The 144,179-nt window shown below is 38.0% G+C and overlaps 1 long non-coding RNA gene across 2 annotated transcripts; it reads right to left on the bottom strand.

Moving 5' to 3' along the window:
- Positions 1-24,194: 24,194 nt before the first annotated feature.
- Positions 24,195-102,876, bottom strand: LOC100615600 (uncharacterized). Of its 2 annotated transcripts, XR_010159442.1 has the most exons (8): positions 102,647-102,876; positions 101,016-101,088; positions 92,873-92,957; positions 82,437-82,563; positions 81,150-81,404; positions 26,677-26,822; positions 26,504-26,587; positions 24,195-25,300 (listed from the first exon to the last, which is right to left on the bottom strand). It is a non-coding gene; the product is annotated as an uncharacterized LOC100615600 (long non-coding RNA). The 2 variants fall into 2 exon arrangements; XR_001707536.4 differs by lacking the exons at positions 92,873-92,957; positions 101,016-101,088; positions 102,647-102,876 and having other exon boundaries at positions 82,437-82,620.
- Between the last annotated feature and the right edge of the window lie 41,303 nt (positions 102,877-144,179).

The following is a 144,179-nucleotide window of genomic DNA, read 5'->3' as shown; positions in this document are numbered from 1 at the left end:
ATATTTTCACCAAAATGACAGACTGGATGTTCAGGTGAGAGTAACTGCAATATCTTGAACATAGTAGGAAATAGATAATAATTTAATATGATTTACTTGATATTTTAAAGTAGCAACTTTACTGAGATATAATTCACACACTCTTTCACCCATTTAAAATATACCATTCAGTGACTTTTGGTATATTCAGAGTTTTGTGATCACCACAATCAATTTTAGCACATTTCAGCATCTCCAAATAAAACACTGTATCCATTAGCTATTACTTTCCATTTACCCTCAACCTCCACATTTGTGTACACGTTTCTGTTTGCAAATGTATTTTAAATCCCTGCGGGCATTTGCCTAGGAGTAGGATGATGGGTCATACCGTAACTCTATGTTTAACCTTTTGAGGAACTGTCAGATTGTTTTGACAGCCATTGTGACTACTAATTCCTACTAATAAATATAATTGTTGCAGGAAAATCTATATAAAAATGATAACTAGTATGTAAGCCTCTGAAAATAAAATCCCCTCTAAAGCTGCATGATTTTACATTCCCTCTAGCAAAGTATGAGGATTTCACTTTCCACATTCTCATCAACACTTGCTATTGTCTGTCCTTTTTATTATAGTCATCGGAGTGAGTATAAAGTGGTATCTCATTGTGGTTTTGATTTGCATTTCCCTAATGGCTAAGAACGCTGGGTATCTTTTTGTGTTTTATTGGCCATCTCTATACCATTTTTGGAGAAGTGTCTATTCAGAATCTTTGCCCCATCTTCAGCTGGATTATGTCCTTTTATTATTGAGTTGTAAGAGTACTTTATATATTCCAGATACAAGCCTTCTATCAGATATTTGCTTTTTTTCTCCCATCTGTGTGCTGTCTTTTCACTTTCTTGATGGTATCCTTTAAGCACAAAAGTTTTAAATTTTTAATGAAGTCCAATTTATCTATTTTCCCTTTTGTTGCTTGTGCTTTTGGTGTCATAACTAAGATGTCTTTGCCTAACCCAAGGTCACAAGATTTACTTCTCTGTTTTCTTCTAAGAGTTTATAGTTTTGCTCTTACATTGAGGTCTATGATGCATTCTGAGTTACTGTTTTTCAAAAGTAGGTCCTTTTACTTATAAAGTCATTAAAATACATTGATTTGTGTAAATGTGATCAACAGAGATTATGTCCCATTTCACAGGATTAACAACCGGGAAGAGGAAAAAAAGGCAATCCAAAAACATGCTATGAAACAGTATTTCCAATTTATGAAGTCCCTGAAGGATATTCTGTATCCTCTATGTCATGAGCATTAAAGCAATCTACTCATTGAGGCTGATTCTTAATATGTGTTTTGGCATGGACTTCTTTGGGTTTTCCTATTTGGGGTCAGCTCAGCTTCTTGAATTTGTTTGTCTTTTGTAGGTTTTTGTAGGTTTGTGGGTTTTGTGGGTTTGTCTTCTGCCAAACTTTAGAAGTGTGCAGCTGTTATTATATATCTTCAAATACTTTTTCAACACCATGCTTTTTCTCCACTCCTTCTGGGACTTGGTTGATATGATTATTAGGTCATTTTTTTACAGTTACACAGGTCCCTGAGGCTTTGTTCACTATTTTCTAATCTATTTTTTCTCTGTTATTTAGATAGGATGATTTCTATTGTTGTATTTCCAAGTTTGCTAATTCTTCTCTTTGTCTCTTCCATTTTACTGTTGAGCCCATCCAATGACTTTTTAATTTTATTTATTGTATTTTTCAGTTCTAACATTTACTTTTGGTTCTTCTTTATATATCCTATTTTTCTGCTGATACTTTCCATTTTTTCATTTGTTTCAAGTGTGTTTATAGTTGCTCACTGAAGCATTTTTATGATGGCTGCTTTAAAATCCCTGTCAGATCATCCCAACATCTATGCCATGTTGGTGGTGTCTTCTGTTCATAATCTTTTATCATTCAAGTTTAGGTTTTCCTGGCTCCTTGGTATGACAAGTGATTTTTACTGTATTCTGGACATCATACTTATTATCATATTAGACTTTGGATCTTTCTTAAATCTTATGTTTTAACAAGTTTCCTCTGACACAACACTACAGGGGAAGGGGATGCTGCCTCATTTCTGCTGAATGGCAGTGGAAGTTCAGATTCCATTCATACCACCATGGAAAGAGAGTGGTTCGTGACCTCTGGGAAAAGACGCAAATCCTACTTTCTACTCTCTGACACACCCCGGCAACCAGTGGAAGAGGTACCTCATTACCTCTAGGTGAGGGTGGAAGTCCAGGCTTCTCACTCAGCCTTTGCTGACAAGGGTCGAAATAGGACTACCATTTTTTTCTGTGATGTATGGATAAAGTAGGGCAGCAATTTTCTAAAATGTCTGTTTTGCCAGCATGAGCTTTTCCTGGTTCTTTGGCTAAATAGACAAGACTTTTATTGGAGCTTTTTTTGTTTGTTTGCACTTTTAGCATTTCTATGTTACTGCCCTCTGGGATATATGTGGCAAAAATAAAACTCAGCGAGTTCACTGAGATGTTGTTCCTCAAGTTCCAAGGTCCCTAATTCATCTGTCTTCTCTCCATCCTTCAGAGTTTGCTTGTGTTTACTTTATGCATAATGTTCATAATTTGTAATAGCATTTAGCAGAAGGAATAGAGAAGAGTGTGTGTATCTTATCTTTTTCAGAACCAGAATGTAATATATTTGATGTGAATGTTCTCTATATGTTTATTATTTCTTTAAAAATTTTTATGGTCTGATACTATTGTGATTTCACTCATTCAGGGCTCACTTAGAAATGTTTTTCATTATTACTATATCTTTGCATATTTCTCTGAGAAATTTTAATTTTATCATTAAAATTTTCATAATCTCCATAGCATATCCAATTGCATTTTTGCCACAAATCTATGTTTGCCACATATCTATGTGGCATAGATATGTTTGCCACAAATCTATGTGGAAGGTATAACATCCACAGCCACAAAACCCAATTTTAATGAAAGTACAAAGGTAGTATATGATCATTCCACATGGGTGAAGGATAAGATGCTACTCATCATATCTTGCATAGACTTTTTCCAAATGCACACGACCAGAGCTTGATTATTCTCTTAATTTCAGCCTCACCTGAACAGATGTTCCTAGTTGATTTTCTTCTGCTTGTGCACTGATAGTCTCATTTATTCTGATTATCATTTTGTGTTTTTATTGAGCATGATCTTCTATTTGCTCATTTTCATTCCCCATTCCTGTTTGAGCACCTCCATCATCTTTCACACAGTTTGCTTTTGATGTCTGAAAAAGCCAATAATACCCACAAATCTGCTGTGGCTCAGATGCTCACTACAAAAGTCTTTTCCTTTTCAGTCCATCTCCTGAAGATATTTTCCTGGCAGGCAATAAAACAACTTTAGAGAAATAATGTCGCATTTACTTCTCTCCACTTAATTTGCTTTTTAAATTATTTCTCATCTTGGGAATTTGTATGGGAGAAAAACTTCATTGTTTTGAGCCTGTCTCATGAACTAAACATAACCTTTGACAACATTTCAGTGATACAATGCTCATTTGGAAATTTTACTAAAAATGTAAAACCTGTTTGGTGCGGCATGCTTTGCTAACCATTGTTACTTTCACATCTGCAATATTTTGAGACAAAGGATTATAAAATCCAAGTAATCTTGTCCCTGGCTGTTCTTTTGGTTAGCAAAGGGGTTTCATAAAACTTAGTAGGAGGTAATATAAATTCACACAAGTAAACTAACACAAACTGATTTGAAGTCTCCATACCACCACTCCTTTTATTTTCTCCAGTCACCTAGGAAAGGGTAAAAGAACTAAAACACAAACAGAAACATCAAGCCTGCTACATTGTTTTTTCCTGTTCTTGGCATGAATAGAATTGCTACTGAAATTCTCTTGGCTCTTATGATGTCATTATAGAAATGCCCTCTCACAGATCATTCCCATTTGTCTCCTTCCCTGCCTGCTCTGTAGTTGAAATAATTCTTTTCAAAAATAATTTATAAATTGTTTTGTATGACACCAGTGACATTTATTACAGGCATCAAGTTCAGCAAAAAATAACAAAGTATTTCTACTTAATTCATTTATCAAATGCTAAGGGCTATGGTAAGAATTTAGAGGTTATGTCACTTAGCATCTTACAGTGAGTAGAACAATTTTGTTCCCAGTCAGATGAGTTAACTTGGAAGGCACTGGTCAACAAGAAGTCTGCCAGAAAAGAAAGAATGGTGGCATTGAACAGAGAAGTTCCAGACAGAAGCCATAGAGGAACCACAGTACAGTTAGTTGATTTGATTTGTTGTCATTCTTTCCTTTAATTTTAGAAAGTGGTTATTTTCCATTATTTCTTTAAAATTGTTTTACTTGGGTTTTTTTTTTTTTTTTTGCAAATTGTTATATCACATGGGTAAAACTGATTCTTTGATTAAATCTAACTCTTCAACCTTAATTATTATTTAACTGGTATACCACTATATACACACTAGGATTATATTTGAAAGGTAGGTCGAAGCCATGTGCAATTTTCCTAACCGTACTGCACACCATAAAGTTTTAATGTAATGCAAGTATTTTCCCAAGTACTTTTCTCCACTGGAATTGTATCAGAAGAATTTATCATAACAGGATGTGTTTGTAGAACTCAGCATCTCTCTGTAAGACAATGGGATTCCTTTTCCTCCCTCTTTGCCTCTACTCATTTGAGAGCATTTTCAAAACCACAGAAATCAGTCTCTGCTTTAGTTTCATTGATTCTACCCAATGTAAGAAAAAAACAATTGTTTCATAAAACCGGAGCATCACTCTCTTATCAACTTCCACACTTACTATATTTATATCTGTAGCTGTAAAACTGGCCATACCATGTTTTAGATGTAGTGATGCTCAACCCCAAAGGAGAAAATACTCCAAGATCTGTATTAAATGACATCTTAAATGGAACTATTTTAAATTGAACTATCCTAACTCAGGTTCCAACATTAATTATTAATATATTATGGGTGTTGTGGGTTAACTAAAGAAAAAATTATCTGGGCAGAAATGAAGCTCTTCAGCAGTCCTCACAAATGAGAAAGGATTCTGAAACTGATAAGCAGGAATTTCTACATACGGGGATCTTGAGGAATGAGTGAGAGAGATGTCACTTGGAAATGTAACAAAGACCACTAATGAGTGAAGGCTCTTACTAAAGCCACCTGAAGCACCCTGTTCAAAGGGATCACTAGCTGAAGAGATAACATTGTACCATCATGTAAACTGGCCTTTGACTATTACTAAGAATTCTCCACTGTACCAACCCCACACTGGCACCTGCCCTCAAGAGCCTTCTCTTCTTGCAAAGTGGGAAAGTAGGAATTATTCATTCCTCATGCTTAATGCATTCATATTAATTCTTCACATACTATTCAAACACTTTCATGTTGATAGTACCTTGAGGTTTTTGATGTTTATTTCTGTGCATTTTCTTGTCTCCTGGCCCAAATATTCCCTTTTCTTCGTCCATCTGCCTTTATTTCTCCCACCATATCTATCTATATCTTGCAAAGAAAAGGGACTTTAACATTTTTGCTTGCAGTACTCTTTCCCTAGAATCGGTGCCAACAAATTGCAACCATTGACGGGCCCTGGTGTGCTCATACGCTTCTGTACATCACCACTAGAAACAGTAAGAGACGACAAGCAACTGCAGATTGAGCATCTAGTGTGGATATATAGAGCTAACATCCACCACTTGGCAAGCTGTGTTCAGGGAGGCTTACTTAGCTCTCATTCCGGGATTATTATAAAAATAAATCTTTTAACATTTGTTTGGGATTAAAAGTGAGGGAACCTAGACTCACATTTTAAAATGCACATCCTGATGAATAATAAATACACTTAGTAAATATACATTAAGGGAGAATTATATTTTCTGCAGCTTGTTGTGTTTCACTGAAGGCATTCTCCACATAACAATGAATTAACAGAACCCAAATATCAGACCAAGATTGGAGTAGGGTGTGTCTAACTTGTACCATACCTTAGAAATTTAAAAGAAAAAATGCCTAAAACAAGAGCAGACGAAAATGAAGGGGATGCGAGGTATTTATGAGAGGAAAGAGAGGCCTGAAAGACATTCCAGGGCAACGGATAGGAGGCTGTCTGGGTTGTGCTGGAAAGAGCACCAAGATCAGAGCAAACAATGTGAGTTCCAGTCTTACCTTGGCCACCAATCCTCTGCCTTGGATTCCTCTACTGCAAAAGGGAATTAGAATGCCTGTGAGGATCACAAGACCTCATGGATACAGAATGACATGCAAACTATTTGACTGACACATGTATTTGACAACCATGAAAGAAGGATAGAGATCCTACAATTTCAGGATCAAAGGAACATCTAAGAAAATGAATCTGTGAGGTTAGCCATAAGCAAATCTGAAAAATTAACTTTCAACCCCTTTAGCTTCTCCCATTTTCCTATATTCATTTCCACTAGTCCTTCCCTTCCAACCCCTCCGTGATGGTCCACTCATGCTGCCCACCTTCCCTCTACTTAGTTTTCCCCTCATCCACACTCCCCTATCCAGCCTTGTCTGTTGGACAACACTATCTCCAGCTGACCACATCCAAGTTTAATTGTCCTCTAATACTCTCTTTTCTCTGGACCCCATTCTCTGTTAATGCAAATCTGATGAACACACGGGCTCAGGAGTTAGCGAATCTAGGCTGAAACCATAACTCTTCGTCAACTGTAAAACTTGGCAAAATAAAATAAAATAAAATAACACCCTAAGTGCCTTTGTCTCCTCAACTGTAACCTAACAATAATAATAGCACTGACCTCATCGCACTCGTCTGAGGTTAAATGAGAAAATAAGGGTAAAGCCTCTAGTGCGGTAACTGGCACATAAATAGTCAGTTAGTGTTAGGTATTATTGGGGCTCATATGTTACTGATGGATATCAGTTTAATGCCCCCGCTCCAAAGCAACTCTTGATTTTATCAGTAGCCTTAATATTAAAGGACAGCATAATTGTGTGATTTTTAAATGCCATGACAAGGTGCGGATTCTTGATGGCAGGGGACACGGTACCCTTGGACCAGGCTACCAAACTTTCAGTGCAGGATGTTCCATCCCACTAGACCAGCCGTGCTTGCTGTGGCTGCTATCCTGTAGTGTCTCCTTCATTTACATAACAACAGAAAATGCAGGAACCCGCACCAGAAGACAGACGAGAATATTGGGATATCGTTTACTCTGGGGCCTTGTCAAATGACCTGCTCTTTATCCAGAACTAGGTAAATATAAATATTTTTGCAGAAACAAGTAAACACTGTACTGTGCAGTGATTTCACAAACAACTATTTAATAGTCCATTACCAGCTTTTCCAGGCAAACAATCACCAAACCTCCTTTTTCATGGAAAGGGCGGTCGTCGCCTTGTTTATGGCTTGGTAGGGTGAAGGTGTTGGGAAGGCAGCGGGTACAAAAGAGGTGACGCTAAAATTACTTGTCCCTCTTTGAAGCTTTTCAGGTAAGCTGTGTCCAGACTCAAGGACACTGTGTTAAGACTGACTCCTGTGTCGCCCCTGAAAAGCCCTGGGAATTTTAATTGAAATTACTTTTCAGCACTGGCACTCTGCCTTATTTGCAATTTGTATTATGAAGGACAATGCTAAATAACAAGGGTGACTTTTTTTGAAATACGGACTCCAAAACTGTATGTTGGCAACCCCTCCCCTCCTCACCTAAGAAATAAACACAAGATTTCTTTTTTCCTTTTTTCACTAAAGGACAGTAAACATCTTTGGTTATCGATATTCAAAAGCCAACTAAAACAGCATGGCAAGCTGGAGTGGGAGAAGGTCCCCAAAGTAGAAGGCTATTCATGGAAATGGAAACAAGCAGAAGAACAAACAGAAAAATCTCCATGTTTTCATCCTACATTTCAAAGCTGCATTGAAACCGCAGTTCCTCTCGTCACAAGGCATTTCCTAAAAATTCATGAAACTCTTTAAAACAGGAAGTTCACACTTTTACTTTTTCAGTATGATTCTTCCTCCTCAGTTCTACTTTAGCTCATTTACTCACTTAACAGAATACTTTTTAAACTAAAAACTGATACTTCCCATAAATATCTTTCCTGCAAAGCACCCCCAACCTCACCCCAGAGCAGCCCTCTCCCTTGCGCGGTTTGCCAAGCTGGTGTCCTGCTGCTTTCCTGCGACTTAGGACTGGTTTTCCCTAGAAGGTAATACCAGATGAACAAGATGTAGCATTTCAAAAATGCAACCAAGTAAGGGAATACGTAATGCTTAGCTAATTATGAAATTTGATGGCATCTTAGGGGAAAAATATCAAATCCTGCTATTGAATAGAAGCAATCTCAATAAACCTCCAACTTCTTAATGTAGGAACATGGAAACCCTTTGCTCAGGGCCCAGATACGTGCCAGAGATAATACGCCAAGAGAATAATTATTTCCCCGTGATGGGCTACTCTGATTATCTATCCCATTATGAATCAAGCCCTTGAAAATCCAAAGGTAAGCAGCAGTTAAACAGCTATAAACGGTGGTTAATGAGAATTTTGAGGAAATATGATGAGTGACAACACTGTGAAACCCACTGCAGAAATGAGTTCCTAAGTGTGAAAAATATATGGTTTCCTGAACTTCAGACCCTACATGCCCTCTCTCCTTTTCCTTCTTTCTCCCACTCTGCGTCCATCCCTCCAGTTTATTTTTCTTTCTCCTTGCTTCCCCTGTCTCTTTTTCTCTTCTCATCTTTGTCTCCTCCACTTTCCTTTTAACTCCACATCTCACCACTTCACTCTCCCAAAGACTTGTCACAATATTCACATGGACGTTTACCGTAAGCATATTTGATTCCTTGTTGGTATTTTTTAAATCAAATTTAACTCTTTCATATCACACTCTTTCTGTGTCCAAAATAAAACCAAGTTAAGATGCTTTATATTTTCCTATGATATCCCTGTTTATTTGAAAGCCATTAGCCACTGATGGGGTGGGGGTACGGGAGACAGAATAAAATTAATGATTCTGACTCTAAAAAAAATACTAAAGCTCTAAAAGCCTCTTTGAATTAGGTTCATTTTGTTCCATCTGCCTGTTTCTCAACTTTTTTTTTTTAACATTTGTTCATCATAAATTTATTGAGTACTTAATGTTTGCCAGGAAGTTTAAGCATACAAACAATAGATTGGTGGAAAGATTATAAGGAAAGGGGGAAGGTTTTTATACATTTTTACTTTTTCCTCCAAAATTTATTCCTTATCTTTTCTTTGCAAGAAAACCAGTACAGAAAAAAATCAAAGGGCAAGAACACACACACACACACACACACCACACAAATCATACATACCAAACACATCACACACCAAAAACACACCACACACACCACACACCAAAAACACACCACACACATCACACACCAAACACACACTATACACACACTGCACACCACACACACCTCACACACCACATACCATACACCCCACACAGACCCTACACGCCATGCACATACGACATACTACACACACCATACACACCACACACCATACACCACACACACACCATATACACAGTGCACACCACACATGCCTCACACACACATCGCACACCCCAAACATACCACACACCCCACACCATAGAGACCCCACACACCATGCGCGTACCATATACCAAACACACCACACACCACATTCACACATACACACACCATACACATACACTGCACAGCATACACACCTCACATACACCACACACCCGAAACATACCACACACACCACACACCATGTACACCATACACACCCACACAGTACACACACTATGCACTACCACACGCCACACTCACACACCACACCACACACCCATACACACTCTACACACACCCCCAAAAACACCACACACCACACACACCATACACACACCATGCACACACCATGCACACACCACACAGGCACCACACATACCACACGCCCCATGCACACACCACACACCACACACACACCACACATCACACACCCATACACAGATCACACCACACACACACCACACACACCACACACACACACACACACACAGAAGCCAAGCATGTATGAACTTTCACTTTCCGCCGTTCCCCAGTTCCTGCCTCTATGTAGACTTCACCCTGAAATTTGACTTCCCTCTAGGCACGCTGAAGGGGAAAAATATAGGGCAGAAATAGTACCCAGAGGCCAAATTCTTTCCTTTCCAAATCTAAGAACTTTGAGCAAGATGTTGGTACTCTTGCTCAAAGTACAGATGGTGGTACTCTAAGAGACATGGAGTATATGACCACATGCTCTGCAAGGTAGATGCCATTCTCTCAACTGAGTTTCAGAGGTGAAACACTTGACTCAGCAGGTATGCAGCAGATCCTAACCCAGCTATCTGACTGGGAGAGCCATGCCCTTGCCATTCTTCTCCATCGCTGCCTTCTGGGCCTTCACAAACTCCAGCTGATTCCTTAACACTCAGGTTACATTTCTTTCCTACTTGAGTGATCCTACCCTTTCTTTCCTCAGAGCCCTGTTTCCATTATAACACTTATTATATTGATGATAAGTATTTCCTACTCTGTCACCTTAACCACTCACATACGAACTGCTTGAGGGCGCAGTAGCCCTCCTGGCCATGTTTGTAGCTCTCAAGATCCTTCAGATGGTGCCTTACAAAAATTCATTCAATAAATGTTGGTTTCATCTAATTAAATTAACCATGAAAGTACAGTAAAGAATGCTGGGTTTAGAAAAGCTGTCTTATTCTACAAGAATAAGTGGCAAAGCAGTTAGATTATCACAGAAAGAAAAGAGACACAAAGTCCAAATAGCACTTACATTGCCTCAAACTGAGAGATCTTTCAAAAGGAACCTGTAAGAGATGCAAACACAAAGACAAGAGAACCCAGTGGGTGGATTTGGGGTTGCAAAGTTGATAAATAAGGCAGAAAATGTGTATTGGTCAAGACTGACAAGACAACTGCTGAAGTCCTCCGAAGAAAAGTAATGAAGAGATGTTCTCTCATCAGGGTCCCCGGCTAACGTCCATCAGTGGGGGTTCTAACATTACACCAGATTCACTGGCCATCTGAAAGCCCCATAATTTCGGACTCAAGTTGCCCTTACACACACTTAGAACTTTTCCAAGCAGTTGTTTTCATTCAGCTTAAGGTGACAGGTGCAGAAGAAAATCCTTACTCTTTTACCCTTAACCGAAGCTCGAGCAGATCTTTAAATCAGTCTCTCTGAATTGAATCACGCGTAAATAATAAAAACAATCTTCACTCTCAAGTGATATCACGTCTCTTAAGACTTTCAATTTTCTACTACTTCCTTTAACATATTCTTTAAACCGATTTTTTAACACGATGAACTCTTATCATTGAAATTATGTAACTGTGTCTGAAATTTTTTATCTTAATTGGAAGAAAATATCATTGGTTTTATCTGTAATGATTTTATGTATGCTACTTTAATATTTACCTTAGTTTTCTTACACAGAGGATTGAAAACTCAATTTTATAGGTCTGAAAGTAAGAAAATAGACTTAGTAAGCTAATTTATTTAGAATGGTGGGGAAATGCAGTATTCTGATTAATTCAATGATCTAATTAACTGAGCAACTCTGCTCACCAAAAAATTGAAGGCTGATTCTTAAAAACTTAGTACGATACTCCAACAAGACATAATATATGACTTTATCTGTTTTGATTTCATTGGGGCATTGAGCTCTTACAGAGTTGTTCATTACAAACTTTACAAATTCTTACTATATAGTGTTTCTGAGGTAGAAGTTATAAAATTCTAGCCATTATCAGTGAACAGAAAGGGCAGAGATGATTTTAACAAAACAAGGGTTCAAATTCTAGACAAAGCTCGGGATAGACAGTTTATTTCAGGAACCTCCTTCCCACCTTCATCAGTGTCTTCATTCCTCACTCTTTCGTCCTCCCATTTCCTGTCCCCATTCCATCCTCCAAATTCCTCTAACCTCCTTTACATTCCAGCTAACAACTGCTGAAGTACTAAGCAATAACTAATATATTAGTTAATAAGCGATGAAAATGAGATAACCATGATTCAAGGAATATCTGTACTCAGTGAAGCTACTTAGGCCCTCCAAACTGAAAGGTTAAATGACTTATCCTTAATACAAAAAAGACTTAAGGGTCTCCTGACCCTTGGCCTTGTAATTCAACTGCCCAACATTTCCTGGCACAAAACTTCAGTCATCCATCCACAGGGTTTTCCTCCTACCTGGTGAAGCCTTCCTTGCATCCACCCTACCCCATGCTACCACTGCCTTCTTCACTTTGGTAAGCTGCCTTTGGAGGCAGGGCTCAAGGAATCACTGCATGGAGAAGTTTTCCTAGGTTTCCTGGTCTGCCTTAGATACCCCCAGTGTGGCCCTTCAGTGCTCTGTGCACACATTAGAACATTTGCTATTTCATACAATAATTATTTCATACCATAAGAAGTGTTTTCCCCCACTAGCTACACTGTAACCTCCTTACCAGACTTATCAGTCTTTATATTTTCAACATCTAGCAAATTGTCTAGTGCTCTCAGCCCATTAAGGTTGAACAAATGAAAGATTGCAATGAAATGAAAGGGGTTTGGGATACCCACATCTCAGTGGGGGTGGGATAAAAAATACTGAAAATAGTAATTTAAAATGTTGCCAACCCACACCATTAAGGATAGAACTTCATATGCACAGAGCATATAGCACTATAGTGTTTCTTGCTTTTTTTATTTAAAAACATTCTGATATTAGCCTATTAACTTTTCATTTGTTCCTCTCTCACTAAAGCAGAGCACAAAACAATCCCATTTATTTAGGCTTCCCAATTGTCTGAGATGCAGATAAATAGGCTTACCGCATTTGTGTGTGCTTTTATGCACTTTAATCAATATATTTCCCAGTTTGAACAAGACAATAAATTAATTCCTGTCTTTTTTAAACTAGTTTCTACTTACTCAAAGATGTCACTACATAACTTGGAGTGAAAAATTTGAATAGTGAAAAAGAATTCCTTGGTCCAGAAGTTAGTATACCTGCAAGTTTTAGAGCTCTCTCTGTCTCTGGCTGACTCTGTGGCCTTGGGAAAATTACATAACATTCATGGGCCTCGGTTTCCTCATCTATAAAACCATCTATACAACACAGGAGTTGAACCAGGTGATTTTTAAGAGCCCTGTCCATTTTTAAATTCTATTATTATATAAGTCTTTAATTCTAACATAGAGCAGGTAGACTCTGAAAGTACTGGGAATAACGATACTGTACTGTCAAACAAGGAAGATAATCTCCATCACATGCATTTCAATTTAAAATTCACAGCAAAGTCGAATTTGCACACACTATGTCTGAGTGGCCAAGAGTAATAGAACAAGTATGTGAAAGGAGCAGGAAGCAGGCAGAGGGAACCCATGCACTCTGCGAAACAGTACACAGCATAAATGTATTTTCTCTCACTGATGTATTTTAAATTTGTGACTATGAATATACCACAGTGAACAGCTTGAAGTTCTTTGGAACAAACATCTTCTAAGGTCACTCCTGAAGGAACTGCAATAATAACATTTGGCATATGCAGATAGAGTGCTTTGCAGACTGGAGCATGGAGAATTATGCTCGGCATGTTCCAGAAAAGATGATCCATGATTCAGGTGAAAAAAATGTCAGGTACATTTTTGACAGTGGCAGCAAACCCAAACAGTGTAACCAAACAATCAATATGGACGCCCTCATTAAAATCCCCCAGTAGCTGCGAGTTTGATTTTCAGCAGGGTCTGGACAGGAATAATAGATTTGGTGGCCTGGAGGAACATTAGAGGTTTTAATAAAAGGAACTTAAAATTACCATTGTTGGCCCTGGTTCCAAGGAAGCCCTGGTTGGGTGTCTGTAACAACACAGGATGAACCTAATTCCTTGCCTCTCGGATTCTTGCTATTCAGCTTAAAATGCCATTTTATGTAAGCCTGATAATTTCTCCTCAAAAATAAATTCATAAAAATTGCTTTAAAATTCCTGATCAATGTTTTCAGTTCACATAGATATTAAACCGAATTTCCTAAAGCCTGAAAAGCTAATTATGCATTCAATTAGAGTTTCTTAATAAAGATTAAAACTCTGAAGTCTATTACAAGCCCATATTTAATTCAACTGCCATTTTATCCACGCCATGTAAGTGTAAGTGGTAACAATGAATATAAATTATAATACACGCCATAGAAAGAATGCTATTTGTCCAAGAACGTTACTATAAAGAATTAAATTTTGCTATCAGTTCCATGATCTAGTTAAAATTGGTATTCTTTATTTGGTCTTTCAATGTAGTCCAATTTCCTACTTTGAAAAACAAATTCTGGGGAATAAAGAAAAGAGATTAATTTATCATTAAGACTCTGCTTAATTGAAGTCAATTCCGAACAAACTTGAATTCAATTTCTGCTCATTAAATTGAATGTGCTCTGCGTTCCTCTCTGCATTGCTTTGAGCAAGCAGCTGAGAACAAGGGACTAACATCAAAATTATTAAATTGAGGAGATTTTATTTGGTCTTCACATGCCAGAGCCGCTTTGATGAGGAGCTGTTTTGGCACTGAAAGGAAAGAAGAGCAGCTGGAGGAAAAATCAAATGAAACTAAGCCTTGGAAAATTGAAGAAAACGCAAGCTTAATAATATTTAATAATTAAATTTCCACAAACAATAGCGGCAAATGAAGTAATCTGCAAAGTCTGTGAACTCATTTGCATAATTGATGCCGGTCCCCTGTAAATGAATAATGAAGATAATAAAAGATGTTGCTAAAAATGGGCACAATAACAGCAAATTTCATCAAGCCGCGCTCTCTGATTAATCTGCTCTTGCAAATCAGCAGCGAGAGGGGAGCGCGTGATTAACCGCGCCGAGGACTGCAGCAGGCGGCGGCGCTGCCCTTTCTCTGCGTGTCTCTGGGCGCGTCCTGCCCGCTCCCCGCGCCGCCCGCGTTCCTCTCGCCGCAGCTGCCGCTGGGGCTGCCGCGGGCGCCGCTCAGCCGGAGCGCGCCTCCGCCCGGCCCGCCCGCGCCCCGCAGCAGCGCGCTCGCTCCTTAACCACTTCGCCGCTGCCTTTCGTCGGGGCCGCAAGCGGGGCGAGGGCCGCCCAGCGCCCCTGGCACCCCCTGATCTCCAGCCGGGGCTCCCGGCCCGCACCTTGGTGGCTGGAGGCCCAGGATGAGCCTCGATGGCGGGAGGCCCAGGATGCGCCACCAGCCCGGGCTCACTTCTTTGACGCCGAATAAACTGACAAAACAATTAGCTGGCCGGCTGGGGAAGGTGGTGGGTGACTCAAATGCCAGTCGGCTGCGTGCCCCCGCGCTTAGATGAGTCTGGGATTCTGGGCAGTTGGGACTTTCTTTTCAGGAAAGGAGGTGAGAGGTGCCGGGGAGGCCCACACGGGCAGCCACTCTTGGAGAAATGGGGAATGGCGCTGTAAAAGCGCAGGCCCTCCTCCTCCTCCTCCTTTCTCCCCATCACACAAAAAGGATGGGCCTTGAAAGGGATGAGTTTATTATGCACTTTTAAATGCCTATTCAGAAAAGAACAGGAGGCAAAAATAAAGATGCTTCCCACCCCACCAATTCCCTTCCCTCGAAGAAAAAAGGAAAGAGAAAGCAACCCACAAAGGTAAGCTAGGTATTTCAGATTTTGTGTGTCTTTTTTTTTTTTTTTTTGGAATCAAAATAACATTTTCCAGTTTGCCACTTACATTTTCGAGTGTATTTTTCTCAGGGGTAATAAAATCTCTGGAAGCTATTATGCCCATATACGTTTTAAGCAGGAGTTTGTGAAAGCAACTTTGCTGAGTGCAAACTGGAGACGATGAAACTGAAAATACTTTGAAAAACACACGATCCTGTTCCAATGGAAATGCTGCACTTTACCAGCTCTCTAGGATAAAGTTGTCTCAGGAAAATGAAATTGTTGATAAACCATAGTTCCAGACTGTTACTTCACAGCCCTCAGGTTGCAATCAATCGTAGCCTGGGCCTAACAGGACTGGCTCCGGCTTTTCATTTGTTTACAGTGTGTGCAATGTTTTATGCTTCAAATGCACCATGTCAACTATGCAAAATGATGCATAATTTTTGTTTGCATCCTGGATCCACCTCCACAATGGTTTTTGTTTAAAATAAAGGTCATGATTGTTTCCCGTTATTACAGAATGGAAACCGATCCTAGACATCTGTGAAACGTATCTTAAAAATTCCACTACTGAGTTGGGAAAAGCAGAGAGTTCATGTTTACTTCATTGGCAAAGTCCAGTTGAATCTACTTAACTCGACCAGCTTTAATCCAATCTAATAAACCATGAGCTTGTTCCTGTGTCAAAAAAAAAAAAAAAAAAAAAGCCAAGATGCTGCCCTGAGCCTGTGAAAGTTGTCAGAAACAAAATGGAGTCAGTTGTGTTAAAAAATTAATTAATTAATTAATTAAAAGAACCCTGACAAATATAGCTGCAGAAGGCTATGAAAAAAAAGGTTCTCATGCATAAATGCCTGATAACAAAAACTATCACAAAAGACCCTGCAAAAACCACAGTCCTTGCTCAAAAATGATTACAGCCTTACACAAAACATACTTCAGCAAGAACATCCGCCCAGCAACTGACTATCCAACCTTCGACTGGCATCACCCTTACTATTGTTATGGGTCTTCATAGCCAAGGATAATTATCTCAAAACAATGATATAATCCTCATTTTTCCTTTAAAAGCCTTTGTCTTTCTTTACCTCCCTGCATGCCTGTAGTTTACTATGGCATGTGTATTCCCATTCCAATGCTCTGTTCCCAAATAAATGTAATTTCCTTTTAGACAGCCTCTCTCTGTTTGTTACTTAGGCTGATAGCCCCAAATTCCATCTTTCGCATTGCCATGTCATCAAATAAACCTGTGATTTTCTTGTTTTTGCTAAGCAAATGGCTTGTGTTGTGGTTAGTGTCTCTAGTGTAACAATCACTTTGTGTTTCCCTGACTCTCCTAAGTACAAAGAAATAGGACCCCCGCACTTTATGTGGGAAAAAAACAGAGACTGAAAAATTAATTAACTGCCCACTCTCACATGGGCCTACCACCATCTTCCAGGTCTTTCTTTCCAGACCTGTGGTCTCTCCCCACCTCCAGCCTCTTATGGAGAGCAAAGGAAGGAAATGGGAACAGGACTCAACAGCAACATTCCAGGAAAATGAATAGAATGTGGGAACGGTTCGAAATGATAAATCCAGGTGATAGAACGAGTCTCAAAGAGCAAGAGCCTGATGGTAATAGGGAAGCCAGGGGAAGGGCAGAGGTTGTGCAGAAGAAGAATCTGGCAAAATAAGGACTGCGGAGAGAAAGTAAGTGGCTTTTAAGATCTTAAACATGGGGTCAAAATTATACCATGAGAAGAAAGAAAAAGTCCCTGGGAGTGTTTGTAGACAGACCAAAGGACAGGACGTGAAGAAGGGCCTATGAGAGAATTGGTATCCGAAAGATTCTTTATGTGCAACACTTCTGAGGAATAAAGGGTGACAAACTGTCTCGTGAGAATGAACTACTGGAAGGACGGAGAGACACAAGGAATGGCTGCAGTCAAGGTGAATTGTAGGCCGTTGTGAGAGTTTCATCCCAGGGGCATGATGAGAATGCCAGGGCCTGATGCGCGTCAACGGTGCTTCATCTGCTCAGAGAGTGTCCTAAAACCAGTCAGACCCTAGATGTAGAAGTATGCCACCCAATGTCACCTAGCAGTTCAATGCCAGGGAGAGAAAATTCAGGCTTTCTTATCCCCCTTCTAGTGCAAGCCCATGGAATATGCCACTTTCCTAGTTAGGATTTGGAATTGGTCATTGGGAAGGGCTCCGAAGAGAAACTCTGAGAATTGTTGATTTCCATTTCAAATCCCCCTAATGCATAAAATAAGAATGTGTTCTGCAGTGTTCCTCAGCTTATTAACTTTCATAAAAGAAAGGAATGATCTTTGTTGTTACTTGAAAACAGCCACATTTGGAAAGGTCTACGCTACCCAAATGTAATAAAAATACATTTTAGTTCAATTGGTCAGTCTTGAAAGCTAATTGAACAGTCATGCTTTATTCTAATTATTCCTGGCTACCATTAAAGTGATGGAAAAGTAAGTACGTTTTTATTGCCAACTCCTTGGGTTTTTTTCTTTTTTTAATTTGTTTGTTTTGTTTTTAAATAAGACTGACCAGTTTGGGCAAGGACCTAATGCTCTCTCATCAGGTAAATTTTGCAACAATGTTTCTGAAACCCTGGGTTCTGGGATGCCGTGTGGGTCTTCATCACTTGCAAAAGCTGTCCTCATGGAGCCTGAAATCTAGCTGAATTCTGCATGGGTACAAAATATGATGTTCTGGTTGACTGGATACCATGGTTAACTGATGGTGACAACACACATCATAAACCATTGTCTGATTCTTAAAAAATTCAAAGATTGTTAAAGGAGAGTTAGATGCCAGCTCATCTTACACAGAGCATCAGGCAGAAATTGTTGGTAATCTGGCAAATGAAACTACTCATATCCTATGATGTTCGGTTTGTTTATAGACTGAATTTGCACATAATCGAGAGTTATTTCCTCACAAATAATTTATCTCTAATGAATAATGATGTCTTTGTTGTGAGCTCATGGTCCAAATAGCAAGTTTCCCCTAGTCATAATTATCTACAACTATTATGTTTTCCCATTCAATTAAACTTTTCTTACAGAAACGGAAAACTTTATTAAACTACTCAGAAATGATTAAGAAATTAGCATATAAACTAAAGAAGGCAATATTTAAGTAGGATACCCACAAGCCATTTAAAGAATAATTTATGGATATACAGACACTTTAAACGAGTAAAGATTTTCCCCTACTGGTTATTCGTCCTTTTTCGTGATAATTTTGCCATCTATGCTCCTCCCAAGCTAAAGCACAAATTATTTATCTTCCCCGATTTGTTCAGGATTTCCCAGGATTTATTTACCACCCGCTAAAAGCAAGTGTCAAAACCCCTGCATCTGCCCTGTTATTTACCCTTCCCTCTAACTGGAAAACCATAAAGAAAATGAATTAAAAGAAAAGCTTGCAATTCTAAATTCTACTCTTACTTTTTTCCTATTGAGAGGTGACAGCGTTCTGGCAGCCCTTGCAGCGCTCGCTCGCTCTTGGTGCCTCCTCGGCCTCAGTGTCCGCTCTGGCCATGCTCGGGGAACCCTTCAGCCCGCCACTGCGCTGTGGGGGCCCCTCTCTGGTCTGGTTGAGGGCGGAGCCTGCTCCCTCAGCTTGCCCGGAGGTGTGGAGAGAGAGGCACGGGCGGGAACTGGGGCTGCCCGCCGCGCTTGCAGGCCAGCTAGAGTTCCGGATGGGCGTGGGCTTGGCGTGCCCGGCACTCGGAGCTGCCAGCCGGCCGGCCCAGCCCGGCCCCGGTCAGTGAGGGGTTTAGCACCGGGGCCAGCAGCTGCGGGGGGTGCGCCAGGTACCCCAGCTGGGCCAATCCACCCGCGCTGCGCTCGATTTTTCGCGGGCCTTAGCTGCCTCCCCTCGGGGCAGGGCTCGCGGCCTGCAGCTCGCCATGCCTGAGCCTCCCCAGCCCCCGGCGCCGTGGGCTCCTGTGCAGCCTGAGCCTCCTGGACGAGCGCCGCCCCCTGCTCCACAGCGCCCGGTCCCACGGACTGCCCAAGGGCTGAGGAGTGCGGGCGCACCGCGGGACTGGCAGGCAGCTCTACCTGGGGCCCCAGTGCCGGATCCACTAGGTGAAGCCAGCTGGGCTCCTGAGTCTAGTGGGGACTTGGAGAACCTTTATGTCTAGCTAAGGGATTGTAAATAGACTAATCAGCACTCCATATCTAGCTCAAGGTTTGTAAACACGCCAGTCAGCACCCTGTGTCTAGCTCAGGGTTTGTGGATGCACCAATGGGCACTCTGTATCTAGCTAATCTGGTGGGGACTCGGAAAATCTTTTTGTCTAGTTAAGGGATTGTGAATACACCAATCAGCATGCTGTATCTAGCTCAAGGTTTGTAAATGCACCAATCAGCACTCTGTGTCTAGCTCAGGGTTTGTAAATACACCAATCAGCACTCTGTATCTAGCTAATCTAGTGGGGAGGTGGAGAACTTCTGTGTCCAGCTCAGGGATTGTAAATACACCAATCAGCACCCTGTCAAAACGGACCAATCCGCTCTCTGTAAAACAGACCAATCGGCTATCTGTAAAATGGACCAATCAGCAGGATGTGGGTGGGGCCAGATAAGAGAATAAAAGCAGGCTGCCCTAGCCAGCAGTGGTAATCTGTTGGGGTTGCCTTCTAGTCTGTGAGAGCTTTGTTCTGTTGCTCTTTGCGATGACTCTTGCTGTTGTTGACTCTTTGGGTCCACATTGCCTTTGTGAGCTGTAACGCTCACCATGAAGGTCTGCAGCTTGACTCCTGAAGCTAGTGAGACCACAAACCCACTGGGAGGAATGAATAACTCTAGATGTGCTGCCTTAGGAGCTGTAACACTCACCACGAAGGTTTGCAGCTTCACTCCTGAAGCCAGCTAGACAATGAACCCACCAGAAGGGAAAAAGTCCAAACACATCCCAACACCAGAAGGAACAAACTCCAGACATGCTGCCTTTAAGAACTGTAACACCCACCGTGAGGGTCTGTGGCTTCATTTTTTAAGTCAGTGAGACCAAGAACCCACCAATTCTGGACACACTACCACACCAGATTTGATTCAATCAATGTGTACTGAGCACCCACCATGTGGCAGACACACTCAGGAAACAGGTGAATAAATATGGGCCCTGCCTTCCAGGAGTTTTCCCCCACCTGGGTACCTACATGTACACAAATAACGTTTAGGTAATGTAGTAAATGCAATAGCTGAGCCTAAAAATTCTGGGATGGTGTCATGAGAAGAAAAATGGGAAAATTATGTGGTAGCTTAATTCATGACCTCCTTGTTAACTTTGTGATGGTTTTTTTTCCAACCACAAATGCTATAATCACTTACCTTCAACAGGTGTGAAGAGGCTCCCTTATTAACAGTTCCAGTAGGCTATTGACAATCACAGACTTCATTCTAGATTGTCCCACAGAATGACCTTTTCATTGAGCACACCTTGTTCAGCATTCTCCTATACAACGTTGATTTCTTAAGTTGCTATATACTGTATATTGGAAATATTTTAGATATCTATGTATACCTAAATATCTACATGTTTCACTCTGGGCATTAGATTACAAGTTTCACAGTGGCTTGTGATGCCATTAAGAAACAAATATTAAAATTATCAGGCAATTAGTAATTGGTGGAAATTCTTGGACCTTGTGATTGGCATTATAAACATCACTGTAGCCTGAGAGGATTGTCCAACAAACATATGATTAATAGCTGCAGGAAACTACAGCTGGAGAGTGTTATAACTTTAAGGGATATGAAGAAAATGTAAAAGTGACTGCCACAGTAGAGTGCCACGAACCTTTATCTGCAGAGACAATGCTCTAACAAGCCTGTGTGCCAGACTCTATTACCTTCACCTGTAACAGGAACCCTACTAAAATGGCTTAACCAAATAAGGATTTGTTTTTCTTTTAAGGGGAGGCATGTGAGGGCTAGTTCAGCAGCCCCACAATTCCATCAGAGACCTAATTTTCTCTTGTTCATCATCCTTACCATGTAGCTTTTTTCCTTATAGTCATAAGATGGATGCTTTACCTCCATGCATTTTTCTGCATTCTAAGCAGAAAGAATAAAGAAGGGGAAAAGGTGTGTGTGATCTGAGTTTGTCCCTTTTTATAGGAAAATAATAGCTTGCCCAGGGCCTCACCTGGTAAAGTTTTGCATACAAATTATTAGGTAAACTACATCACACAGCCTTAACTGTAAAAGAATCTGGGGAAGTGAGAAATTTTAACTGGGCACGTAGTTGTCCCAGACAAATCCAGGTAAGGAAAAAAGGGGAAACGGATATTGGTAAAGAACCAGTGTTGATTCAGTTAGTGTTTCCAGTTCTTATAAGTATCCCCTGAGACAAACTAGTGTGTACAACTACCTTGTATTTAAATTCCAAGTACTACTGTTGTAAAATAAAGATTCTAAATAATTTTCATTGTATCTTCACTTATCATCACTTTCACATATCATCACTTTCCTTGGGTAGAAGGTAATGTTTTTGTAAATGTATTAAGTGGCCTGACCATTTTTGAAGGCTTGTCAATACAGCCAATATTACTATAACTAAATATACACACACACATATATGTAAGTTTAAACATATATATTTAAACTTTATTCTGGATCTTGATCTCACACTATGCTACATTTTTGGAAGGACTTTGTGTCCATCCTACTGCCAGAAGTTTATTGGCTAATTTAGAATAAATGAACGAATAACATTAAGAAATGGCTTAATACACAAGACGGGTATAAAAGTAGTTAAGTAACTGCAGGATTGTGATGTGGGTCAGCAAAAGAAGTAGAAGAGTAAGGTGGATGATATATTTTTATCACTGTATATCTGTCTCATTAAAAAGCATTAAGTACCACATGCACATAGCGCAGTTGTCAAAAGAGATGTTTTACTTGAGTGAACTCTTGATTTTATTAATTCTGGTAGCTATTTTTTTTTCTTTTTTTTTGAGATGGAGTTTCACTCTTGCTGCCCAGGCTGGATGCAATGGCGCGATCTCAGCTCACTGCAACCTCTGCCTCCCAGGTTCAAGTGATTCTCCTGCCTCCTCGTCCCGAGTAGCTGGGATTACAGTTGCCCGCAACCATGCCTGGCTAGTTTTTTGTATTTTTAGTAGAGATGGGGTTTCACCATGTTGGCCAGGCTGGTCTCAAACTCCAGACCTCAGGTGATTCACCCGCCCTGTTAGCTATTTTTTAAACTATTTTTCCGCTTAGCAGTACCTCAACCAGAGTGGAGGTGGAGGAGATAAAGCCCAAACTTGTAGAAAAGTTGGGTTGAATAAATACTTTTTGACACTAAATATCATTTAACCAGCTCAAACCAGTCAACCTAATTATGTTAGCCCCAGTTAAAGGTTTACTGAGGGAGGAGATTGAAGCTATTTGTAAAGTTAGGTTTATGGTTGTCTGTGGATTTCAATTATCCATGCTGTTTCTAGCCCCTCTTTCCAGTGAATAATCAAGAGTTGGATGAATCGCAAAGTATTGTTTTGGAGCACGACTTGGTTACTATCTGTCAGAAATGATAATTAGCATCAAAAAGCATTTATTCAACCCAACTTTTGTACAAGGCACTGTACTAGCTCGTAGCAGTGGGGGCATTTGGAAAAAGCAACGAATGGTATAGCAGCCTCTTACCAGATGCACATTTTCTTAGAAAAGGCAAGTAATGAGTACATAAGCCTATAACCTTCAACATAATGGGAGGAATGAGTACAAGTATTTTTTCCTCAATAATTAGATTCACATTCTTAAGAGTCTGGCTGAAGGCATCAGCAGACATATATCATCTCATCCAGTTATCCTAAAAGGGAAGTTTGAATGTTCAGTTTACACAAATGTGTTGACTTAGGTTTTGCAAATGAGGGACTTTTTTAAACATCTCATGCTATCTTCCACATTAGGCTCTGCTCTCCATCTTCCTTTGATTGCAGTGCAAAGACACTTAGCTCTGCCAATTACTATGTGATTCTAGGCAAGTCACTCAGTCTTTCTGAACTTCCTTCCCTTCCTTCATCTTTAAAATGGGGACGACAAAATCTACTCCACGGGGTTGTTAAGGGGAAGAAGAAAAGTCATTTTAGATATAAAATCATTTGGTAAAATGTAATGTGTTATACTAATATAAGGTATTATTGTTTTGTTAATCTGAAAATAATATTGAGGAACCTTTGTCTAGTGTTGACATCATTGAGCATTTGAATGACTTTGAGCTTTGAATAATTTTGTTGAAGTAACACATGGTCTGGTCTCAAAGACCAGTCAGTGATGGCCAGCTCATTGGAAAATCTCTGGTTTTTGAAGTAAAGCCAAGGGAGTACATAATACACTTCTACTTCAAAAACCCTTCCAATGGTAATCCTCCTTTGGAAGTAGTCACAAACTATTTTTCAAGATTGCTGAAATAAATGGTTCTTGGGCTTCAGAAAGAACTGATAGGCAAGTAGACATGGTCATCCTCTATTTATTTAGTGTAGAGTGCTACTAGTATCTATTAAATCTGTTAGAAGAAACATTTGCTTTTTACATGCATTTGCCCTTTTAAGGAATATAACAAAATTAAGAAGACATTGCTGAAATCGGTGTGTTAGTCTTCACAAATTGCTACCACCCCAAAGCTGGTTATTGTTTTCTCCTTTATAACCTAAGTTTCAGTGTTGCCCAACTCAAGGACTCTCCACTGATGAATATCCCAAGTAATTATTGCCTAGTATTTTGTATTAAATCATGCATTTTCTTTCATTTATTGTTATCACAATAAATCTTCTCAAGTACCCAATTTTTGTATCAAGTATATACAATTTCACAAACATAATTAGATTAAAGGCATTTTTAATTATTATTTCTTTCTAAACTTCTGCTCAATTCTGGTGATTTGTAATGGTAGGTTCATGCTGAATAACATCAGATATTGTGCTAAACTGTTTTTCATACATGCTTCCAAATATTTGTGGGTAGTTTCTGCAACAGGTTCTAAGCACAGGGTCTTAGAGAGGAAAAAGTATCCTTAGTATCTCTCCTCAGCTAATGTAGCCAAGTACATTCCACAACTCTCCCAATCAGTATGTTAAGCAGATGTGGTCTTTGTCTACCTAGTAAGTTGCGTTAGACCTTTCAACACACTGCAGTCTTTTTATCACTCAGCTGCCAAGTTCCCTAGGGTAATCATAGACAGCTTGTCAATTTAATTGCAAAGAAACAGGCTTTCTCGTGACCATTCCAATTTTAGCTGCTACTTCAAATTGTACATGATAGTTCTTCCATGCTGTCTGCCCTTTAAGGAGTGTGGACCTCTGCAAGCCTCTTAATGGTGATGGGAAGAAGAGGCAAGGCTGAAATTTTGGCTTACTGATAAAGCCTATAACATGCCTTTTATTAAGTTGCTGCTTTAGGAAAAGAAGCTTTTTCTCAAGCTCTGTATGTTGTCATTACATAGCCAAAGCTAAATTATTTTTTTCTTTTAAATGTTCCACTTTCATGCACATTTTCCTCCTTTCTGGGTGATAGAGGATTCTTAGGCCATCTGGATTCTGAAACATCTGGACACTGAATTTCTGCAGAGAATTGGAAGGAAGAGACAATCAGTGGTACAGGGTGTCTCCAGAGAGATTTAAATCAATGATGATATTTTGGTTGTATCCCTTTTGGAAAGTTAACACAAAAAGTGAAAGGAAAAAACAACACATTACGTGAACTCAGTGTTCTAGGAATACCAAGAGTACACTGCATAAGAAGGTTGGACTTTTAGATATGAATATAGATCAGTAACTAAATACATGTTTATATTAGATATCATTCCTAGAATCTCCACCTATTTTTTCAATTGTTATGGAATTTGGATTTAATTTATTTAGACATACTTTTAATAGTTCTAGATTTCTATGGTGCATTATTTGAACATACTTATTTTACCTTAAACTGAGTATAATTCAGTTCACTTTTATTAAGCATCTATGACTTGAAACTCATAAAACTATCATATTAAAAATGTTATATTCAACTAAATAGAAAGATTAGACACAGACACCACTTGGTAAACCAAGAAGAGTTACTTTCAAAGATGTGCAGAAGAAAATAAGTGCAAAAGGGATAAACCATATTTCCCAGGACAGCTGGAGTTGTGAGCTTCTGGACCCAGAAATCAAAGATCCAAGATGATAACATGAGTGAGAGTGAGACCCAGTGTGTCTTACTGGGACTTTATAGAGTGCTCCCCTACAAGCTGAGCTTCGTGTGTGTGTGTATGTGTTCACACGCGCGCATAAAGACCTACAAAGAGGCTGCTCTGGCAATGTGCAGGGGACCACCTCTTCTAGCCCATCAATCTCAGTAGTATACCATGTATAATATGACTACACAGTTCAGTACAGTCTGGTGAGGCATGAGTACAGTGCTTATTTATCACCCTCAGCCTTTCCCTGCTAATACAGCCTGGTCCAGTCTTCCCTGAACTTAGAGCTGCAGAACCAGAACAAGGGTCGATTGCCCAGTTGCCCAGTGAGCACAGCCCTTAGTCCAGTCTTAAAGCTTCTCCTTTAAGTCCACAAAGGTACTAGACTTACCATGCAGACAGCTGGGAGGAAATGTTTAGATCATGTGATTTTATTTTCTCATGTTATTGAAAAAAATTATTGTTTCCTTTCACTGTATTTTCTCTGTTAAATATTTGAGCTCTTAATTAATAGATTTTCTTTCCTGAAAAAAATTAAAATTGTCACAGAGTACACTTAAAGAGATGTGAGTTTGAAGCAACTAACCTTGGGTACTTTTCATGCGGTTTTCCTGAAGTTATGTGAGCTTCTTCTACATATTAAAAAAAAAACTTCAGTGAAAGTTGATTTCTAGGAAACCAGAACAGTTCAAAAGATTAAAAAATCCAACAGCAAAATTTTATGTAGCAACTATTTTTTTTTAAATCAGACATACTCACATTTAAATAAAGTAACTGAAATAAGGGACTATAGACTTATTCTCCGGTTTCTGCCAATTCATTGTGTCCTTAATTTCCTCTAACTGCATCTTCACTGAGCACCACAATGAAGTACAATATTAGATGTTCACTTGTATATCACTCTTCTATGAAGAGAATGAATAAAAAATGAAGTTCTTAGCTGTGATCTATTTCAGATTAGCCATTTTCATTTATAAAATTGTTTATTTTACTTTGTCAGCTTGAAGGTCAATCTAACTTTAAATTGCATATTGCAGAATTTCAACAAAGATCTGAGACCCATCTCTGCTTTCTTTAAGACTAAAGGTGAAAAGCTGATTCTTAACCGGAATATTAGGCAGAGCTTTATGAAATGGACCAGATCAGATTGATATAAGACTTGCAAAGGCACTTCACTTTGAAACCAAAACATCAGGGCCTAGCCAGGACTACAGATGGCATCAGAATTAGCAAATATTAGCTATGTACATTAACCCAGGGCAAACTATCAGAGCAAGTTCAAGGGAATACTTGCTGCATGCTAAGGAAAGAATAAACAATAACAATCATAGTAGATACCATTTTTTCTATACTTACTGTGTATTAGGCACTATTCTAAGCATTTTAAATAGATTATCTGACTATATCTCCACAATAGCTCTTTGAGGTAGGTATATTGTATCATATTTTACAGATGAAGAAGGTGAAGGATCAGGAGGTTAAGAATCTTGGCCAAGATCACACAGCAAGTACATGATGGAGCAAGGATTTAAAGCCAGGAAGAAAGACTCCAAAGTCCATATTCTGAATGATGAGGCCATGTGCATATGCAGTGAGACAGATACTAGGAAAGTCACAACTCAGTATGCTCAAGTATTGACATACATTAAAAAAGAAACAGCCCCTAAGTAGCACACTTGCATCATCACACCTTACTATAATTATGTAGTTCAAACCTGCCCCACTTAATTGTAAGTTTCACATAGGTGGAGACCATGTCTGTTTTGTTCAGGACCATAATGCAAGTGCATGGCACATTACTTGTCACACGGTAGCTTTTTGATTAATATTTATTGAAAGTGAGGGACTGTCTATTCCTTACAGTGGCTTTAAATAAGGCCACAGATTCTAGTAAAAAGGACATGGGATTTGGACACGAATAACTTAGGTTCTATCTTAATATTGATACTGCAACATTCTAGTTCTGTGGTCTTAGCCAAGCCACTAAACCTCTGGAGTCTCTATTGTATCATCTGATCAGTAAACACAATGAAGACCAACACATTCCTTCAAAAAGTTTTGGGTGCCACACAAATTAGCATTGTTATAGGTTCTTCTATTTGATGATAAAATACCTAAAAAGATAAATACAAATGAAGAGGCCAAATCTTTTTTTGTAGATTTGGAGGACAGGAACACAGAATAGGAAGTCACAAATGCTAAATGCTCATTTCATTGAAAAGGCCCTGTGTCCTCAAGCTTAGCCTGAATAGGCCTGGTTGGTTTTCTTGTTACGTGTCTTTCTTGTGCTGAAAGAAACTACAGGCTGAGTATGCCTCTGGGATTAAGGTATTTTTTAACTGATTCAGGTCATCAAGCCTTCTGCCCCTTAACACATTCTGGCTATTTAAAATTTTTTAAATGTACCCCAAATTCTTTGCCTAGAACTTAACTCCCTAAAGGCTTCTTATAATTTTACTAAAGTAGATCTCAACATTCCAACCATGCTTCCTGAAGATACAGCCTCCTCTTAGGTTGGTTTATTTGGGAAGCAGTCTTTTGTCTCTAGTAAGGAAACACATTTTCTTTTTCTGAAAGGACCAAACTCAGAAACTACTGAGAGATAAAATCATAGATGCCCTATTTCATATGGAGTGAACCCAGATTTATCTTTTCCTTGATGGGAATTTTAGTAATACCCACAGAATATATAGCTTTCCTAAATCAGTCAGTTATGAAAAAGAAGTATGTCTGTATTTGGCAGGTAAATTTTAAAACGTTGTTATAATCTCTTCAAAAGTGGAGTTACTTATTAAAATAATTTTATCATTTTAACCCTACCTTACACAATTAGTAGTCCATTCAGCTCTAGTTGAAACCCACAACTTTTAAAATATTTTTTTAAACTGCTCTATAACAAAAATAATGAGGCCAGGCGCGGTGGCTCACACCTGTAATCCCAACACTCTGGGAGGCCAAGGCAGGTAGATCACCTGAGGTCAGGAGTTCAAGACCAGCTTGGCCAACATGGTAAAACCCCATCTCCACTAAAAATACAGAAATTAGCTGGGTGTGGGAGCGGGTGCCAGTAATCCCAGCTACTCAAAAAACTAAGGCAGAAGAATCATTTGAACCCAGGAGGCGGAGGTTGCAGTCAGCCAAGATTGCGCCATTGCACTCCAACCTGCATGACAAGAGTGAAACTCCATCTCAAAAAATAATAATAATAATAATAATGAACAATTATTTGTTCTTAAGTATACTAATAACTGACATTTTTATGATCATAGCATTGTTAAATTATTAAAACAGTTTTTTGGTTGAAAACACATCTTAAAAGGTAACCTGTCTAGGGATTCTTAACTTGGGGTTCATGCATAACATTTTTAAAGTCTTCAAATTTGGATAAAAACAAAAATTGTGCTTTCGTTTTAGTAACTTCTAACTAAAATTTTGCATTTTCTTCCATTATGAATGTTAAGAATCAATCACAATAGTATTAGCAATACCTGTAATTTGTCACCAATAAAAATCACAGACATTTTCAAATTCTATTACAGTTACTACAAATATTTCAAAATATCAGTTTTATCCATCATTATATCAAAATTATGGTGGTTATTAGAGAAACCACTAGAGCATGTTATTTAATGTATTAATAATAAAGAAACACATCTGTTTCTGTATCACAGTGTTTTAACAATTTGCCAACTGCTTTTACATATAATTAGTTTTCTTCATAATCCTATGTAATGTATAGATTTGTAAACTTTATTCTGGGAGGGACTCCACAAGTTTTTTGGCACCAAAAAACATTATGAACTCCTGTTTTAAAACTTACAGTATGGTATGGACTGAATCATCTCCCCTCAAAAAATAATGTTTATGTTGAAGCCCTAACCCCCAATGTGATTGTTTTGGAGATAGGGCCTTTGAAGAAGAAATCGAGGTTAAATGAGATCATAAGCCCATGAAGCCCTGAATCAATAGGATTAGTGTCCTTACAAGAAGAGAAGCCTGAGACCTCACTCCCTCTCTCTGCCATGTCAGGACACAGGGCGAGGGCCATTGTCTGCAAACCAGGCAGACAGCCCTCACCAGAACCTAACCATGCTGGCACCCTGATCTTGGACTTCCAGCCTCCAAAACTCTGAGAAATAATTTTCTGTTGTTTAAGCCACCCAGTGTATGGTACTTTGTTATGGCAGCCTAAGCTGATGGATAACAAAATAATACTAGCTTTTTTCTTTCTTTCTTTCTTTCTTTGTTTTTGTTCTTGTCTTTTTTTAAAGACAGGGTTCTGACTATGTTGCTGAGGCTGGAGTGCAGTGGCTGTTCACAGATGCAATCCCACTACTGATCAGTGCAGGAGTTTTCACCTGCACCATTTCCAACCTGAGCCGGTTCACCCCTCCTTGGGCAACCCGGTGGTCCCCTACTCTCAGGTGGTCACCATATTGATGTCAAACTTAGTGCGGACACCCAATTGGAATAGCACACTACATCCTAGAACTCCTGGGCTCAAGCAATCCTCCCTCCTCAGCCAACTGAATTGCTGGGGCTGCACTTGCTGGCTACCTTTTTCCTTTTTGAAGGCTCTCTTGCTTCTCCCTTTAGTTGTAAATGTGTGTGCTATTGGACAATTTACTCTACTTCTTCAGTATTTAAGACCTGGAACCACTTTGAAGCCCAAAGTCTTGTAAGTTGTTATGTAAATAAATATCATAAAAAGGAACTAACCTATTAGAAAAGAATACAGAACATTTTAAATACAGTTGTCCTTTGTCTGAGACTTAAGTGACAATTGCTGCAACTGCTTTCAGATTCTACTTCTGTCAGCAACATTGTTTTCTTTTACAAGTCCTCTGTGATCCAACTGCTTTATAAGATACTCAACAACTCCAGGTATACACAGTGATTTTGCAGGCCCCTGCCCCACAGGGGACACCATGATTTACCCAATTAGGCAGCTGAGTGTCCCAATCGCAGGTGGCTAGTGGTGAAAGGGATTTTTGTGAGGGACCCATATTCCTACATCAACACTTATAACCTACTTCAGGAAGCACACCATACCATTTCTGGTTAACCTTAAAACAATCACATTAAAATAAAGAGGACTGTCAGTAGAGCAATTTTATAAATAGCTAAAATTAAACAGAGCAAGACTGGCGATGCTAATGCATAAGCAAAGAACTGACTTCCTGCATTTCATCGAGAATTCCTGATAGCAAACTGCAGTATGTTTATTATACATTAATTCAACACAGCATTCAAAATGAATTTATGCCCTGGCTGAAGGGTGCTATATTGAAACTAAATATTATTTATTATCTTAATATTAGTAACCATACTAAAAAAAAATCATGTTAACAATTCAGTGTTTAAAAAGCTAAGGATACCATAGCTCTACTTACCAACCAACTGCTCTTGCCTTAATTTATGCAAGTGTAGCCTATAGCTAAAAGCTTTGTATATTTGTTTCCCCATGGTATTAGTGCTCAAAAATAGGACACTCTTTCAAGGGCACCTTATAAACACAGAACTATAATTTATTTGGCAAATTAAAGCTCATATAAAATGTGCACACTGAGGTACAGATTAACATATTTAATTTCAATATTACCTGCAAACCTATTTTTTCCCATACACTGTTCTAATTAGTCATATAAAATCGAGTCTGTGTATTATAAGCAATTATTTTAGTGGAAGTAGAAACTGAATCTGAATTAAATATACTGTAAAAAGATAACATTTTTATGGAAAATAATATATCCATTTGTATCTAGAAAACTGTTCTAGTTAAATAGCGCAAGAATGTTGAGCATTCAAAAACCTGATTGCGGTAAAAGTTGAGATTTTTGTGATTTAATAACAGAATAATATGCAATCATGGTAATATACTAATATTTATATTTTGATGATAGTTCCAGGTTTCCAAATCCCTAGTAACCATTATATTCTCTTTATGCAATGGTATTTTTCCTATTATGAATATTCACTCCCCCTACAGTTGAACATGCAAATTGTTTGTGAATATTTTATTTAGCAAATGATTCTTTTCCTATTAAACCTGTACTGGGAAGTAAAGTGGTGTAGATAGCAAGCTTGCATAGCATTAGAATAGTTATAAATAGGCATTGATGAAAGATTATGCCCGAAAGTAAATCAAAACTATCACTTTAGTGGCAGGATTGTTAGGCTTTCTGAAAGTTGTCATAAACTGAAATAAAGGCTTCACCACTTAGGGAGATTTTTGAAAAGGTCAAAATTAAATTGAAACCACTGGACTGGGGATGATCAATACCTTGGACCATATGGTCCTCATTCTTAGATCTCAGCTCAAATGTATCCTCACCAGATAAACCTGCACTGACCCCGCAATCCCACGTGGCTTCCCTACTCCAGCCCAACCCAGGACTTCTACATCCACTTGTGTGGTACTTTTATAGGACAAATCAAATTTGTTTATTTCCTCGTTCATTATTTTTCCCCACTAGAGTAAACTCCATGAGGGCAGGGATCAGTCAAGCATTGAGCACTGTTCCTGGCACAAGCGGGGAGAGCTCAATTACCATTTTTGAATGAATGAGTGTCTTTGTCTGTTTGGACTGCTATAACAAAATACCATAAATTGGTTGGCTTATAGACAACAGAAGTGTATCTCTCACAGTTCTAGAGGCTGGTAAGTCCCAGATCAAGGTGCTGGCAGATTCAGTGTCTGTTGAAGACCCACTTTCTTTCATAGATGGTGCCTTATCACTGTCCTTACATAGTGGAAGAGTCAAACAAGCTCCCTTGGGTTTCATAGGGGCACTAATCCCATTCATGAAATCTCCACTTTCATGACTAATCACCTCTCAAAGGCCCCACCTCCTAATGCCATCACCTTGAGGGTTAGGATTTCCACATATGAATTTTAGGGGGACACAAAACATTTAGGCTATAGCAATAAGCTACTGTGCATTTTCTTCAAGATGTTTCTAGAGGATTATTTTGTATTTTGTTGTCAAGAAATCTCAGACTTCTTAAGAGATTTTCAAATATTCCCTTTGATTCAGAATTAGCTGTCCATTATATTCACAAAAACATGTCCATCCCCATTTCATGTACCCTCTCAAGAAGGTAAGAATCTGTCTCATATATTTAAATGCATAGTGTGGGCCAAAGCAGGTACATTGCTTGAGCCCAGGAATTCGAGACCAGCCTGGGCAACATGGTGAAAATCTGTCTCTACAAAAAATACAAAATATCAGCTAGGCATGGTGGCACACACCTGTAGTCCCAGCTACTTGGGAGGCTGAGGTGGGAGAAGCACCAGAGCCCAGGAGGTCAAGGCTGCAGTGAGCAGAAATCATGCCACAGCAGTCCAGCCTGGAAAATCAGAGTGAGACCCTGTCTCAGTAATAATAATAATAATAATTATTATTATTATTATTATTATAAATGCATAGTGTATAAGGAAAGCCCATGGATCTTCATGAATGATACACTACTGCTTTTATGGCTATCTCTCATCATCCCAAGTCATTCTTCCTGCAAAATACTGCAAACCTCCAGATATCACTTCTCCTACCTCTCATATACACTGCTCTCCCACAATTCTGGAAAGTTTTTCTAGTTTGGGGCTGTTATAGGCTGAATTGTGCTCCCCAAAAATTTATGTGTTGAAGTCCTCTAACCCTCAGTACCTCACAATGTGACTCTATTTGGAAATAGAGTCTTTGAAAAGGTAATTAAGTTAAAATGAGGTCACTAGTGTGGGCCCTAATGCAATATGACTGGCTCCTTATAAGAAGAGGAGATGAGGACACAGACACAGAGAAACAGAAGACCATGTGAAGACTCAGGGAGAAGGCAGCCATCTGCAAGGCAAAGAGAGGAGCCCCAGAAGAAGCCAACCCTGCTGACCCCTTGACCTCAGAGTTCTACCTGGCAGGATTGTGAGAAAATTACTGTTGTTTAAGCCACAGAGTCTGTGGTACTTTGTTATGGCATCCCTAGAAGACCAACACAGTGGCAGTTATAACTAATAAGTCAACCTGCAAAACACACTAAGTCACCATAGTTGTTTGTCTTAGGCATTGTCAACCTTTGGTCTGTCCAGCCTCCAAAGACCTTCAGAAAAGGTAAGCCCACGAAATCCATTCTAATACCTTATAATGTCAAAAAATTCTTCCTCCTACCCCTCCTAAATCCTAAATCCTCCTACTAAGGAGTCTTTTTCTCTTGGATTCTCGGGGTAGATAGGGAACAGCTTGTCACCACTCATTAACTATGACCTGTTCTAACATTTCAACACAGGACAAACAGGACCAGCCACCTGGTCTTTTCCTTATCACTCATTATTTTACATGCCTGGTTCTATTCTTTTATCCAATTTTAAAAAGGCTTTCATAACTCTCAATATGAGGATTACACCATACTTGGTTTCTATTATCCTCTTCAGCCTTTTGTGTTTCTTTCATATTTTTAAAAATAAAATGACTGTAATATTAACTATTACTCACAGTTCTACCTTGTTTTGATTGAAATCATTGATACCTCATAAGCCCACTTTGCAACTTTGCCATTCATCCTACTTTTTCCCACATCTTTAACGTAAATTTGCAGCAGAAACTTCCATTACACTGTCCTTGAAACACTTTATTATCAAGTTCTTTCCAGAGAAAGGATTTTAATTCATCGCTTTATAGTCTTTTTCTTCTTAGCATTTTGAAAGGCTTCACAGAGTTCAAAATCCTCACATGGCCATTGCTTGATCTGGCCCTACCTTTCTCTTCAACTTCATGCCACATCACCCTCCTCCTGGCACACAAAGTTCTTGCCACACTTACCCACACTGTGTTCATCAAACACACCCCATCCTGCCCTAGGTAATTTGCTCATGCTACCTCTCTGCCCTCTCTCTCCTTCACTCAACCTCTCTCCTCCCTTTTTCAGGCTAACTCTTCCTATGTATCCTTGAAAGAGCCATGTCCTATGAGAGGCTCACCTTGAGCCTCTTTTACCCTATACCTCCATGAGGTTTTCCTTTATAGCATTTTGTCACAATTGCAATTACACGTTTATTTCTGTATGTGTGTGTTTAACATCTGCGGCATGAAGAGACCTTGAGTCCTTGGTCCTTTTGTTCCCTCCATGCTTAATCCCTTGGCAGTTTCATCGGTCTTTGGACTTTAGATATCATCAACATGCTGACAATTCTTAGATGCACATAGCTACTCCAGACTTCTCTCCCAAACTTCAGGTTCATACGTCTAACTGCCTGCTTGACAGTTGACCTCGATATACATATAGAACTATCAAACTTCACATGTCCACCTCTAAACTCCTGACCTTCCCCTGCCAAGCCTGCTCTACCTGCAGCCTTCCCTCATTTCAATTGATGGCACCTCCATTCTTCCAAGTGCTCAGGAAACCAAAAAACCTCAGAGTCCCCCACATGTCTTTCTCTCATACCTTAAACCAATCTCTCAGGAAGTTCTGTTGGCTCTGCCTTCAAAATAAGTTAAAATGTGGCCATTTCTCACTATTTCCCCTGCCCCTTCCTGTTCTGAGCCACTGTCACCCCTCTCCTGGATTACTGCCTTGGTCTCCTGACTGGGCTCCCGGCTACCCCTGCCCTTTGCACTCATCTTGATGCAGCAGCTGGGTGTGACTTTTAAAGCCTAAGTGAGGTTTTAAAACCCACTTAGGTTGCATCACTCCTCTGCTCAAAATCCTGCAGTGGCTCCCATTTCCCTTTGAGGAAAGAGCAAAAACCTTACAATGGCACACATTACCTGTCCAACCTTACCTCTTCCCTCTGCTCCACCTGTACCAGCCACCTTGCATTTCCTTAAACTGCCAGCCACGCTCATTGCTTGAGACTTTGCACGGGCTGTTTCCTCATCTGAGAATGCTCTTCACCCAGACATCCCCATGATTAAGTCTTCAACTTCTTCAAAGCTTTGCTCAAAAGTCAGCTTCTCAATGAAGCCAACACCAAGTGTTCTATTTATGATAATATTCCATCCAGCAATGCTCCCCATTCCATATCCCCCTCACTCCATTCTACTTATTTTTCTATAGTAATTATCACCTTCTAATGTCCTATATAATTTTTACCTTTTTTACATTATTATTTATTATCTGTACTCCCCACTAGATTGTCATCTTTATGAGGCCATTGATATATCTGAAGTAGCTGAAATATAACAGACTCCCAGCTATTTGTGAAATGAACATAGAGGAACTTCCTATACAAACTGCAGTTTATAAGAGTTTACAGGGTTCTTTTAAGGATAAATGAAATAGCATATGTGAAAAGGCTTTGTAAGCTAAAGTCTCCTTTGACAAATACCTAAATCTTTATTCTTTCCACAGAAGTTACCAGTATTACCAGTGGTGTATTTTTTCACTTAGCTATGTAAATTTACTCATTAAAATATCGTATTATTTTATATGAACTTTTTAAAATAGTGAATGGCATAATAATATTAAAAACAAAAACACTCTGTAATATGTAAAGTTCTGTCTGTGTGTGAGATTATTATTACTTGGGAGTAGGAATTAAGGGACTCAAAACAGATGACAAATTACACATTTTTGCAGTAACTGTGTACCCTAACTTCAGAGTTACCCTGAATATCCCTCTTTGGAGAATGGAGTGCCTTATAAAATTAGAAATAAATGCAATTTCCTTAAGTTTGAGGCAAAGATTGGGAAGATGAAATTAACTTTCCTAAGAGATAGTCTGTTTCGTTTGCCATTCTCCGTGTGTTCTGAAGGATTCTGGTAAGATTTATATTCAATTTCTGAAAAAAAATGCTGAGAGTTATACATTCAGAACAGCACAAAACAAGATATTTTCTCAGTCTTCTAGACAGTCAATTCTTGTATCTACTTCTAGATTCTGATGTCAAAGTTGATGTAAATTATAATTCATTGCTACTTATTTCTAAAACATTTGACTATTTCTAAACTACCTCACTGAATATTTTACCTCTATTTTCTGTGTATGATAACATATAGCACTAACTTCAACATTTTCTTGCATTAATAACATTAGTTGGCTTTTTCGAAATGCTTTTTCCCTGTTGAATGCTGCTTATTACCTTAAAGGTAGATTGTGCCACTTTCTCATTTAAAGACCTTGTATTATTATTGTTTTTGTACTTTTGCCAATTTTTATATAATTTTGAGGTCTCCATCAATATTTTTAAATTAATTATGATTTCTAAACAAGTTAAAATAGGCCTATAATTGGTTCATTGTAGTTTAACCCAATAAATCTAGCAAGTAAAATTGAAGGACTGAGTCAATGAAGCCATACTGGGATATCATTGCCAATTTAGCTATCAGAAGTAATCCATTATGATGTAGTTTATTATAAAGTACATTTTACACATTAATTATTAATCCACAGTGCAAAGCTTTTACCAAAAGCCTGTCCTTGATTGCTTTGTTTTCCCATACTTAAGCAGTTAGATTCCACAGTTTTGTAATCTAAGATTAGTATTCGGCGCCTTGATCAAATTCCCAAAGTTCTGTAATGTCTCCTTTTATTGCCAGTAAATCCAGATGGAAGCCGCTTTTAGTGTGGTTATTAAGTGTGAGTTTATTAATGTTATCTATTAAGCCCACACTACACATTGCTCATATAAGGACTTTCAGAATCACACTTGATAAATGCACCGTGCAAGTCTAAAAGGTTTAAGAACAAAATTAAGACTTTAATATATAAATTAGAACACTGTTGGTGTGCAAAAGCATCTTGGACACGGGGTTCTGACTCATTAATTATATATTAGAGTGGAGCCTCTCATCAGTAAAGTTTCTTAAACTATAAGCACAAGTTTCCAAAATGGACCTTAACTAAAACTCAAGGAAAAGGAGAGAAATTAAGCTAGTCAGAAAAATATTAGTTCCTCACATGGGATTTGGAATGAGGGATGGATGGGGCCCCTGTGTCAGGTGGCAAATTTATATTTGTCCACTGTCAGGAGGCAACTTATGCCAAGCTGCAGGAATTATCTGTTTTTGTCAAGCATTTCTACATGAGACTAACATAAAATTAATATTAGCACATCCTACATAGTTACCCAGAAAATAACTTTCACAGGGGGAAGCATGTAGTCTCCAACTGTTGATCCTTTCACTATAGACCTGGAAAAAGTCACCTTGTTTACATCTCAAACTTTAACCAACATACTAAGAAAAAAAAAAATCAACAGTAGATGGAGTGTTTATTATGTTTTAATGTCCCTAGAATTCTTCTGATATTATTTCGTTGAATCATTTTACTTTAAAAATCAAGTTCATTTAAAAAGCTAGGAAAGACAGTGGCCATTATTGTTGCAGAGATCCTGGAATGAAGTCCTGACATGTGCACTCACTGGAAAATCAAACTTGTCTAGAACTCTGTCTCATGGGTGATGGTACTGGAGATCAGCCCACCCCAACTGTACTGCATTCCTCCTCAGAAAGACTCTGAGCTCAGTGGAGATCAAGGACACCTGTGTCCACCCAGGCAATGTGGGAAAAGGTCAAGGAGGCACAGGGTCAGGCTGACTTCCCCACCTAGGGGCAAGGGCTGGAGGAGAGACTGGTTTTTAGAATAGCATGATATGGAACAACAAGATGGTCCTCTGCCTGCACCCCACCTCCTCGCCAGAGTCCACAGCCAAAGCCACAGATATGAGACACCCATAATAAACAATGAGTGGAATAAAGCCCTGTGTTATTGAAGGCTCTGTAAGAAACAGAGCCCAAGCCAAATGTGTTTTGTGGCCTGCTACCAGGTCTTGACACAGGTGAGAGGAAGGTGTGCATCCACTTTGACAGGGGCTGGGGGCTGCATGGGTGTGCAGCTATGGCAACACCTAAAGTGATGGTGGTGTCACAGTCCCATCCGCAGGTGTAGGAGCCCCATTTGGGAACAGGAAGAGATAATGTCATAACATTGTCATACAGAAGATTCTTTTCCCTTACCCCTACCCCTACTCAGAGACTTCTTGCAAAAGTCAGAAAGGATTTAGGGCATGGGTGAAAGAGATTAAATGAAAATTTACTCTTTGACTCTTCCTGGGGCCTTATTATACACCCTTGATTGTGTGCCATAGAACATTCAAATTGCATTTCTCTTTCCTCCTCTGAACATGTAGCATTCATAGCGGCATCTAAAGTAGCAGAGAATTCAACCTGAAATGTGGAATCCAAACAGAATCCCCATACTTAAACCAACATGCTGCTCTGAGAAATGTTCTATGAATGATTGTTGTTCATGACACTACAGCAAGTCATTTGCTTAATGTACAGTCATAATAAAATATTGGGATGATTGGCTTTTAAATTTACCTCTATTTTTTGCTTCTTATTTTTCTAGTCTTTGTCACTTCTTGAAAGTGCTTAGATAAGGAATCATTAATCTAAAAAGAGTAAAGATTTGTTACTTTACTTGATATTTGTCAGCAGGATTCACCCCCAAATCTACAAGTCAAAATAACTCTGGGCAGCTGTAGGTGACCTCTCTGGCCATCACAAGAGTAAAATGAGGCCCTCTCTTTTTATTGTAAAGGGACTTAAGATATGACAGTTGAACCAATGCCTCACCATAAAGTGCAAAGGGAGTGACAGAAGGAGTGACAGACAAATTAAAGAGTAAGTAGTGTTTAGCAATTTGGGGTGACAGCACTAAAAATTTTTAGCGCCAGGCCTGTTTAGGAATGACAGTATGCAGCTGAGAACAAGGCAGCTTACCCATTATAAAGAGGAATTTATGTGTGAACTTAGAAACAGCAGTCCTCAAAACTGGAAGAAAAAATCTTTACATGTTATTTAAGTAGCTGCCTATTAAACTTTTATATAGTTTTCAAATTGCCTATTGCCACATTTCATCATTAACCCAATGTTTAAATCATTGCTTTCAGACAGATTTTTGTCTCATTGTTCCTATAGAGATGTCACTAGAAATTGGATTTAGCATCCATTTGTTGTTCTCATTGTCATTTTTCCAACCAATGGACTGTGCTATTAGAGACACCAGCTTCCTACTAAAAAAAGGCATTAAGGTACTCTTTAGTAAGGTTCTCTGTGCTTACGATAACAAATGACACCAAAACTTGTATTAATCTCACTATGGATAATCACTTATTGAGCACTTACTATGTACTAGAAATCATGCTAAGTACTTTGTACTCATCATCTGTCTCTAACATGTATAATGGGCACTCAATAAATGTGTGTTGGTGGAAGACAGCAAGGAAGAAGAAGGGAGGAAGGGAAGAAAGGAAGAAAGTTTCATTGTCACTTATACTGAGCACTTTCCTATAAGTCATTTTGAGAACTAGTTGAACAGGTAGAAATATTCCTTCCTTCATTGGGATTTATTGAAGCAGGTCCCAAACCAGGCTGAAACATGCCCAAATTACCTTTTGATTTTTGCACTTACTGTCGTCCATCATAAATAACTCTGGTGCCAACAACTTAGATTAATAACTCAGAGGTAAATAAGTAAACAAAACTGAGTTTTCCTCGCTACAGAGAAACTCTAAAATGAATCCAGTTATCATAACCTCCTTGGTTCCCCTTTACATTTTTCACCCCAAAGATTTGAAGTCAAGAGGCAACCCCTAAGGTGTAAACAACAAGAGATTATTCATAGATGGTATAAACAGAAGATGAGGGCAAAGGTCCAGGCCAGGACCCAGTTGTCATCTAAAGAGACAGATCATTCCCAAAGCCTGCCCAAACATTCATCACAAACAGGTTTGGGAATGTTTTAAATGGCTGTGAACCAGGTTTTTGCCTTGTCCATATTCCAAAAAGTTAATCCATCCCAGTGCCATAAACTTTCAAATAACAATAAAAATGATTTGATTATAAGATGGAAGGGGGAAAATAATGACAAGCCTTCCAATGACTCAAACACAGCCTGAGTCATCGGGGTGAAGGAGAAACTACACATATTACAGATTGAATTTCAACAAGCTATATGGGATAATTTCATGACTAAAGATGAAGCTGAATTATACTGCCTCCAGCACCAAAGTGTTATGCATATTTATCGTTCAGGGTTTTTGTTCATTTGTCCTTTTCGTTTTTGTTTTTTGTTTGTTTTTATTTGTCGTTGTTGTTTTTGAGACAGGGTCTCACTAAATCACCCCAACTGGAATGCAGTGGTGCGATCATAACTCACACTGGAATGCAGTGGCGTGATCACATCTCACTGCAGCCTTGACCGCCTGGGCTCCAGTTTTTGTTTTTTGTTTTTTCCTATGCTGGTGTTTCACTTAAAAGCACAGAATAACTATGCTCTGTATGCTACAAAATGAAATATATTCCCTTTTATTTCTATTGTTTTTGAGGGATCTGGTGAGGAATGTTGATGTTAACTATTATTGATCATGTTATTATTACTATTAATACCACCTTTAAGCTAGTTCTTACATCCATATATTTTCACCTGCCAAACAGTAAAGGCAAACAGCCATTCCTGTGTTTTTTGTTTGTTTGTTTCTTGCTTTGCCCTCAACCCAGGCTAGTTCCAAACAAGTTTCCACTCAACTCCTAACCCATAGCCTGAACTTCCATTTGCTGCTCCATTCCTATCCTTTCCAGCTTGATATTGGAAAATAACATATCTTAGCAGATGCAAAAAAAAAAAAAAAAGTATTTAGTACTCATTCAAAATTTAATTTTAAAACTCACTAAAATTATGACTAGAAATAACTTTTCTTTACCTGAGAAATGATATCACCCTAGCCTGTAGCAATCATCACATTTAATGACAAAATTATAGAATAGTTTTCATTTAAATTACAAGCAAAACAAGGTGCTCATTATCTTACTATCACTGCTTCTATTCAACATTATACTGAAAGTCTTACAACAATAACAAGGCTTACCCTACAATAATAAGGTAAGAAACTGAAATAAAATATATAAAAATTACCTTTTCTATACAATGTGATTATCTAAACAGTATATTCAAGATAGTCTACAAACTATTGAAACCAAAGAGTTCGGCAAAATTGCTAAATAAAAGTCACCTGACTAGATTACACATTGAATTCTTACTGTGGACCAGGCATAGTTCTAAGGATTTTCCATATATTTTTGACTAATAATATTAACTAATCTAATACAACAGCCCTTAAAAATGATACAGTTATTATCAGAGTAATTGATACAATTATGTCAGAGAAAACTGAAGCATAGGAAGGTTAAGCAACTTGCTGTTATAGGTTGAATTGTGCTCCCCAAAAAAGACATTTTGAAGGTAACCCCCATTGCCTGTGAGTATGGCCTTATCAAATATCAGGTCTTTGCAGATATAATCAATTTAAGATAAGGTCATTTTAGGGTATGCCCTAGTATAATATGACTGATGTCCTTGTAAAAGAAGGGAAATTTAGGCACAGACACACACAGGAGAACATCATGTGACAACAAAGGCAGAAATTGGAGTTATGCAGCTACAAGCCAAGGGAAACCAAAGATTGCTGGCAACCACCAGAAGCTAGGAAGAAAAAAAGGAGAGGTTTCCTACAGTTTTCAGAGGGAGATGGCCTTGCTGACACCTTAATTTCAGACTTCTAGCATCCAGAACTGTGAGACAATACATTTCTGTTGTTTAAAGTCACCCAGTTTGTGGCACTTTGTTATGACAAATCTAGGAAACTAACAAACTTGTCATGGGTCACACAGCTAGTAAAATGACAGAGCTGGGACATAAGATCAGCATACCAAAACCAATACTCTGCACATCAGTTAAAACCAAATTAGAAAATATAGCATAAAAACAGATACTATTCACAATTACATAACTACAAAGTTATATAAACAAATATAATAAATAACATTCAGGATACGGTCCATTCTCATTATTTGTAGTGATTATGTTCCATAAAGTTGCCACACACAGTGAAGTAGCAAATACTGAACTATTGCTCCTAGGGGAAATACAGGATTAGATTCCTGTGAACCTCTGGCTACAACATTTTTGTCAACCAATCAATACATAAGCTCGTTTTATGTGTATTTCTGTTTAAAGACTCCTTATTTAATAAATATTGTTGATTCACTAACATTGAAGTCACAGCCAACAGCACTACAGCCCAGGCCTGAACAAAACTTATTTAACACATGTATTTTTCCTGTAAGGCACAACACAACTGCCTAGCATTGAGAAACATAGACAGCAGATCAGCACAATGCTTGAGGGGCATTTTAAATAGCAAAATCACCAATAAAAAACATAAAAGTGTGAAAAACATGGTACTATTAGCCACAAAAAGGACACGTTTTCAGTATGAGAGCAGAAGCAAGAAGGCAGAGCACCACCTTGTTGGAACTCAGCTGAGAACGTACATGTGTGCCGGACACTCAAATATTTCAGCACTCTGCTCATGTCAGTGAATGACCATGAAAGCACAGCAAGTATTGACTTGGAGGTTGCAAATAAGTTTTAGGAAGTAGGCAAATTCACAAATATGGAATCTTTGAATAATGAGGACTAATTGTATTTATGGAGAAAATTACAAAACTTCATGAAAAGACAAAAAAAAAGGAAATCAATAAATGGAGATGGCATATGGTCATGAATAGGAAGGCTCAACTTTTAAGATGTCAGTTTTACCACAGATTAATCCCAGCAAAATCCCTAAGAGTATTTTTGCAGAATTTGACAAGCTGATCCTAAAATTCATGGGGAAAAGTAAAGAACCAAGAATCAGTAAAATAACTCTGAAAAACTTATTCTACCAAATATGACAACTTAGAATAAAGCTATATTAATTAAAATAGTGTGATTTTAAAAACAAGGCAAGAAAAATAGGACATGGGAACAGAAGAGGGAGACCAGAAACTGACATAAACCTGTATAAAAATGTTGTGTATGTCTGAGATGGTGTTAAAAATCAATGGATAGGCCAGGCGCGGTGGCTCAAGCCTGTAATCCCAGCACTTTGGGAGGCCGAGGCTGGTGGATCACCTGAGGTCTGGAGTTCAAGACCAGCCTGGCTAACATGGTGAAACCTGTCTCTACCAAAATACTAAAATTAGCCAGGTATGGTGGCGGGTGCCTGTAATCCCAGCTACTTGGGAGGCCGAGGCATGAGAATCGCTTGAACCCAGGAGGCGGAAGTTGCAGTGGGCTGAGATTGAGCCACTAAACTCCAGCCTGGGCGACAGAGCAAAACTCCGTCTCAAAAAGGAAAAAAAAATCAATGGATAAAAATTATTCAGAAAACATGATCAGGAGAACTAAGTTATCCACATAGAAAAAAAGATAGATCCCTATCTCATGTTATGTCAAAAAATAAATCTAGGGAAAACAGTGAGAGACCCAAATGTAAAAAACAAAAACATTTAGAAAAAATAGAGAATATACCTTAAAGATTTCTAGGAAGTAATTAATCTACTTAGTAGAACAGAATAAAGCACAAACCATAAAGGAAAATATGAATAAATTTGACATTACATTTTTTAAACTTCTGTTCAATAAAAGATATTACACAGTGTTAAAATGCAATCCATGGCTAAGATAAAACATTCACAATGCACATTAACAAAAAGTTATTATAAAAACTTCGTATAGAAATTCTACAAATGAATAAGAAAAGGACAAAAATTGATTAGAGAAATAGACGAAGGATATAAACATATAAAAGATACCAAACAACAATGGTAATCAGATAGATGCAAAAACTCATTAAATTTCATTTTATACTCATTTGGCAAAAATTAGAAAGTCTGATAATCACACATGTTGGTAAAAATGTGAAAGAACAAGAACTTTCAACACTGCTGGTAGAAATTGAATTGGCAGAGACATATTGAAGAGCAATTTGGTAATACCTACTAAACCGAAAGCTGTGTATATCCTTATACTCTGCAATTCTTGGTGTAGCCCCTGAGGAAGCTTTTCCACATGTGCACAAGAAGACATGTACAAGAATGTATACAGCAGCATGATTTGTAACAGCAAAACATCTAGAAATTATTTAAATATCTATCAACAGATTTGATTAATTATGGTCATAGTCACACAATAAAATACCATAAAGGAGCTCAAATGGATAGATCCAAATAATGATAATAATAAGGTACAGAAAGATGTGTAAGAATTCCCTTTATATAAAGTTTATAAATGTGTGTGTGTGTGTGTGTGTGTGTGTGTGTGTCATAACAGTATAAAACTTTCATGGGAATAATAAACAACAAATTTAGGACAGTAGATTTTTCTGGGCGAGGACACAATATTGAAGAGGGCTAGCCAATTAATATACAATTTCTCACTATTTTTAAATCTATAGAAAGTATGGTAACACATTAAGAATTGGTACAAGAGAGACCAGGTGGGTGTTTGCTATAGTCTCTACAACTTTCTGGTGAATAATTGCAATATTCCATTTAAATAAAAAATGTTAAAGTGTGTTAAAGTCAGAAGGAACTCATTGGTTTAAGTCCTAAATTCAGCACTTGCTGTTAAAATTTAGAGCCTGCCATCAAGTTCTATAAATAAGATAATAGAATGTAAGAATTATACTTAATCCTCTAATTACTCTCAGCTTTAATCAAGCCTTTATTAACATAATGTGTCTAGCTTGGGGTCTTAAAAGCTGAGAGGGGATTTAGGGAAGAGTAATCAAAACAATGAAAAATAAGTAGGTGATATAAGGAAAGGCAATGGGAACTGGGATAATTTAGACTAGTGAAAGAATGCAAAGGGTGAATTATGTTGAGGTGAATGCACAGTTTGTTTCTTTTATATTCATGCCTATTCCTCAGTTAAGGCCTTACTAAAACTAGCTATTCTGGCTGTCTATTGCTGTGTAACAAATCACTCCAAAATATAGTGGCTTAAAATAATATTAAGCATTGATTTTGCTCACGCATCTTTAATTGGGTCAGGACTTCAGCTGGGGACAGCTCTTTGCTGATCCATATGGCATCAGTTGCAACAGCTCAGCTAAGGCTGGAAGATCCACTTTCACAATGATTCTCACATGCTTGCAAAATGGTACTATTGGCTGAAGCTATGCCAGGACTGTGCCCATGATCCTCAGCTCTACTCTTTGTGGGTCTCTCCACAGGTTTCTTGGACTTCCTCCCAGCATGATGTCTGGGTTCCAAAAAGGAACATCCCATGGAGGAAGTGCATGACATTTTTATATCCCATCCTTAGAAGTCACAGAGCAACACTTTTACCAAACTTATTGGTTAGGGTAGTCACAAATCGCTTCCCACTCACTTTCAAGGGAAGGAGACATACAAGCCAATTCTTAATGGAGGAGTGACATACCTATAGAATAACTTTGGATATGAAGATAGTATTGCATCCATCTTTGTAATAAATACAGTTTGCCACACCAACATCCTTCCTGAAATATTTCTCCAGGTCAATCTGTTATTCTTACTGCTGCCAAAACAGAGATCTGGTCACACCATTCTCTTGCTCTTAACAATAAGGGAGACTGTCCTCTGCATTTCATCCCCCCAAAACCAGATTTATTCTGTGGAACTGCAAGTCTTCATGTAGTCAAAAGGTATATAATACTTCATGGAGTCAACAGGGTATATAATAAAACTTTTTACAGTTTTCTTGAAACATTCATGTCTATGACCAAAACTTAGAAAAGGCTTACCAAAAATATTAATGTTTTTGGATGCATTTCTACTTGAGTTTTATCTGAAATAATGTGACAGCACATTCATATTTCATGTAACCTGGTGTCAAGACCATGTACAGACATATCAGCAACCCAGGTGAATTTGGAGGAATTCACATAACAATATTTCTGCCATCCTCTAGACATTCAGGTGAATGTAACTCATAAATCAAATCAGATTTTAAAATCCTTTTTAACCCAGAGAAATATAAGCTAGGCCTTGGAAAGTTTTTCTTTAAAGTTCTTCCGTTAAGTTACCTAATGTGGAATATTCAGCACAATAGTCAAAAGTGACAATATTTGTCGGTACAAGGATCTGTTAGTTGGCTTCACCATTAGGCTCCCACTTTCTCCCTACTCATCATTAAATAATTGTCTTCTTTTTTCACTAAACATGGAAAATTGACTACCATTTTTCACCAAAACATGTCCTACCCTTTCTGTATTGCTTAACTTGTTAAGCACACTACCAGAATGGATACCAGCAAAAACTGATCAGTATGTGAGATTAGTTTGTCCCAGGTACCAATTTAACTAAGATGGTTCTTGAACTCTACCTTCATTAGGTTGAACCATACTAAATTGCTGATAGTCTACCAATTTTGGCCAAGAAAATATGGATATTTCAAATGGTTCAATTTATATGTGTTGGTCAGATTGAGAAATTTCCTTGCAAACCCCAAGAATTCAGGGAGTTGATTCAAAGTCAGTCTAGGATGAACTCTAACTGAAGAATCAAACTGTTTTTTTTTATGCATAAGGTTTGATATAAAAGCCCAGAAGGGTGGTACCACTGGCTCAAGTGAGTCAACCAGTTGTTGAGTCCTGTATGTGGACAAACTACCCACAGGAAAAAAGTAAATCCGAAATCCTTGCTTCTTCTTGTTGTTTTTGTTACTGTGTAAATTAGTCAATACAACTTAAATATGACAGCATGTAAGAAGAGGTTTAATATTATTGGATAAAGACTTTGGATTTTTTTAATAGACCAAATTTAACTGGAATGGTTAAAGATTTTTGTTTCCTACACTGTGAAATGAAATGGAGAAACAAATCCTGATTGCCCCCCAGAAGTTAGAAGTAATGAAAAGAATCCTTAAGCAATTCTTAATAAGTGCTTAATACTATAATCATGATCCATAAAATAGAGATCCACAAAAAATATGACCAAACTGATTGGCAATTATGATTAGTATAACATAATAATAAGGCTGTGGCAGAGTTTAGAAGGTAACTGCCAATTTCAACTGCTACAAAAAAACCATATGCTAAGAAAATAAAAATCAAAGAGATGTATAATTTAAAAACACATTAACTTTATTTGATAATCCTTGGGGATAAACAAAGGATTAGGATAAAGCTTTTGTGAGTGTTTTGGGGGAGTACAAAGTTTACCAGAATGGTTACATGTTTCCAATTAAGTTTTGGAATTTTTTGTCTTAAAAGACATAAAAAGCCCCAGTTCTACTTAGTGTGCTCCAGGTTGAGTGATATAACAATTAAATGATAAATATTATGTTGAATCTAACATGCAAAATATATTACTCTGAACTTAAAGTGCAATAAGTAGCTGATAGTATGGCCTTCTGGATCTGGGAGGAAGATAAACTGTTTTGTACACCCAGCCATCCAATTCCATGCCAACATTCTTTCCTCCAGTCACAACAGTGCTTGGCCAGAGAGAGAAATATGAGGACAAATTCACACCTCTTATTTTTTCACACGTGGCAACAAGAACCTCATGATCACTAACTCATTACATTTGAATCTGTACTGCTCATATTATATATAGTTTTCCCTATGTTATCTTTAAGTAACACATTTAGCAGCATTTCTGAAAGCATGCTCCACACAGGTCCAGCTCCACAAGATGTTAATAAGTTTATTATGATATGAAAGAGTTTCATATTACTGCTGAGTTAAACATATTTACTGCAGTTCTTATCAAAACTTCTTACAGGCCGGGTGCAGTGGCTCACGCCTCTAATCCCAGCACTTTGGGAGGCCGAGGAGGGTGGATCACCAGAGGTCAGGTGTTAGAGACCAGCCTGGCCAACATGGTGAAACCCTGTCTCTACTAAAAATACAACAACAACAAAAAAAATTAGCTCAGCTTGGTGGCGGGCACCTGTAATCCCAGCTACGTGGGAGGCTGAGGCAGGAGAATCACTTGAACCCAGGAGACAGAGGTTGCAGTGAGCCAAGATCGTGCCACTGCACTCCATCCTGGGTAACAAAGCGAGATTCCTCTCAAAAAAGAAACACTTTTTACATATAAGCATACATTACAAATCTCCTAGGGTGTATATAGTATGTATCATTTCCTAAAGTTACTTCAATCATGGAAAACATTTTGCAAAAATGTCTCAACAAACTAGAACATACATTGCAAAACTCCAATTTAAGGCATTTCTGATAATATTCTCTTGATATTAATGTAAATTATAGGTTTCTTTTATATTTTAATTTAAACTCACAGATATCTAACTATAGGTTTCTTAATGATAGCTCTCCTATCCAAGCTTATTATTTACCTCCCTCAGATTTTAATGACTTCTAAATATTTATTTATGAGTTTATTTATTCAATAAATATTTATTAAATGCCTACTATGTTCCAAGCACTAAGTGTAGACTTTGGAGACATGGGAATGAACAATTTTAAAAATGTCTCTTTCCTTATAGAACTTACATTATAGTTAGGGGAGGTGCCAATTACACATAAAAAAGTGAGTGCTAATGAACAAAAATAAAAAACAGGATAATGAACTAGACAGTTTCCTGGAGTTGGGAGGAGTGATTACAACATTTTGGAAGGGTTATCAACATGATTTTTCTGATAAAGTAACATTTGAACTAAAGGGGTATTAAATGAATCTTTTCCTTTCCTATTTCTCTCATTCTTTGTATTATTTTTAATCAAAATAATACATGCAGATAGTAAAAAATAAAAATATACCAAAAAGTTTATAATAAAAAAATTACTGCCCCAACTCTCTTCATCTTAGCCCCAATTCCTGAAACAGCCTCTTTTAATAGTTTCTGACTTTTATTCTTCTGACCATGACAGAAGACAAAAATAGAAGACATAGTGGCAGTTGGGAGGGCAATAAGATGGAAAGATCCTGGACCCCTCAATGATTTTCAAGCCACCATATCAGCCCTGAAGTTTCTACTTTAATGTGAGAGAGGAATACATCTTTCTTGGGTCTATGTTTTTTGGAGATATCTGTCACTTGTAGCCAAACTCTAATTGATAGAGGATCAGATAACATAACCCCCGGCAATTAAAAGGAAAATATTCCAAGCATCCAAGTCAAATATATTATTTTTTCTATATCTACAGTAATTGCTCAAAATCATGCTACATTTTCGTTTGCATCATATTTGAATTGTAACTTTCCTATACAGTTGTTTGTTTCTCCTTTTCTAATTCTCTTTTCTATTTTCTTATAAAGGAAAAAACATGCCTGCTTCACCCTGTCGTTCATGGCAGCAGCTTTTTTTTTTTTTCTAGAAACAGAATCAGGCCTTATTTTTGTTATTTTTAATACAGGTATTGTATTGCAGACAGCTCTTAGTCTCGCAGTTCAATATGGCAGATACGCAGAAATTAAAGTAGAAACAAAATGAGGGCACACTCACCCCTATCCTCTGGTTGGCACCCTCCAACCCTTAAAAGAACTGTCCTCCCGGTCATCATATCCTTTCCCTGCTACAAAAGACAAAAAAAAATAAAATAAAATGCCACCCCAAAGAAAAATCTCAGATGCTCTCTCCCTAGCAGTTAGTGGGACGAAGTGAGACACTGTTACCTTGGGTGGGATGGAGAAGCCACTAGGTCCATACCACGGAGGCCACGTGCACCACCACTGGAGCCAAACCCTGTCCATGGCCGTCAAAACTCGCCACCAGGCAAGACCACAGTGTGTTATCCACCAGCAATCCCCGAGGTCCAACGCCACACAAGTCAGGCAGCCCTGAGACAGCAGAAGGAGCCCTGTCCTCGGGGGATGCTGGTTCCATAGGAGAAGGCCCGAGGATAGTCTCTTCAGAGAGGAGCTCACCAGGGAAAGAGGGTTCCTGAGGAGGCGTGCAAAGGTCAAGGGAGCCACCCTTGCCACCTGTCCCAGGGCTTACTGCTGACTCCACTGTCCTTGGAGTGCTGGAGTCTCTACACCACTCTGCTCGGGACTACTGCTTGAGGGCCGGGCCCAGCACACTTCGCCTCTGCGGTGTTGGGGCCCTCCTCCAAGTCTTTACAAGCAGCGTCTTGAGAGGTAGACAGTTTCCCTTCTTCACTTTTAAAGACCGCAGTCTCTGTCTTGGCATCTACAGTAAGGCTGAGCTTTTCCTTCATGCCTCCATTCATCACTGTCTCAGTTACCTCGTCTGTACTTTCTGCATCCTCCTCTCCGTCCGAGCTGGCTTCCATGGCCACACTGCCTGGTGCTTCTGGCTGAGCTGCCAGGGCAGCTGCAATGGGCAGCAGCTTTTAATCCATTATATCTAATCTTTAGAATCAGTTCCTTTCTTCTACTTGAGTCATGCTTCAAGGGGGCTTCAGAAGCTTCTAGCACAACTGCCATGCCACAGTGTCTTTCCTTTGGACTCTTGGTTTAGTGCCACAGTTTCTTTTATGCCCCATTTTTTTTTCTCTTTCAGGGATTTTACCTTCATCATTCCAGAGTACACCATAAAGTATTTTTCTTTTTTTTTTTTCTTTTTTCTTTTTTTTTGAGACGGAGTCTCGCTCTGTCGCCCAGGCTGGAGTGCAGCGACACGATCTCGGCTCACTGCAACCTCTGCCTCCTGGGTTCAAGCGATTCTCCTGCCTCAGCCTCCCGAGTAGGTGGGACTACAGGCGCCCGCCACCATGCCTGCACACGCCACCATGCCTGGCTAATTTTTTATTTTTAGTAGAGACGCGGTTTTGCTATGTTGGCCAGGCTGGTCTCAAACTCCTGACCTCAGGTGATCCGCCCACCTCGGCCTCCCAAAGTGTTGGGATTACAGGTGTGAGCCACCCCGTCCGGCCACCATAACGTATTTTTCTAAGCAAGAGTGCCTGCAAGTAAATGTTCCAAGTGCTTGTATATTTGAAAAAGTCTGCTTTTCCTTCATACTTTGGCTGTAATTTTTTCTCAGACCATTGCAGGCTCTGTTGCCTTCAAGATCTCATACATTTGAGATTGCTGAATGTTAGGCTGATCCTGGATCCTTTTGTTTGTAGCCTATATTTTCTTTCTGGAAACTTCTCAGACATGCTGTTTATTCTCAGTATCTGAAGTTCCATGATGCTGTCTAGATGTAGGTCTTTTGCACTTGCTGAGCTCGATACCTTGGAGTTGGGGGGGGTGGGGGTGGTTCAAAAACAAAAACTTGTATCTTTCTATTCAGCTCTGGAAATGTTTCTTCTACTGTTTAATGATTTTTCTTCTTTCTGTCCTGTCTTTCCAGTACACCTATTAGTTAAGGTTAAATCTGGATGGATTCACTGTATTTGACAACTCTGAGCTGAAGCTTCTGGCAGATCAGTTCTTTACATTGTTGTAGTCCCTGCCTGAGTGTCCTGGGCTGACATCATCTTCTCAATTTAAAAAAAAAAAAAAGAAAGAAAAAGTCCATCCACAAGCTTATGTTCTCCTTCCATCCTCTAGAAATATGTTGAAATACCTCATCCACAGATGGCATCCCTCTCTTTCTCTTAGTTTATTCCTTTGTATATCCTATATTTTCTTTTCCAACCTTTGTGTTCTATCTGCCATCTTGCCAGAACATTTGAAGTTTACCTTGGGTGACACAGTTGAAATAAAACTGCTGCACCAATTTCTCAGCAGTGCTATTTTTAAATATAAGAATATGTTATACAACTTAAGTAACATCAAAACACACGTTTAAATATCTAAGTATTTTATCATTGTAAAGATAGGATACAAAGAGCAAAATACATGCAAGTTTTCTTTTCTTAAAAAAAGTAATAGAGTACTATTTTTCTTCTGTTATTTTTCACTTTCACATAAAATGCAGCTCCTGAGCTCACAGTTTTAAAAACATTTTTTCATTTAAGTGCTATCTTAAAAGCTTCTTTGTACAAAAACTTAAATGATTTTCTGTAGAGATTTTCCGTGTGTCCTTGGACCAATATCTGATTCTTTAAAGACATGTTACCCAATATGATATTAATGTATTATTATTATACAAGTTGTAATAGGAGGATATTGATTTTTTTCTGCCAAAGGAGAGGTAGAAGGGTTATGTGTTGATATGGTTTGGCTGCGACCCCACCCAAATCTCATCTTGAATTGTAGTTCCCATAATCCCCATGTCTCCTGGAAAGGACCTTGTGGGAGGTGATTAGATCATGGGGGCAGTTCCCCCATGCTGTTCTTACGACAGTGAGTGAATGCATCTGATGGTTTTATAAAGGGCTCTTCCCCGCTTCACTCTGCACTTATCTTTCCTGCTGCCATGTGAAGAAGAATGTGTTTGCTTCCCCTTCCACCATGATTGTAAGTTTCCTGAGGCCTCCCCTCAGCCACGCAGAACTGTCAGTTAAACCTCTTTCTTTTATAAATTACCCAGTCTTGGGCAGTTCTTTATAGCAGCATGAGAATGGACTAATACATGTTCCTACACATACTCTTGGCCATAAATAAAGTTCTATAGTAACTTTTCTTCAAATAAGTAGGCTTCTAGTGAACCCAAAAATATGTGAGCAAAACATAAATTTATAAATTTATGACTCTTCTAGTTGTTTATTGATGACTGAAATATATTTATTTAATAAATATTTGTGCTGAGCACTATATTTCACCCGAGATACATAGTAAACAATACATCATATGCTTGAAGAACTATTGGGCCTAATAAAGGGATGCAAATTAGTAAACAGCAAATTTTCAAAAATGTGATCAGTGATCCTGTGGAGTAAATATAAGATGCTATTAAAGCTTATCAAAAGGCGAATTAACCTTGTGGATGAGAAGGGGGGCAATTTAGGTGAGAGATGGCTTCCCAAGTAGGTGACTCCTGAGCTGAGACTCAAAAGATGGGCATGAATTATCCAGGGAAGGAACTGGGGTCCTGGAAGATAAAAGAAACATTCTAGGCAACCAGAATATATGTGTGAAGGCCTTGGAGGCAGGACCAGTCATGAACCAAAGTCACAAGCAAAGATGGCAAGAGACAAAACTAGAGAAAGAAGCAAGAGCTAGATTCAAAAGTTACCAGGATACCCTATCAAGGAATGTGGACTTTCTTCTGAAACATAAAGAACTATGCTCAGCATAAGAGCGATTCCTCCATACTCTCTTCAAGCAAGTTCTGTTTTTTTTAATAAACGAGGTAATAATATGACAAACTTTCATTGTGAGTTTATCATGTCCAAGATACTAGACTTAGCAGGTAGGACTTAAAGGCATTTAACTTCAAGAATCAGTGTGAAAATAGGTTAGAATATTTTGAGATGCTGTGTATTCTGATAAGAAAGGAACATACACAGGAGAGAGCTGAGTGATAGAAAACTGAAAAGTTATGCTACAGCCTAATGCTATAGTAGGAATTTGGACTTTAACTAATAAAGATGCTATCCAAATTTTTTGAGCAGGGAAGAGGCATAATTACATGTGTGTTTTACCCAAAGTGTGTATTCCCACTCTTTATCATACTGCATACATCAGGAAGTATATTACTTGGCTTGAAGCAATTTCAGCTTCATTTCTCTTTTGGTTAATTAGGGACCTAGGTTATCTAAATGAGCCACTGTGGTTTGTTTTAAATATTGATGTTGGAGACTGCTGCTCAGCATTCTCTTCAAATTCAATCAAACTGAACATTTGTTCAACTTGCCTTCAAGGATCTCATCGTCTAAAGTTAAACCCAAAAGTAGCCCTATAAGCTCCCAGTGTATTTCTGTTATCATTCAATGATAGTGAAGTTGAACAGGCACAAAATCTTACGATAATCTCATGGGTTTTTCTGCATTTTCTCCATCCCCTTTGTGGGGCTTCTCATTTAGTGATTCAAGTTAATTTAGAGAGAGTGGTTTAAGTCAACCCATAATCCTTCTTCCATGGAAACTATCAAGAAGTCATTTGTGTTCTGGAAACTAAAAAAAGGTTTCTGTTGCCCTTTCTACCTTCTCAGGAACAAGGGCAGGTCCAAGTTGTGTGCATATGCGGTTTATTCATTGAGAAGGAGAAAAATTCTTTAAGAAAAAAGGAATACAAAATTACACATACAAATACCTAGCTTTTCTTCTTGGAAGAACTTGAAAGGGATACTTATAAATAAAGGGCTAAGCTCTATTAGCTTCATGGCAAATACCCCTCTGATGCGTATCCAATATATAAATATGCAATACACTTTTAAGAGTTATCAACAAAATTTACACCTACATTGGCCATTTTGGATATAAGAAATATGTCAAAAATGTGAAGGTCCTTTAAAGGTTCCTGCTTTTTGTTATAATCAACCCACATTTGCCAAAACCTTGACTGTCACAGGGAGAAACTCTCATCTGAATATTCAATCAACAAGAAAATACTTGTGGATTGCCAACCCCTTTCCCTCACTTGCTTTGAACTATTTTACTAGTCCTAGATTCCAGTCCCCAACACTTAAAATTCACAATGAATCCTTGCTTCATATCTGGCGTTTCAACAAGGTCCACCCAGAGAGTGAGGCCATTTTCAAATGCTGGCAGCCATATAGCTAATAAGGTAGAAGAGATGTGTTCCACCAGTTAGAAAAAAAACAACAGGAAAAAAAGAAGAAGAATAAAGCTGTTTGGGTCAGCGTCCTTAAGTTTGTTCCTGAGGCCAATGTTGCCGGCTGCATTTAGCAGCTTAGTTCCCTGGAAATGAGTGGTACAACTCTGCAGATAAAAGTCTGTAGACCTCTGGAATACAAGCAAGTAGCTCCTCATTATACAAATAGAAGCAACTCAACTATGCATGCCCTCAAACTGAGCTCAGTGTTCTGCTGCATTTCAAAAATATCCATCTGTTCCAAGAGAAGAAACAGGAAGTTTTGTTAATTATCTCTCACAACCCACTAGTTAGTTTCCAGAAAAATCACTAAAGCCATCTTTCCTGAATAAATTTAACAAGTAAGTTACAAGATGCAATGCAGTAGATAAACCTTACATTACTCCTTTTAAATGAACTGAATCTATCAGTTGGCCAATTTCACACTCACTGCCTCTATTCCCCTTTTCGTGTCCTCAGGATTCAACAGACGTATTTTCTGTACACAACTTTTTTATGTAACAATATTGATTAATAAAGCAATATCACACTAGTTATATGCAAAACACTAGATATTACACAACTGTTTGAGAGATATTTTCAGATGTATTTGCTTTGAGCACAACTTTGCTTCCAGATTCCATTAAAATCTCACAAATGTTCACACTATTAGACAAATTAATAGGAATTTTTTTTCTTGGTTATTAACTAATTTAAATAGGTACCTCTGAAACTTCTTCCCCAGTCCAATTATGTTGTCTTAACAAAGATTCCATGCCAGAGTGCTAAGGATATTAAGGATACACATGCCCAATTGGACTCTTGCCATCATTCTATAAATCATTGCCAATTATGCCAATAAAGCATCCTGAGCAATGATTGATTTCTTAGTTATGCAGTCAGCTGTTCTTCAACACTTTGTTTTCCTTGAAATGTCTCAATCATGGCCCAGTTTCCTGAGACCATGATGGTTTACATTCCTCCAAAAGAGACATTTGTACACATCTGTTGGTAAGTAAAAAAGAGTTTAGAAATTCAGCGAAACCTCATTAATTCCATCTAACTGTTGGGAAAGATAATTCAAGTTTATGAAAATTCTGGATTTTGATTTTATAGAAATGCAAGGTAGGCTTTTTTGTCTACTTTTTATATCTGTAAACAACTCAAATTCATCTAACAAATAATCACTTTTTGAAGTGCTCAGAGTGTATGGTAAATTTATTAAAATGTAATAAATATTTAGCATTATCATAACAATCTGTTAACTTGGGTCATTTCTTCACTAGCAAATAGAGACATATCTTTGAAATCTGAATCAATCAGCCCTTTAATTTTTTATTTGCATTAATTACTTGCCAAAATTCAAATATGCTTTTGATAAAATATCCTGGATCAAGGCTGGATATTTGATATTTATTAAGACATCAATCACTAGACACAGCTGGAAAACAAAGTGATAGAATGGAAAGCCCATAGACGTTGAAGCCAAACAGAACGTGATTCAAATCTCAGCTCTACCACTCACTTGCTCTATAGGATTTACCTGTTAATTCAGCCAATAAATATATAATGTACAGGTACTCAGGGCAGCAGATACAGTGATGGTTTCAACACTAAGGTCCCTACTTCCCAAAGGTTAAATCCTCTAGGTAAGGAGAAGAAAATAATCCAATAAAAAAAAAAAGATTTTCAGATAATGTTAAGTCTGTAAAGAGTGAACAGAGTGAGGGTTACAATGGTATATAACATGTTAAAGTGGTTAGAGAAAGTTTGAAGAGCCGGTGATGTCCCATTTGAGATGGAAATAAAACAGAGGGCCAGTTATGCAAAGGCTGGGGGGGGGGGCAGGGTGTTCAAAGCAAAGAGAACAGTACAGTGGTCCAAAGTTGGAACAAGTTTGGTGTGTTTAAAGAAAAGAAATAGGCCATTGCACTTGCTCTCTCTGAGAGACAAAGATCTTCATATGTGTGGTGGGATTAACAATAGCAGGACCATTATTAGATATTTTATTTGCAAAGTACCTCAGCAGTGCCTAGCACATTTTAGACACTCAAAGAAAGTATATATTAACATGATAATGAATGTTTGGAGTGCTGGTATCCTGTAACCAATCTAATATATACAAAACCAAAAAATGTTATCTACTCAGAATTATGAATGATTTCTTGACCAAACACGGTAGCTTACGCCTTTAATCCCAGCACTTTGGGAGGCCAAGGAGGGCAGATCACTTGAGGTCAGGAGTACAAGACCAGCCTGGCCAACATAGTGAAACCCTGTCTCTACTAAAAATACAAAAATTTGCCAGGCATGGTGGCGGGCACCTGTAATCCCAGCTACTCTGGAGGCTGAGGCTGGAGAATCGCTTGAACCCAGGAGGCGGAGGTTGCAGTGAGCTGAGATCATGCCTCTTCACTCCACCCTGGGCGACAGAGCAAGACTCTGTCTCAAGAAAAAAAAAATAGAAGAATAATCATGAATGATTTCCAAATAATGCCAGTAACTATATTCATCTAAAATACCAAAGCTGAGTATTGTTTTATCACCTTTTAGAAGCATACATTCATATTTACTTTTAAACATCTGCAAGTATATCTTTTTGGTCTGCCATGTTCAAAACATTTTAATACAAACCAGCACTGAAAAGTGGTTCACAAACCTTGTGGATATGTGAAAAAAAAATTGATATTGATAAAGTGGCAATGTGTCACCCTGGGTCATTAATAAATATGCATGTTCTCTCATTATCAATACAAAAATGTTTAAACATATACACTGTGTCCGAATTGTCATACCGCTGCAACCCAAATTAAGTGTTCATAATATACTTTCTAAAGTGCCAGTCTAAACCTGTTAATTGTCCTAACCATAATGAAATTCATAAGCAGCCCTCTTAACATTTAACTTTAAATTACCTCTGGGTGATAACTGACTCAGTCATACTACTTCATAATCATTGCCCTAATATTTACTAAGGCCTAAGCTACTTAATTCTTCCAAACAATAAAAATGTCTACACACCAAGAGAGCTACTTTCAAATACAATTCAAATCAAACAGACAAAACCTTGGAATTGTAGAAGGGAAAAAAACAAATAAGTTCTAATTCAGTGAGAAATATTACAAATTAAAAGAAGCCATCTTCTTTATTTTAAAAATGCTAGTTGTCCACAGGTAAAATGAAAACTTGCCAAAGTTGATTTTACCTTCTCTCCCTGAGTTCTTTGAGATCCACAAGCCACAGAAAAAAAAATCATCTCACTTTTACTTAAACATCTTTATTCTAAAATCAGAAATCGGAAAAAGAAAACAAATTTGAATAAATAAATAAAGTAGTATTGGATTGTAATATAAAATATAAAACAGATATCTGTGAGTCCATACTGATGTGAATAAATGATTGAATAAATACATAAATGGGGAAGAAGAAACAAATCTCCCATACAGAAGAATTCCAAATAATTTATGTAGATACTCTGCCTACAAGGGAATGAAGCAAAACTCCCCACTCAGGTGTTAGCTAAGGAAGTGACTTTCCTCTAAACAGCACAGTAAGGAAACAGATAAAAACTTGACCATGGAGAAACCTGACAAACCGCCCCCTCAGCCAGGTGATCAACTTTGCCATCAATGGTGATAAGGCATGCTGACGATTATGCACCTTGACATGAGATGATGCTCTGAGAAATGATGCTTTCAGAATGGTACTTTACTTCTTCTCAAAAACCCATAATCTCCATCTAATCATGAGAAATACATGGGACAAATTTCAATAGAGGGTCATTCTACAAATATCTGACCAGTACTCCTCAAAACTGTCAGGAACATTAAAAACAAACAAAGTCTGAGAAACTGTCACAGCCAAGAGGAACCTAAGAAGACATAACAACTAATGTAATATATCCTGGATGAGATTCAGGAACACAAAAAGGAAAAGACATTGAGTAAAAACAAGAGATATGAATGAAGTATGGACTTTAGTTTTAAAAAAGAAACTATGTAAACTTACAAGTCTCCTGAATCCTTTGAAATGAGCCTAAGTGAACCAGGAGTAAAACAGGCTATTTTCATTAATTGATTTTCTTTTTTTCTAGCATAGGTTATTAGTTAACTCAGAATAAAATATTATCAATAACCGAAAGGCAGCATCTGAAGAAAGCATCAAAGTTGTCAACACTATGTCCTCAAGGTGTTTTAAAAGTTTACTGACTTAAATAACAATGGTAATATTTATAAGTAATCTATTTGGAAGTGCAGGGGAAAAAAAGCTCAGGAATCTCAGCTGCCACCTAGGAATTGCTCTCCTTCTGTGGACCTCTTGCTAATATGAACCCTTATGGAGAAATAACAATATTAAATATTGGCAGACTTTTATTAGGCACTTACTATGTACCAGGAAAAATTACAAGCCCTTGTACATATCAACTCACTTAAATCTCACATTATCGTTATCATCATTATTATTTTTATTCCCATTTTACTAATGAGGAAATTGAGGCACTAAGAGGTTAAGTAACCTGCCCAGTAACCAAACTAGTAAGTGACAGAGCCAGATTGTGAGCTCAGGCAGTCTGGCTCCAGAGCAGGTACATCAGTTTCCTAAATGGGCTCATCCCATCCCCTCCGCTTTCTCTTAAGGATTCCATCTGAGCTGGTGGATGTCTACCTGCCTCCTTTGTCCCATGCTGAATGCTCTCCTTGTCAGCCACCATCACTAACTTTGGGGAAACCTAACAGAATTTCTGAGTATGCAGATCTGTTGCTTGTCTGTAGCAAGTTAGTCACCCAAGAAACAGATTCTGAGATGGAGTTTAGCATGTGCGCTGTTTATGAAGGAGTGTGCAAGGGACCAATGCCTGTGGAAGGGAAAGGTGGAAAGCAGTGGTGCAGGGGAGAAGTCAATCAGTGACGCAGGCCCAAACAACAATCTCAGCCAACTCCAAAGGGGGCTCTGGGTCTGAAATGGCCCTTGGAGTTACCTCCAGATGGGACAAGATGGCCGGGCCTTCATAAACAGGATGATGAATTACCTGATCACGCTACCTAAGACCCACCACAATCAGCATAGAACAAACTCTTCAGTTCCCTCAACAGCCGTGCCTATATGCCTATTCCAAAGCATGTGTCACGGGCTCCCAGTGGATAATTTTGCTGAACTTCGGAAGGCCCATTTGGAGTAAGTTATAATCACAGTGATTTCATCTGACAGGTATCTCCCTTTGTACCTAAGTATCAAGCATGGAATTTGAAATTCCACAGTTGGAATTTTTTTTTCTATTTTAAAGTTTTTTTAATCATCAAAACATTTTACTAAATTGCAGATAACCGTCCTAAGAGGAAATTTAAACCATTTTCAGCTAATCTTAGGGGCCTTTAACGGATTGTAGCTGAGAGCAAAGAACAGAACACTCTGAAAGAGAAATGGGGCACTAAAAGAAGTAAGAGTGTGCCAGAGATAAATACTATCTTCCTTCACAGCTCTGCTGACAGTCAGTTCTGCCCCTGGGTTCTCACAAAGAGAGTAGCCTCTCTTCTCTTTTCAAATTTATCATTTTAGCGCCCTCAGGCTTCTAGAAAACAACATAAAGACATTTCATAAAATGTCATATGATTCATAATTGCATTGTGATGCTTAAGATAAAATCTATTTCTCTGAAACTAATTTCTTCCCAATTGGACAATGTTTATTCCCACTTGGGTCTCCTTGATTTCCGTTGCATAATGCCAGGAGGAAAATGCCTAGAGATATCTTTGCGACAAACTTTAGTCCTAGTAGATCATGGGCTTCCACAAATATAACTGAAGATTTAATATGTACCCTTATATTTACAGATGTCAGTGCAAGTTGAGGAAGATGTGAAAATTACTAGAAACCAATTTACAGCAGCTGGAGCAAATTAGGGCTCATTGCAAACTTTAAAAAAAAAAAAAAAGGAAGTAATGAAACAACCAGCTCTAGGCAAACCATATGTGCCAGCCCAAATCTTTATTAATGGAAGTATAGCTACATATTAAAGGAAATTTAGTTCCTACAGCAAATCTCAATAGTGATATGCACAGATTGTAATTCTTTATTCTCAAGGTATGTAATCAAAAATATGTACAGTGATCTAGAGGCAGTTTTTATGGTGGCCTTATACAGTATTCACATGTTTGAAAGACCTCCACATTCTTCATTACACTGCACAAAAATTACTATATTTTTTAAAATTTGGGAAAAGTTTACATTTAATTTGCCTTGGAATTGGAAAATTTAATTACATACAAAGAACATTCAAAGTAGTTGGCACATATATCTTGACTACAACCGAGATTTATAGCAATTACCAAAAAAGCACTAAAGCTTAAAATATTGGTAATAGGTCAAAAACCACATTCTTCTAATGTTAGTAATAACCTATATGGGTTTGCATATATATGACAAGATGTTGGCTAGAGAATGTGGCATCTCTGAACAAAAATGAAGATCCAAAGGAATTTTCCTGTTCAGAAGGCACCAAAAAATGACCCTTCGAATGAGCAAATCGTGCACAAGCTCTATCTGTGCACAACAGTGGCACAAAAAGATTATACAGCATGTCATAAAAGTCAGCTTGACCCCGTCAAGTTTCTGTGAGTTTCATTGTGACTCATAAGCCTTGCTCAACTCCCAGAACTGATCCACTCGTTTCAGACATTCTCCATCCCCAAATACTCACATTTTGCAGAGTTGGTCCAGTGTAAAATAAAAAGTCATGAAACTATCACTGTGGATTAGAATTGAGTCAAGCCCTAACACGTCTTGTCCTCATTAATACAATTTCCTTCTGATTCTCAACCCCATGCACATGCCTAATTTTCTCTGGTTAAATGTTTTAGCTCTCTAGCTGGCTGTTCTATATGCAAAAATAAAGACAAATTGATAAATGTCTTTTAAACTTATCCTGCCATTGATTCTACTTGCATTTAAAACATTTTATTATCTACAGTTTACTATTATCATATATAAAAATACCATTAATATAATATTGAAAATATTGAAAATAAGTATACATATTATACAATTATCCCTGTTGTTATGAGCTACTATTCTGAGCCTGAGTAAAAATTACATTGTAATTCTTATAATAATACCTGATATTAGTAATAATAGTTCTATGCTTTTTTAAATCTACCATAGTTGAAGTGTACCTGTTGATATTCTTTATTATTACCTATGATTTAGGGTGAAACATAATCAGAGTTTCCTCTATGATTTGCTTTCTAAAGAGGAATCAGCTGGCCTTTGATTCCTCTGACTGCTGGTGATCAAGGTTGCTCTTAAACACTTGAAGATACTGGCACAAAATCCACCAATCACCAATCACCCATATACGTGTCTCTCTGGAACACTCCATTACCAAGGCAATAAAAAATGATGGTGCTTTTGAGTACAGCATCAGTATTTATATACTGTAGATAGTTTTACAGTTGAACATGTTATTATGTTTATGCTTAGCAGTTACAGCAATGTTCCCTGTTTAGTGATGACATACTATGGGAGAGTGCTCTTATGGTAAACTGACTAGAAATAATTCACACACTATCATCACCATGAGATGGACAGCCTGACACTAAAAACCCTATTAGCTACAACATTAAATTATCCTTTATAAATTTCTTACTTCAAGATTAAGATACTCCAAGGTCAACTAATTCAAAGATTAGACTGCCTCACAATTATGCTACTCTTTTTTCCTATTTAAAACGTTGAATCTCCATGTGTGGTTTTAATTATTTTGCATTATTAAATGCTCAACATGTACTGTATATAAATTCTGACTGCTGCAGAAGTTTCTACTAAGGAAATTATATGACTAGGTGATTATGTGGTCAGTACACTGATCTTATGGTATACTGACCACATAATCACCTAGTCATATAATTTCATTACTAGGTCCCTTGCAAAGTTCTCTCAATTTCTGCATTTCTCTCAGTGTGTGTGGTACAGAATTATTTCAACACATGGTATGCACCTATCAGAAGTTTCACTACTCTGTTTTATTAAAAGCATGGAGGGTGTGATTTCCAATCCTTTATAATTTCCGGATTTACTAATTAAATTGCTTCAATCGTGTCAAAGGCACTTTTTATCACGTAGAATATTAAAATCAGCCCTTTTTGGAGAACAAAGTCAATCAGAAAAACTCTAAAAGCATGAAAAAGTGTTTCCTGTGTTCAGATGACTTAAAAGGAGCTCAAAGGAAATTCACCAAATTTAAATAAAAATTCATTATCCTAAAGAAAATAAGCCTGCAAATTAAAGCCAAAGCAGCCAGCACCCTGAAAAGAAGCCTATGGTAAAAGACAGCCCTCCCTACAAGGAACACACTCTTCTACTGTTCTTATTCTCTTTTTGCATGCCCCTAAATCTATATATATGCAGAGTAAGTTATTTATCTGATACGATCAGCAAGTGAGATGCCTTGATTGATGTGTTTGACCAGGAAGACAGGAATTAAACATTTTTAAGCACTTGTTTGTGGCAAGCATGGTCCACTGTATTTCATATCATTTAGTCCTCACAAGCCTGGTCCACTGTATTTCACATCATTCAGTCCTCACAAGCCTGGTCCACTGTATTTCACATCATTCAGTCCTCACAAGCCTGGTGCACTGTATTTCATATCATTCAGTCCTCACAAGCCTGGTCCACTGTATTTCATATCATTGAGTCCTCACAAGCATGGTCCACTGTATTTCATATCATTCAGTCCTCACAAGCCTGGTCCACTGTATTTCATATCATTCAGTCCTCACAATATCCTGCAAGGTAGGTACTGTTATACCCACTTCTCAGATGCAAAGACTGATTGGAGTGACGTTACATAACTTTTCTGAAGTTACTTGGCTAGCCGATAAAAAGCTGTGATTTAAATCAAATTAATTCCAAAGCTCCTATTTTTAATTCACCATGCTGAATATATATATCACAATATATACAAATTACTAGTTTCTGGAGAATTTGAATATGACACAAATAAATTTGGAACATGAGAAACATAATTTATTCTCTTTGAAGATTCAGAAAACATTTTTTGTCATGCCCTAGGGTCATCATTATATACATTAATTATCCTTTCATTATCAACATATCAGAAGTGCCTATTATCAGAGACTTATGATTAATGTAATAACAAAGAATATATCTGTACATGTACATTCTATCTATAGGAACATGACAAATTTCAGACTTCCTTGACATCTAAGCAACCATTTCATGATTGAACATTAAAGCGTGATTTTTTATTAAGCATGATTTTACAGGGCTGTTTGCACATTGCCCTTCCATGAAGCCTTTAGAACAGAACTTATTCAGTGCATAAGAGCGTGACATGCTCATCTTCATACTTACCCTTTACACTCCAGGGCACACTGGGTCCAAGCCTAACATCCAAATCCCCAAAGAGCTACTACTTTTAATTACTAATTAGGGATGACCTGGAGTAACCCCTACCACCCGCCAAAGGAAGAGATGGTTTCATTTGTTTTTCCAAATTTTCAAACTAAAGATAACCCTAAACAAAGTCACTTACATCACATTACCACTATAGGACCAAACACTGTTTAGCTCCTCTAGGCAGAATTTGGATTTTTAAAGAAATTTTTAATGACTAAATGTTTTCCTGGCTCAAAACATAGATTATCTAATGGTAACTTTTCTATCCTGGACTACGAATTAAGGAGAGATGCAGAAGACAATGAGGTGCCCCCTTAGCAACTCATAGCCTTCCTAGCTGCTTACTTTACTAGGCTGACCACGATTTTCCCCACCCTAAAAGTGAATCTCAGTGGACACTCTCATCCTATGCCAAATACAAAATTGTAATCATTTCTCTGTTTCAGTCTTTGTATTTCTGCATTGCTATGGAGTGTTAGAATGGGCAAGCTGAAGAAAGGTAAAAATAAATATGTGTGTGTGTGTGTAATCTATGCATATCCAAAGTTTAAATGAATCTAGATCTATTGATGTTTTCTCCATAAGTTCCATTTTAAATGATACAGATACATGCCATAGATAGAAAATCTTCTTCAGATGGCTTAGCTAAGAATATGATGAATAAACCCTTTCTGATTTATAGGAACTTCCTGAAAGATCTCCTGTTTGTTATGTTGCAAAAACTAGGAAATATGCAGCTGTTAATATCAGAGAAGGAGATAGTCTGGGAAAAATCACATGATCAGATTTATTAGTGGTCTAGGAGGTGCAGAGAAAGCAAACAAACTTTAAGTTTTGCATATAACATGAAGCTTAGGATATATTTCAAACTTTCAAGGGCTAGTGATATTTGGGAAAGAAGTGTACAAATTTAGAAAAACAAAAATGGTATATAAGTTTGCTAGAGTTGCCATAACACAGTGCCACAGACTGGGTGGTTTAAACAACAGAAATTTATTTTCTTATAATTCTGGAAGCTAAAAATCTGAGATCAAGGTGTCAGTAGAGTTGGTTTCTTCTGGGGCTCTTCTTGGCTTGCAGATGGCTGCCTTCTCCCTGAGTCTTCACATGGTCTTCCCTCTGTACATGTCTGTGTCTAAATTTCCTCTTCTTCAAAGGACACCAGTCATATTGGATTAGAGCCAACCCTAATGACCTCATTTTAACTCAGTTACCTCTTCCTATCTCCATATAGTCACATTCTGAGATACTGAGGGTTAGGATTTCAACAAAGAAGTTTTAAAATAAACTCAGTCCATAACAGAAGGAGGTAGCAAAAGACTGTCTGTGCCCTCAGATGGTTTCTGTTGTGAATGATGCAGTTTGAAGACCCATTGTGGAAGGTAAAATCAAGGCATGAGGTATAGATACCAAAGATGTTGCTATAGTCGCATGGACAAAGACAATATTAAAAGTAGCCTGAGTTGATGGGGCAATCATTTCATCACAAAAGCTTTTAGTAGTAATTACAAGCATTGATATCAATTTTATACATATTTAGAGAAAAGAAAACACACATAATCTATTCAAAATTTGATTCTTATGTTCAAGTATAATTACAGATACTTTCATCCATCCATTTTATTCTATGTTTATTATGAATAGTAAAGCCTACTACATGCCATGCTGTTACCAAAGCCCACATCATAGCCAGTGTTTTGTTTTCTGGTGAATAATAACTATCAAAAGTCAGCCCTTTGGCAAGTCAGTTAAACGAGATTGCCTTTTAATTGTTGGGTTATTTCTTCTAGTTTCTAGAAAGATTGGGAAACATAAATTGTAGTGAGTTTTCAAATGTAACATATGTAGGAAACAATTACACATAAATATGTATACCATCACCCTTTGTAGTCAAAAGTACCATGTCTGGAGTGAACATTTCTCAGGTGCTTTCATGTGTTTGGAATAGTAATTATTAATGGGTGTCATTTTCTCAGTGACAATATTTGGGTTAGCAACAGTTACCATTGAGATCTGGAGGCCTGGCTGGTGCCATGAAATTTACATTCAGATTGTGCCACTTAACGACTCCAAGGATTCATATCTGACTTTTCCCTTAGCTCCAGATTTGAATAGCATTTCTAAGGAAAATAACAAAAAGATGTCTATAGATTAGGCATTTCCCCTTTATCCTTCCTCCAAAAAGAAGTGATAAACAGACAGTCATGACTCAGTGAGGTCCTTCCAGGCTACTAATTGGTTGCCGGCAATTCTGTGTCCTAAGTTTTCAGGTAGTTAAATCCAATTTTCAAAATGTCATCTTCAAACACCAAAGCTTGGTAGAGAAATTGCAAAACCCACAAAGGGAGAAATCACTATAATACAGGTTGTCTCTGTTCATTCTTAATGGACTCCTATTACTCAAATAGACCATGTGACTTGGAAAGTCTTTGTCTGCATGAAATTGCAGAGTGGTTTGAATATAGCACAGATGCCATGGAAAGCAAAAATGGACATTTTTTCAAATTGAAAACATGTAATGGTTGCCAGTACAGAGATAAAAACTTGGCTGATGAAGTATCCCAAATTGACTTGTAAACTCCAGAAAACAAACAACTTTTCATTATACAACTCATTTCTCATCTCCAAGCTTTGGCAGGGAGCATTCTTACTTTGGAGAGCTGGTCTGATGAAGAATGCTTTTACTGCTCCATTTCATGAAAACCATTGTTTGTGTCTCTGAGTTCAATAAACAGTCAAAATTAGCAAGAGAGCAGGAAGAGTTAACATGCAAGAAGGTTCCAAAGATCCTCTAGAGATTATTAATCAGTCAGAAGACAGCATTGCCTGTTTTTCATAAAATCTTTTTCTTATAAGTGAAGCAAGCCTGGCATTGCCAACAAATGTCAATGCCATACAGAGAGAGTAGATAAATTTAGAGTGAATGATTTTCCAGTTAAATAGGGACCAACGGTGAGTTTATAATAAAACAATTTGCACACAGTTTGGAATATGACAATGGTAATTGTTCTTATGTTGAAAACAAATCTTTTATGATGTGTGCTGTGGCAAAGCAGGGCATGACCTACCTAATATAGCCCTTCCCGCATCTACACAGTACCAGGAAGACCATTCTATATTTGTAATGCTTGCCCAGCTTACCTAAGAGAGTGGCACATTTAAAGGCATGATTATACACAGGAGTTTTGAAACCCTTATTTTGAGCTGGAAATACAGCGTTCAATACCAGACATTTGAAAGCAGTGAAAGAATGGAATGTCCTTTTATCTTCAGCTGGTGGTTGATGTTTCTGTTATCTGGAACTTCTGAAGCTGTTTTAATCATGCTAGAGCACTGACTTTCAACCTGGCTCCACAGTGGAACCACCTGGGGAGCTTTAATAAACTGATATCTGGGACCTACCCCCAGAGATTCTGATTTAAGTGATCTGGGGTGTGGCCAGGCACTGGGATTTTTAAAAGCTCCCCAGGTGATTCTAAAGAGCAGACAAGGTTCAGAAAGACTGTTTTTTCAAAAAGAAGAAAACTATTAGATGACACTTTGTCATTTATAGCTACAAAAGTTAAATCTACCTAAATAGTTCATATCTCATTTTTACTAGCATCACGACAATCAACCAAATCATCACATAAAATGTGGAATAATAGAATATTTTAATTATAAGGGACCCAAGAGATCATTTTAGTCCAGGGATTCTCAACCAGGGGTCTCTGGGCTCCTCGAAGTCCCTTAGGTAGTGTGTGAACCCCCTGAAATTGCAAGTATGTGCATTTTTCTGAGAATAGATTCCATCACTTTCTAAAAGGAGGGCCTGGCCCCAAAAAGGTCAAAAAACACTTACATGGTCTAAGTTCCTCAATTTGCAGACAAAGAAATGAAAGACCAACATGAAAACAGAAAATAATATATTTCTCACCACCCCCTCCAGGACCTCTAACGCCCAAGCCCATTACGGCCGGTATGCTTTTATACAAAACTGATTAAAATTCCCCCGACAAAAATGAAGCCCAAATAGACTGATGTTTCGACTAGATCAAGATTTTGACCAGATAAGTGAAGTTTTCAGAACTGCAGAAATAGTAAGAGTTTTGAAGAAGACTTCCCTAGACTTCCCTGAGAAGAGTTCCACAGAATGAACTTCCTAAGAACTTTCCCCGCAAAACTTACTTATCAGATTAAATATAAAGTCAGGAAATGAGCAAATATTAGCCAAGCCCAAGCAGAGATTATCCAGTGTTCCCAAGGTAGTGCTAGAACCTCAATTCGATTTCTTCAAAGTTTGTATCATGTTTAATTTATATTGTCCCATTACTAGTTGTTATCACCAACCTTAAGAATTACTCTAATATCTTATTTCTCTTCTGATTTTGGCCTATGATAGCAAAATTTCATAGGAGTTCCTCTGGCAAAGTGTAAACAAATACAACAGGATAATCAGGTGTAAGTTAGTAAATTCGGAAAGCTGGAGTCAAGCCTGTGTCCAGTCGATTCCCATAGAAATTATGATATAGTTTTGACTATGATAGAGTAAAATTAGTATGGATTTTGGGAATCAAACTAATTAATTTACTTTTGTAAAATAGGATTAATTACACCTCCCTCATAGGTTGATGTGTTCATATAAATACCTAATATACCTAATGTAGAGGCTTGAAAAAATACTAAATATAATACTAAAATGTGATTGACCTCTTACTGTCTTCTAAGGTTTGTGTTCTTTCTCCTAGATCAAGTAACTTTTCATAACTTTTCTATTCCTCTTTCTCACCTGAGCACCGCTAAGCAAAGATGAGCATTAAAAAAAAAATTCTAAATCATGGCAGGCTCACTTAAATGGCCTTTGAGTTCTTAATTGTTTTTCAGATAGATTTTACATTTATTCACTGAAGCTTTTAAAGTCTGGAGTAGAAAACATTACATTAATGAATAAAAGATGTAGAATAATTTTCTTCCCATGTGCTTTGAGTTCTTACCCCAATTACAATACTAGGCCAAAAATTAATATCATGAATTGAAACGAAGAAAGATATATAGAAAAGAGCCAAATCTAAAAAAAGAGGAAGAAGGAGGAAGAGAAGAAAGAAAGAAGAAGGAGGAGGAGGAGGAGAAGAGGAAGGAAGGAAGGAAGGGAGGGAAAGAGAAAGAAAAAGAAAGCAAGAGAGAGAGAGAAAGAAAGAAAAAGAAAGGAAGGAAGGGAAAGAGAAAGAAAAAGAAAGCAAGAGAGAGAGAGAAAGGAAGAAAAAGAAACGAAGGAAGGAAGGAAGGAAGAAAGAAAGGAAAGAAAGAAAGAAAGAGAAAGAAGGAAGAGGAGAAGGAGAGAAGGAAGGAAGGAGGGAGGGAGAAAGAAAGAGAGAGAAAAAAATAGGAAGGAAGGAAAGAGAGAGAGGAGTATTTTGACACCTACTGTCACTTCTGGGCTGAGGTTTTAACTGAGACTAGGTGCCATGTATTCACTTACTCATTAAATGTTCTTTGAACACCAAATCAACATGAAGCCAGAATTATGTTAGACTGAGTGTGGGGTGAGGTGTCTGATGGATATTTTACAGGGCATCATTTCAGCCTTTTGGAGTTCATTTTATTGTAACATAAAACTGCTTGGTAAAAGTGTAAGGATATATAATTTTTATTTAATGAATGATATAAATATTAAATGCTATAATTATTCATAAAAAGAGAAGAGAGAGTTAGAACAACTGGGGAAGGCAGGCATTGAACTAAGACAGAAGTGACTTGAATATTTCAATCTAGAGGATATAAACTTTGGTGCAACTGGAGAAAGCAAGTATTGAACAGACACCTAAAGTACTAGAAGGTGTCACTCTCTGAAGCATAGTTAAGTCGAGGTTCTAAGCAGGTGGGCTAAAATCCTAGGGTTGAGGCTTGTTCATGGGGCATTAAAGAAACTAATTTCTACCAGATGGTGTTTTGGAGTCCTAACGGATAAGATAGTTAAAAGACTCGAATGTCATGACTATGTGATGTAGCCCTTGGACATTTTCTAAGCTTCATAAGCACATTCAGTGACAAAAGGAAGAAATAATTAATAGTAGAAACAAAATTCTTCATAAGTTCCCTAAGAATCTAAAGAAAAACAAAATAAAGAAGAACCAAAATAATGGCCCATATTTAGGTTTTCTTCTACTTTTTCATATATGGCCATTTTCCAATAATTTGCAAAAATGCTTCGGAACTTCAAATAAACCTCGGACTACATACATTAGCCTATGTCTCAGTTTGGCGCTCCCAAGCTTGGTATATCAGTATTGCTCAGAATTCAACTGATAAAGACACATCATGTGGACATATTTGTGTCATCTTTTCATTTCTCTATCATTTTTAAAGTGGGAGACCTGGCTGGGTGTGGTAGCTCAAGCCTGTAACCCCAGCACTTTGGGAGGCCAAGGTGGGCAGATCATAAGGTCAGGAGTTCAAGACCAGCCTGACCAACGTGGCGAAACCCTGTCTCTACTAAAAGTACAAAAATTAGCCAGGTGTGGTGGTGCACACCTGTAATCCCAGCTACTCAAGAGGCTGAGGCAGGAGAATCACTTGAATCTGAGAGGCAGAGGTTGCAATGAGCTAGATCATGTCACTGCATTCCAGCCTGGGCAATAGAGTGAGACTCCATCTCAAAATAAAAATAAAAATAAAAATAAAAACAAAATGGGAGACCTAAAATTGTTTGTCAAAGCACACAATATTTTTTTTCTAATTTTACATTATTCTTCTTGCCAAAAAAAGAAACTTTTTTTTCACTATACTCTCCATAGTTCTTAGGGAATGACCATACTTTCTTGGTGACTCTTATTCCTGAATTCTCTATATTAACAACTCTCTAGGCCACAGCCATGACTCAGTCAGGCCTCAGAATACGGTTTTGTGCCTAGAATACTTTTAATGGCTCATTTATACTTTAACAGTAAGACTTAACATGAATGATTCCTAGGTTTGCAGAGGAAAAGGGACAAAACATCATTTTTCTCTCAGACTCAAGCTTAGTGTTGGCTGCCAAGGGAAACTGGCCCTACCCAGTTTCCCTTGGAACTCTGTGTAAACAGCTTGAAGCCAGGGGGAATGAACTAATCCTGGCTAGTAAGATCAAGGGTTATGTCCTTACTCTGGGAATGCTAGCCTGCTCTGGTTATAATCTTACATAGATGAGGTGATAGATTCAATATTATTATATGAATGCCTGCTTCTTCCTTGTGGGTGGGAAAAAAATCAGGGAGGAGGAACAAAAGAATAAAAATAAAATAAAAGCAGGAGTGAATAAGCAGAAACAAAGTTAAATATGAAGAAAAAAGAACAAATGAGAAGACAGGTAAACACAAAATTATAACTAAATTCTAAAAAAAATAAAAAGAATGGTTGAAATGGAAATAATGATGCTCCTAGCAGTGTTGAGCACTACTACTTTTTTCTCCTACTTAAACCACCATTGACACCTTTGCAAAAGTTGCTATCTTTTCCAAAGTTAAATGTAATTTATCTTAAAGGCACCTTACTGGTTAATACATCTTTACAATAAACACTCTGCAAAGTGTAAAAAAACTGAAGAAATAAATTGAAGTGGCTTTTAGTAGTGGCTGGGGGTACCAGATTGACAGCTTTGGAAACTGATGACTTCTTTTTCTCCCAAGAATAGATACAGCTTGATAAACAGAGGTGTAAGATTCCCCCAACTGCTTCTCCAATACGCCTTCGCCCTGACAAAGTAATGGCTGCAAGGAAGAAAGAACAAGTCACCTTTTCCAGCCAGTTCTCTGCAGATACTGCTCAGGAACTGCCATTTAGCACCAAGGTGATAGGAGTATTTTCCTTACTACCAGCAACACAGAGACAATTCACTTATTTCACTTGGAACAGTGAACAGTCAAATCAGATAGTGATAACTTTTAACTACCCTGAACTCTGCTGGATTCAACGCACTGAACTTAAAGCGAAAGCTAACTTGAGTTTCCCATTTCAATTTCCCACATCCATCTAGTCCCCTAACAGTCCCCAGCACTAAATCAGGTAATGCAGTATAGTGTAGCTATTTTATCTGGTTCTCCCAAAGTTATTTCAAATGAGTACTCTGCCATCCATGAAATCAAATGAATCTCAGGAACATTTCTATTTATGTGGTGTGAGAGGGATCTTTCAAAAGAGAAAGGAAAAGCATAAAAAAGGATGGAATGTTTCCAAGAGAACAAGTAACATGTATTTTCCTTTCCAAAAGAAAAGCAGCAACTGTGTATGAAAAATTGAGGTGCATAAGTTAAAGTGGAGTCTTAACATTATTTATTTATGTGCCTAACTTAAGAACCACTAAAGTCGTCTTCATCACATAACCCTAAAATGAACAGAGACCAGTATAACATGACTTTCAGATTTTCTTCAGTAGATGTTAGAAAACATATGCTTTGTTAATCTTATACTTCTCCTAAATAATCATGCACAGCTTTCATTTGTTCCAGGAGTCATTCAAGCATATAAGAGTTCCATTAAGTTGAAACCTCCTGTATCTGGTTATTTTCCTGGAGTTGTAAACCTGCTGCCACCAAGTTGGTAGTTTTCTTATGTTAACAGCAAGAACGGAAAAAAAAAAAAATGCCAGTTAGAAAAGAGCTGTTCCATCTTCAGTCTCTTCCATTAACTCTCATTAACAGTTTGCATTTTTTTTAAGACAGGGTCTCATTCTGTTGCCCAGGCTGGAGTGCAGTGGGGCAATTACAACCCACTGAAGCCTGGAACTCTTGGACTCAAGCAACTCTCCCACATCAGCCTCCCAAGTAGCTAGGATTGCAAGCACGCCCCATCACACCTGGCTAATTTTTTTTAGTTTTTTGTAGAGATGAGGGACTCGCTATGTTGCCCAGGCTAGTCCCAAACTCCTGGCCTCAAGGAATCCTCCCACCTCAGCTTCCCAAAGCACTGGGTTTATAGGCGCGAGCCACTACATCTGACTGCATTTACTTTTAAAACAATTTTAAACACTTATAACGTTTTCAAGGCAGAAAGCACTCACCCATCAGTCTGCAGTTCTCACTTATTGTTCCCTCAATTATTTTAATTCCTCTTCCTGGCTCTCTTCTCTCCTTGCATCTCAGAGCAAATCTCCAAACTTCTGTGCCTCATGGGCCTTCAACTGGTTTTCCTACACATTTCAAACCTTGTCTTGTCTTTGCTCATCTGTTAATTCATTCATTCCTTTATTCATTCATTTACTTAACAGACATTTACCTAACATTTCCTGAGTCTTCACTTGTCCTACATACATGTGGAATCAAATCCAAGAATAAATATTTTGCAGTGGAAAAAGCAGTAGAACAAAAGTCCTGAACTCTAGTGTCATTGCTATGATTCATCAATTATGCGACCTTCAGCAGGTCACTTTTTCCTATACATACCTCTAATAATAGGAGTTTGGCTATGTCATGTCTACGATCCTTTATAGCTCTGAAATTCTACAATTTTATCACCACCCCAGTAGCTCAGCGCAAATAAATTCATGCATCTGTGTTAATAACTTTGAGGTACCCATTCCAAAATGTTTACATTTTCAATGGTTGAATTATAAGGGCTCTCCAAAGGGAAGTTAGAAAATCCTAACTGATATTTTTGGCATGTTAGTGGGCTAATGGAGGAGTATTTGAGAAGAGCAAATTTCACTTAGGAGATTAGTCTTGCCTACCAGCGTATTTGCTGTCTACATTTCATCTCCTTTCATTCTCCCCTTTACCCACTTCAAGTAGGCTGTTACTTCCACATGTCCATTGAAACTACTGCCATCAAGGTCACCAAGTGACTTCCAGAGTTAAACCCAGTAGTCAATTGGTATTCCTCAACATATTTGTCCTGTCTTCAGTATTTGACATATTTGATCACCTCCTCCTTAATATACTTTCTTAATTTACCATCTGTGACTCACACACTTCTCTACCTACTGGTCACTTCTCAGTTTGCTTTGCTAGTTCTTCCTCTTCACTGCTTCCTCTTCACTTAGTGTTGATGTGCCTCAAGCACTGAGTTTTGGGTCCTATTCTCTATCTGAACGTAATTCCTTAATAATCTTACCCAACTCTTTGGCTTTAAACTCCATCTATGTGCCAAATACTCTCACATTTATGTCTCTAGCCAAGACACTTTCCTAAACTCAAGACCTGCACATCCAGATCACCAGCAGATCCCTAAAAAAAGGACTCATGACATTCTTGCCCAAACCTAATCCAACTAGTTCAGCTGATAGAAGCTCCATATTTTCAGATATTTACCAAAAAAAGAAATATTTGGGGACATCCTTGGTCCCTTTATTTCTCTCATATCCTACATCTAATCCATTAGGACCTTGGCTCTAGGTTAAAAATATATCAGAATTTAATCACTTCTCAAGTCTAATGCCACCCTCCTGCTATGCACCATTACTGTCTCTCCCCTGGATAGCTATAATAGCTTTCTAAGAGGTCTCTCTGTTTCTTCCACCCTTGCTCCCTTAGAATTTGTAATCAACACGGAAGTCAGAGTGGTCTTTTGAAGACACTAACTCAAATCCTCTGATGGACCACCAAAGTCTTCACAATAGCCCATGAGGCCTTACATCATCTGGCCCTCCATACTCTTCTGATTTCATCTCTTACTCTCCACTTTGCTCCCTCCGCTCTAGTCACACAGGCCTCCTTACCTCAAATATGAGAGGCATAGCTTTGGTGCTAGCTCTCCTTCTGCCTGCATATATTTATGTGACTAACTCCCTCACCTTCTTCAAGTTTTTGCTCAGTTCTCATCTTTCCAATGAATCCTATCCTGACCATCCTATTTAATCTGCAAACTGCCCCCCAAGCATTCCTCATCCCTGTGACCCTGATTTACCCTTTTGTCCTATAGCAGTTATCATCTTCAAATGTTCTACATAACTTACCTGTTATATTTATTGCTTATTTTCTGTCTCCTCATGCTAGAATGTAAGCCACAGGAGGGCAGGAATCTTTTTTTCTTTGTTTGTTCATGGATGTCTTCCAAGTACCTGGGAACTGTCCCAGGCACCTTATAAGTGCTTAATATTTCTTAAATGGATTAATAAATCAATAAGCAAATGGATGAATGGGGCATGGTCCTCTAGCTATCAGATTACAACCAACAACATGAGAAGCTACATATGAAATGTGTAAAGCCTCACTTTAATTATCCAATCAATGCCCAATTCTGCTGCTGCTTTTTGATCATTCCTGACGGAGAGATGGTCTTTGGAGTTCATGTCTCTCCATTGTGGAAACCCTTGACCTTTCACCCATCAGAACCTCAAAACAAAACATACCTTGGGTTGAAGAGATATAAACAGCTCTAGACCCATCCTGGGTGATTTACAATAAAGCCCATAAAATAACTACCTCACATTTCTGCTATAAGACATGTAAATGAGAAGAGTAATACCTAACAGTTATTGAGCTCTATGTGCCAGACATTATCCTAAGGATTCACAAGTATAAATTCATTTCTTCCTTGCAACAACCCCTAACTCCTGACCTCACGTCTCTCTCCTAATTATTGGGTGAGTTCCCTCTGGACAACACTCAGAAAGTAACAAAAAAATGCAATAGGTCAGAAGGGATGACTTGAAACTAAGGAAGTAAACCATAGCCCTTAACATTTCTAAAGAAAAATGTTATCTCTGTCAAACACAGCTGCCATATCTCCATGAAGCCATGTTGAGGAAATCTTTATGTTGACACATTGAAGGTCAAATATTCAAGGGTAATTAAATCTCTCCAAGGTGAATTATGGAGATGGCCTAGTTAGAAATAAATGTAGACTTTTTGCTGTCCAGCCATAAATCGGTAGTAGCCCGCCAAATGCACTTAAGCACGTTTATAAGTATTTTTGCTCATAGTTTAATTATTTTACATATTTCCTATTACTAGAATTTTACAAAAATGATTAGCTGACAAAAAATTTTACTAGCTTGACCATACTCATCTCAGTATCATTTCAAAGAGCTTTTTATTATCCTACTTTCCCATCTCCATAAACCTAAGAAAGAACTCTTAACTAACATTCTTGAAGTCAACCTCTACCTGCTGCTAATCATGTTCATCTTCTGAAAGTTGAAGACCTTCATTTCCCCAGTTAGCTTCATCAGTTCACCCAGCATACATTTATTAAATGCCTATTGAAATGCAGGCATAGTTCTAACAACAAAGAAACATAACCCACAGTCTCTCAATCAGAGAACTTAGTGTCTAATAGTAAAGGGGAAACCAATACAGTGAAAAAAGTTTCATATACAAACCTGAATGTCCATAAAAAGGGGACTAGATAAATAAGATATTTATGTTCATGAAATGGAATACTACACAGCACTTAAAATGAATTTAAATGAATAAATTAGATTTAAATGTATCGATATTACTTTTATAAAAATTGAGTAAAAAACAAGTTTTCAAAATGCAAATGCAGTATTTACACTGTTTTCTTACAAAATGTCATTTTGTATCACAAATATGAGAATATATAACAAAAAATGAAAAACATAGACTTGAAGGTTAGGCACCAAATTCAAATTAGTTGTTGCTGCACGGGAGGCAGGAGGCAAGTGGAATTGGAAAGTGTATAAAGTAGACTTCAATTTGATCAGTAGGGAACTAATTATTTATATAAGAAAAATACTTAAAGCCAATTTTTTTAATGGTAAATTGCGTCATTTGGGGGTAGTAGTTTACATAGTACTTTCCTATAATTTAACTTTTTTTCCAAATGTCTTACAAATGTATAAATGAGAGAGAGAGAGAGAGGTCACACTCAAAATACTACTCACAATAGAAGGAAGTCCCAAAGGCTACAGGGATTAGGCCAGTTAGGTCGGCAGGTGCCACATGAGCAGCGCAGTAAGAAGGGTGAGAAGTTACACTGGGGAGAGACTAGAAGCTGGGAGCACTCCTGGAAGCCTCCCTAAGAATGCTAGACTTGAGACAAGCATGAAGGATGACTAAAAGCTGCACAGACTGAGATGAGCAAAGAAGGTATTCCAAGAAGGAGGAACAGCCAATACAGAAAAGAATATGGAGCATTTTGCAGAGATGGAGCCTCAAGACACAGTCGAGAGTCTGCATTTTAATTTTGCTATTTACTAGCTTGGTGAATGCGGGAGGGTCACCTGATCTCTCTGAAATTGTTTCTCCAACTTGAATGTGGGGTAATACTATATTCTTGGCTGCATTATTGCACAGGCTAGAGAAAATGTAAACAAAGATACCTAACAAAGAGTAACATAGTAATTGCTCAGAAATTAAGATAATGATTAAGGATTATTAGCTGGGACTAAGACTCAGGTCTCCTGATTTCCTGAGTTAATGATCTTTTCATAACAGCACACTGCTGATTTTGTAATTAGCATTATTCTAATTTCATGTGGCCAAAATTTCACAATAATACACAAAGGGATCTCAGTGGAGTACTGGGCAATTCACTGGATCTGATATGAAAAATACCTCTCTTTTCTCACCCGCTCAACAGCTCCAGACTCTGTCTTTTACTCAAGACTGTTAGTTGTTCTGTGAGGCCTAGCATATCTGATTATTTCATATGTCCTATCAATGACCTTGAAACAATCAAAGCTGAAACTTTTGGTAAATTGGCTTTCCAATTATTGAGCCAGCTGCTGGCTGAAATTTGGAATACCAAATTTGTCTCACCCAGGAAGTTAAAATAGGAGTATTACATGTTGAATTAACTGGCTTTCATTTGCTTACAGAAAACATAAGTATGCACAACTTTAGTCACATTGCTGTTATTGATCAAGTATTCACAGAGTTCCTCAATAGACTCTAACATACTTTTAACGTTATTAAATTTGTTAAGAAAATAAGTTTAAATAGCTTTAAAACAAAAAGGGGGAAAAAAAACTTCTGAGACTTAAAATGCCACGTTGTGTGAATAGTACATACTACTCTGAAAGTCCTTACGACTCTTTGGTGAGATCCAATTATCAGTAAAGGAAGGCTGCATCCACATGATTCTCAAACATGACACTTCCTCCAAAGCAGACTGATGGTCCCTTGCCACTCTACTGAGCCAGCTGCAGCATGTTCTAAGCCCAAATTTGGGCAATTAAGTTATTTTTCTCAATGAGGTTTTAGCAACCATTATCACTATCCCAGAAAGTGGTCCTTTCTTAGAGATAAATTGCAATGGAAAACTATGCTTCTCTCTCAGCACGTATTTCCAAATTTCATTGCTCTGCATGAAGGAAAAGCAGCATATGTTGCTTCTCAACATCACTCACTTTAAATAACTGAGAAAGATGGGGTTGTTTCAGCCACAGGAGCAATTGACATGCACCATCCAGAAATCTTTTGTCTGACAGCCTCAGCTAAATACGCCACAAATTTGCATTGATAACACTTTGTTTTTGTGCTCCATACCTCTGCCACTACTACCATTCCCACTGCCACCAACCCTTCCAGGTGATTTCAGGGCTCTTCCATCTTCCATCCCTCTTCCATACCTTTTCCTTCTCCCAAAGAACAAAGAAACAACTCGGTGATTTTTATCAAGGTTAATTAATAATATTTACTAAAAGTACAAATTTCAGCACATTGTTTTTGGTTTGCAGTAGGGTTGTCAAAAAAGGAATTTGAAATGAACTAAGACAACATCTCAGCCCTTCAGGAAAAACATGCACAAAACTACAGCCAGGGTTGGTTCTAGTAGTTGGCATTTGGATCTACAGTCTAGTCAAGGCATCCAGATAGAAGATAGGCCAGGAATCAGCAATTCCCTTAACACTATGTCCTTCCAAAGCACACTAGAGGACAAAGAGGAGTGGTAAATTGCCTTCCTCTAACTGCTCTAAAGAGAAGTATAACCCATCCCTGAGATTATTGGTGTAGTGTCTCCTATGGTTATACAACCTCCCAACGATTATAGGTAAGAAATAAATGAAGATAGGAAAAGCCTCAATTTTCTTTTCATTTTCTACTTTTGAAAAATTCTAAAATTAAAGGAATCTTTTTCTTTAAGAGAAGTAGAGACCAATAGGCCCAGTACATCTACTGATGCTTTGAAGGTAACATTTTGGTGTTCATCCCCAAAGACAGGCTGGTGTAGAAATCTATTGGACTTCCATTAGCCATCACAGTTTTTCATTTTATTTTTTGATTAACTTTTTCATGCATAGCTGAAAAACACTAAACAGAATGAAAGGCAAGTGACTGTAATTAGACTAGATTGCCCAAGGCCAGAGAAAAAGAGAGGCAAATCCTGTAATTCAGCTCCTAAGTAACATCCTCCACATGATAGAGTTGCATCATACATTTTTAAATCAGGCTTTTAAAGTTTTGCATGCATACATTGAAATGAAAAAGTGTTTCTGTTGGGAAAATATAATCTGCATCAAGGTTTTCATTGCCTCTTAAATACACCTTTCCTCCAAATTTTAAAACATACAGTACCTAGAGATATGTTGAGGCAGGAAGGGAAGGAAAAATATGAAAAGATGAAAAAGGATAATAAAAGTTACATCTGTGAATATAGTTTTTCAAAAACACTATTCATTAGTACACAGATTAAAATATAAAATGGACTGTCATATTCTCTGGGTTGGCAAATAAAAAACTAGGTGTTATATGTTTATTATGTGGAAGACCAAGTGTTATATGTATATTTTGTGGGTTGCATACCCATATTTTTAAAAGCCTGATTTAAACAAAATATGCTTTAATTTTGCAAAGGTTTTCATGTTATCTTTATGGTCAAGATGTAAAAATGTAGACTAAATGGTAGAATAACTGAACGAATGTACCCAAGGCAGATCAGTGTCATCCTGGAGTAAGGTTTTTCATGGGTGACACAGCTCTCCACCTTTATACCATCTGCATATGTAAAATAATAAGCTTAGCTAATTAGTAACAAGTGCACAAAGGGAGAGGAATATCTAAGATGGCAAAATGACTGTATTAAGATTGCTGAAGGACACAAGAGGCTAGAAGTATAGGACCAAACTTACAAAATATAATTTAGTGAGGATAAAAGTATAGGTCTACATTGGGATCAAACGCACAGGCACAAAATTAGAAAAATGATAGATAACCGGAGCTAGGGTCCTTATGAAAAAAAGGCCCAAATATAAAATTAGAGAATACCTATGCTTTGAATCAGCTTAACTCCCTTGTCTCCCTCTGTTTTCTCATCTGAAAACTGGCCATAACAGTATCTGCCTCTCAAGATTGCCAGGCAGTTTAAATGAAATAACCTATGAAACAGTCTTACAGCAGTCCATGTGCACAGAGGTATTCTGAGCCCACACACTGTGTCACATCCAGTCAAGCATTATGATGCCTCCACTGTGCTCAGTGCTGATCAAGTTAATGGAATAAAACCAAAATCAGACCTAGGGGCCTCATTTTTAGAATAACGGAGAAAAGTCAGAAAACATTTATTGAGCATCCACTTACTTGTCTGATGTCAGGCTCTGGGGATACTCAGGTGAAGCCATGGTCTCTGCTCTCAAAGAGTTCTCAATCCAGAATCAAATGATGGGATACTTCATCTAGAAAAAGGTGGCCGTGTGTTGATGGCTCAGTAAGCAAAGTCCATGAGAAATAGTTGTCTGAATCATCCTTACATCACCCACTGCATCTAACCTAATATTTGCTCTTTGAAGCTACTCAGTAAACACTTTTTGAATGAATGAGTGATTTCAGTTTCACCTGGAAATGAGAAAAGTTAGGGAAAAAAATGAGAAATTTTTCTTTAATATTTTGAAATTCTAACTTAAGAGAGAATATATGTACATTTGCAGCTCCAGAAAGCAGAACCGAGGCAAAGGGTTCAGAGGACAGGGAGGCAAATGGATCCTGCTCTTTTATGTTTGTTACTATGTTAAGGACACTGGTTATATTATAAAACTAATCTTTATTTTTGGTTCTTAATGGCCATATCATTGTTGCTTTGCCTCCAGGCCTATTGACTAGAATCAAGGTAAAAAGAACAATCCTGAGTTTTCTATCCACAGTTGCATGTAGAAGCAAAACCAAAGACTTAACACAAAAGGTAAGTAAAACTGTGAAAAGTCCATTTCCAAAATTAACAGATAGAGAAAGCCTGAAAACCATATACCCCAGGGCTCCATTACATCTTCAAGTAAAACCAGGATCTAACTTTTGGCTCAGAAGTTTCCATCCCAGGCCACTTCAGCCGCAAAACATTTCAATTCTATTATTTAAGGAATGGTTTGAAATATCCCCCAATTCAGCTTAACACCTCCCATAGCACATTTCTGCAGAAAACAAGTGCACTGCCAAATGGCCAGCCCTGCCGCAAACACAGGTAGAGTAGCTGGGCCAACAGGAGAGGTTACATTTGTTTGGCAACTTCCTCTAGGCTATTAGAGCTGAGACCGCAAGAAGCTAAAATGAGAAGTGTCTCGCCACTTTTACAGTGAACTAAACAGAATAATACCAAAGAGCGTGGCTCAGGTTCCAGTACCAAAAGCAAAGCAGGAGCAGTGATGTGCCCACCCCCTGGATGTTCCAGCCCCTCAGCAGGTCACACGCTGAAATGCTTTCTGAGGTCCATGGCTACAACTTGAACCCGTGACCCTCTGAATGAATGCCAGAACCCAGACCAGCATGTCACAAACAGCTACTTCAATCCACCTCCCCAGCTTACGTTTAATTAAGTGAACATGATGAAAAATAAATGAGGTTGTACTTAAGCCTTCAAAGGCCTCCTAACCTTACCTTTCCAGGGGATTTTTGGCTAGTTGGCTCTACTCTCCTGCTACCTCCATTTGCCACGAGCTGTTATATTACATTTAGGCTCAAATCTGCTCAGGCTATAATCCACAATCCATTTTTCATTTAACTTCTAAACGTTAAGAGAAATGGAAACCTCATCAGTAAACATTGTGACAGTTATCTTTTTAACTGTCATTTATATAAACTTAGGCACATCCCATTCTAAATCACGCTCAGATGAATCAGTTGTTCAAATATAAACATATTTAGCAGAATTCTGTCATTTCCTCATATGTATATTCATTTGCGAATGACTCACTTCATACATCTTCATAAACCTGAGAAACTATCTTTTGAGTTATTCACAGATTCAGGTGATGATGCCTGCAGAGTCAAAAGCTGACTATGTATGCAGGGCCAGCACTGGGAAAAAAGTAGCCAAAAGTCATAGCTCTGGGATCATTTTAATCTATCTTTGGGTACAAGAAATGTCACAGAGGTTCACCTGAAATGAAATTATCCCTTTCTCTTAGCTTGTTTCGTACCACCTAATCCTCTAACTCTTTATTAAACATTATCTTTCCCATCTGCTCTAGTGAATGTTCAACACCTTGTGGACCAACTCTGGGCTGATTGGTTTTTATGGGCAGCATGAGCTCAGTTTTATGCACATACTTAGGATTATCTCAAGGACAAAGAGGATGAACAATCCATTAACTGTAATAAGCAACTGCACATCTCAAGGTAGCTACAGCATATATTTGATTTCAAAAGAAGAGACTGAATTAAAATATGTCTGTCCAGAAACGTCTAACCTCCAACACACAGAAACAGCATTTTCTGTTCTCCATGCTCTGGTAAGCGGTACTACTAGAAATCACATCTCAGTCCCCCTCAATCAGACTTTCCAGCCCTTAAATCTTATTTTAGGATCTGACACTAGAGCAAGAAAAAGATCCTTTTGAAACTACTCTTCCTGATTATCTCTGGGCAAAGCGTGTAGAGCATGTGTGGACAGACACACTTTTTTTTTTAAAAGGAAAATGCAGTTATTGCTTTGTGTAGAAAACTTAAATTCTTCACTTTAGAATTACATGTGTTCCCATTGCTTAAATTTGTAAAATATAAATCATGGAAATTTAGCCAAATACACAGTGTTATCTGAGAAAGCCACTCTATATTGCTAGCCTGGTTAATTACAGATATTAGAACCACATTACTATTATTTATTTCAATATTTAATTCAATCTAAAGTAATCCACTAAGACCTCATTTCCCTACTTCCTAATTTAAATGTGAACATTATTGAAAAAGTCTTTGCTTATTTATTTTCATAAGAATTCCTTATAAATGCTTATCTTCTTGCATCTGTTTTATTGATGAGCTCAGTTCATTTTTTTGGCTAACCTTTCAAACAAAGGTACCTTGCTTTTGCCGTTACTATAAAGTTTTATGATCCTGTAATAATAACAATTATGAGGACATCTGATCATACTGTATACATTAATGACCAGACATATCTGGCCACGTGTCTTCACAGCTTACTGATCTCATTGATGAGCAATGTCAGGCTTCCTCCTTGCAACTTGTATCTCAAGATGATTAAAAGCTAGCTTTTTTTTTTTTAGCAGTTTGAAGTTTGTTTTTCAGTGAATTGGTAATATCACATACTGCACAAAGAGAGAATGTACCAGTCACCTGCTCAGCTTTATGGCACAGAAAGTGTGAAAAACAGGTACAGGAGTTAACGTACTCAGAGTGACAGCTTTCGAGCTCTTGCATATGCTTCTTTAGTCATTACTTTTTCTAAGGAAAGAATGCTAAAATGCAGAGCTGAGTGTCATCTTCTAATTTCAGTTCAGGCCCTTACTTAATAGGTCAAAGCCAAAGTAAAACCAAAGTGAAGAACAACACAGGGCATTGAACTGGGCACAAGCTATCTTGAAGAATGCACAAGCCAGGGGTGGTGCCCTCTGGGGACAGAAGAGGAGGAGTAGAAGTGAGAAGGAGAACTACTTTCACTGGATTCTCTTTTGTTCCAGCTGAACATTTTACTTGATGCCCACATTACTTTAATAACAAGAACAACAACGATAACAACTTAGAGATAACTGAATCGTGTTTGCCCCCTCCCAGTGCTGTAACAACCCACATCCATCCCAAAGGTCTGCCCTAGTGAAATGGTGCAGTGGCAAAGGTTGTGTTCCAGAGTCCCAGACCCTCACTCTTTGCTCCTGGTGCCTCATGGGGATCCCTCTTCACCCCTGTCCTCTCAACTTCAGCCAGTGTCCTCAGGTTTCACCCTGTCTGAGCGAGTTTCCAAGAAACCATCTGATCTAGTGAATATAAATAAATAACAACAGTTTTGCTTCTATACATACACATCAAAAAAAAGTGTCAGATTGAAACAGTCCATTCAAAACCTCATTGTGAGAACACTGAAAACAAATTGGCCTGTATTAAACAATCAGTTGGAGAAGATGACTATGCATGTTTTCTGTTCAGGGGAAGAGGAGTATCTAGGCAGGGAAGTGAAGGACAGCTGAGATCATGGACACAAGGGTTAGCAAGTTTATGGGATCCTGTGCTAGAGACCAGCCCACTGGGTACCACGGTGAGAGTGACCCAACACATCTCTGGGTGGAGGGCTGACAGAACAATATCCTGGCCCCCAGCCCCTCCTGACATTGCTGGTGTCTGCTCGAACCCTAAGCACAGTGACGCACATAAAACACTGACACTAGATATCTTCAAGGAAATGGTACAGCCATTTCATCAAGCAGGACCCTGGACTAGTGAAAATGTGCTCTGCAAGGTTCTTTGAATGCTTTCTGTGAGGTTGCTCTAACCTTAGACTGATTTTACTACTTTTCTGTGTTCTCAATGCCCTATTTTTGATACTGCTGTGAACCCAAATTTTCTTCTTCTATTCACATATACATGCATTAGAACACAGTAAGACGAAAGATTGCCTACTTTGAGAATTAAATTTTTCACCTTTAGGTGGTTAGTAAGGCCAAACTCATTAATCTTCTATTTGCTGTATTCTGCAGTATAATTACATGGCACCAACCAGTGAAATTGCTGGTGAAAGGCCTGTATTATGACTCCAGGGCTATTCTGCATGCCCAAGTCATTCTGTAAAAAAGGTGGCATCAGAATACTGGCTCCCATTACTAAACAATTCTAGTAAGCATCTACTTTAAGACATCTGTTTTGTGTCCATCTGGGAAATTATTACATTAAGATTAAGTATCATGCTGTTTTGCAAAATGTGAACATACTTAATACCACTGAACTATATACTTAAAAATAGTTACTATCATAAATTTCATATTATGTATTTTTACCACAATAAAATTTTTTTAAAGATTAAGCATCACTGATTTTCCCCCAAGTTAGAAACATGTTTATTGCTTTTGCTGGATTTAGAGTAATAAATATCTGCTTTATGAAATCTAACACCAGAAAACAGTACAAAGCAATAAATGAAAGTCCTTTTCATAATCTTCCCTGACCAGGATATTCACTCTTAGCCATTTTGCATGTACTTTTGGAGATATCTGTTCTACACAAACCTTAATGAGAGCATATAGCATGCTGCATCAGACTTATTTTGTTTCAAGTGACAAAATCTAACTCAAACTAGCTTGAACATAAAAGATCTCACATAACTAACTCCAGGTGTACATCTAGCTAACTTCAGGCATAGGTTGATCCAGACTCAAATGGTATCACCAGGACTTGGTTTCTATCCATCTCTCACCTGGGCCATTCTCAGACTCCACATGGTAACCTCCAGCAGCTCCAGGCTCACAGCCCTTTGAATTACATTCCAGCAACAAAAGGCAGAGAATCCCTTCCTGCTAATTCTTATACAAGTCTTATGATTTGTATAGACCAAACATGGTTCTAACCAATCAATATGACCAGGAAAATGAAATATTCTGATTGGCCAGGTTTGAGTCTCACGGCACCCGTAGAGCCAGCTGTCAAGTCAACTCCTTTTTAAAAAACTGACTCATAGGGGAAGCCTGCAGAAAATCAGGGACTATTAAAGGAAGGGTGAATGAATGCTGATAAGCAAAAACATCAAATGTCCCCAATACATTTTCTTCTTTCATCTTTGGCATCAGGGCCAGCTACATAATCTGTGGGGCCCAGTGCAAAAGGAAAATATGGGGCTTCTTGTTCAAAAGGCAGTAAAAAAAAAAAAAAAAGATGCTAAGTCTACTAAAATATAAAGCTCTTTCCATCTTTCTGCAGCCTCTTCTTCAACTTACCATGGTATTTTTTTGTTATGTAATGTAAAGAAAAAATCTAAATTTGACTTATTAGCATGAACTTTACCATTCATCATTATGTTGTTTTTAAATCCAAATATGAACCTTTTAATTCATATGTGGAATCACTACAATTACAATTGATATTTTGTAGTTCATGCATGCACATGTATTTCAGTCGTAGCAGAACTCGACTGTTTTCATTTCACTTTCTGGTATGTGCATCTTCTACAACGCTTCCTACCTTCAGCTTACTGATGAGTAAAGTAAGATTTAAAGAAAAAGTAATTATATGTTGCCTTTCTTACCCTTTACTTCTTTGTCATCGTTTTCAGCATAAGTGCTTGCCAAATACACAGAAGTACAACAAGTATGAAAGAATATGATAGGGTTTCTTGAACATTCTTGTCTCTTAGAATATCGTTGTCTTCTTTCTTATTCAAAGCAAGTTCTGGTTTGAGTGAACAAAGTGGCCTCTTGGGGCTGTCAGGGACCCCATTTGCTGAATAATAGATGGAACTCCCTTACCTTTTATTCACTTTGGCCTCCCACGCATCGTGGGTCCATGGGAATTCTGTGCCCACGGACATCGAAAATGCTATGTGCAAATGGGGTGGCAAAGAATGGCAGACATGCATATTGCATGTATCTTCTCGGCTCATGCACATGTGCCATTGTCCCATCAGACTACACTTACAAAACATGACTTTAAAGATAAAATTCTTAAGAATTTCAAGATAGTGACAATCAATCATTAAACCAAGCATGGGGCCCTTCTGAGCACAGGGCTCTTTGCAACTCTGCACAGATCACACACTCATGAAGCTGGCCCTGGGTCTCAATAAACTAAATCAAACTATTTAAATAACCAAAAGTGACTCTAAAGTTCTGCAAAAAGACTGAGATATGGTTAAGGAAACCCACTTCTCAGAAAGAAAGGGCATTCTACATAGAGCAGTGGCAACAGTTATTAAGGTAAAAACAAAAACAAAAACAAAAAACAAAAAAAAAAAAACAGGAACCATTTCAAGTGTCTGCCCTACAGTTTATGACTACTCAATTCAACCTATCACACATGTAAAAATCATTCATTTTTAATGGTTTTATAGTATTCCATTGTCTGATTGCACTACAGTTTATTTTAACAGTCCCATATGAACATTTAAGCTCTTTCCAACTTTCTGTAGGACTTTCATGACTATTCTTGAACACTTACTTGATTATTTTCTTAAGATAAATTTCTAAGAGTAGAATTGCTGAGTCAAGATGCATGTTTTAAATTTTTATACTCATTGCCAGACTGCCTTTTAAAATGGCACACTAGTTCACTAGTACTATAACAGTGTATGAGAAAGCCTATTTTTTCATATTCAGCACTGGATATTACCATTCTTTTTCATCTTTGCCAATCTGAATGATGAAAAATGATATTTCTGCACATTTCTTGAACTATGGATGAGAATGAGCATTCTTTTTATGGTTACTGTTCAAATTCATTTTTAACATTTCTGAACATTCAAATTCTACTGAAGGCCCCTGTCCCATTCTCTATGACAGATGAAAGAAAAAAAATGAATTGAAGCAATATGTTATTATTTCCTACCAAAATGAGTGCTAATAATAACAGCAAACATTTATTACGTGCTTACTATATACCAAGCACTTTATACACATTTCTCTTTAAAGTCTCACACTCTCATTGAATCAAAAAAAAAATCTTGAGGATGATTATTATCCCCATCTTACAGAGGAAAAAAACAGCGATTTGGAAAGCTTAACTAACGTATGTGGCAGAGTAAGGACCCAGTGGGAACACAGATCTACCTGAAGCCAAAGTCTGCTATACGACTATGTTTCTAAATTCAATCTGATGTTTTTAATTTTCATATTAAGATGGCAAGCAGTCCTGCATCTGGTTGAGTTAGAGCATAAAATAATCCTTAGCCACAGAATGACATTGTCTAATACCTAGCAAACCCTGAGAATATTAACCAAAAGGAAGAATGTTACCCAAACTCTATCTGCCTGGCCAGGAGCTGAAAGCAACTAGGAAAGCTGAGTGTGCATCATTCATCTTGAAGCCTCATAAAAGAAAGGAAATTGTATTTGCAAGTCCAATTTCTGAATGTTTGAGGAAGCCTCGCAGGAACACTGCAGTGAGGAGTTAAAATGAGGGCCCTGAGAGGGGATGTGGATAATATAGTGTGTGGGGCGCTCTACTGCAGGGTATGTAAATACTTTATACACTAATTCAATTACATTTTCAGATTATGCAGGAAGACTGATTTAAGCAACAGTTCACACCGCTGCCCCATCACCCATGCATGCATGCAGGAGAACAGAGTTAAGAGACCTGGGTCGACCTTAACTGTGTATTTCTTGACTCTTATGGGCATAAGTTGGAACTTTAATGTTTTATTAATGTCGAGTTTTTGGAGTTGGTATTCAAAATGTTTCAAGCAAAGATATGACAGATCTCAAATACCTGGAATCTGTTCACATTGGCAGGTAGTAAAAAAAAAGTCCACTATCTTAGACAAATTATTGACCAAAGAACTCAGTGGGATTATTTTGCTTAAATTATTATATAAAGGATTATGACGCCACAAAAAGTGAAAATATTTAACTTGCAATTATTTATATATTGGCATGGATAATGTACATACTTATGAACTTTTGAAAGTCCCTGTTCCAATGTATAATTAAATACATTCTTAAATTGATCATCTTCAGCAAATGGGCAATAAGGAGCTATGAATAAGATTTGCTCAAAGCACAAAGGAAATGAGCTAATTCTTGCATGTGCCTCAAAAATTCAAGAAATTATAGTGTCTTCCTTTTTATTTGTATCATGTATTGATTTATGCAAGAAGTCCCTTCCAAAACCTTAAGGTGCTGATTGTATTTATTGTTTTCTAGAAGAAAATTCAAAGATAAGCCAAGGTTGCAATTTTCAGTAATAAAAACTTTTCTGTCAGACTTGTTCTCTTCTATTTTAAAAGGTTTATCCTCTGGAAAATAGTGAGATTTATGTAATAATTTTCCGAGGGAAGAGGGTGGAGTTACATTGAGAGTTTATTTCAGCTTTTTTGCATCTGAATAAATAAATGTATTTGGTGACATGTATTTTCCTTGAAAATATTATTTAATGACAGATTCCCTTTTGAAAGGCCAAGGATCAATGTGCTGTAAAAATTTTAATCAGATTGTTAACCATTAATGAGTGTTAACACGTTTTCTCAGTGTTACTTGTGTTTTTGCCAACATTTATATGACTTGCTTTACCTCTTTCCCAGTTCATTTGCAATTTTCACAGGTTTTATTAGGGAGATTTTTATTTTTCCAGAAACCGAAGATTTTAGGTTACACGTTTCCATATTCATAAATGTCTTGACTATGAAGAATAAAGTGAAAAAAGATTTAAACTGGGCAAAAATACTGCTTATAAAACAGTCATTCAGGAATAATCATACCAACTAAAGCAACTGCTTGTGCAAAGACAAAGGGGGCCAAATCCTGTCCTTGGATGTGCACACACAGCTCCTATTAGCCGTTGAAAACAGCTACGTGAGTGTAGCCAAGGACAGTGTTTAGCCCAATTTGGTCTAATTTATCCAGACCACTGCAGCCATGAAAGATAAAGACAGATTATAAGACATTTTGCATGTCAGTACAGTAGTATGCTTTGTGTTTTTCCAATCCCCAGGGTTTCCTAGATCAGGCCAAATGTCAGTGACTGCATCCGAGAAGTTTGAAAAGTATATAGAGCAAATTTATATACTTTGCAATGCTACTTGCCATAGTTGGCAGCCCTATCTCAGAGGATGCATTCTTTCAGTGTTGGGGTCCAGACTATAGCAAATTAAATTTACCAAAAAGAAACAGCCTTAGTCATGTGCAAACAAAAATAAATGCTAAAACAGAAATAGAAGAACATTTGTTTTAAACAATTTTTTAAGATACCAGTCAAGAGATATTGAACTATGTGTTTTACTCAGAATGGGGCCGTAAGTCATAGGACTGGCTTTGTAAAAGCCAGTGCTTAGAAGATTGGTGAAAGAGTCATCAATTCCCCACCAAATTGGTGCCTCTGTGCACTATACATATCTTGAATATCAAATAACTTATCTTTCTTATACAATATTATAGAAATTATCCAGTAATGGGACCACAATTCCCCTATTTTTTCTTTCACTGACATTTCACAGAGAGAAAGAAAAAAATGATTTGGCAAACTCCTTTGTAAATCCATGTCAAACAGCACACTGCCAAATATGTTCTGTTTATTGAAGTTAATGGATACCCAGGGATATTTGCTCTTGTGGTGGACACTTATTTGACACTTCTTATTCACTGGCAACTTTTGAATGCTTCTTGTCTGCTTCATGTGTCTGGTAACCCAATCCAGGGCTTTTTATATGAGTAAAACTCCTATTGATGTCAACAAAATACTTGACATGAGTATAAGATGTATCACTAAGGCCATCTCAAAACTTTTGGGGACATGTCAAGAACAGATTAAGGGAGAAAGAGAGATTTATGAGTAATTTGTCAAATTTCACAAAATGTAAGCTGATATTTTATGTAAATGTTATACCATTCTCTAGAGAAAGAAACATTTCAAATTCCATAAATCTGACGTGCTGATGGAATGTGTGTGTGTGTGTGTGTGTGTGTGTGTAGGGAAGGGAATACACACATGTGTGCATCACACAGTTATACTATGTGCTTAGACCTGTCAGGTTTAATCTATAGCAGTAGTTCTGCAAACGGCTTAACAAGCTAAAAAAAAAATAAAGAACAAAAATGTTTAAACTTTTGGCCAAAATAAAGCAACTGAATGTGGTTTTAAATTGTCCACACCATGCTTTGCTCTTTTCTGGAGATGACAATGAATTCAACATGCCCATAAAATTCCAGAGAAGGTACAGATTAATAATGATGTTGGCAGCATGATGAGTGGAAGGTTTGGGGAGACTGCAGTAAAAATATCAAGCTATATCCTTCCCTTTTCCCTAAGAGAAGTAACATCCAAGAGCCTACATGGTTCTTTTCTTTCTTTCCCCTTGAATTTGCAAAAGTTGATTGGAAAAGTCTGCTCCTGGTTTTAAGGCTGAAGTTGCTCATCCGGACCATGGATAATTGCAAGATAAAGGTCTGTGATGCACAGCTTGTGAAACAGGAACCAAAATCAATGCAGATGATATACTGGGAACTTCATACTCCAAAGGCACAGGGAGTTAGACAAAGTTTCAGGCAGTAAACGGTTAACAATCCAAAGTTAAACCAAAGAAGGCTGAGAGTCAAGAAACTGGGTTGTCTGAGAAAGGGTGCTTGCCTCCTCTGAGACATCAGCCACTAGCATCATCCCAAATCATTGTTCATTCTCTGCTTCTGCTTTTTGCTGGGCTTGTGTAGCCCTGGAACTACGGGAAGAAAAGGAATGAAAGGACTCTTCTGCTTGGTACAAGGACAATTGTGCTAACATTATCAGGTCATTTTGATGGTGCCACTCTAATGAATTGAACAATTCAGCACTCTGAGGCAGTCCCCTAAAGGTCATCATCACGTAGATCTAATTACAGTGGCAAATTACATGACAAGGAATATGGACACCTGGAATTTTCTTTCTCCACTCTGCGGCTTGCATATTTTTTCCCAGTTTCTCAATCTGTGCATTGAAGTTAATAATAATTAATGTACTAAAGTATCTTGAGCTTCAGGGGGAAAGTTTGAGAATTATGTAGATAGAAGTGCTATTGTTTATAACAACAACAATAATAGCAATACTAGCTTCCACATATTAAACACAAACCATGTGCTCCATAACATACTAGGTAGTTCCCACAATATTTCATATTCATAAAAATTCTAGGAAGTGGGTTTATTATCCAAGTCATACAGATTTTTTTTAATTATGGGTTCAGAGAGAGTAAAAAATTTTCCCCGCTTCATACAAGTAATTCAAGGTATAAGCAGAGTTGTTATATTTGCATAAAAACTGGACTCCAGGTTTGTGCTTATCAGCTCTTGGGTTAATATGGAACCAGGGTCAAATCCTCACCAAGAAGAAGGTTGATTTTTATTTGTATGTCCACCCTTTCTGAAAGTCATCAGAAAGATTCCTGGTTCCACAAATATAAATGTGTCTGTTACCTTTTCTCAGTACCCTTGTGATTACAAGTGCTTTCTTCTTGTAACATTAGGTATCATGGTTATCTTCGTTTCTGTTTTTGTTTCTCTAAAAAATAAGAAGAAATGGATAAATACTCACAATATGTTTGTATCCACAAATGAAGCTGAATTGAAATTGGTAATAAATGGTCTCTCAAATATTGTTCTCATTTGCTAGTGCTATACCTAATGACTGACAATTTCCTCATCTTTATTCTCAAACAAGCTCAATGGCATTGGTGTCCTGAGCATTGTATGAAAGAAAGACAAGTCCAGATTTTTTTTTATTTGACTGGTAAACTGATTTTACAAGATTGACAATTTGTATTCACATCCTGATATTCTTTGGGAACTCATCAGGGCCTCAGTACACCAAACAAGGTGATAATACAAAAGCAAAGAACTGTTAACTATTTCTTGTATCACCAAATGTTCCCAATATCCTACACAACAAACTGGTAATTTGTGAGTTGAATTTTTAAAGTCATCCTTGAAACTTTTTCTTTAGGCATTTTTTTTCCTTATGCTAAACTTTTTGAAAAAAGAAAACTCACTAATGTTTAATTAGAGTATTTTTCCAACTCTATCTGTCTCTATGACCTACACCCCTGCTGAGTCATATTGGTCAAGGCCATCTCTCCTGTGGAGTATCTCCTTCAGCCCTCCAAGGCTGCTGTGTTAGGCCATTCTTGCATTGCTATAAAGAAATACCTGAGGCTGAGCAATTTATAAAGACCTTTAATTGGCTCATGGTTCTATAGGGTGTACAGGTGTGGCATGAGCATCTGCTCAGCTTCTGGCCTCAGGAAGCTTACAGTCATGGCAGAAGGTGAAAGGGGAGCAGACACATCGCATGGCAAGAGAAGGAGCAAGAGAGAGAGAGAGGAGGGGGCCAGGCTGTTTTAAACAAATGGCTTTTGCATGAACTCACTCATTACCAAAGGGATGGCCTTGAGCCATTCATTAGGGATCTGCCCTGTGATCCAAACCTCTGCCCCATGATCTGCTCCACCTCCAACCTTAGGGATTACATTTCAACAGGAGATATGGAGGGGCAAACATCCAAACTATATCAGCTGCCTTTCAGGAAAAGAGAAAAATTGGTATCTGAAGCTCTCTGAGCATATGAGAAGAGCATTTGGTTCATACGAGAAGAGATCACCACCCCCATCTCTCCTCTTTTTGCCATTTTACTCCTTTGTCTGCCAAAGTACACAGCAACAAGAAGTTCCAAGAAGACAGGAACCTGGCATGCCTTATCCAACATCCTATTCCTAGTGCACAGAATAGTATCTGAGAATCTGACAGATGCTCATTAAATATGTATTAAATAAATAAAAAGTCATATCTGAATATGGGGGCTATCAAGGAATTTTGATTATCCAAAATGAAAAGTTTTGATTCTCCATTCCTCGGGATCAGAAATCATAAGTGCTTGGTATGATTACAACAGGTTCACACTGCCTCCTCTCTCCTTCCTCAGAGCTAAAAATCTGTCTCTATAATTGTTTCTGGTCACAAAATTATATACGTATATTTTGCACCATTGGGACATTATTATCTGGCCATCTTGGCTACTGAAGACTGATCCTTTCCCCATTCAACATAGTAGGTTTGGGTAGAAGGGTGGAAAGGTTAAAAAACAAATCTAAAACTTCAGTACGTAACAAATGAAAGATATAAGATAAAATTATAGGACACTTTCTGGAAAAAGTTATGCCCAACACTACTGATTAATTTACAATATGACATTATAGTGGTGTCTAATTTGTTATATAACTTTTCCCAATTTAAAATAGGTATGTATTAAATAGAATTTCTAAAATGTCCCATTCTAATCTCCAGACTGTGAATATGACAAAATATCATGCCCATAAATATATTACATCACATGGCAAAAGGAGCTTTGTAGATGTAATTTAGGTTGCTAATCAGTTGGCCCTAAAATTAGGAGATCACCCTGGATTATGCCAGTAGTCCCAATGTAATCATATGAGTCCTAAAAATCTGAGAATATAGTCAAAGGGTGAAATCTAAGAGAATCAAAACCAGACTTGCCATGGCTGGTTTGAAGAGGGAGGAGGCCAGGTGAAGAGAAATTTGAGTGGTCTTTAGCAGCTAACAGCAGCCCCCAGTTGACAGCCAGCAAGGACAGAGGGACTTCCATCCTACAACTGCAAGGAACTAAATTTTGCCAACAACCAAACAACCTTAGAATGGAATCTTCCCAGAGCTTCCATATAAGAGGCTAGCTCAGCCAATACCTTGATTTCAGCTTTGTGATACACTGAACATAGAACCCAGTCAAGCCCTCCTGGACTTTTGATCTGTAGAAACTGTGAAATAATAAATTTGTGTTGCTTTAAGCCTCTAAGTTTGTGGTAATTTTTACAGCAGCAATAGAAAGCTAATAAAGGGAATGATAGAGTATCTGGCTTCACATCATTAAAAATAAATATTTATAAAGAGTTTAAACATAAGAATAAATTTTTACTTGCAGGGTATTTTTTTAATGTTCAAACTGGGAAGCATTCTTTATGGTTCTATAATGAATGGAAGGGTGAGAGGGGTGGGGAAGATAATCCGACAGAGGTATATGCTAAAAATTAATATCAAACATTACCCAGGGAAGTTGAGTCACTCAGTCAACCAGCCTTGATTGTTTATCTGTTATCCACAAAACATCAAGCTGAGCAATGGAGATGGAGATTAATCAAATAGAGTCCTAGTTATAGACCCTATACTATAACAGAAAAATAACATGAAATGTGAGAAACGCTATCATTTTTATGGGTAAGTGTGCCACGATGGGATAGAAAGGAACTGAAGATAATTGAAAGGGATAGCTCAATCCATTACCAAGTCTTTTCCATTATTGTTCTTTCATGTCACTAAAACCCACCACTTATTTTTACCTCCATATATCCATATTACCACTCTATGGGATCAGACCAAGGCCATCTTGCCTAGATTTCTGCCACAGCCTTTTAACCCAACTTCCTGCCACCACTCTTACCATCACCAAATTCATTATCGCAGCAACCAGAGTGATATTTCCAGAATATGACTGTGATGATATTACTCCTCCGTATAATATTAACATTTTTCAGTAGTTTCTCATTGCCTTTATACAATTTCCAAACTCTTTAAAAATGGCTCATGTGGCCTTCCATGACCTGGTCCCTGCCTCCTGTCCAGCCCATTTCTTACAATACACACCCTAACCCCTGTGCTCCAATCACACTGAACTCCTTGAAGTTATCTGAACATTCCTGTCCTCTCCCCTTTGAATTTTGGTAGAATTGCTCCTTCTTCCTGGAACTCGCACCCTTGGCCCCACATGACCTAGACTGTTCCTAATCATCCCTCAAGCTTCTGTCTAGAAGTAAGTCCTCTTTGACCCCCACAAGCATAGGAGTGAGTATTTTCCATGTGTAGACTTTACATCATGAATTGTATTTGCCTATTTACTTGTCTTTCTTCTACCCTACATTGTAATGTCTGTGCGGGCAGAGACCGTGTTCCACTCCCCTTTGTATCTCAAGAATCGGAGTAGTAGATAATCAGTAAAAATATGCATACTGATAAGTGTGCTGGAAGCCAACAGTTGGAAAATATCAAAAAGTCAGAAGAAGTTGATAGTGTTAAAAGATGAGACAATATTGAAAATTGGAAATGGGCCACTTGGCCTAGTGTTGGCCAATGGGCTATTGGATCTAGCATTAGGAAGTCATCTTGCTTGTAGGGGTCAAAGAGGACTTATTAGTCATCTTAGCAAGACCAGCTTCAATTGGATAAGAAGTGAGTGGGAGCTGAGGAAACAGACAGTGCTTTTGTAGAGAACAGAAAGCATACTCAAAGCACAACTTTAAAAGGCTTCATAGTTCAGAAAAATGTCTAACACTCCATCTCCTGGCAGAAAGGGCCAAACTTTGGCCCAAAAACTAAGGTTGAGACATAGTTTAAGTGAGGAGTATGTGAAAGCTACAATCAAGGAAACCATAAAACCAAAAATTGAGTATCCAGAAACAGCTCTCTGAAGGCAGGGTGAAAAACCAAGCAATAGAGAACAAAGAATATGAGCTAGAAGAGAAAAGAAAAAGACAGGACATGAGCTCCTAGGTGATTACCTGGAATAGGTGTGGCCTTCTTTTACTAACTCCCAGTGCATGGTGAGCGGGTAGGAAGATGGTAAGTAAAAGAGGGCTGGCTGCACACAAACGGCCAAGGTAGATAAGATGAGAGTTGGGAGGAGGTTAAAGCAATAGGAGATGGGGAAGATTAGATTTGATCATGTCTGTAGGCTGAAGAGAGGGAATCAGAGACAAGAGAAAGAAAAAAATTTACATCTAGGGAGGAGGTCAGAGGAGATAGAATCCAATGAACCCAAAAAGTTAATACTGGGATGAAAGAAAAACCCTCTTACTTTAAGACTGAAGAAGAAATATTAAAAGATGTGTGCTTCTTGGCCAGGCACAGTGGCTCACACCTGTAATCCCAGCACTTTGGGAGGCTGAGGCTGGCAGATCACTTGAGGTCAGGAGTTCAAGACCAGCCTGGCCAACATGGTGAAACACCATCTCTACTAAAAATACAAAAATTAACCGGGCATGTTGGCACATGCCTATAATCCCAGCTATTCGGGAGGCTCAGGCAGGAGATTCGCTTGAACCAGGGAGGTGGAGCCAAGATCGCGCCATTGTACTCCAGCCTGGGCAACAAGAGCAAAACTCCATCTCAAAGAAAAACAAAAACAAAAACAGGTGTGCTTCTGTAGGCGAGTCTGTAGGTGGAAGCGAAGAAAGTCCAAGGAGATAGCTTGGAGCTGCTATAGTCTCTGTAAATTATGAAGTAAGGGTAAAGGCTGAGAGTGAGGGGCATGAGTAGAATGGCATGAGTTTAAAGGTTTCAAACAGCTGCCTCAAGAGGAATTCTAGAGGAAGTCCTTCGGGGACAAGTGAGAGGATTGCCAAGCTGCATTGAGAGCCCAGCCAAAGTTACATAATTAAAGAATAATGATTATTTTTCCTGAATCTTAATTTCCATACACATCCAGAAAATGCTACCCTGCTTGCATATGTTGCTGCTTCCACAAAAGAAGCTAAGTTTGAGAGAAAGAAAATCCAATTGAATTTTTAAAATAATTTCTATTGTAAAATGGTTTTGCAAGTGTCTGTGGTTAATTTCCAAATACTGGAAAGTCAACAATTTTTGTAAATCACAACCACGTGTGTTTTATGCTTATATGTGTTTCTACCTTTTCACATTTGGTTTAAAAAAAAAAATTACAGGTGGGGGTAAAAACGTCAGCCAACAGGGTTTTGTGGATCACACAGCCCCATGCAATTAAGGCGCCATTGTTAATTTTCAAATTGTCATAATCCATTTGAGAATTTGAGACAATTCAAAAAACAATTATGAGTGAATGAAAAGTGAATTGGGCAATCAACTGAGATGAAATTCAGCCCAGAGAAACAAAACATCGAGGAAAAAAATCCTAGATTATGGGAAGAATGAAAGGCACATGGAAGGGACTGATTGTGTGGGGATGGTCTTTAAAGGCCAAGGTTACTTGACAAGAAGGTGGTAGGGGTTTGTTTTACACTGAATGGGATTTAGCTGTTTCGTTAAGTGCAGCAGATTTGGCTTTTTCATTTTTAAGTTGCATAATAAAAATGTTTAAGCCTACCCAGATGCACATAGATATAGCTGTATGTTGTTTACCTAAGACTATCATATAGCAGCAAATAAACAAAACTAGTCCCCACAGACATTATGGAGCAGCTTGTTGCAAAACAGAATTTCAATTGCTTATTCTGATTCTATGAGGGAAGATTAATTTGTGATGCATCTAAATGAATTATTTCACCCTAAATCTAAAAGTTGAAATTATCATGCCCTATAATTTTTAATTTTTGAACTTGAAATAATGTAGGTAAGAGGATCATCTTCATCTTCAAACAACCTAAAAACACTCTGGCATACTCTGTGGAAGGCCACACTAATGTGTTCCAAATTAATGTTTAAAAATTTCTGTTCCCTGAAATTTTACATTCCACACAAGCAAATAGGCCCATGGAGAGGAGTCAAATATTATTACATGATGGCTCCTGTCCTTTTAAATTCTTCTTGCTAAACCTCTATTCTCGTCTAAGCCATTTCCTCCTCTTCCAATCATCATTCTATGCCTTTTTTAAGGCATCAGCCTTAAAAGATTCATCAGATGCTTTCCTTGATAAGTCACAAACCATCATGATTTTTCTCATGGTTTAAATTCCCTCTGAACTCATTCATTCATTCACTTACTCATTCATGCATCGTTGTGCACCTACCATATGGGATCTCCATAGCATCAAGTTCAGTGTTCTCCATGCAAAGTGCATTTATTCTATGCCTCCTTAGGGTCCTGGACCTATGCTAAGCACGATAAAACTTATAGGAAGAAGTAAGTATATGCAATGATTTGTTTCTTTCAAAAAGACTTAAAGCAACCAGCTGTCAAAAACAAACTGTAGTACAGTAACATGACATACAAAATAAAAGGAAAAAAGTCAAGCAACAAAAGAGAAGAAGAAATTTATATCAAAACTCTCTGCTGAATTTCTAGCAGTTACAATGGAGAAATTAAATGGATCATGAAGCCCTCATTCTCTAGTAAAAGAAATGCTATTTCTTTTAAAAAGATTGTAAGTTGAGCAGGAATAACAAAAACATGGCAATGCTGGTACTGCTAATGCCACAGCCTCAGAATCATTCTTTAAAGAGCATACCAGTGAGCAACTACTAATTCATCAGAGATGCCACTCAAAAAACAAATTCTTCTCATTATCCCTTGTATAAATGAAGTTTTTCCCTCAAGAATTTTGTCATTTGAACGTGATAATAAAGCATGCATACCTGTAAAAATCGGAGAACATTTTACAGCTAAACTGTGTGATGCTAGTTAATTATTTCTGATATTTCTTTGTACCCCTGCCAGCAATGAATGTATTCCTTGCCCATGGTGGGCACATAGAAATCATTGCCTAGTTAACTTACAATGCAACATGATTTCAGAGACAGAAGACTCTGCTAGTGAGAAATCTTCCTTGCAGAGGAAGAACGGAAACCGAGCCTAAAAAGATGAGTTTTTGTTGAATGAGTGAACTAAGATCTTGAATCAGTTAACTTTTTAGAAGAGATTGTTTTTAAAATCATAATAACTAAACTTTGAATCGGTACTCTTGCATAGCGACTTCTCCATCTAAGGTGCATTTTCCCAATAATTATTTGTTCATTTTATACTGAACTGTGCTTTCTTCTGCTTTCAGACTTTAATATGTTAAAAATCCACAGCTACCAACTTAGTGTGTTGGCCTTTATAGCCACACAAGAAAGTAGGGGGCAGTTTGTTGATGCCCTCCACTTTGTCTTCTTGAGATCCGCAAGAGTTTTGTGTCATCTAAGAAAGCAGAAGTTCCTTATAAGGTTAACAGTTCAAGGAGCAAAAGACCATTTTAATTGCATCAATAATCCACTCAACAGCACCTACTGGATTTGTCTACTAAATTAGCCTTTGATTTTCATCTCCAAAAAAGAAAAAAAAATTTCATTTTCATTTCCTTCCTGTTGCTGGTAGTTAGAGGTTACAATACGAAAAAGCATATACGCTGTAGACCCCCCCAAATCAGTAAGTACTCAAAATTGTGTGCAAAATATGAATAAAATATTGATTTCATTAAAAATGTTAAGGACTACTTAATTCAAAAACATTGTATATGTTTGCATATTTATTTCTAAATTTGCATATTTGTTTGCATATAACTTGTAAAGATGAATGTTAATTATACTTTAAAATCGTTTATAAATTGTAACTAAGAATGTTGTATGAATTTTTAAAACTGCCAAATTCTCAAGTACCACTAATTATAAAGTGTCATGTAAAGTACACTGGAGCAGACTTCATATTGAAAAAATATTGAGAGCTTGACAAATAGAAAAGCAAAATTATTAACTGCGCTTGCTGATTAAATGATACCTCAGGCAAGTGAAACTTAAGTGACACTTTATGCTTTTCCAAAGCATCCATTTACCGCCACTGAATTATGACAAGAAACTCATGCTCCTAACCAGACAAATATTTTACCTGATGCCTCCACATTATCCCATGTTTAAATGTGAGTTTCTGAGAATTATTCCATATTTTTGTTGTACATATTCTGAAAATGACAAAGAATAAGTAAATAGGAATCATAATAAGCAGTAAAGCTACTTCAGCAGCACCCTGTGTCAAATGAGGTGAGCTGAGGCGATTTGACTGTGCACTAATTGGATTTGTAAAATGATTCAGAGTAATTTAAAAAGCATTTACACAAGGTCAGATCTGAACTGGTTTCTAAAAAGAACCATAGAGAAGAATGAAATGTCCAAGTAATTACACTGGACATGTAGATCTAACACTGTATCTATTAAATTGGGCATGAAATTGGACTTTTTTTAAGTACAGTAGGTCTTACACTATAAATCTCTAGACAATTTTCTATATTTTTGATAAAATGTTTAATTATACTAAGTACAGATATGTCATAGAAAGGAACTATTGCTCATGTACCATTTTTCCTAAATTAGCAACTACTGTAAGCTAATTTCTTTCTTAAATTTTGTAGAGTTGCGGCATATTGAAAATTGGCAGACTTGGTTTCAGTTTATTCCAATATCTACAGTCTTGCCAATAGAAAGAGACATTGTTATCACTTTCTCCTCCACCAGCACCATACCCCTGGTCTCTCTTAGTTTAGGGTTGATTTGTAAATGTCTTACTATAAAAAATAATTAATGCTAAATTATTCCATGTTGTTATATTATCAGTGTCCTATCTGAATCCATACTAATATAATTAGAGATAAAGTCGACACTGAAATAACAAGTAGCTCTTAAAGTTCCATGCATGTTAAGTAGCATTTACTGTGCTGGCAGAACAGAATTTAGATCTCGAAAATAATTTGATATTAAAAGACAAAAGTAAACAAATTAGACTGTAAGTTTGTTTTTTCCCCCTGGGTATTAATCAGCCCCAGTAAACCTTGTATTGTACTCTTCAAATCTGCATTAATCAGAATTTAGGTTTTGAAAGTCAAAAGGAAAAAAATTGTCTCCCTCTGGTGGGGAATATAACAAGTTTTTCTTTCCTTTTTTTCTTGCAGTCAATTTCAGCTAAGTTTCATGATGCTTTAAAAGAGTACACTTGGATAATCAGTTTATCATCTTTTCAACAGATTTTACTGTCTTTTGACATGATCAACACTCAGAAAATCCAGATTCAAAAGTCATTTTTACTTCTTTTACTTTTTTTTCCTGAATAAAAGGATAAAAGAAGGAAAATAGAAAGCCTATGTCAACAAGTAGGAAAGTTCTGTTTTACATGAAATACTCAGCTCTAAATGGACTGGGTGATAAAAATTTTATTTTAGAATCTGTTAGTTTTGAACTTACACCCCTGAATAAGCTGTTTCAGAAAAGGAAAGTCCTGGAAGACCACACCACACCCCCTCCACCCAGATCGTCTGTCAAGAGTTCCCTGGCTTCTCTCCTTTCTCTATAAGGCCAAAACACTTTCCCATAATCTCCATTGTATCACCTATTGCCTTACATTGCCATTCTTGTTTGTGTGTCAATATCTTCCGTAAGACTATGAGCCACTCAAAGAGAGAGATCCTGCCTCATACATCTCCAAGTCACTAGTATTTAGCTTGGTCTTCAGCACAAAGAAGAACTTACCTCTGTGCCAGGCAGTGTGCAAAGCTTTCAACATACAACCATGGAGAAGATACAACTGTTTCCTGCCTTCATGAAACTATAATCTAATGGGAAAAAAATGGGTTGATCTGGAGTACATTTTACCATAGAAACAATATATTAAATAGCAACTACTAACCCACAAAAGCCTATACAGTTTATATTTGACGTTGAAATGAATTAAAATTTCCCTTTAGGCAGATTCATCCCTTAAAAGTTCTACAGAGTTATTCTCATTGTGATGTATAGAAAGAATTTTGAAGTACAACTTTGTATGTCTGGAACCATTCAGTTAACAAACATGTACTGAGTATCTACCATGTGTCAGGCACTGCGCTAAGCCATGGAAACACATTCTGGTCAGGAATGCCAGGTAATAAATAAGTAAACACATTTTTAAAAGCTGAGTATGCTTGTAATTTGTGCTATGAAGGAAAAAATTAAGGTTACAGAGGATGGAGTATATCAATTGGTGTTTGAGCAGGAAACAGATTTTATACTCAATGAGGTAATTGATGAGAGTTTAATAAAGGGACTTTGTAAAATGTGTGGACAGTATTAAGGTAAACGAGTAAGGGAAAGCAAAACACCTTAGAACTAGTAAAAGTGGAAGGTCACTACTACCCGTAGGCCTCAGTAGAGAGGGAAAGGAGCAGTTACCAGAATACAAAGAAAAAACTATAGCTAAAGGAAAGATCTTCCAACAAGAACTCTGGTTTTCAGTATCAAACACAGCCACCAATGACTTGCAGTCCGGGCGTGGAGGGTCATAAATGCACTGATCTCTCTCTCCTCTGAGAGTACCCTGCCAAGTCTCCCTTTGATCAAACCCAACCAGAAGCCAGAAGGCCATGAAGCTTTCTGCTGCTTTCCTTAAAGGTCAGCTTCCTGTCACCGGTAGAAAGAGTCTCTAAAGAGTGGCAAATGGAGAACAGTGGTACAGAGAGTTATTAAGTCATCCAATGTTGGAAGAGGTGACATCAGAGCCAAAATCCACATAAAATTTTTTTGTAATGGGGACCAGAGCAAGTAGAGATTTTGAAATGGGAAAAGTCTTGGTGGCCCAACTCTACAACTAACTAGAAACTTAATGTTGTACCAGTCACTTCCCATTTTCGGCTACATCAGTAAAATGAACAGATTGGACTATGATGACCTCTAAGCTCCCTTTCATCTTGAACCATTTGGAATTCTCTTTGAATTTCATGGTTCTACCTCCTCTTAATATCCCCTCCCATGATGCTTCAATAGTATGAGGATACATTGAATGTTTATAAATTAAGGCCTCACTAGATTTTCTGAGAGTTGACAGTCCCACAAGTAAAGAAGAAGGGAAATGAAAAAACCTGCCTAGACTTATCTAACTCACAGAGTTTGCAGCAAATCTTTGGCCTATGTGTGAAAGCATATGAAGAGACCTGGCTCATGACATACCCAAAGCTGACACATCTTCACAGAAAATGGTTTAATTGAAATTATCTCAAGAATATGATTTACTCCTTTTGAAAATTTCACCAGAGTTTTTCTATTTTCAATCAAAACTTTTTACAAACCACATTTTAAATTTGGCGAAAGAAAGTTCAAATGACATGGATTATCTTTCCCTTGGAACTAATATACATACATCAGGGTTTATTGTGACAGTCACAAGTGAAGTACACTAAATTAAATTATTATTCCCATCTTAACTGACTCACTGGGTAGAAATAAGTTCACATGCCAATATAGGGGCTGGTTCTGGTCCACATGACTGTACCACTGGGATTTAAATTATCACAGTATTTGTGTACTAACTGGATGAAAAGTGGTAGACTTTTTCTTTTTTTTTTAACTTTTTTCTTGCTTTCATGGAGACTGGCCTATACATGGAATTCTATGTAATGGGTCAGAATGCAATAGTAGAAGGGGTAGACATTTCTCAACCCAAAAACTATTAATTCATTCTCTTATTCATTCATTCCAAATTGACTTACTAAATGCCAGTCACCAATGTTTGTGTGTTAGATAGTAAAGAAGAGCTAGTACTCATGGAGCTAATCAGTAGGAGCTGCCACCACCAGATGTCACTAACTCCACCCCTCACCAATAATCCTCTGTGAGTATGGAAGCACCTTTTTAACCTTAAAAGGTTTCATATTCACCACATTTGTAACAAAAATAGGTACGTTTTAGTGTCTGTTAATTGAAAAAATACTTAATGACACATATGACAACAAATTCAGTAATCCTTTCAATAAACATATTTATTCATCGTAAGAATCTCTACATATATTTGAAAGGAAGTAGTGCATTCATTCAGGAAACACTGTTTTGCCCATTGACAATATATCAGGTGCTTATGGATTTGTGGACCTTTTGCCATGCAGCCTAACCCCTCCCCAGAAATCTACAGACTTCAGGTACAGAGATACTGTGCTGAAGCCTGTGACGACCTAAAACCAGGCTGTGACCTCCACAGTCCCAATGCACTTGCCGTAAGAATGATACCATGTTCATACGTTACTCTGTCAGTTTCTAGCAATGGTATTTTCTTGTCCCCAAAATCTCATAGTTTATATGAAAATAGTTTTCAGATGTTTTAGTTATATCCTCTTTCACATCACACCACCTTTTGCCCCAGACACAACTGCATGTTGGCAGGAGGAAGGCTGAACTCTTCAAAGAAACTCCACCTTCTTACCATAAGGATGATGGTTTTTAGACAAAGGATGTGTTTCGGATTCTCTTGTTACCTAGTATCATCCCTGCCCCCAAAAGACACTTCTCGATCACTCAGCTAAATGGACTCTTATCAGGTCCACCTCACTAATATGACAGATGTGCCATTAAATGTCCAAATCCCAAAACAAAACATAACTTGACCTGATGCTTAGCATGACTCCACCATGCTAAACAATAGGTAACACGTATCAAATAGTTGTATAGCCAATGCGCTGAGAGACAAGAGACAAATTGTCGCTAATTCTGCTGGGGGAAGAGTTCCCAGAAAGTACATTTGACTTGGGCCTTAAAGACTAAGTACACTTTTTTCTTTTTCTTTTACTTTTTTTGAATTTATTTATTTTTATTATTATACTTTAAGTTCTAGGGTACATGTATACTTTTAACACATTGTGGAGATATAAGAGTCATCCAGGGGAAACATTTCTGGGGAAAAATGAGAATAGAAGAGATCTGGAACATAACAAGCAGTCTAGGGACTCGGTTTTTTATTTTAGGCAATAATTACTGGCTTAGGCAGTTTAAGAAGTCAGTGTTGACCATTGCTTGATAGACAGAGAAGCACACCAGTGAGGGAAAGCAGCATCCCCAAAGAGCAGATAGAAAAAAAAAAAAAAGATAAATGCCACAGTGAAGACAGAACCCAGGCAGAAGTAATCTTTTTCTCCTTCAAACCCTTGGTACTTTTCATTCTACTCACATGGCACTTATCACAGATTACTTTGCCATCCAGTCCTTTATGTTCTTTTATTTTTTCCTCTAGTGGATTGTAATTGAATTCACACAAGGGGCAGCAATGTGATAGAGTGTAAATAGCAGAGGATTTGTAACCGGACAGTCATGTTCAAATCCTAGCTTTAACACTCCACATATATAACCTCAGACAGGTCTCTCAACCTCTCTTAGTTTTCATTCTTTATAAAATATGGATGATAATGCATATTTATGACAAAATGACAAAACGACTCTTGGGGTTGTTTTTAAGAGTAAGTGAATGAAGTAAGGCATACGAAGTCTAGCATACAGGAGACACACAACAAATATGTTTCTTCCCCAATCTAATCTCCACGTGAGAAAATGATTGTCTTCACATCTTTCACATAGTTGGTGCTCATTATGGGCTGAAGGCAAAGTAGTTGTGTTACAGCATTGCATTCCACGTCACCCAGATTATACTGCCTTGAATAATTTGGATTGGTTTGTAGTCTACATGAAGTTTACTCCAAAAATCATTTATGAATCACCTTCAATTACTGGCACTGCTAGTGCCTAGGGCCATAAAGTATGTTCAACCCCTGTTGAACCCTTGCACTCTGAGTGAGTTATTTCTTTGGTGACTTATCCCTATAGAAAAACTTTTAAGGAAATTAACCAATCATATGGTGAATGGGGTCACTAAACCGGAGTAATACAAGAATATATTTTTAGAGTCAGGTAACTCCTTCATGAGAATGCTTGATAATGCTATGAGGGCTTTAGACAAAAACTAATAACACAGCTAAAATCAAGACTCTTACCAGAAGAAAATATCTGGGGAGAAAATGTTGCATTCTATGCTCACAAAACTGTGTTTGATCTTATTAGTGAATTGGTCCTTTAAGTATGATATGGATGAATAGATTTAAAACTGGTTCAGTAGTATAATAAAATTCCTGTTTACACTTTTGTATAACCTCAGGAGCTGGAAAATCACTACCCCAGGTTGTGATCCAAGATGAGATTATTTAAGGTAGCACCGTGCATGATAGAAGCCTAAAGGAAAGAGGCCCAGTGAGGAACAGCTCAGACAGTGGCCACAAGTCATCTCCCAAGGACAGAATGTCCCACTATCATAGATAGAGCAGTACTAAAGGTGGCAGTACTTGTGGACAAACACAATAATCCAAAGATGCAGAAGAACAGGAAGAGATAAGAAAACTCAAGCATACCTTAGATAATCAAGACTAAGAGGCTGCTTAATTAGAATTGAATTGGAGTGGCTCGAAAATAAATTGTAAGTAAGTCGAGTTTAGGGAGAAACCTTCTCCCTAATCACATTGCCATTGTGACTGTGCTCTGTTCTCTCTCCTTTACTCCACTCTCTAGCATCTTGACCCAATCCCTTATCTCTTTCTATATTTGTAAGGAGAGAATTTTTATCAGGCCCCTCACATTGGCTGGGCACTGTGCAGGGCATTCATACGTGGTATCTATTTCATATTACAATTACCCTAAGAATTAAGTGCTGGTATTAGCCCCATTTTGCAGATAAGGAACTCAAGACTTAGAAAAGTATGGACCTGCCCATATTTATACATAACTAAGTAGAAGTGCTGAAATATGAACTCAGGTCTGTCTGATGACAAAGTCTGTGCTTCTTAGACTGTTCAAGTTTAGTATGTTACCCCTCTAACAGGTACTTATATTTTATACATTGATAAGTGTTGTTAAATTTTAAATTTTTATTATGTACCCTCAAAGAATTTTTAAAAATCATTTCAGACTCAAAGAAATATATTTCTAATGGTAAGATTTCAGCTGAGGTCCAGTGATAACTGGAAGCCAGAAAGATAAAATGAGCAGTAGAAAATCATCCTAGTTGAACTCAAATTATATCCCATAGGTGGCTAATGCAGCCAAGTCATAGGGCTAGATGTGAGTCAGAAAGAAAATGTTTTTGAACTTGCAACAGAGCTTCAAAGTGGTATGGTTGAAGGAGAGTGATAAGGTCAAACAAAAAACTGTCTCCAACTTAACCTCAAGAAATGGAAAAAAAAAATGGGAATACACTTCAGAATGGGGATAAGAGCTGGATATACTGGTGCTGAACTTCCCTCTTCCCTAAAATACATTCTATGACTTTACTATTCATGAGTATAAATGTTGTCTAGGCTATTCCCAGTTTAAAAAAAAAAAAAAGCAATTGGCCATATCCTTTTCAGCATTTTAATGTTGAGCTATTATAATCTCACATTCCAGTGGCCTTCTAACTGCATGGTTATAGTCTCCTTACACTTACTCTGAAATTGTTTTTCCATTGTTATCTTACATTATAGTCGCATCGTAATGTCATGTTTAAAGGTTCCCCATACACTTGTAATGAAATCGTTTTGCAGTTCAGAATGGCATCATATTGGCACTTTAAGCAGGGTATCCATCACCCTGTATTGATAGTTTTCACAACAAAACACCCTATTTTAGTGACTGTGAAAGTAAATAGCTGTTGCCAGTGATCTGTTCTTCCATTTCAAACTTAAATGGTCTCATCTGTTTTATTTTACCTTGCAATTTTCACACCCACTGTGGTATACGCCAAATTTATACTAGTTGCTTTCAAATGAGGACTGTCATTCCATTGGCTCATAAATGTTTATATGACAAGCCATTTATCTGTTTTGGTTTGGCCCTTGTGCAATAGATAACTCCTTACAATCTGATAATCAATACACTTTGGCCACTTTATTTGTAAAGCTAATGTAGATAAGTCTTCAGCTAATCAAAATCTAGAGGCAAATTATTTGGTAAACTTTTCAAATCAAACAAACTGAATATCTAAAAGCAATGTGTGCAACTATGAAAATTTTATAGCACACTAACACCAAAGAAAGAATTCTACTTCCAAATGGTCACACATGAAAATTTTGAGTGGTAATTTAAGGCAAAATTTAATGAAAGACAAGAAATTTAAGAAGAGTAAGTGTTGTGTTATAATTATTACCAAAAACCAGACATTTTTATTTAATTTTTTAAAAACATCATCATCACCTCTTGTTGGTTAAACTTTGAGAGCTTAACAATTTGGTTCAAATCTCCACTTCAGAAATTAAATGTTACCTCACTTACACTTGGAAGTAGGCCAGGATGGGTGCAAGTCTCCTGACAATAGGCTTTGTTTTCGAGATCTTTCTATTCTCTGCTACTAAAGGAGCCATTACTGCCTCCACCACAATTCCTCTACAGCTGTTTCGACAGTTCTTCACAGGTCCAGCTAGAAGTTGGAGGAGCAAAAGAGAAAATAAAAGTGATAAATTATTGTAAGAAAAGATTTCTGCTAGCATTTTCAAACTCAAATTTGGCATTCAGCTGGAGCTGGGCGCAAAGCTTCAGATAAGCCTTTATTGTATATAAAACTACTTCTCTTTTTTGGGGAGTTAACACTGATAATGAGGATGATGCAACTAGCAAATCAGTTGCATCCAAGTGTTAAAGACCATAAATCCACTTGTTTTAGCTGTTTTTGCTTGAGCTAATGCTCAAATATATTTTCTGTCAGGAAGCAAGTGGCAATAACTGCAGCAAAGATATTGGTTCTTGGATAACCCAAGGTGCCCCAAGAAATGATAATAAATTCCTTAAAATCTCCTCCCCAAGTTTGAATGAACTTTATTTAAAAGCTAAATATATGTTCTCCACAAGAGACTATGGCATGAGGTGAAAAGCCTAACTAAATACGAAATAGGATTAAGAATCACTCCACAGTGCCCAGCCCAAATGCTACCATCTCGGTGTGAAGGTCCCCTGACTTTCATTTCAAAATTGCATTTAAAATAAACCAAAGACAAAAATTCTTATTTGAATGACCACACATGAAAAACTTGAGTGCAGTTTTAAAATATAAGCCTAATTATAGGCAGCATGGGAAAAAAAAATCATATAACCTTGTAGAAGGGCCTAACTATACAATCACAGTGTCTGAATTTATCTTCCCTCTGGCTCTAAGAGCATTTTAACTGCTTATAATCAGCATCCTCTTCTACTCCTGAAAGTAACTGGTAGTTCCAGACTTTCTTCAGTCCCCACAGAGGCTCAACCCTGCCCCTCTCATTCATAGCCATTAATACTGCTTCCCTCTTCATTGGGAAAATTGAATTCATTGGTGTGATCCCATCATCCAGCTTTCTATCTCATTGTACCCACTACAACCTACACGTGTATCTATGGCCACACACATTGACACTTTTCTTCCAGTTTCAGAGAAAAAGGTGAGTTTTCCTTTGTTTAAGACCCATCTTCTTCCTCTAGGAGCATCATTTAATCAGGTGAACCTCTCTCACATACTTCTTAAGCCAGCCTCTCTCTCTCTCTCTCTCTCTCTCTCTCTCTCTCTCTCCTACTGTCTCCTTTTCAGCATATAAACATCTTCAAGCTACTCCCATCATTGAAAAAAATTCTCCTCGATTCCATATCTCCCTTAGCCACATATCTGCCCCAAATTATGGTCTAGCTTCTCTCCCCACCCCACCATATCTCCAGCTAAACTTTTCAAAACACAGCATCCATCATTTTCATTCACAGCTCCATTGCAGTATCCTCTATACCTTCCTTTCTACTGGAATTGTCCTTATTTCAGTAGTCATCTTTCTGTATTTCACTAGCTACACTGAATTCTGTTAATAATTATCTCCTCCTTAATGAAACTCTATTATACCCAGACTTCAATTCAACCATCCTTTCCTGATTTTCTCCAATCCACTCACTATTTCTTCTCCCCTTTTGATATCATCTCCTCTTCCTCTACCTACCCCTTCAGTGGTGTTTCTTCACCTTCTAAATGCTATTCCTCCTTTACCCTCATAAAACTTCTTTAATCCTTGTGACTCTAAATACCACATAAAAGTGGATGTGTCCTTTACCTCCAACACTGACTTCTCTCCTGATTTTTCTGTTCATATATATAACTGTCCACTAAACAACTCTACCCAAGTGTCCCGTAGACATCATAAACTTAGCATGTTCAAAGTGGCATTTATCATCTTCTCCCAAACTCATCTCTTCTTGCTATATCCTCTTTCTAAATTAATATCACCTCTATCCCCTGAGACGCTCAAACCAGAAACTTAGGAATCACCCTTGACTGCCTACTTCATTCTCTACATTAACCAAGCATTTCTGACTTAGTCAATTAAAATGTTATCGAATATCATACTCTCTTCTCCATCCCTACTGCTTCTCCCTTAGTGAAAGCCCTGGTAATCAGAAGCTAGTCTCTTTAACAGCCTCTGTATCTGTCTGCCTTTATTTGGTCTTGCTGCCCTCAAACGATCTTCTGCAAAACCACCGGGCTGATGTACCTAAAGGCCTAACCATACCATTCCCCTTCTTAGAAACCCTTTAGTTGCTTCTCTCCACAATTTTCCAAGCTCCTTCACGTTTCATACTTTGCCTTAAAGAGCTCTCTGCCCCTACTGATCTCTCCAGCTTCATCTCTCACTTCTCCCCAACTCATGTCGTATGATCTAGAAACACTTCAAAATTTCTCACAAATACCACTCTGCTTCACACATCCATGACTTCACATGGACTCAAGGGAAGATATGTGGGGTCCTTTCTCTAGTTTGACTTTGATCTACAAGTCAAACTGTGTATTTGTTGGCCTTTTATGGATTACATACTCAAATTGCCTCAGTTAAAGCAGTTTGTTGTAACATAACTGGGGAAATAAGAGACAGGAAATCACACAAAAGCAACACAGAGCCAGACCTAAGGGAGCACTGGAATATCATTCTATATACAACAGTAACTCTAGTAGGGCAGGAGCAGTGGGGAGCACTCCATGGCCACTCACAGTTTCCCCTCCAGAAGTATCTATTCATGGCTCAATTGTTCTACCATTACGGTAGTCCAACTGTTCATAGTGGTTCTGCTTTACTGGTTTGGGCACAATTGATTTATTTACTATCACCATACTATGGCTTTTCTCTATTCTCTTTTCTAGCTCATGGATGTTTATTGTCTTCTCTCTGTATGTCTTTCTGTTTTACCTCCTACCTGCCTTATAATTTTATGTATGACCAGAATTTAAACTTTCCCTAAGACAGCATCAGATTGGTTGGTCAGACACCATGTGTATAGATATCGTAGGTACCTCTTTGAGAAGCATTATCCCCCTTAACCACTCTATAGGCCACTTTTGGTGAAGTGTCCTTGTCCTGAGTGTGAGTTTCATATAGAGAAATTATGAAGATTTTTGAAAAATCTGCTACCAAGAAGACTTTCGATATAAGTGCACTCTGAGATCCCTCAAGAGAAGGTAATATAACCAACAGAAACTTTTTATGCCTTGTAAGTTCACTTTTTAGACAAGATCGGGCACATTCAGGGTGGTATGGTCTTAGATGTAAGTTCACTGTTTAAATCCTTACAATTACACCATCATAACACTCACCTTTTACTGAGCAATGGCTAGGTGACAAATACTTTACATACATTATTTTAATTATTATGAAAACACTGGAAGTCAGTCACTATTCACACCTTACTGAAAATCATCAAGGAAAATTAGTGTGTCAAGGTTGCCCAGGTGACCTAATAAGTGATAAAAGAATTCTAACCCAAAACTGCCTGGTTCCAATGCTAATCCTATTCCTTCTGTACCTTTGCTACATCTAGACTATATTTCTTCATCCTCCTGTCTGTAATTTATTACAGAATGCTCTATAATACTAACTACTTTATAGCTTTTCTTATTCTTCAGCCTTGTCTTTGTTCGATACAAGAACAAAGTTGCAGCTTTTGACACATGATGTCCTAGTCTCATTGTGTCTAATATATGTGAGAACTTTTTCTCCAAATTTCTGTCTGTATCATTCTCAGTCAAAAATTGATCAAAGTTTAAAAATTGACAGTATGATGTCCTCATTAGTCCAGCTCTTCTCTCATCGAGAAGATGGCTTCAGTATAGATATAGCCCAGCAGCATTTTTTTCTTTAGTATGTGCCCGTACATTAAATATACGAATATGCTGACATCTAAGTAATTTTAAAGGGAGAAAAATGAATGTGGGGTTTTAACTTTTGTTGACTCAGTAAAGAGGCTGGAAGTGTTCATATTTTAAATAAATGTATATAAAATAAAAATGTACATTTCAAAGAAGTAACAAAAATGTGTGCTACGGTGGAAATACAAATATCCTCTTCTTTCTAAGTGGAGTTTTCAAAACTGAAAAGCTTAAGACCATGAACAACTACACACACCCCAGCTTAACTTAGTTCAAATACCACTCAGAGGTGCTGAGTCGAGAGAAATCCTTTGTGACATCAGGATGTTACACAACTAAATATGACTTTCAACATTTTATTTCTATCATTCTTTTCAAATTGCATTCACAGCCACAACTGCTCTCTTCTAATAAAGGTGAGAGCAATAGCATTTCTTCTTTTAGAATAGCAATGATATTACCAAAGAAAAATAATCAAAGTTGGCAAATTTATTTTGGAACTCTCAATGGAAACCAATGTTCATTTAACTTGCCCCATAGCTCTCATCCCCCAAATCATCACCCAGGAATAATAGCTTACAAATTTTAACATTAAATAAATGTAAAGCATTAGAACTGATGGAAAGTACTATTATTTTGACATACTGTAATTTGAATACGGTAAATCAATTTAAACCATTTTTGTTTAAAATCAGCTCCTAAGGCTATAAACTCACAGTGGTTGCCAAGTTTCAACCCAAAGTGAATTTTAAGGTCTATGTTATTAACCCTTGAAAAATGAGCTCTATCATGGAAACAATGACAGACCTGGGCACTACCAGGTACAGCTGCTGAAGCTGACAGTCAGTCAAGTAAGAGTAATGCATGGTTTCTTCATATGCAAATCACAGAATATGTGTTTACCTTTAAAGAGCAATGTCAGATTATTGTAAAAGTGTTTAGATATAAATACCTTTTTTTAAGAAACCAAATTCATTTATACTGAACTCTCTATGGCTGACATACCATGATAAATCACCTCATTACACAGGAAGCCATAAATATGGCTATTGAGGATGAGTGTGATTGTAAATGAGACTGCTGGAATTCTACTGTGTCTTGCAATGACCCTCAATAAAAAGATGCCTATGGAACATGGTAAGCTTCCCTTGGAAATAGTGCTCCACGCTTACAATGTTATCCAAATAAGTTTTCTGATCCTTGGGGTTTGTTTCTTAAAATAACACTATTAGGGTATATTTTTCATGGCAAAGTCCACGAATTAAACAACAATAAACCTTCTAAACATGTTGCAACACATTAATAAATACAAATTGATGAGTTTATATCCTGGGAAAGGTCACAAAGTAGCCTTCTGGGGTGCTAAGGGTATTCTAAATCTTAATCTATTAGTCATTCCAAGGAGTATGTGTGTATCAGTCCATTTTTATACTGCTATAAAGAACTACCCAAGACTAGGTAATTTATAAAGGAAAGAGCTTTAACTGACTGACAGTTCAGCATGGCTGAGGAGGCCTCAGGAAACATGAGGCCTTCATGGCAGAAGGTGAAGGAGAAGCAAGGTAGCTTCTTCACAAGGCGGCAGGAAGGAAAAGTGCTGAGCAAAGAGGCAAAAGCACCTTATAAAACCATCAAAAACTCACTCACTATCATGAGAACAGCATGGGGAAGATGGCCCCCCATGATTCAATTACCTCCACCTGGTCTCTTCCTTGACACCTGGGGATTAGGGGGATTATGGGAATTACAATTCAAGATGAAATTTGGGTGGGAACACAAAGCCTAACCATATCAATGTGCGTGTATATGTGTGCGTGTGTATAATCACAGAGCTGTACACTTAAGATTTGTGCACTTTATTCTATGTAGATTATTTTGCAATTTTTTTAAAAGTTAAAAAGCAAAACAAAACAAAAACATTCCGACATCCCTAAGTCATTTTTTTAAATGACAGCCTACAGCAAGAACTGCTAACCTGAACTTTAAGTATCTCCTCCCAAATTGGAAGCCCATGTCCTATTCTCCAGACCTTGCCTCCCAAATCCTTTTATATTCTTCATGTGCAAAAATGTCAAGGTAGAACTGTTCCCGGGGCGAATTTACTATTCAAATCTGGAAACATTCAGGCTAAAGTGAGATTTCCAAAAAAGATCGTAATGCCTTTATAGAGAAGTAAGATGAGAAGTTGTCCAGACAGCTGGCAGAAAAAAGGACAGAGAGAAGGAAGATGTAAAGTGTTCTGAAATATATACAGAGCTGGAGATCAAAGATCCCTAGTATGTCTACCCTCAGGAGTCCCCACAGGTTTCTTGATCCTCAGTTCATCATTCCCACCGTTATTCATATTCTTATAATCTGTGCCTCTCACATCCAACTCACCTCCCTCTCACCTGCTCAATCACCAGGTATAGGACAAAAGGAACTACAAAGTCCCCAGCTGTGCTGTCTGCCAAAGACAATAGGTGCTGTAACAATAGCTCAGCCTCATGTTTAAAAATCAAAACGTCCATTTGATTTTCAATTTATCTTTAAGTTAGAAACTTTCTGGCTCTTGGTAAAGAAAACCCAAAACATATTCGATATCTGTGTTTATGCAGTACACAGACACCTGAGTATATGGTAAATGTAGTTTTTGTAGCACATGTTGTTCCTTATTTAATTCATTTAGCCTGACAGAGTTCATAAAAATGAATGCAACAATAGTAATATTTCATTTAGGTCCACTGGCATTTCTCATGATGTACATTAAAAAGATATAATACATATTATAAATATGAGAGCAGCTGTATACACAGACATGCTTTTCACTCCAAGGTACATTAATAGAATGATAAATTCCATGTATTAAATCTATAAGAACCAAAATACTCCGAGTTAAGACATCTGTACAGAATTAGGTGCCAAATGAAATGTCACAATCAAATAAAACTTTATGAGAATCATAGGATTTTTTTTAGAGCTAGAAAGAACGTTTGAAATCACCCAGTAAAACTTGCTCATTGACAGATATCTAACCTCAGTTTTTAAAAAATTAAATGACTTGTATAAGTTCACACAGCAAGTTAATGAAAAAGCCACAGCTAGAATATTCCTTCTCCAGGTACAGTGCTCCTTCTACCACATCATTAGCAGCAATGGCTTGTGAAGAAACAAATGCACAAGGTGTCACTGTAATAACCTCATGTGCTCATTTTAGTGTGTCAACGGATGTTTTTTGTGATGCATGCTCATAATTTCTCACACTTCTGCTAACTTGGTCAATCTTCCCTCTTCTTGAAGACTGGAACTGGAACCAAACTGGATTCTTTAAACCCTAGAGCACATAGTGCAAATCGAATGGACCCTGTGGGCACTCGGTTGGTGATGGAGTCAAATACTGGTCATTTATATTCTACATGAGTATTCACACAGACGTAGCCAAAAAAACAAGATCAAAATTGTATTTATTTAATATAATACCTTCATCCTAACTAGACCAACCTAATCTGAGAACCGAAATTAAAAAAGAAGTATTACAATTTAAAATGTCTCAACACAGAGCTCAGAACCAAAGCAGACAGAAGCCATGGCAGCAGGGAATGAAAGGGAATAACAATTTTAAGTCCCAGAGCACATTGGGTCCACCAAAAGGGTTTCAAAATCACAAATTTATTTATTTATATGTTTTATTTATTTATTTATTTATTTATTTATTTATTGTGAGACAGAGTCTCGCTCTGTCGCCCAGGCTGGAGTACAGTGGCGCGATCTCGGCTCACTGCAAGCTCCGCCTCCCGGGTTCACGCCATTCTCCTGCCTCAGCCTCCCGAGTAGCTGGGACTACAGGCGCCTGCCACCACGCCCGGCTAATTTTTTTTTTTGTATTTTTTAGTGGAGACGGGGTTTCATCATGTTAGCCAGGATGGTCTCAATCTCCTGACCTCGTGATCCGCCCGCCTCGGCCTCCCAAAGTTCTGGCGTGAGCCACAGTGCCCAGCCCAAAATCACAAATTTAAAAGATCATTAAGACATAGTCTAACTTCTGAAAAGTATATGAAAATTTCAACTGCAATACTTCACTTGATATCTGACATGCGATTACCAAAGACCTAAACTGAAGGCCAGAGAAAACACTAAAACAAACACCCAGCATTGCTGCTGCCCAATTTGGCCTTGAGAAATTATATTTGAGTAACATAAACTTCAGTTTACCCTCCTATGCAGCAGCATAAGTCAGAAACTGTTCCTGTGTCTCAGCTGAAATGTGACATGAAGCTAAGTATGAGGCAGCCACTCCAGTTTAGACAATACAGTCTTACAACAACTCTTACCACAAGGACAGTGAAATATTGCAATAGTAGCAGGTTGCTAACTAATACAAATGATTGGAAGATTCCGTATAAATGTTTGAATTTAGAAAATTATCAAGGAAGCAAAAAAGACCAAGAAATTAAGGTTAACACAAGCTGTCTTTTGTTCTTTTATAGAAATGTGTGGATGGAAACCATTAACAGCACTGCCTTGGACACTAGTAAAATTCCTGTAGAGTGTTTTATAAAGGTAATGAACTTGTATGTGCCTCACTGAACAGGCCTGCTATTAAATCTTCCCTAAGAAATCGGATGAGATTACTGGAGTGTTTTGTGAGCAGTGTGAGCTTTGCCCGTACATAGCCAGGAATTTTAATCACTGGCCCCAAAATTATGATTTCCCTAAGTAAAATAAAATAGAAACCAATCCAGTACACACTCTACATCATCGATTTTTAATCTGCTTCATTTTAAAGATTTCTCTGGTTAGAAGCACATTTGGGGGAAAGGAGTAAAGTAGAAATCTCAAATGACAAATGTCCAGCCTTGACAACCCAACCACAAACAAATTAAATGTCCATCTCTGTCACAGCTGGCAACCCCAGCCTGGCTTGAGGGAAATCCTCCATGTTGTTTAGAACAAATGTATTGGAGGTTAATCAAAATCTAATGAATCCCTTAGGAAAATACTTCCTTAGTCCATTTCTGTAAGAACTGTACTAGTTTGGAGGAGGTATATACCAGTTGTTTTCTGGGATAACAGTTGTTGTGTAAATAAGAGAACTGGACACCCCCAGGAAAACATTTCAGCTATGTCTATTATCCAAATCTATGTCTTCACTCACCAAAGTGTCAAGGTGGTGCATCAGTTGATCTGTCTAACAATACATTTTATTACTGACATGTAGGGAGAGAAAAGACCAGAAGGAGGAAAGTAGTCAGGGCAAAGGGAAGAGGCAATTTTTGACCTCTAAACAAAGCCTGTTTGTAATTATTTGGTCTGATCAATCCCTCCAGTTTATTTTGACTATTCTACAAGTATAAAAAAAAAAAAAGATGCTGATAAGGGTGAGTTTGGAACATTAATTTAATCAGAGGAAAACAAGGGACATGAAAAGGGCAAGGAAATAAGAAAAAGGCACCAAGAAAGTTATCATCAGCAGTAATCATATTTGTCCTGAATCCTGGTTCTTTTCAGGACTGCTTACAGTCCTGAAAGATGAGCCCTTTCAATAAAAAAAAAAAAACCTGTAATAACTATATCAGACATTTTTCATGGGCTTCCAAGATGCCAGGCACTTCATACACATTATCTCTAAATCTCATTATTGCCTGGCAAGGAAGGGGTCATTATCCCCATTTTGTAGATGATGAAACTGAATTTCGGAGAGGTTTGAACCTTGCCAAGCACAGAGTCGGTAAGTAGCAAATGAAAATTCCTACCCAGAGCTTGAGCTGTTTTTACCTTACCAAGATCAAATCCTCTTCTTTCTGCCCCTCTCTCTTTCTGGTCTTCTCAATAGTTTTCTCTCTCAGGGAAGTCCTATTGTTTATAGTTCCAAATCTAAAGCAAATTAAAAGCTGCCTCATACCAAAAGGCTACTCCAAACCATGTAATCAGCAAGACAGGTAAAATCACTTGGTTCTATTATGTTGCAGATTATATAATTAGTCAAAGCAAAACGGGGCAAAGACATGTGGGAGCAAACAGGTTTAGGGCTACACTTCCCTTATGTATATTCAGCCTTTGCACAAAGACTTACTGTTCCCACCTTTCTTAGCAGATTCGAAAGTGCTGGGTTCCAATGCCATTTTAAGGTTTACAATCCCTGGAAGGGCTCAGATGAAAATGAGGCAGCAACCATATGGTTCCAGTTTCCTCCTCTGCCCCCACAAAGAAGCCTACTACACACCTCTAATTAAAGGATAAACATTAGCACTAGAAATTGTAATTAAAGGATTTATACACACCTAGGATCCTCTTGACAACACACTCATTCATATTACTGTGTAAAAGTTTTATTTACTCCCATGCAAACTTACAATTGTAATGCGGTTTTATGGCCCATCCCAAAGGCATAACTTGAAGGGGCTGGAGACACCTTTGGGAAAAAAACGAAAACAAACTAGAAATCTAACTTTGAATTGAAATGATGACTTTTTTGCTGGGTGTGGTGGCTCACGCCTATAATCCCAGCACTTTGGGAGGCCAAGGTAGTTGGATCACCTGAGGTCAGCAGTTCAAGACCAGCCTAGCCAACATGGTGAAACCCTGTCTCTACTAAAAATACAAAAAAAAAAAAAAATTAGCCAGGCATGGTGGCACATGCCTGTAATCCCAGCTACTCGGGAGGCTGAGGCAGGAGAATCGCTTGAACCCAGGAGGCGGAGGTTGCAGAGAGGAGATGGCACCACTGCACTCTAGTGGGCGAAAGAGTGAGACTCCATCTCAAAAAAAAAAAAGAAGAAGAAGAAGAAATGATGACTTTTTTAAACGTTTGAAATATCTCTGAGAACTGTATTAGTAATATTTGCTAGGAGTCATTGTGGTGTCCACATACTAGCCCCCTTGGGGACAACATGATGTCACTTAGTGTCAAAATATTATGGGAGCAAGAGCCTAGGAGTTGGAGTCAGAAATGCAATAGCTTTGAATTCTGGCTTTGATTCTTTCTAGTTGCTTACTTGTGGTATATTATTTAAATTCCTTGAGTCTCAATTTCCTCATAGAGCAAGATCAATATATGTTTCACAGGGTAGTTGTGGGGATTGAATGAGGTAAAGTATATGAAGCCCAACAGAATGCCTTAGCACATATCAGGGTGAAAAGCTGCTCTGTTCTATATTTCTTTCTCTAAATTCTAGTAACAGATTCATTCAACCAGTGTTTTGACAAGTGCTTTTTGTGTTTCTTCGAGGTAAAAAGCACAAATCTAAGATTTTAGGCACTAAAAGGGGTAAGTTATTATCTTTTCTTATTCTTAAAGAACTTATAGATCAGTGGAGGACTTACTTATACATTACTTACATGTATATAGAAATTTTATCTTAGGCACAATGTGGTAAGTAAAACTAATAGCTAATATTTATTTAACTCTTTCATTATGCCAAATACTGTGATTTATACCATTTAGTTTAATGCCTATAACCTTAGTGCTATAGGAGATATTAGTAAAGTTCTGTGAAAGCCCAGAGACAAAAATTATTAATACCAAGAAAGGACACTCTGAAGGCTCTTCTAGAGTATTTGTGATATTTAAATCAGGTTTTCAAAGATGAGCAGGATTTTAACAGCCTGAGATATTTAATTGTCTAGGAAGAAAAAGCCAGGCACAGTAGCTCACACCTATAATCTCAACACTTTGGGAGGCTGAGACAGGAGAATTGCTTGAGGCCAGGAGTTTGAGCCGGACTGAGCAACATAGTGAGACCCCTATCATCTCCACAAAAAAAAAAAAAAAAAAAAATTTTAATTAACCGGGCATGGTGTCACATGCCTTGTAATCCTAGTTACTTGGAAGGCTGATAGCTTGAGCTCAAGAGTTGAGGTTACAGTGAGCTATGATAATACCACTGCACTCCAGCCTGCATGACATAGTGAGAACCAGTCTCAAAAAAAAAAAAAAAAAAGTGAAGGGAACAGAAACAGCAAATGCAAAGATCATGAAAGCGTTCAGTTCAGTATTTCTAGAAAACACAAGTATCCCATAGTAGCCGCTGGACTAGAAGATGAAGCTGTAAAGATAGGATAGAGATAAATGGTAGAGAGCACAGAGACCAAGCTAAGGACTAGATCATTTCCCTGTGAATTACCCAATCAGATCTATGCTTTAAGAAGACCATGGGAGTGGAAGGAACAGATTAGAAAGAGGAGTAACTGGATATAGAGAGTCCAATTCTGGGCCTGGAAATAAAGGTCCAAAGAGTACATACGTTCACTACTATCCCTGCCAACGAGTTAAGGTAAATATAGTTCTTTCCAGTGGCATTGGTCTGTGTAGGGGGGAATAAAAGATTCAACTTGAATTTGTGGCTGTCACTGTCTTCCAGGAAGATTAGACTCCTGACAGCCTGAACTGTGGATTGAAGGGGTCTTCATGTGGGAAATTCAACAGGCTGAGAAAAAGTTGTTAAATAAAATTTAGGAACCAGAGAGAAGATATAAGCCAAGTCTAGGCCTCAGGAAGATTCATATTGGAATTTTTTTTTACGTATCTGGGCCTTTTGTAGTTACACATCACACTCATAAAAATTCAATCACCAGTAATGCATCAACTCCAAAACAATCACTTGATAGCCTTTTTTCTTCTTTTTTGCAGGGGGTGGAAGGATAGTTTTTTTATTTTTATTTTTGCCGGTGTTTTTTCATTTAATGCTCCTCAGCCTCTCAAGGAAAGGGTGTTTATCCTCATCCTTGTTTCCTAAGCCGCTACACAGGACATGGAACATAGAGGATGCTGCATAATTTAATAAACGTTTAATTATTTGATCAATTAATTCAAGTCAGAAGGCCATAATAGGCTAAACCAGACTTCAGCTGGTTCTAGTTATGTGGATCAATGTGAGAGCCACTTCTTTAGCATTTTAGACAAAGTGGCTCCATAAGGACCTTAAGGTCCATTTCCAGGCCATCCTTGCATTTGTAAAAAGAAGGTTTCCAGAAGAAGGTTGTTTCCACTTCCCCCAAGCTCTATAATATGTATAAGACAGCACAAAATGCAATAGAATTTTTTCCCTAAATAGATATTTATTCTACTCTTCAGAACCTTGTAAGCATGGAGTATTGGCATTTCTGTGAATTGGTCTCCGCTGAACAGATAAATGCCTGATATATGCTAATATATATGATTTATGTATCTTTTTAGATAGACAAACCTATACAAGAAGTCTAGAAGTTACAAACCTTCATTTTCTTCCTTGAGTCTTCTGTCAGTCTGTAATTGAGTCCTCCTTGTCTGGTCTCTGTCTGTCTTCACCTTTTATTTATTCCTGCTCTTTTTGCAGTGTCTCAGCTCTTTCTTGTTGGCCTTTTGACATGGATTTTCAGTCAAATGGTTCCATCCAGTTTTCTCTCCAATGGAGCTGTGTGTGACTTGTACAGCTCCAGGGTAACTGAGAAAATAAAGGAAAATGATCATTCCTCATCCACTGAGAAAATAAAGGAAAATGATCATTCCTCATCCAACTCAAAATTAAATATGTAAAAGACAAATATTTCTTTTGTCTGATTGCATATTCAAGCAGACTCTATTGATATGCTTACAGAGTTGTTCTGATTTCTTTATTTTTCCAAAGAATCTTTTCTGTCATCCTTGATAGGTATGTGCCAGAACTCGAGAGAGTACAGTTAGAACCCTGGCCCCCCAAAAAAAAGGTGGAGGAGAAAATCCTGTCTTGATACAATACCATAAAGATATAAAGTAGCAAAAATTTTAAAAATTAATTTTCATGACATTAAGATTTTTCATATTTAAAAATTATATATCTATTTAACAAAAACTTCATAATGGCTCTACTATGAAGCTAATTTCAGCCAGCTGGGACATAACATGAACAATGCTGACATGCTGCAGTTGAAAACATGAGCCCCAACAAGCCTTAATTTCCATGAAAGAATACATATTATTATGAACATAATCCAGAGGCAAAAAAAGGGCTAGCAAACAGAGAACTTTGGATAAATTATGTTCCATTAAACATGCCATTATTTTTAATGTTGTACTTACCGGACACTTTGTAGACCTTTATTTTCGACAGAGGATGATTACAGAATTATCTTCATTTTTGAAAGAACAAAACCAGAAAAAATGAAGTTAAACTTCAACTTAAAAGATTAGATCAAGCACAAAATAGTTTCATGGCCAAATTTGAGGGGTCTTGTTTAACATTAAGATGAGGAGAGGCGCTACTCACAGAGAGAAAGGATTTCAGATCTTGCAAACATTTAAATCTTGTATAACACAAGTTGGGGATTAGTCACAAGAAACAACAGAAGGAAAGCAGTTCACTGGATATATCAGTCTTTTGCACAGTTCATCCCCACTAATTAAAACACCTTTCCCACTTGGCAAACTACTATTCAACTCTCAAAACCCAAATCAGTGGTCACCTTCTCTAGGAAGCCTTCCTTACTCCCACCCCAGTTGAAGTTAATCCTGCCCTTCTCTGTATCATTCTCTACTTGTACCTAATTCTATTATCGTGTTTAATTATATTTATTTGTTCATATGTCAGCTTCTCTACTCAAAATATTAATTCCTTGAAAGCAGGCCAATATCTTATTGATCTTTGAAAAAGCAGAGTATCAGAAACATAATAGGCACATTATTCACTTCATGCAACTAAAGAAACAAGGACTAAATGTGCAAAATTGCCAAGCAGTTCTTGAAACATTTTGCACAGCCGAGAAGTCAAACAACATTCAGTCTTCAGCACCTTTGCCCTTCTTTGGCAATTTCTTTCACTCCCTTGATTTCAGCTGTTCTCATTATGATTACCAAATCTGCATTTCCATTCTTGAACTTTTGTCCAGATTCTAGATTCACTTTCACTGCCTGCTGAACATTTCCACATGAAAAGTTCACGAATGCCTCAACTTTCAATATACCCAAAAAGAATTTATTACTCCTCTGTCACAAATTTACCCTTCTTGCTGTGTTCTCTGTATTGGTTCATTGCTTCACCATCATCCCTGTATGACAAGTTAAGCACTTAGAATCAGCTTTTCTCCCTACTTTTGCATCCCCCACCCTATTCTCCTGTTGCCAAATCCTTTCAGTCTGCCTATCGACGGTCTTTTGCTTACCTCTTCTCTTTTCCACTTCTACTGAATTAGTTCAAGTTCTCAATATATTTCTCCTGACCAATGTAATAAGCTGCTAAGAGGCTTCCCGCTTCAAGCCTTTTCAACACAACTCCCATTATGCTGCAAATAACTTTCCTAAAACAACAACATATTTATGTCGGTTTCCTGCTCAAAGACAACACTGATGGCTCTTCACTGGTGCAATTCCTCCTTCTGGCATGCCAAGGCCTCTGAGAGAGCCCCATGATCTCTCCTTTTCCTATGCATCCATCATTTTTTCATACTGCCCCACACAGTGCACACTCCATTCACACACCCTCTAGACATACCTCTCTACTCCTCAAACACGCCCTTTGCTGCCCCATCCCCAACAACGTTGTTCTATACTGGTAGAACCCCTCTCACACTTCTTCTCCATTTCCCTATCAATGTCCTATTCGTCCTCTAGGCGAGTGGTTCTTAACCTGTACTCCATAGACCCCCAAGGGTCCAGAGGTAAAATTAAGAGATTTGTGATTTAAATGGGAGAAAAATTACATTTCCATTTTTGCTAACTCCTAACTGAACTGTAGTATTTCCTTTTATTGTGAATCTAGGCAACAAACATTGAAAATATTAGAAGTACATAAGACTTTGTCACAAATAGAAATCACAGATATATCGATATCCCATTATAGTCATTACAGATATCTTGAATTATTATTTATGCTCATTACTACTTTAAAATTACAATAGTTATTACACCTGCAAATGAAATTTTTTATTTAATGCCTTAATAAAGAAGTGTACTTATTATTATATCACAATTTTTTATATTTCAAGAGCTATTTTGATACAATTGGTTTCAATTATAATCCTTTCTCTTTTATTTTATACATTCCAAACATTATTTTGAGAACAGTTTATTAGACACAATAATGGTTAAGGATGCCCGTCTAGGTTTATCCTAAACTCTACCACAAGATGTTTTCCCACGCCTCACCCCTACCCCACACAGTATAAATTAATATCTTCTTCTACCTGATTCCATCAACTAGTTGAAACCCCTCCTGAGGCTCTAAGGAGGCCTGCCTTCTGCCTGCCTTCTTTTGTAGTTATTTATTAGTCATTTACTAGGCTTTGAGATCCCAGGGATAGGAACATTTATTTCCTGTTTTTAAGTAGCCCATGCTGATTGCATCCATGGTAGGTGATGAACCTGAGTTGCGCTGAACACTTTTTTTTGTTTGTTTGTTTTGAGACGGAGTCTCGCTCTGTCGCCCAGGCTGGAGTGCAGTGGCGCAATCTCGGCTCACTGCAAGCTCCGCCTCTGGGGTTCACACCATTCTCCTGCCTCAGCCTCCCGAGTAGCTGGGACTAAAGGTGCGTGCACCAAGCCCAGCTAATTTTTTGTATTTTTTAGTAGAGACGGGGTTTCACCATGTTAGCCAGGATGGTCTTGATCTCCTGACCTTGTGATCCATCCGCCTCGGCCTCCCGAAGTGCTGGGATTACAGGCGTGAGCCACCGCGCCCGGCTGAACACATTTCTTTTTCAGGGAATGTTTTAGGTTGATGGAAATCAAATCAAGAAAATAGACATGTTGCTAATGTATTCTGGTGGCTGAAGCAAGTTTGTCAACTTGTAACACAAACTGAACTGCTCTGTTCTCCTACCTGATTTTTCTGTCTCAAAACAAGACAGGAAAACAAGGGCAAGGATGAAAAAGGTGACTCTAGAATTCTACCTTTGGTAATCCAGACACACAGCAATGAATAATTTATTTAAATATATATATATATCTTTATGTATATGTGACTATGTATACATATACTGCATATCAATGGTTTGGCATGCAGTATATAGTGTATACATTATATGTATACATAATATATTAAATATATATTATTTTATTTATAGTTCCATCACACAAGTAGCAGTTTAAACAAGTTGGATTTGAACCTTCACAAGAGAACATGTGGAATACTGACCAATCAAAAACCATTCATGCTTCAGGGTCAAAAAATGTATTTTTGAAACAATGACTTTTATTATTACTTGCTATTGCATAACATAAGGTCTTTGTGTGAGGATATAAAACAGTTCCTTCAATGAAGTTATTTATGTTCATTGATACCCAAATCCATAATCTTAATGGTATGGTTTAAAGAAATAATGTAACATAACACATTCATGCAGCACTCATCTCTGAACAATTAACGGAGATTGATAAAAATCAACACCAGATAAACACCCTTTTGACAATGAGCCTCATTATATGATGCATGGGAGAAACAGAAGTCGTGAATGATAAAGAAGATATAAAAGAAAATGCTGCAAGAGATTCAATTTAATACAAAGATGAATATTACAAATACATGTTTAACTGAATAATCAAATATTTAGTCATTCTTTTATGTTACTCCCACTAAAAAACCTAAGACATAACAAATGGCCCCAAAACCATCTGCTAGGAACATCCATTTGCATGCTAATTTTTTATAATTCATAGTTTGAAGTTATTTGTGCAAGCTTCCTATTCTCCTTCTTTAAATTTTGGCCATTTCTGTGTTCCCTGACTCATTCCTGCTTCTTACAACAGGCAAGGGAATTACCAATATTAGTAGTAGTAATACTAATAATAATAAACACCCATAAGTTATAATGTTCTGTAGCTTTTAATGTTTTAGCTACTAATATTTCATGTTAATTCTCATAAGAACACTGTAAGGAAAACAGGACAGGTATTATACTAAATATATAGATAAAGGGACTAAAGCTCATGGAAGTTAAGTAATTTGCTCAAGTTCCCACAGCCTGTGAATAATGAATAACATGGTCAAAACATGTATCCAGGCCTAATGAGTCTGAATGCAGTTCTCTTTCTGTTTCCATTCTACCCAAGGAAGAGTTAAAGATCATATAACTTCACTTGGATGATTTCTGAATCTAATTTCAGCTCTTAACCAATCATTGTGGTTAAAGGAATGCTTTACCACAGATATACAGTAGGCACTTGGTTATTTGTTCATTTAATTATGCAACAAATAGTTTTTTTAGCACCTCACATTTGCAAAGCCTATAAAATCAATTGGCAGATCCAATTGCCCGTAAGCACTTAGGGTGTTTACATTACAAGGAAACAACTTAGACTGGCATATTTTTAACTTTTCAGGATAGTTTTCAAAGGGGAGTCAACATGGCAACTTATTAGTCATCTGCTTTATTCTTGTACCCATCCTAATTGTTAAGAGGAGGAAGGTAGAGAAGGACACTGTGTAGAAAATGAAAGGCTGTCATAGTGAACACTGTAGTACATCACCTAGATACCACCTCACCCAAGGTCATGCTCCCACCCCAGGAGCAACCTACATCCAATGACTAATCTATGCATGGGTGCAAAGTCCAAGCCTCATTGTGGAGCCAACTGTGCCCCCCTCATGCATAGACCATCCCAGCCCTTGAACCCAAACTGACTGCCCACTCCTGCTTCCTCACTCTGTCATAGACATTATTCTCACGGGACAAGAAAGAAGTTTCTTAAATGGGATTATGGAGCCAAATTGCCAACTGACCAGTTGGTGTTGATCACTTATGGTAGATGGAGCACAAATAGCCCCTGACATGTGTCAGTGGTACTACTGTTAAAGTTGCCACCACTGGAAAACTGAAATTGTAATCCATTGGAAGAAAATGACTGGTAGGTGTAATGTCTCCTGCACTTGAGAAATACGGGAGAGATGGCAAGTGTAAGGATAGTGAAGGCTATTTCTTGGGGCAATCAGTGCTTTTGGAGAAAGTTAATGAAAGGCTGAGGGTGATTAATCAGCAATTGAAAGCTAATTATCAAAGTCAGAGCACCTCAATGCAGCATATAAAGAGTCTCATCTCCTTCAGTCAAGGGACAAAAAGCTGAGGATGAGAAACTGAACTTTATAAGTAGCAGAGTTGAATTCTTGGTTCCTCCGAGTCACTATGCCAAGGCCAAGATTCTGATTGGGAAGAAATGAGACCCTGAAATATGGAATACCATATCTTTGGAAATCATGAGTCACTAGGTTCTCCTGAACTCTCTGGACTTCCAGAAGTAACCCACTCCTCCCTGTAAAAATCTAGCATTTCCCCTGTGCTTGAAGATGATATAGAGGCCCCTATCTTGCAAGACAGCATGGATCCCCTCAGAACATTCCCCCAACCTGTCTCCCTGGTTATTCAACCATTATCTAGTATTAAGTCACAACAAAACATAGTTTATGTTGAGCTGGGCCTGCTGAGCAGACAGAGACAATATCCGCAAAGAGCTGCAGAATCTAGACAACATGTACCAATAGGAGGCAAGAAAGTACATATGGGCTTGGATGCTGAGAGTGCTGGATCAAAGGAGGTAGAACATGAAGTTGGATAAATGAAAAGTTACTTATTTTGAAGCCCTCATTAGGATTATACATCCTGGCAAAGACCCTGGAAATTCATATTAGCACACTACTGAGATGATCCTTTGAAGTTTAGAGAAAACAAAGTCTAGTAAAGAATGCTCCAATTGCCATGGCAGATGGTAGAAGAGGGATCAAAGGGCTTAGAAAAATGGGTATACTAGCATACATATACTAAGTAAGACCAGAAAATCCACCAGCTAGCTTTGGCCTGCTGCAAGGCCCAGAGGACACTGTTTACCAAAACAATAAGAAATGCATCAGCTACAGGGACACCAGCATCACTGAGAAGCTCAGTGGTGGCTGTCTTCTGTTGGCCAGGGCTGACAGTAATAAATTCCATTATAAAACTGAGCCCCTTGATAGCAGACTGGATAATAAAATCCTAAAATAATGGAGACCAGGTAGAGGAACATAGCCACCAGAAGTAAGGTGAACACTCAAGATTGGAATGGCAGCCTGGAGGGTCTGACTCACAGAGAGCTATGGAGACGATTAATAGAATGTAGCATTCCTAAGGGAAATATAGATGGGATGGCAACAAGGGTACTGCTCAATTCACATAATCAAAAGAAATCAGAGATGGATGATCAGGAGGCTGTGGGCACATAAGAAGGCCAATCCCTTGCCCAGTTTCTGTACCTAAGCCAGTTTTGAGACCCAGAACTGACTGACTGAAGGAGATGCTGGGTCCCCAGGAGGAAGGCTCTGCAACACCATGGCAAGTACACATGGTAATGATTCCCCAGTTCAAAAGGGACCTATAGCCATTTACTCAGGCAACCATATACTGGGGACAGGGTAATTTCAAATATTTTGAAGACTGTTGGATCCAGCGTCCATGCTGACATTTATACCTAAGAACTCAAAGCATCAGTCACCACCCTCTATTAGAGTGGAGACCCGGTTTGAAAAAAAAAAAAAAAGTCCAGCTCACAGACAGTCCACTGAATCCACAGACTCTCCCAATGGGTACTCCAATTGGAGAAGACTTTTTTGGTAGCTGGCACAACCTTAGCATTAGTTTCTTGGCCAGCCAAGAAAGTAAAACAAAAACAATTACATCTTGAGGAAACTGGAAGATGTTTGTGCCACCCTTAAAGACCTAAAGGACTTAGGGGTGGTGTTGCCACCTAATTTCCATTCAATTTACCAGTCTGGGCCCTGAAAAATCAGGTAGATCCTGAAGGATAACTGTAAACTACCACAAACTCAACCAAGCACTAGCCCTCATTGCATCTACTGTGCCAGGTGCTACAGCAGATTAACAGCCTCTAGTATATGGAGCGCAGCCATTGATCTGGCTTATGCATTCTTTTTCATCTCTATCAGAAATAGTTCTCACAACAGTGTACATGCACAACCTTGCCCAAGAGCTAATTTAACTCTCTTACTCTATATAATGATGTGGTATAAAGAGACCTGGATCATGCTGCTGTGTTGTAGAGCATCACATTGGTCTGCCATATCAATGATATGTAAATTGGACCAGAATATCGAGAAGTAGCAAGTATGTTGGAAGCTTTAGTAAAACATATAACACTTTGGCTTTCCGTGCTGATATTGCTCCAGCAAACATGGCAAACATTCTTAAAACCCACCCGACATTCTGTAAGAAGTGTGGCAAGCACCAATCCCACAAAGTGATACAGTAGAGGAAGGGCAAGGATTCTCCATATGCCCAGGAAAAGTGGCATTATGACAGGAAGCAGAGTGGCTATGGTGGGCAGACTAAGCTGGTTTTCTACAAAAGGCTAAAAGTACAAAGAAGATTGTGCTGAGGCTTCAGTGTGTTGAGACCAACTGCAGATCTAAGAGAATGCTGGCTATGAAGAGATGCAAGCATTTTGAACTGGGAGGAAATAAGAAGATAAAGGGCCAAGTGATATCCAGTTCTAAGAATCATCTTTTGTTTTATTATGAAGAAAATACAAATTTGATATTATGTTAAAAACAAATGTATCACTCTGATGGGCAGAGGTAAGCCCTACAAAGATTAAAAGGTCTGCAACATCAGTAAAATATTGGGAGAGGGTCCAATGATCTGGGATCATCCTGGAACATCCTCTCAAAATAAAAGAAGAAATTGCATCTCCTGCCTCCCACCACAAAGAAAGAAGTAAAATGTCTGGCAGGCCTCTTGAGTTCTGGAGGAAGCATATTCTACACTTGAGAATATTACTCTAACCTATATACCAGAAAGCATGAAAGGCTGACAATTTTAAAGGCAGCCCAATGCTGGAAAGGGTTCTGCAGCAAGTCCAGGTCATGACACAAACTGTCCTGCCACTTGGGCAATAGAACACAACAGACTCTATGGGCTTACAGGTGCTTGTGATGAGAAAAAACACTGTGTGGAGTTCATAGCAAGCCACGATATGGGAATCACAATTAAGAATTCTAGCATTCAGCCAGGCATGGTGGCTCACATCTGTAATCCCAGCACTTTGGGAGGCCAAGGCGGGCGGATCACGAGGTCAGGAATTCGAGACCAGCATGACCAAGATGGCGAAACCCCGTCTCTACTAAAAATTCAAAAATTAGCTGGGCATGGTGGTGGGCACCTGTAATCCCAGCTACTTAGGAGGCTAAGACAGGAGAATCGCTTGAACACAGGAGGCGGAGGTTGCAGTGAGCCAAGATCGTGCCATTGCACTCCAGCCTAGGCAACAGAGCAAGACTCCATCTCAAAAAAAAAAAAAAAAAAAAAAAAAAAAAAAAAAAGAATCCTAGCATTTTACCAAGGTGGGTGAATCACAAAGTCAAGAGAGCAAGACCATCCTGGCCAACATGGTGAAACCCCGTCTCTACTAAAAATACAAAAATTAGCTGGGCGTGGTGGCAGGCGCCTGTAGTCCCAGCTACTCGGGAGGCTGAAGCAGGGGAATTGCTTGAACCCAGGAGGCGGAGCTTGCAGTGAGCCAAGATCGTGCCACTGCACTCTATAGCCTGGGCAACGGAGCGAGACTTCGTCTCAAAAAAGAAAAAAAAAAAAAGAATGCTAGCATTCTAGAGCAAAGGCATACAACCAGCAATGGAAAATTAGGTACCTTCCAAAAAACACAGCTCTTGACATGCTACTGGGCCCTGGTGGAAATGGAGGCATGGTCCACAGAACAGTAAATAACCATGCTGTCAGGACTGTCCACCATGAGCTGGATTCTGTCCAGTCTGAAGACCAGCTGTAGCAGTGGGATACATCCCAGTAATCTTAAAAGTTTTCACCCAGAAAAGAAATCCACCAAAACCCTGAAGGAGTTGTTCCCAGAACTTTTACCAGCAAAGGGATCTGAGCAGCACAAGCAGTAAACTTTAATAGACATTTTAATGTGCTATCAAGATCACCCCTTTGCTTCAGGCCAGAAACACTCATTCCCCCAGCTACCATGAGTATTACTGATGGACAGCTCACAGCTGATCGTTCCTCGAGATATTGCCCTCAGCTAATGAGAGCCACCTCTTCTAATGAGAGCCACCTCTTCCAATGTCATGCTCCCTTCCCAGGGCAACTGGCATCAAATGACTGATCAATACAGGGCTACAAAGGCTCACTGCCCTTGGCCCAGGGCCATTTTAGCTCCATAGTTCCTGAGATTCAGCTGAGATATCTGTTGTGACTACAATACGGTTCAAATTTTCTCTCTCAATCATCCTGCATTCTTCATTCCCTTACAGGTGTTGATCCAAGAACATTCCCTAGTAAAATTTCTGCATGCTAATCTCTGAACTTTCTTCCCAGAGAATCTGACCTGTAACAGCTGTACCTAGCATGGGCAATCTTTCCTTGATATACTCTTTTTACAACGAAAGCTTTTTTTAGATATGGGATCTCACTATGTTGTCCAGACTGAAGTGTAATGGCTATTCACATGTGCAATCATAGCTCACTATGGCCTCAAATTCCTGGGCTCAACTGATTCTCCTGCCTCAGCCTCCCAAATAGCTGGGACTACAGGCACATGTCACCACACCTGGATGCAAAGGCTTTTTATAAACTAAGATTTTAGAACTTTGAAAAACAAAACTCACATGGCTGCCCTAATGTTTAATCCACAATTTCAATTTCCAAGTTCCTTCAAAAACTCATGTTAAAACTAAAAAGTCATCTAGACCATATAAATACCTATACTCTATATCTTTGTAGCTATTTATTTAAATAGCTGTTTTATTATGTTGTAAACATATTTTCCCATTCTATGAAATCAACATTATTGTTAAATTTTATATCTTTCTTCTTTCATAAAATGATAAAAATTCATTGCCTACTATTTCATTCAGTTTCTACTGAGAAATAATTATAAATTCTTAAAACTTCACATCATCAATATTATCAATCTGCTGCCTCATACACTTGGTGTAGTAGAAGAACTACTTAACGAGGAATCTAGACTTCTTAGTTTAGCTTTTTTATGTGACTTTGTATTACTCACTTTATTTATTCATTTAACAAATATGGTGCAGTGCTTGGGGTGTTTCAGAAATTGCACTTAATTCTGAGCAGAAAGAATAAGGAAGACAGGCAGCCCCAATCCTCATAAAGATTATAACCTAATGGTGAAAGCAGACATTAAACAAGTCATGATATAAATAATTGTTTGACTAACAATTGCGATATGTGTTCTGAAGAGTAAAGCCACAGTGTCATGAGTGTGTAGAACAGAAGGCCCTAACCTAGCCTAGGATGCCTGAAATTTCTTGAGGAAATGGCATTTAAGTTGAGACATAAAGAACAGATGAAACTTAGCAAGATAAAAAGGGGGAAAGAGATTTATAGACAGAAGGAACTTTATACTTGAAAATTCCATAAAGGGAAGAAGCTTAGTATGTTCGTAGAACTAAAGGAAGGCTACATAACAAGAGAATAGTAGAGACACAGGAGATTGGGAGCAAGCCATATCACACAGGGCCTTGTACATCAGAGGGACAGTTTTGAACTTTATCTTAGGTGCAGTAAGAAGCCATTTCAGAGTTTTAGACACAGATTTCCTTATATCCATAATGGTGATAATACCATCTGTCTGCTTACCTTATCAATTGCTAAGAAGATCAAAAAGATATTGGATGTGAAAAAAAAAATCACAAGAGGGCAGAGCAGGGTGGCTGAACAGAAGCCTTCACCAATCATCCCCCACTCAGGAACACCAAATTTACCAACTATCTACACACAAAAAAGCACCTTCATGAGAACAAAAAGTCACATAAGCAATCACAGCACCTGGTTTTAACTTCATATTGCTGAAAGAGGCACTGAAGAGAGTAGGAAAGACAGTCTTGAATCACTGATGCCACTCCTCCCCATCCCCTGATAGCAGCCATGTGGCACAGAGAATCCATGCATTTGGGACAGGGAGATTGCCCAGTGATTGTGGGACCCTGCATTGAACTCAGTGCTGCCATATCATGGCAGAAAGCAAAACCAGGCTAAACTCAGCTGATGCCCACCAACGGAGGGACCATGTAAACCAACCCTAGCAAGAGAAGAATTGCCCATCCTAGTTGTTGGAAATTGAGTTTTGACAAGCCTCGCCACCACAGGCTAAACTGCTCTGGGGTTCTAAATAAACCTGAAAGGCAGTCTTGGCCACAAGGACTGCAGTTCCTAGGCAACTGCTAGTGTTGTGCTGGGCTCAGAGCCAGTGGATGTTGGGGGCAAGCAACCTAGTGAGACACCAACCAAGGCAGCTAAGGGAGGGCCTGCACCACCCCTCCCACAACCCAAGGCTCTCCAGCTTGCAGTAATAAAAGTAGCTTCTTCCTTCTACTGACAGAGGAGAGGGAGGATTAAAGAGGAGTTTTGCATCCCAGATATCAGCTCAGCCACAGTAGGACAGGGCACAAGGCAGAGTTGCAAGGTCCCCGTTTCAGACCCTAGCTTTCAGACAACATATCTAGACACACTTTGCGCCAGAAGGGAACCCATTGCCTTGAAGGGAAGGACCCAGTCCCGGCAGCATTGTCACCTGCTGACTTCAGAGCTCTTGGGCTCTGAAGAATGAGCGGTAATACCCAGGTCACACACCTTAGATGAGACTCTGAGCTGTACTGGCTTCAGGTGAAACCCAGCACATTCCCAGCTATGGTGGCTATAATGAAAGACTCCTTCTGTTTGACAAAAGCAGACAGAAAAGTAAAGGGAACTTTGTCTTGCACCTTAAGTACCAACTCAGTTACAGTAGGGTAGAGCACCAAGCAGTCTCTTGGAGTCCCTGATACCAGGTGTTGGCTCTTGGATGGCATTTTATGTCCTGGGCTAGAGGGGAGCCTATTGCCCTGAAGGCAACTCTAGGTCCACCCAGGGCCTGGGGGAACTCGTGGCTCTGAAGGGAATGGTACAAGCCTGTCTGGCTTTTCCACCTGCTGATTGTAGAGCCCTAAAGCCTTAAGTAAATATAGGTGATAGCCATATAATGGTTACAGCAGGCCTTGGGCAAGACCCAGTGCTACGCTGGCTTAAGGACTGACCCAGCATAGTCCCAATGGTGGTGGCTACATAATTGCTCGTGTCAACCCACCCCAGCTCCAGGTGGCTCAGCACAGAGAGAAAGAGAGAGAGAGACACTCTGTTTGGGAGAAAGTAAGAGAAGAGAACAAGAGTCTCTTCCTGGTAATTGAGAGAATTCTTCCAAACCTTATCCAAAACCAAGGCAGTACCTCTATGAATCTGCAAGAACTACAGTATTACTGGCCTTGGGGTGCCCCTAATACAGACATTATATCACAATACCCAAGTCCCTTTGAATACCTGGAAAACCTTCCCAAGAAGGACAGGCACAAACAAGCCCAGACAGTGAAGACTGCAATAAACACAAAATTCTTCAATGCCCAGACACCAATTAACATCCATAAGCACCAAGACTATCAAAGAAAAATGGCCTGACCAAACAAACTAAATAAAGAACCCAAGACCAACCTGGAGAAACATGTGACTGTTCAGACAAAGAATTCAAAATCTATTTTGAGGAAATTCAAAGAAATTCAAGATGACACAGAAGGAATTCAGATTCTGTCAGATAAATTTAACAAAGAGATTGAAATAACTTCAAAGAATCAAACAGAAATTTTGGAGTTGAAAAATGCAATTGGCATACTGAAAAACACATCAAAGTCTCTTTATAGCAGAATTGGTCAAAGAGAAGAAAGAATTAGTGAGCCTGAACACACACTATTTGAAAATATACAGTTAGAAGAGACAAAAGAAAAAAGAATGAAGCATGCCTTGAAGACCTAGAGAATAGCCTCAAAAGGGTAAATCTAAGAGTTATTGGCCTTAAAGAGGAGATAAAGACACAGATAGGGGTAGAAAGTTTATTCAAAGAAACAACGGGCTGGGCATGGTGGCTCACACCTGTAATCCCAGTACTTTGGGAGGCTGAGGCAGGCAGATCACGTGAGGTCAGGGGTTCAAGACCAACCTGGCCAACATGGTAAAACCCCATCTTTACGAAAAAATACAAAAATTAGCCAGGCGAGATGGTGTGCACCTGTAATCCCAGTTACTCAGGAGGCTGAGGCATGAGAATCACTTGAACCCAGGAGCTGGAGGTTGCAATGAGATGAGATTGTGCCACTGCACTCCAGCCTGGGAGACAGAATAAGACCCTGTCTCAAAAACAACAACAACAAAAGAAATAATAATGGAGAACTTTCCAAATCTAGGGAAAGATATCAATCTGCAAGTACAAGAAAGTTATAGAACACCAAGTAGCTTTAACCCAAATAAGACTACATCAAAGCATTTCATAATCAAACTCCCTAAGGTCAAGGATAAAAATGATAGCCTAAAAGCAGCAAGATAAAAGAAACAAATGACATACAATGGAGCTCCAGTATGTCCGGCAGCAGACTTTTCTGTGGAAACTTTACAGGCCAGAAGAGAGTGGTATAACATACTTAAAGTGCTGAAGGAAAAAAACTTTTACACTAGAATAATATATACAGTGGAACTATCCCTCAAACATGAAGGAGAAATAAAGACTTTCCCAGACAAACAAAAGTTGAAGTATTTCATCAACACCAGACTTGCCCTACAAGAAATGCTAAAGGAAGCTCTTCAACCAGAAAGGAAAGGATATTAATGAGCAACAATATATCATCTGAAGGTACTAAATTCATTGGTCATTGTAAGCACAGAAAAACACAAATAACGTTAACACTGTTAACTGTAGTATGTAAACTACTCATATCTTAAGTAGAAAGACTAAATATGAACCAATCAAAAATAATAACTACAACAACTTTTCAACATGTAGACATTACAATAAGATATAAATAGACACAAGGAAAAGTTAAAAAGCAGGGGGACAGAGTTAGAGTGTAGAGTTTTTATTAGTTTTCGTTTTCCTTGTTTGTTTGTGCAGGCAGTGTTGTCATTAGTTTAAAATAATGGGTTATAAAATAGTATTTGCAATCCTTGTGGTAACCTCAAATCAAAAAACATACAACAGATACACAAAAAATAAAAAAACAAAAGATTAAATCATACCACCAGAGAAAATCACCTTCACTGAAAGGAAGACAGGCAGGAAGGAAAGAAGAAAAAGGCCAGAAAACAAATAACAAAATGGCAGGAGTAACTCCTTCTTATCAATAATAACATTGAATGTAAATACACTAAACTCTCCAATCAAAAGACATAGAGTAGCTGCATGGATTTTTTGTAAAAATTTACCAAGGAGCATTTACCAAGCAAATGGAAAGAAAAAAAAAAAAGCAGGGGTTGCAATCCTAGTCTCTGACAAAACAGATTTTAAACCAACAAAGATCAAAATAGATAAAGATGGGCATTCCATAATGGTAAAGGAACCAATTCAACAAGAAGAGCTAACTATCCTAAATATATATGCACCCAATACAGGAGCACCCAGATTCATAAAACAAGTTCTTAGAGACCTACAAAGAAACTTAGACTCCCACACAATAATAGTGGGAGACTTTAACACCCCACTGTCAATATTAAACAGATCAACATGACAGAAAATTAACAAGGATATTCAGGACTTCAACTCAGCTCTGGATCAAACGGACCTAATAGACATCTACAGAACTCTCCATGCCAAATCAACAGAATGTACATTTTTCTCAGTGCCACATGGCACCTATTCTAAAATCAACCATATAATTGGAAGTAAAACACTCCTCAGCAAATGCAAAAGAATTGAAATCATAACAAACAGTCTCTCAGACAACAGTGCAATCAAATTACAACTCAGGATTAAGAAACTCACTCAAAACCACACAGCTGCATGGAAATTGAACAACCTGCTCTTGAGTGATTCCTAGGTAAATAATGGAATTAAAGCAGAAATCAAAAAGTCCTTTGAAACTAGTGAGAACAAAGAAACAATGTACCAGAATCTCTGGGACCCAGCTAAAGCAGTGTTACAAGAGAAACTTATAGCACTAAATACTCACATCAGAAAGCTAGAAAGATCTCAGATCAACACCATAACATCACATTAGAAGAGCTAAAGAAGCAAAAGCAAACAAATCTAAAAGCTAGCAGAAGACAAGAAATAACTAAGATCAGAGCAGAACTGAAAGAGATAGAGACATGAAAAGCCCTTCAAAAAAATCAGTGAATCCAGGAGCTGGTTTTTTGAAAAAAATAACAAAATAAATAGATTGCTAGCTAGACTAATAAAGAAGAAAAGAGAGAAGAATCAAATAGACACAATAAAAAAAGATAAAGGAGACATCACCACTGACCCCACAGAAATACAAACTACCATCAGAGAAAACTATAAACACCTCTGTGCAAATAAACTAGAAAATCTAGAAGAAATGGATAAAATCCTGGACACATACACCTGCCCAAGACTAAGCCAGGAAGAAGTTGAATCCCTAAATAGACCAATAACAAGCTCTGAAATTGAGGCAGAAATTAATAGCCTACCAACCAAAAAAATCCCAGGACCAGATGGATTTACAGCCAAATTCTACCAGAGGTACAAAGAGGAGCTGGTACCATTCCTTCTGAAACTATCCCAAACAATTGAGAAGGAGGGACTCCTCCCTAACTCATTTCATGAAGCCACCATCATCCTGATACCAAAACCTGGCAGAGACACAACAAAAAAAGAAAGCTTCAGGCCAATATCCCTGGTGAACATTGATGCAGAAATCCTCAATAAAATACTGGCAAACTGAATCCAGCAGCACATCAACAAGCTTATCCACCATGATCAAGTCGACTTCATTCATGGGATGCAAGGCTGGTTCAACATACACAAATCAATAAACATAATCCATCACATAAACAGAATCACTGACAAAAACCACATGACTCTCTCAACAGATGCAGAAAAAGCCTTTGATAAAATTTAACATCCTTTCATGTTAAAAACTCTCAATAAACTAAGTATTAATGGAACATATCTCAAAATAATAAGAACCATTTATGACAAACCCACAGCCAATATCATACTGAATGGGCAAAAGCTGGAAGCATTCTTTTTGAAAACCGGCACAGGACAAGGATGCCCCCTCTCAATACTTCTATTCAACATAGTATTGGAAGTTCTGGCCAGGGCAATCAGGCAAGAGAAAGAAATAAAGCATATTCAAATAGGAAGAGAAGAAGTCAAATTGTCTCTGTTTGCAGACGATCTGATTGACTATTTAGAAAACCCCATCATCTCAGCCCAATATGCAAAATCACAAGCATTCCTACACACCAACGATAGACAGACAGCCAAATCATGAATGAACTCCCATTCACAATTCCCATTCCCATTCACAATTGCTACAAAGATAATAAAATACCTAGGAATACAGCTAACAAGGGGTGTAAAGGACCTCTTCAAGGAGTACTGACAAACCACTGCTCAAGGAAATAAGAGAGAACACAAACAAATGGAAAAATATTCCATCCTCACTGATAGAAAGAATCAATATCATGAAAATGGCCATACTGCCCAAAGTAATTTATAGATTCAATGCTATTCCCATCAAACTACCATTGACATTATTCACAGAACTAGAAAAAGGTACTTTAAATTTCATATGGAAACAAAAAAGAGCCTGTATAGCCAAGACAATCCTAAGCAGAAAGAACAAAGCTGGAGGCATCATGCTATCTGACTTCAAACTATACTACAAGGCCACAGTAACCAAAACAGCATGGTTCTGGTACCAAAAGAGACATATAGACCAATGGAACAGAACAGATACCTCACATTATCTATAACCATCTGATCTTTGACAAACCTGACAAAAACAAGCAACAGGTAAATGACTCCCTATTTAATAAATTGTGTGGGGAAAATGGCTAGCCATATGCAGAAAACTGAAACTGGACCCTTCCTTACACCTTATACAAAAATTAACTCAAGATGGATTAAAAACTTAAATGTAAAACCCAAAACCATAAAAGCCCTAGAAGAAAACCTAGGCAATACCATTCAGGACATAGGCATAAGCAAAGACTTCATGATGAAAACACCAAAAGCAATTACAACAAAAGCCAAAATTGACAGATGAGATCTAATTAAACTAAAGAGCTTCTGCACAGCAAAATAAACTATCATCAGAGTGAATAAGCAACCTACAGAATGGGAGAAAATTTTTGCAATCTACCCATCTGACAAACTCTAATATCCAGAATCTACAAGGAACTTAAACAAATTTACAGGAAAAATACAAACAACCACATCAAAAAGTGGGCAAAGCATATGAACACACACTTCTTGAAAGAAGACATTTATGTAGCCAACAAACATATGAAAAAAAGCTCATCATCACTGATCATTAGAGAAATGCAAATCAAAACCACAATGAGATACCATCTCATGTCAGTCAGAACAGTGATGATTAAAAAGTCAAGAAACAATAGATGCTGGAAAGGCTGTGGACAAAAAGGAATGCTTTTACACTGTTGGTGGTAATGTAAATTAGTTCAACTATTGTAGATGACAGTGTGGGAATTTCTCAAGGATCTAGAACCAGAAATACCATTTGATCCAGCAACCCCATTACTGGGTATATACCTAAAGGATTATAAATCATTCTACTATAAAGACACATGCACACATATGTTTATTGCAGCACTATTTACAATAACAAAGATGTGGAACCAACCCAAATGCCCAACAATGATAGACTAGATAAAGAAAATGTGATATGTATACACCATGGAATACTATGCAGCCATAAAAAGGAATGAGATCATGTCCTTTGCAGGGACATGGATGAAGCTGGAAGCCATCATTCTCAGCAAACTAACACAGGAATAGAAAACCAAACACTGCATGTTCTCATTCATAAGTGTGAATTGAACAATGAGAACACATGGACACAGGGAGGGGAACAACATGCACCAGGGCCAGTCGGGGAGTGGGGGATGAGGGGAGGGAGAGCATTAGGACAAATAGCTAATACATGCAGGGCTTAAAACCTAGATAATGATTTGACATGTGCAGCAAACCACCATGCCACACGTATACCTGTGTAACAAACCTACACATTCTGCACTTGTATACCAGAACTTAAAGTAAAATAAAAATAATAATAATAATAAACAAGCCTCCATGATCTGTTGCCTACAAGAAACATACTTCACCTATAAAGACACACATAGACTGAAAGTAGAGATGTAAAAAGATATTCCACGTCAATGGAAACCAAAAAAGAGTAATGGTAGTTATACCTACACCAGACAAAATAGATTTTGAGACAAAAACCATAAGAAGAGACAAAGAATGTCATTATATGATTATTAAGGGGTCAATTCAGCAAGAGGATGTAACAACTATAGGAATACCCAGATATATAAAGCAAGTATTATTAGAGCTAGAGGGAGAGATAGACCCCAATACAATAATTCCTGGAGATGTCAATACCTCAATTTCAGATCTTTCAGACAGAAATCAACAAAGAAATATGGAACTTAATCTGTGTTACACACCAAGTGAACCTAGTAAATATTTACAGAACATTTCATCTCATGGCTATAGAATGCACATTCTTCTCAGTAGATGGATCGTTCTCAAGGATAACCATATGCTAGGTCACAGTACAAGTCTTTTGTTTTGTTTTGTTTTGTTTTGTTTTGTTTTGTTTTGTTTTTGAGACAGAGTCTCGCTCTGTTGCCCAGGCTGGAGTGCAGTGGTGCAATCTCGGCTCACTGCAAGCTCCGCCTCCCGGGTTCACGCCATTCTCCTGCCTCAGCCTCCCGAGTAGCTAGGACTACAGGCGCTTGCCACTACGCCCGGCTAATTTTTGTATTTTTAGTAGAGACGGGGTTTCACCTTGTTAGCTAGGATGGTCACAATCTCCAGACCTCGTGATCTGCCTGCCTCGGCCTCCCAAAGTGCTGGGATTACAAGCGTGAGGCACTGCACCCAGCCCACAGTACAAGTCTTAAAACATTCAAGAAATTGAAATAATATCAAATATCTTCTCTTCCCTAACCATAATGGAATAAAACTAGGAATCAATGCCAAGAGGAATTTTGGAAACTATAAAAACACATTGAAATTAAATAATATGCTTCTGAATGACCAGTGGGTCAATAAAGAAATTAAGAAGAAAATTGACAAATTTCTTGAAACAAATGATAATGGAAACACAACATACCAAACCCTATGGGATACAGCAAAAGCAGTACTAAAAAGGAAATTTACAGTCATAAGTGTCTACATCAAAAAAGAAAAAGGTGGGGCAGTGGCACATGTCTGTAATCCCAGCACTTTGGGAGGCCAAGGCAGGCATATTGCTCGAGCTCAGGAGTTCGAGACCAGCCTGAGCAGCATGGTGACACTCTGTCTGTACAAATACAAAACAATTAGCCAAGTACAGAGGTGCACACCTGTAGTCCCAGCTACTCAGGAGACTGAAGTGGGAGGTTTGCTTGAAACTGGGAGGTCAAGGCTGCAGTAAAACAAGATCATGCCACTGCACTCCAGCCTGGGCAGCAGAGTAAGAACTTGCCTCAATAAAAATAAAAAATAAAAAAGAAGAAAAACTTCAATAAATAAACTAATGATGTGTTTAAAGAACTAGAAAAGCAAGAATAAACCAAACTCAAAATTAGTAGAAGAAAAGATATAATAAATATTAAAGCAGGAATAAATGAAATTGGAAAAAAGAAAACAATACAAAAAATCAACAAAATAGAAAGTTGGTTTTTGGAAAGATAAAAAATTGACAAACCTTTAGCCAGACTAAGAAAAAAGAGATAAGACCCATATACATAAAATCAGAGACAAAAAAGGAGACATTGCAACCAATACCACAGAAACTCAAAGGATCATTAATAGCTACTATGACCAACTATATTCCAATAAATTGAAAAATCCAGAATAAACAAATTCCTAGGCACATACAATCTATCAAGATTGAACCATAGGCTGGGTATGGTGGCTCACGCCTCTAATTGCAGCACTTTGGGAGACAAAAGCAGGCAGATTGCTTGAGCCCAGAAGTTTGAGACCAGCCAGAGCAACATGGCAAAACCCCATACAAAAATTAGCCAGGTATTGTGGCATGTGTTTGTAGTCCCAGCTACTCGGAAGGCTGAGGTGGGAGGACCACCTGTGTCCAGGAGGACAAGGCTACAGGGAGCCGTGATCACATCATTGTACTCCAGCCTGGGCAACAGGGTGAGATCCTGTCTCAAAAAAAAAACAAAAAGGAAATTTTTTAAAAAGATTGAACAATGAAGAAATCCAAAACCTGAACAAACCAATAACAAGAAACAAGATGAAAGTCATAATAAAAGGTCTCTCAGCAAAGAAAAGTCTGGGACCCAATGGCTTCACTCTTGAATTCCACCAAGCCTTTAAAGAACTAATACCAACCCCACTCAAATTATTCCAAAACAATAGTGGAGAGGATACTTCCAAACTCATTCTACAAAGCCAGTATTACCTTGGTATCAAAATGAGACAAAGACACATGAAAAAAAGAAAACTACAGGACAATTTCACTAATGAATATTGATCCAAAAATCCTCAACAAAATACTAGCAAAGTAAATGCAACAGCACATTAAAAAGATCATTCACTATGACCAAGTGGGATTTATCCCAGGGATGCAAGGATGGTCCAACATATGCAAATCAATCAATGTGATACATCAGTCATATCAACAGAATGGAGGACAAAAACCATGTGATCATCTCAATTGATGCTGAAAAAGAAATTTGGATATTTTAACAATATTGATTCTCCCAATCCATGAACATGGAATATTGTTCCATTTTTATGTCCTCTTTAATTTCTTTCATCAATATTTTATAGTTTCATTGTAGAGATCTTTCACTTCTTTAATTAAGTTCATTCCTAGGTATTTTATTGTATTTGTTGCTATTATAAATGAGATTAGCTTTGTGATTTCTTTTTCAGATTGTTCACTGTTCGCAGATGGAAATGCCACTGATTTTGTATCCTGCAACTTTACTTAATTTGTCAGTTCTAACAGTTTTTCTGTGGAGTCTTTAGGTTTTTCCAAATATAAGATCATATGATCTGCAAACAAGAAAAATTTGACTTCTTTCTTTCCAATTTTGATGCCCTTAATTTCTTTCTCTTATCTTATTGTTCTATCTAGGACTCCCAGTACTATGTTGAGTAACAGTGATGACAGTGGTCATCCT

This window comes from Pan troglodytes, chromosome 1 (assembly GCF_028858775.2).
Source record: "Pan troglodytes isolate AG18354 chromosome 1, NHGRI_mPanTro3-v2.0_pri, whole genome shotgun sequence".
In the NCBI taxonomy this organism is placed as follows: domain Eukaryota; kingdom Metazoa; phylum Chordata; class Mammalia; order Primates; family Hominidae; genus Pan; species Pan troglodytes.
Note: the sequence above shows the minus strand (reverse complement) of the source record. Positions and strands in the feature narration are given on the sequence as shown.